General features: G+C 44.5%; 2 protein-coding genes across 4 annotated transcripts; both read right to left on the reverse strand.

Moving 5' to 3' along the window:
• Positions 1-7875: 7875 nt before the first annotated feature.
• FAXC (failed axon connections homolog, metaxin like GST domain containing) lies at positions 7876-31098 on the reverse strand. 2 transcript variants are annotated; one of them, XM_088470895.1, is made up of 6 exons: positions 30716-31098; positions 22084-22219; positions 17151-17347; positions 15769-15986; positions 11702-11818; positions 7876-9008 (listed from the first exon to the last, which is right to left on the reverse strand). In XM_088470895.1, exons 1-6 carry the CDS (start codon positions 30976-30978, stop codon positions 8719-8721), a joined length of 1221 nt encoding a protein of 406 aa, XP_088327021.1. In that variant the 5' UTR covers positions 30979-31098; the 3' UTR covers positions 7876-8718. The 2 variants fall into 2 exon arrangements, with proteins under 2 accessions (XP_088327021.1, XP_088327029.1); XM_088470903.1 differs by lacking the exon at positions 22084-22219 and having other exon boundaries at positions 30716-30786.
• Positions 31099-68535: 37437 nt separating this feature from the next.
• On the reverse strand, positions 68536-95649 carry COQ3 (coenzyme Q3, methyltransferase). Of its 2 annotated transcripts, XM_088470916.1 has the most exons (7): positions 95492-95649; positions 94051-94129; positions 91023-91172; positions 88052-88151; positions 71654-71896; positions 71061-71220; positions 68536-69460 (listed from the first exon to the last, which is right to left on the reverse strand). In XM_088470916.1, exons 1-7 carry the CDS (start codon positions 95592-95594, stop codon positions 69273-69275), a joined length of 1023 nt encoding a protein of 340 aa, XP_088327042.1. In that variant the 5' UTR covers positions 95595-95649; the 3' UTR covers positions 68536-69272. The 2 variants fall into 2 exon arrangements, with proteins under 2 accessions (XP_088327042.1, XP_088327047.1); XM_088470921.1 differs by lacking the exon at positions 94051-94129 and having other exon boundaries at positions 95492-95630.
• Positions 95650-124230: the final 28581 nt, after the last annotated feature.

Below are 124230 nucleotides of genomic sequence, written 5' to 3' on the forward strand. Positions count from 1 at the left end.
ACATTACATGAGGCCTGAGAAGGTGGGAATCCATTATAATTGTAATAAAACTTGACCATGACACATTGTGCACTGCATATATTAAGTGCACTGGATGCTCACTGTAAGTCATTTAGGATTTGCTCTGGAGGACTCACAAACCCCACCCCTTTCATGGTACTTTCCAGGCACTGACAATGCCTAAGCAAGACAGCAGCTAGGTTTGCAGGTGGGACAAACACTGGACATGTGTACTAAACATCCCATCAGACTTTAGAACCATTACTTTAATGAAATTAAACATTTCTGTTTGGCTCCTAAGATACTTTTTGGCCTAGAGTTAATCAATAAGAAAACAATAGCACTATATTATTGTGCCACTAATTGAAGCTTTTTTTACATTGGACAAAGTTCCCATAGAATTGTGCTTCGCCTACAAAATGTCACTGTGAGATGCACATCATTAAAAGTGTAGGAAAAGACCCGAACTCATCCAGCTCAGCGCTGATATAATACTCACCTATTTTTGCTGAGTTAATTGTTATATTTTCCACAATAGAATCACTCCTATACATGAGCAATCTTCACCTCTTCACCTTATGTCAATAATCTTCCTCTAGAAAATGAAATCTGATTTTTGTATTTTACTCCTGTAAAACTAGGGACACTGATGCATCTATCTAAGCTCACAAAGGTATGCACCGGCTCTGCCCGTTGCCTAAGATGTTCTACACTTCCTAAATGAGGTAGAATGTTATGGCAACCAATTAGAAGAGGGAAGAAACATCCTGCTTATTGCCCTAATACCCTAAGCTTAGAGAGGTGGTTGACAGGAGGGGAATAACATAGATCAAGTACAGTATTAACACATCTCACGTTTTATGAAGAGGGGAATAATACACATATATATTCATCTTAGGAGACCAACCTGTTGTGGCAGTTTCCTACCTTGTGCAAGATAATGATAATCATCAGAAGACTTTGCATGACGCATACAAAGAAATAATAAAAAGGGGAAGACGAAAAGCATGGGGTCCCCCTAATTTGCAAAACCAGCACTATGATATGACAGCCAGAACAGGAAAACCAGCAGTGCGGTGCCCCCCTGCTATAGTAACAAGCAGTCCTAGGCTATTCAGAAAAGGGCTGTATTCTCTAGGGAGATTGAGCCTGCCAAAATATGGGCCATCCACTGGACCAACCAGCCCAGTGCTGATAGCACTAGGGCTATTGCACACTGGCTGTGGGTACGGGTTAATAATTGCTCAAAATGTTCAAAATGTATCATTTTAACCAGATGCACTACATATCCCAGCATACCCAGGTCATCTTTAAGTAGTTGGGCATGCTGTGATAGATTTAAACTCTGAATATTGGTTTGTTCAAATTTATGCTGACATGGAGATACAGGTTTCACATATTCTCACCTTATTGCTTATTGTTTGCAATGGCATATATATATATATATATATATATATTTGGGCAGCACAAATGGTGTAATGGTTAGCATTACCGCCTCACAGCACTGAGGTCATGATTCCCACCACGGCCCTACCTGTGCAGGGTTTGTATATTCTCCCTGTGCTTGTGTGGGTTTCCTCCAGGTACCCCGGTTTTCCTCCCACACTCCAAAAATATACTGGTAGGATAATTGGCTCCCAACATATAAAAAAAAATTAACCCTAGTGTGTATGTGTATGCGCATGTGATAGGGAATATAGATTGTAAGCTCCACTGGGGCAGGGACTGATGTGAGTGGCCAAATATTCTCTGTAAAGCACTGCGGAATATGTGTGCGCTATATAGATAACTGGTAATAAATAAATAAAATAAAATAATATATATATATACAATGTTGCAATGGATGTTACTGTCTGTACCTTTTTCATGGACAGTGTACAAAGGTTCTTAATTATGGCCATTATTATGCTAAGGACCTCTTTGATGCAATATAGCAGCATTATTAATTGGTTTAGCATGAACAGAATGTGCACTTACAATTTTTCTTTTTCTCTAATATTTGTAAGATACAATAACATTTAACTAGCACCTTCTAGAAGATAATAGCTAGAATTTGATTGGTTGCTATGGGCAACATCACTTTTAAAACTCACATCGGGTAGCATCGGAAGCAAACGCAGCGCTTGAGTTAGACGATAACCTACCTCAAGCACTGCGATCACTTGAGTGTAATAATCAGCCAGTGTACAATGACGCTTCCTTTTAATTATGCGCGTCTACAGAATGGCGTTGGGATGTTCAGGCACGCCTGCGTTCGCACCTCCACTGCCCCGTTTCTAGCAGCCAGCCCATCACCACCCACAAACGGCTTCTCCTGTCACTCACTCCGCTGGGCAGTCTATGCGCAGCGAGCGTTTGCTTCCTGAGCGTTCGCATCTGGTTAGTGCACGTGCACTGCAATGCATACACATGCGCAGAATGCTAACATCGGCCAGCTGCGAGCAAACGCATCTTAGCGTTCTGGTCTGAATCAGGTCCTTTGTGCTTATGGTGTGCAATCTAGGGCCCCTCCCCCTATGCAATCTGTACTATGTGTATGTAGCAACCCTCCCACCTGTTTCTGGGTGTTTTTAATTAGCAAGGAGTCCTTGAACTCCAAGACTGCACATTTAATAAGGCACAGTGAGGGTAAGACCTACTATATGTATGCTGTGTGTTAGTTTTGGGACTGGTATTGGGGCGCGGGGCTCTCTGGGCTGGTGTGGCTGGACTGTTTCATGGCATCATAATGACCACTTTTTCACTTCTTTAGTTTGTTTTTTATATATGTAACACTTCAAACAATTTTAATTATAACCTCTTACTTATGTAAGACTTAACACATAGGAGTTTCTTTATAATTCTTTAACTATCACTTGTAATCTCGCACTAGTGTGATGCCATGGGGCGGTTCTGCTGGGTTGGCCTGGGGGGTCCCATGCCCTGTATTTGTTCCATAGAATCGTTAGGAACCTGCCTGATAGAGGTCACCTGGATGCGGTGGGCAGGCCCATAATTATGGCCATTATTATGCTAAAAACCTCTTTAATGCAATATAGTAGTATTATTATTAGTTTTAGCATTGTTACAGTGTGCACTTGAATTTTTTTCTTTTTCTTTAATATTTGTAAGATACAGTAGAAAAATCCAGAAATCAGTAGTTATTTGTTTATTAATACAATGCTGCCCCCTGGAATTAATACAAATAGAATTTACAGTGTATATGTGACCCTGAAACATTTCTTGGCAAACATTAATGCATGCTCTGAATATGATATGATATGCAAAGAAGAAGCTATATAAATGCCTGCCATGTCTAATAAAGGTTAGAGTACTGTTTGAACACTATGGCTGTGTATTAATCTACTCTCCGGCCATAATTAACCCTTTCCTTTCCGGATAGCCTGGTTACCTGACAACTTGCCTTTATCAGCTGACCCTTGTAGCACTACAAGTTCTAGCACTCCCATAGCTGCCAACAATGCAGACACTCAAGGAACCACAAATTCCAGTATGCCATGGAATTTAGCATGTACTGGGATCTGTAGTGCACCAAGGAAAATTAATACAGACACTGAATGAAAAAAATAATAATTTTATTATAAACATAACACCCACACACAAAACCTTATTCTCCAATTTATTACTCACCCCTGTTTAGGTGTATTGTATAGGTGTCTTATTATGCCTGCAGACCATTGAGGTGTTCCCACAATTTGGTGTCAGAACATGGGGAATCCCTAACTTATATATACTGAATTGATACGCCATGCATCTTATGCTAGTAGCATATCTTACTCTATTAGTGTAAATTTAGTACATATGCAAGTTACATAATATGCACACTCTCCGGCATCTTAAGGTATCTGCTACTCTTCATATTATGCTAATTGCTTATTATGTGAAGACACAGTCTATGGCTATGTTTGGGCATAAATTACATACAAATCCACATGAGCTCCATTATAGTTATTCCTTAATACTCTACAGGGAAACTTTTTGTTATATAAGCAGCATGTGTTAATTCATGCTGTAACACCAAGAACCAGATGCTCTCCCTCCTCAAAACCAGAAAATGCTGAAGTGCAAGTGTTCATTTGCCCGCACAGTGGTCCTGATTCAGATCCGGTCACAAGCGCTGAGCGCTCGCAACTGGGTCGATGGTGGGTCAGAGCGCATGCGCACGACGGAGCCGGCTCCGTCGTGCGCATGCACGAGACCCGGATAGCGGCGGGCAATCCGTCGCACCAAAGGGGGCGTGCTGTCGATGTTGAGTGACAGTGCGCCCGCTTTGGTGGGCGGGTCGGGGGGGTGGCTGCCCAGACAGAGGCGTACCCATGGGGCGGCCCCACTGACATCACAAGTGATGTCAGTGGGAGAGCTTTTGGCTCAGTTTGAGCCGAAAGCTCTCTGGAGCTTGCGGCCACGAGACCGTACCACAAGGGTCTCATCGCAAGCCCGATGGTCGCGATGGTCTTGACCATCGCGACCATCATCCTGGCCGCTCACATTAGCTGTGGGTGGCAACCCACAGCATTGCGAGCGGCCAGGAGGCCACTCCATAAAAAATAAAAAAGACGCCCTGATTCAGTGCGAGCGCTCTGTCAGAGCGTACGGCTCTGAATCAGGGCCAGTGTTCTACATATAATAGAAGTACAGGAATGCTCTGCAAGAGCCAGGAACCACACACGTGACTCCCAGCCATCACACAGGAATTAGTGGCTGTCGGTGACATCCTAATTTTTGTATGGGATGTTCCAAGTGCTGGATAAAATCAGGATGTTACTGTATTCCCATAATTCATGAAGACTCACGCATCATAGTGTACATTGGACCTGATTCAGAGATGCACGCAAAGTCAACGTCGGACGCAGTGGAGTGATTTTGTACTACTCTGAATTCGCAAAAGCTGCAGTTAATACGCAGTGATTGGTTAACAATGGAGGATTTATTCACAAAGTAGGTGACAGGCAGTCAGCATTTGTGGGAGGTTACGGGTTGTGGCTAGAAAAATGCAGGCGTGCCGGAACCATTTCCTTTGCTTGCCCTAGTGAGCCTTTACGAATTTGTATGCAGCTGGAAAGGCCCCTCTTATTTCTCTGTCCCACTAATGAGAACTCTTATCTCCCGTCCAGTGCAATAGTATGACAGGAGACGGTAGATAATCATATGGGCAAATGCATAGGCTCAATTATTCTCCATCACATTACTTATATATACAGAAGGAGAATTATGTTACATCTCCTATCCTCCCTAAGCAGGATTGAGGGATGTCTCAGCTGCTTATAACCAATTGTGGTTAAATTATTGGACAGTGAAGTTCGTGGTGGCAATATTTTAATCTGTCTGAATCAGACTTAATGATTTATTTTCACCATTATTTTGCCCACTTACTTAAGATCCAATTCATTAAAGGGGTTATCCTTTTCACGTCATTCTACACACACTTGTCTCTAAATATAATATTCACTTTACTTTCACATTTTACCTTATTTGTTTTTTCTTAAACTGGGTACACACTATACAATGTGCCAAATGATGTGACAGTCGTTCCAATTTCACTAAGTCCCAGAACACAGGATATAGAGCTTACATACTATGCAGTTGCCCGAACGACAGCACAATATATTGTATCGGGTATATTGTATCCAATTAATAGTTTCTCCTTTACTCAATGGCTTACGTACAAATCCGATGGTGGGGCGCCTACGCATGCACAGAAATGTTCTGCGTATGTGCAGAACGGATCCGGTGGGATCACTCGGAGTGCTCCCTGAGCCGCAGCCCGATTAACATGCTGCGGTTGTTTGGGGGCGACGACCGGGTCCATTCCACAAAACAGAGATATGTCGTCTCCGTTTTGAGGGAGTGCCGAGGCCTGTATCAGCATCTACTGATGCAGACTTCCTGGCCCTGGCAGCATGAAACCACAAGCCATCCAACGTAACCTGAGAATGATCCAATGCCTACGTCCCCAGACGCAGCTGCAGATCACTACAGACATGTCCTGCTGCTTTTGAAAATGTTAGCATCGCTGCTGCGTCCAAGACGCAGCAGCAATGCTAAATCCATCCATATCAGAATCAGGCGGTTTCGCATACATACTACACGATGTGGACCACATTGTTCATCGCATCGTTCCATCGGCCATGCAGCAGAGCAGATGGGACGTCGTTAAGATCTACGACGGGGAACAATGTATTGGGTGTACACACTGGGCCTGATTCAATTGTGGATGGTATTGCACAGCCACAAGGCGTAGACGCTGCTTCAGATCACCAAAAACGGGGCGGCACGTCCCTGTTTCCAGGAACGTAACCCGGCAGCCGTCCCTTCCCCGTCCCCAAATAGCTGCAGCCTGTCAATCAGGCTGCGCCTCAGGGGGCTTTCTCAGGACCCGTTCTGCACATGTGCAAAGCAAATCCTGCACATGCGCAGATGCCCTCTCATACATATCTGAATCAGGCTCACTACACCATGGGTACAACATATCATTCCGATCCACGCCGGAACTACAGTATATATTGGACGATATAGCTTATAGTGTGTACCCAGTTTTAGTGTCAGGCAGCGTCTCCTACTGAAAAACAAGACAATACTATGCCATTTGTTGCAACGCAGCGAATAATTGTTACAATTATATGTGAATCAAAGATACTACTCTCATTACTGGATTTTCTTTTCCTCTGTTGTGTTTCTGACTTCATTAAGTGCTAGTTTTATATTTTAATTATATAAGCATTAAGTTATATTTTATACTGCTAGGAAGTCTGTCCCTAGGGAGTACTGTCCTGTCCTGTCCTTCCCCTGTCTATACATAACTATTCTATTCCAGGGAGCACCTTCCGTTTGACATAATTATGGTCCAATTAAAATTGTACATATGAGCATATAGTGTTGTTACATTTTGCTTGATCTCTTGTGCAACTGACCTATCCCCTTACCCTGTAAACCTACAACATAGGCTTGCTCAGAGGTTTGATGTGGGACCGACATTTTCACTTTTGTACAGATGTGAGACCCCGAAGGTAAGTGTCTCTGGGCCTGATTCGGTACGGATCGCAACTGCGATCGCAATAGCGATTACACACACAGTCTCACTGCGAAGATATACTAATGATTGCAATCGCAATGTCATACGCAGCCTAACATAAGGATGCCCCCTTTACCTTACACACATACGTAATACTTAGCAGAACTGCAAAACCATCGGTAACATTGAGTACAATCGGAGCCTCACACACATTTGCAATAGGTCTGACCCTACACAGGAATTCCTAACCTCATTGCACGCAGTGAAAGCCCAAGCTGCGTATAGCATCGCAGTGGCTAATTTATGCCCGCCCCTGTAATGGCGTTCAAATGCACTGGCACTCCTGCATTTCACCGCCCCTCCCCTCCCCGTCACCACCCACAAATGGCACTTCCTGCCATTCACTCTGCGATGGGTCTGCATAGTCACTGCGATTGCAGTCCCGATCGCAGAGCAGTCTTCGCGCATTGTGATGCATACACATGCGCAGAATGCAACAATCGGCCGATTGCATGCGTAATCGCAGTTGCGATCGCTGCTGAATCAGGCTCTCTGTGCATAAGATGGCGGTTGAGTCATAAGCATATTTTTGTAAGTCCGCTGTACACAGGATCCCAGCAGCACATGAATTGCGTGCATCTCTGAATCACGCCCATTAACACTAAGTTGTTCCACGGGGTTAAGCCAGTAAATCTGTTTCAAGAACAATATCAAGGACAATGGTCATAAAATAAACAATATTACTCTTTGCATTAACAAATCTAAATGATCTTACTTTATTCTCCAATTAAGTTGTCAGAAATGATATAGGTAGTAAAAATAATTATTATAATAATAAATAATTTATTCAAATAGGACTCTGTGTTCTCTGAACCCAACAAAATGATACAGGCACAATAAACATTTAAAAAGAAATGTTTTCAATCTCATTTCCTTTGCATAAAGAGTTGTATATAAAATAACTCCCCAATAATCATTTAGATGTCATTCTAATTACACCTGTGTATAAGTGCATTTCCGAACCATGTACATGTGTCTACTGAATTCTTAGTTATATAGTCAGACATTGATTACACGCTCCCACCATGTGTCTTTCCAAGAGACAGAGAAAAAACAAGTATGCTGCCTACAGGGATAGGACACTTTTTGAAGGTCTCATTAAATAAACAATACTTAGAATTTTCTTGATGTACCTATTAAATAAAGAATTCATTGTGATTTCTTAACTTCATCAATACATTATATCATATATAACTCATTGATATACACTTGCATAAAACCAGCATTTATAGACCACCACACTGACAGCAGTCACATTCATAGTACTTAGTTTGCATCGCTTTACATTTTTGGATAGAGTGCTACAAAGATTTACACATTAGACTAATCACTTGTATACTGGTACCCGTGGTACTGCGACATATGGAATAGTTATGAGTAAGTTTGTAAATCAGTTTCATCTTGTGAGAATGTCTCAGGCCATTACTAAGAAACACATATAAATTAAGGTAATATTCAAATATGAAACATCTTCAGTTGCAGCAACACACTGCACATATTTAATAAAGCCAACTGAATGTACCAGTTGCTTGCTCTGACTGATATAAGGCTTGTTTAAACCAATGATGTGTGCAAAACCTGTACTAGTAATGTACTGTAAGGACAGGAATCTATGCCGTATCTCTCAGAAGCAGCATCAACATACGTCATTTGCATTGCTCATGATCTGTAAATTCATCAATTTCCATGTCCGAGTCAAAGAGTGAATGTCCTGTGAAATCAGTATCTGGGGTTTGAGAAATGCTAATTTCTGTGCCCTCATCATCAAAGGTCCCTGTCCTAGAGTAAAAGCTGAAGTCTTGTAGTGGGGTATGCGTCTTGCTGTCCTCACCGCTATCATCAGACTCGTACAGAGAGTTATCATTGTCATCATGCCACTCTGGCCAGAATTTCCGCCTTATTCTTTCACAATACATGGCCAGATTGATGAACTCACCTGTAAGAGAAGAACAGTCACTGTCATTAAAGGCAAGATCTTTGTTAAAATGATTTCTAGCTATAGGTAAGGTTGCAGATACAGAATTATCGGGGCTATCACTGCTATGGTCACACACAAAGCGGGATGTATCAAGCATTGCAGCATCCTACCACTGATCGCATTTAGTAACCCTGTATGTTTGTACAATTGCAGCTCCCAATCAGAGCTGTCCTTTGCAATAGACCCAGGAGTCCTCCTGCGCATGCACGGCCGTCAGCCCGTGCATGCGCAAGCCGTGGGGGACACTGGGAGGGATCCAATTGTATCCCTTCCAGGGAACTACGTGGAAAGAAGTCCATAGGCTTCTAATAGGCCATGCCATCTATAGGTCCAAGCTCTGAAAAATGTTGCTTACTGGAGCTTGGTGCATATGGAGAATGCGGTCAAAGCTCCAAAAACAGCATTTTCAGAGGCTTGACCACATTGTTGGTGTTGATACATTCCGCCCAGAGGGAGAGCAGATGAGCACTACTTTCCTGGGTCTGTAATGCACAAGTCACTAATGTGCCACTACTCTATGTGCTTCACGTGGAGCTACCGTATATGTGCTACCCACTTTGTTAATAGCAACTCAAGTTAAATGAGACAAAAATATTGCACACCATATTATTCTTTTCAACCCCACTGTGGCCTAGTGTCACCCTCACCCTGTGTGCATTCATTTATAGCATTTGTAACAGGCATATTTCATGTATTTTACTAAGGGCAGAGAAGCATAAATCATGCATGTTTACTTTATTGCTGAGACAACTCTCTTCTTACTTGAATATATATATATATATATATATTATATAAAAAGATGCGTTTATGACATTCCTTTCTAGTGGGAGTACTTTTGAACTAGTATATAATTGCATATAAAATAAATTATTTATACATACCTGTCATCCACTTAATCATACTCTTAATATGTTGTATGGGATTAATCTCCATGCACCATTGCAGAGATCTGGCTCTATGCCTCTCAGCATTTGCACTGACTGAACTAGTGAACCTGGGTGCATTTCCAAAAACTAACGTCTCATTTTTATCCAAGATTTAAATAGTTAATCCTCATGTCATTAGCCTTTGTGCTTGCCATACATGTAGCAATATGAAATATCAATTTCGTCACTGTGAGTTTAAATTGCTAGCAATCCCCTTCAACATCTAATAAGCTAACAAGATGTCAATCATGACTGCCAGATAATACATATGGCAGATAACTGTGATCCATACGTATTTTAAAGCTGGGTACACACTGGGTTTAAAGGTCGATCCGCCGACCTCTCTGACGATTGGTAAGTGTATACACATCATTAATATGAGTGCCCAGATTGTGACGTGCAATAAGTTACTGATCACATTTGTAGACACACTCCTTACAATATAATTTGAAAACAAATGTGGAGAAATAATTATTGCAATTCTATCTACTGTACAGTATATGCTGAATTTGCCTTGTTTATTAAGACTCTTTGCCACATGAACATTATGGGCCTGATTCTGAGTAGAGATGCACAGTTTTAGAAATGTCTTAAAAATGTTGGTATTAAATTGCAGCTATAACTGCATTATCGTCCGTCTCTAATTCAGGCCCAGTGATCTCTGAGACAGTAAATGTAGTCAACCCTTAATCTTAAAACCCCTCATATTCCTTATCACACTTGAAAATCATTGAGTATTTAATGCACAATATAAAATTATCTACTATTAAAATGTTCATGTAGCTCTTACAAAAATAAGTTTCTGTAGCACAACATGTTGGACATCTTTCTGCAGGACAAACATCAGTTATAGAATCATTAGTTGGAAATATATATTTTGCAGGTAGTTTCAACATTAGACACTAGATGGCAGTGAATCGTCACAAAATACAAATCATATACATACAGTACTTTACATTAGCGGGTCAGCCACATTATTATTCGGAATTATTATCATTGTTAATCTTTACATTTATAGCATGAACATACTCAGTTGTGCTTTACACATCCCAATTTCACCATATAAAGTAGGGGTGGGCAAAAGGCACCAATGCTGTTGTAGAACTACACAATACACATCCCAGCATGCCCTGCTAAAACTGGTGCAATGCATGCTAGGATTTGTAGTTCAATAACAGCTGGACAGCCGCCTATTGCCCACCCCTGCTATGAAGCATAAATGCATATTAAATAAATAGTATTAGAATATTATTATCCATTGTTTTATCCTGCACATATAGCAAATGCAGATTTCAGGAGATCTCCAACTCTATATTATGAGGCAAGCTCCCTTCTAATTTTCTGTGATGTTGTAAAAGGGAAAATGGGCAGCCAGCTCACAATGAGAAATACCAAGATGGCAGCACACACAGGGGGAAGTGGCGTTTGCAGCTGTTGCCGTTTAATATGCAGAATTAACAGGTCTTCTTAAATGTTATATTGAACATTTAAGTCATCTGATTACATTACTTTTACATAATGTTCATTTATTTATTTTCTCGTAAGCCAGCATATTACATGTAGATAAAAATGTCTGTCTAGTTTACCATAATCACACATGTTGCGTATTACATAAGGATATAGTGAACTGGTACTTGTTCATTATCTAGAGATACAATTACCTCCCACAGTAACATAAACACATGTTCAGTGTAACATTAGGCATACAAAGAAAGCTGCATTTACCTTTAATAAGCCTCTCAGGTCTTGTTCCTGGCAGTGTCCACATTGCTTGAGCCAAATGTCCAAAAACTGTGGCATCTATTGTGGAAAACTTTGGTCCCATGAGGTACTTTTTATCACCTAATGATAATAATATATTGCTTGGTTGACTCAAACATGTTAACTTAATATACAGAAATAATAATTTATATGTACAAAAACCAGTACTGTCCTTTAGGCTTCTTACTGCAGCAATTGCAGTGGATATGTCACCTAAACAGGACAGGAAGCCATGTTGTGGTTTTAACCAAAATTCACAAACCATTGAGATCTTATGTTCCCCATGCCACTGGTCTCTATATAAATGACATGGCATTATTATACGAGGGTGGTTCAATAAATAAGGTAACAAGACCTCTCACTGCGTAAATGTATTCAACTTGTACATATACGTACAATCAATATTATAGCCTTGGTACAGATTATTTTTCCACATAGTCCCCATACTTGTCTCAGCATTTGTTCCATTGGTACACCAAGGCATCTATCCTTGCATAGAAGAAATCAGTGTCAAGCTCCTGAAGCCAGGACATAATGGCTTGCTGAATTTCACAGTCGGTGGTAAATCGCCTTCCCCCAAAGTGGTTCTTCAGCGATCCAAAGAGATGGAAATCACTCGATGCCAGGTCAGGGCTGTATGGAGGATGGTCCAGTAACCCCTAATGGTAGCGCCGTAACAACACACGCGTGTGGTTGGCTGAGTGTGGCCTGGCGTTATCGTGCACCTGTTTGCAGCAACCCAGGTTGTTTTCGATAAATTGCCTTCCGCAACCAGTGCTATTCAACTCCCACTGAATTGAATCGCCCCCAATGTGTCACAACAGCGGAAAGCTTTCACAGTATCTCCCCAGGGGGTCTATTCATCATCACTTAATTTCTACAAAAGTAATCTACAAAAAATCTTAATTTTCACCTATTTTTTAAGAAATTAAGTGCCAGGGTTATTCATCATTCTTGTAATGCAGGCGATATCACTGAGATCTCCTGGATACAACTGTCCCCCAATAATTTGAAATATAGTAAGGGGATGTGGAAAATATGAAATTCATCAAGTTCCAAAAAAGCATTTTTTTTTTAACTTGAAAGTGATGCTGTACGCCACCCTGAGATGGCGTACAGCATCCGATACAGATGAGGGATCTGAAAAGATCCCTCCCTGCTGTGTCCTCTTACCTTGCTGGAGCTGCTTCCTGGCTCCCCGAGCTGTCCTCCAGTGAGCCGGAGTGGGAGAGGACACAGCAGCGGCAGCAGGGGACTGGCGCTGCGGGGCTGTACTGTCTAAGCGGTAGTCACAGATACCATCAGCGGGGTTGGCCGCGAGGTGCGAGTGGGGGAGGGGGATGCATGTGTAGCTTGAAGACAGGCTGCAAAGAGACAGTGAAGCAGGGAAAATGTCCCTTTTTTTGAAAAAGCTGAATCTGTAGGAGCAGATATTTGGAAGTGATAATTAAGTATAGGAGGCATGATGAATGCCTCCAATGCAAGGATTGAACTCGCAGCTAATTCAATCCTTAATTATCACAGGGGATACTTTTCCCTTCATGAACAGACCTCTTGGTGAGGAAATCAACAAGAAGCACGACCTTGGGGTCCCAAAACACGGTCGCCATGACCTCCTTTGCTGATGGAGTTATTTTGAATTTCTTTGAAGGTCGGGATGATATGTTTTTCCATGTCATGGATGCTTGCTTAGTCTCCTGTCTCACATGATACATCCATGTTTCATTGCCTGCAACAATACTCTGCAGGAACTGCACTCCCTTCATGGTACCACGTCCAGTGCACGAGAGACAATCCTATGTTTTGTGAACTTGTTGCTTCGGTACCCAACGTGAACACTTTTTCCTGTACCCCAGTTGCTCATGAGCAATGTTGTACACAGTACCCACTGAGATGTTCAGTTCATCAGTAATATCACTAACTCAAATGCATCTGTCCTCCTGAATCAGACCGTCAATGTGGTACAAACTGTCATCTGTGGTAGATGTACTTGGCCGGCCAGATCGCTGCTGATCTTGGACATCTGTCCTGGCGGCAGTGCACCAAATGCAAACCTGTTTCTGTTACATGAACTTATCACCATACACCTCAACAAGTGGCAGATGAATTTCATCGGCTGAGGTGCCCTTTAGACGCAGAAACCTCATGAAACTATGCACCTCAATGTATGACCATGTTTCCGCCAGCCCCGCCATCTTGCAACTGATTTTGGGACAGTATGAGTTGCAGTCTAATGGCTGTGAGGGGAAGCAGTGGTCTATTTGCTCTGGCCTGATGGGAAATTAGAATGAAATAGAGAACATTACACACGTGAGATGTCTTGTTACTGTACCTTACTTATTGAACCACCCTAGTATCTAGAGGCATTCTTATGCGTTGGTGCGGGATGTAGTTATGATCCCGATGGTTGGGATGCCAGAGCTCAAAATGCCGGCATTGGAATCCGGACACCAGTCAGAATCCCGGCGCCAGCATCCCGACTGCTGACATCCCAATGGTAAGTATTGCAGTCGGGGGAGGGTTAGGGTTAGGCACTAGGGGGTGGGTTAGGTTTAGGGGTAGAATTAGCCTACTTAGCGGTAGGTGTCGGCATTGTAACAGTCGGGATGCATATGCTGAAATGGCAGAATGATATGGGTGATATTAACGCCAGAAGATAAGACCAAAGTAAGAAAAAGCAAAGAAAAACTCGATCTGTGAGAAAATCTGAGAACATTCATACGAAATATACTTGAAATGTTATTACATGCCGCCCCGTCTGTACATAATCGATCCCAACAACACAAACAGATGTTGGCGCATACTGATGTTTCCAGGGGGTACCCGCAAAATGTAAGAATCCTGGGATATATTACAGGGGTTCATAGCATATCTGCTCTATTTTTCCTGCTTCCAATTGCAATAGAAGCCCCCATAGGTTTGAATGTGGCTGCTCTATTGTGAGATTTACCAAGCTGCTTGGACTCACTGGCTAATGTCATCTTAAGCCATTGCAGCCTATAGGCTACATATTGCATAATTTAAAGGGAAAGGGATCCTCAGGATCCCTCCCTGGTAACAGCCGCTTACACATGTCCTGTCTGATGACTGTTCATGTGCAGCAGGCTGCCCGAAGTCCCACAACCCAATTGCTAATCACTTTAATTTACATGTAGCAGGGATGGGCTTCTACTAGTGCCCCTGTACCCAGATTTGATTTTTAATACAATCGGGCGCTACAGAATTTCTGATTGGGCCCCATATACCTTAATACGCCGTTTCATCCTCTCCAAATTTGTAACTACTATAATTAGAGATCCTCCTGCAAACTACTCTGAATTCTGAATATAAGCTACATGTTACAAATCTGTTATTTTTATATTATGTTACAATGTACAGAATTCTTTTTGCAATTCCTCGCTTCCTACTCCCTCTGGCTAACCCCTTATTTTGATTAAGAAAACCAATCAAATTAAACTTTTTAGAAAATAAATAAATAACAACAACTGATATACTTTAGGCCACATCCGGAACTTAACTGATCATGACCAGATTTCAGCAGACACTTAGACCATACATCTTTACATATGGTAAGCAAGGCGGGAATGTCTTATACTTATACTTATTCAAAGCTTCATGCTGACAATGTAAAAGAAAACACACGCACAACATATATATATATATATATATATATATATATAGTTCCAGATACTCGGCACTAGTCCAAATAAAGCAGTAAAATATGGTCGGAGCCCTCTTCAAACACATAATAGAGCAATCCGGGGTAAGCGGCACTCGAACAATAGCAAAAAAAAAATTAGACAAAGACTCAGCGGTCTAGTCAACGTTTCAATTCACAACAGGAATTTTCATCAGGACAACGTCCTGATGAAAATTCCTATTGTGAACTGAAACGTTGACTAGACCGCCGAGTCTTTGTCTAATTTTTTTTTGCTATTGTTAGAGTGCCGCTTACCCCGGATTGCTATATATATATATATATATATATATATAAAAGAAACTGCCTTATTACATTACTATCAGGCTATTACCCAGAAGTCCAGCCAGGGATCTCATGTCTTTCTCCATTAACATATAAATCTCTTCTTCAGAGAAGCGCCCAATGCCTTGCCCGTACATTTCCCGTTTCACAATGCCTTTTGTCAGGTGGCACAAAATCCACTTCAACAAGTCACTAAGTGGTCCAGGAATGAAAATCATCTTCTGAGTCTCGTGTAAATTGTCTACCCATTGGCAATAGGCTAAAGTCCTGCAATAACAAAAAATGGGAAAACATATATAAAAAATGTATTCTTGATGTTTTCTGTATCTGAGCAGCATTAGTTATTGCACATATTTATTTCTCACTTGTGCAATTCCTGTCTATAAACACCTATATTTATACATTAACGTGTTGGAAAGTGATCAGATTTTGTTCTCTACTTTCAGGTAAATCACAGTAAGAGAATATTACACAGTGACGGTCAGTGACACAGTGACGGTCAGTGACACAGTGAGGTAGCATAAACAGTGGATACAGAAATGACACAAATTTAGACATTGATTTTGGGATTACTAAACATAGGGCTGGTGCAAGTGTGCACTAATTGTGATGAAGGCTATGGAACCAAGCATCCTGATATAGGTTGTTCTCCGAAAAGATAGAGAAGTAACATGTGGGAGAATCTATGCATTTAGTCCCATGCACATGGCCGCAACTGGGGCGGGCCACGTGCCTTGGGCTCTGAATTTGAGGGCGTGCTGAGATTGTTGAAAAAGCGAGAAACCCATGATGAGTTGGAAGCATAACGTGGTGGGATTAGGCTTCAGAGGGTAGGCCACGGCCTGGATTAGGGGAGAGGCACGGGGGCGAGTACCCCTTGGTCCCCCGCTCTCAGGGGGACCAAGCAGACGGAGCTTCCCCGACCCATATTTAGCGGATGTCCAGTCCAGTGATTGAGACTGGGCTCCATGAAAGCACCGCTGGACTAATCAGCAGGGCACATGAGGGACCAGGATCACCAGGCACAATAAATCATGATGTCACGCACACTGAAGAACAGTGTGTGAGGAGCCTGCCACCGCGCTGCCTTAAGGAGGAGAAAGGAGAAGATCCAGGTAAGTGGGAGTGGGGGAGGGGTAACACAATCATAGGCTGCTACTGCAGAGATATAGGCGGGAGAGATACAGGCTGCTGCACTGATACGGGAAGGGGAGGCACAGACTGTAATAGAGACACTGGGAGGGGGGAATTAGTTTATAGTTATGGCAGGGGGGGGAATTACTGATTTGCTCCCAGTGACAAAAATCCTAATTTCAGCCATGCAATGCAGTGCGGCAGCATCTATAGCCAAGTTGCGTTCAAACTCCACATTCAACCCCCTGTGTTTTACCCACATATACACAGGTAAATATTATTATATATTTGGCTCACCAGTAGAAATGCTCTTCAACCATTTTGGTGACTGCTCTGGAAACAGCTCTTTCGTGTGGATTGAGGTTTTTGTTCAAATTGACTCCAAGTTTCTCCTCCAAAAAGTCAATAATGAACTCAGTCCCAGATACTCTTGTGTGGTTATATTCTATCCAAGGCATTTTCCCCTGAGGTGACAGCTTCCCATCAAAGTAGTTCTGAAATACATGAATATAACAAAAGTAACTTCAGTGTATGCAATGAATAAGCAAATATAATTTTTTTTTTTTTAAGAAGCATGTAATTCATAGGTGTGGATAGGCTCGCAGCAAGGGGTGTGCAACCCTCCCCCCTTCTGTGACATATGCTACACTCCACTCCCCTAGACACACACAATGGTTTCATGCTGTACTGGAATGGATAGCACCGTATGTCCTGATCATCAGTAAATGCTGTTTTTAGCGCACAATCACACTTTAGATGACAAAGGCCTCTGTCTTGGGTAAAGTGGGCCCTGGGGAACCTGGATTGCCTGATGGGTTGTTAGCTGCATCAGCACTTTGGGAATTATTGTAGCTGGCCATGTCCCACTATTACTCTGCTTCACAGTGGCTGGTCGCTAATCCCTGGTCCAGCCACCAATACACTGTGCTCCTTCCCGCCATTTTCCTCTCCTTTCATATCCAACGCAATCTTCCACTCTGCACCCTGGCTGGTTCAGAAAGCAGTTCTCAGGCAGGGATCTAATGACCTGATTTAGCAGCGTATGCAAATGCAATCGCAGCTGCAATTTTGTACGGCATGCAGCTGAGATAATTAGCTAATGCCTGTCACAGCTCAGCCAGCATAAAGACGCGCACTGCTGCTTTCTCACATCGGTCCAACCTCGCACTCGTACCACCGACGTACATCGACCCGTCACGCAGCATTTACAGCAGGTCTGACCAGCCGCAGAAACTGCAAGACTCATCGCTCTCAGTTAGCTCTCATGTTGCGTATGTAATCGCAGTGGCTAATTTAGGCACGCCCATGAAATGGCGTTCAAGCGAACAAGCGTGCCTGCGTTTTTCTGACCAATCTCCCGTCACCACCCAAACGCTAACAGCCTTTCACTCACTTTGCGATGGATTCCTCTGTGCATCCGTAATCGTAATGTGCTCGACTGCGACTGTAATCGCTATTGCGTATGCTGCTGAATCAGGCCCTAAGTGTCTTAGGTGCTTGTGTGTAATTATTTTATCTGGCTGCTGTCACCGGAGGCACCTTTATGATATATAGGGCAAAGTGTTATCACCAGCAAAAACATCCGTACACACTGGCAAAGGAAAAATACAAAATCTGTTAGGGTGAAGAAATAAGAGTATTATACCCATAAGTACATCTCTGATTGTATTCATATGCAGCTTTATTAAAACATACTGTACATTGTACAATACAGTACTAAGCTCTTGCTGCCAAAGCAAAGTTCCATATTCATAATGAATGATATAAAGCTTTACATAAATTCCTTAAAATATGTTTTGGTAACCACAGCAATCTCATGCTTCATAGTGCTGTATCATCTATTATTCATGGACACAGATACAGAGGAAAGTCCATTATGTGCTTTCTCTTCAATCCCTTTCAAAGATTTATTTAATCTATGGAAATGATACAGCCAAGATACCAAAATTATTTTAGAGAAGTTTCCCAGTTATCTACAGTGTGATCCTATTTCTGGGCTATTTACAGGAATAATTATTAAGAAGTTAGGTATTTTGGAAGCAGGGCTATTTAGGAGCTTCATGACACTCCCTTCCTGCTCTATCCTCTCCTCCGGAACTTGTCTGCCCCTCGCTCATCAGACAATAAAAGGCACGTGTAAGCAGGGGCATTGAGGGGCACAGCGAGTACAGATGATGTGATTAGCGCCCCCAATGCAGACATCATAGTAATGTATACAATGAGGAGGCATGGTTACGCCCCCCAGCACCTGGCCAACCCCGGGGTCTCGGCAGCCCATAATGCAGGCGTAAATGTTCTGCCACTTATTTACAACCTCTGGGCCTGATTCAGAGATGTATGCAATAGCGATTTTTACGCGGATGGAGCGACTCTTTGCCATTGCGCATGTGTGTCAACCGCACTGCGCACACATCGATTGTTTTGCGATTACAAATGCACAGAGGGATCATTCATAAGGTGAGTGACAGGTAGTCAGCATTTGGGGGTGGTAACGGTGTGGTTAGGCATATCTGTCCGTTTAAAGAGCTGTTTCATAGGCGTGCAGAAATGAGCTATTGCAATCTCCTATGCAGCGTGAGAGCTGACTGTATGTCATGAGAGCTGCTGCATTCAGTATGGAATGCCGGCTGCCGCATGACCGGCAGTTCGAATCCCGGCTGCGGCAGCCCGACAAAACAGCAGAGCCCGGCAGCGGAAGACCGACAACGCTGGAAATCCCGATCGTCTAAAGGTAAGTAAAAACTATTCTATTCTAACCCCCTAACCCTCCTTAGGGGTGCCTAACCCTAACCTCCCCCCCAAGTGCCTAACCCTAACCTCCCCCCCAAGTGCCTAACCCTAACCCTCCCTCTAAGTGCCTAACCCTAACCCCCCCTCTAAGTGCCTAACCCTAACCCCCCCCCCTTCCCCGCTGCCTAAACCTAAATCCCATGGGGGGTGCCTAACCCTAACCCTCCCTCCCCCTAGCCTAACCCTAACCCTCCCGGGGGGGTGCCTAACCCTAAGTCCCGACAAAACAGCAGAGCCCGGCAGCGGAAGACCGACAACGCTGGAAATCCCGATCGTCTAAAGGTAAGTAAAAACTATTCTATTCTAACCCCCTAACCCTCCTTAGGGGTGCCTAACCCTAACCTCCCCCCCAAGTGCCTAACCCTAACCTCCCCCCCAAGTGCCTAACCCTAACCCTCCCTCTAAGTGCCTAACCCTAACCCCCCTCTAAGTGCCTAACCCTAACCCCCCCCTTCCCCGCTGCCTAAACCTAAATCCCATGGGGGGTGCCTAACCCTAACCCTCCCTCCCCCTAGCCTAACCCTAACCCTCCCGGGGGGGTGCCTAACCCTAAGTCCCCCCCGGGTGGCCTAAACCTAACCCTCCCCCCTCCCCGCGGCTGTCCGCTTGTGACGCCCGGCATCCCTTCGATCGGGGTGCCGGGCGCCGGTGTGCCAGAGTCGGGAAAATGACAGGCGTCTGGATTATAGACGCCTGTCATTTAACACTAGTCGGGATTAAGGATTCTAGATGCCAGCGGTCGGGATGGCGAGTGCTCCTGCTAGCCGCTCGTTTCCTATGGGAAGGAGTCCCGGGTCGCAAAAAGGGATCCTTTCGGATCTCTCCTCCCCTGTCCGGCTCCTTCCGCCGGACGCCGAGGCTCTTGTGCACCTACAAGTCACGCATGTGCACTAGTGTCACTGCTCTGAAAGAAGCAGTGAAGAGAGCAGTGAAAAAACTCACATCAGCTGTCTCCGTGCCGGAGCAATGATGAATTGCTCCAGCACTCGCGGCAAGACGGAATGTTAATTATTGGTGTTCGTGCGAAACCCGATATTTAACATAATGAATAGAGCCCTATATCATGATTTAGGACATATAATAGAGAACTTCTTAAGACAACACGGCATAGAGCATTAAAAGACAGTTCTATATAAACCAGAACAAAATGGAATATATGAAAGCAGGAACAGAGAGCCCATTTAACAATGAGACATAGCCCCTTTATGTCCTCCTTTCAGTATTTAACACACGGTGGTAAATGCCAGCAATGGAGACCCAGCATTGCCAAGTCCTCGCCTGGTGAAAGTTTCATGCACATGTGCAGACTGACCGTTGTACATGAGCATGACACAGCAGCCTGTCGCTGGCAGTCCTCGGCAGCAACAGCGAGGAGGATGCCGCCGAAGAGGACGTCGCTGGAACTTAGGAGGGGTAAGTAATTTTAAATACCAACGGCATATTCGTTAGTATCATTACGATACTAAACTAACTATGCCAATGCTATTAAGGTTTGTTGTTAGATGCGGCCCAGAATCCTGACTGAAATGATTAGATGAATGCAAACAGACACATGATTAGCTGGAAAAAATTAGGGTGAAGCAAAAATGACAGCTGCTTGCTTGCAAAAATGGTTTATTCTAACAAATGGCGGAAAAAAATCTCTCGGATTGAAAACATTTTATATTTCTGAAGAAAAACGCAGCAAGCTACAAAAGTGAGCAGTGGAACTAATTAATTTTGGATACCAGTGACTCAAAGGATATGCCAACAGTAAAGCATCCTGAGACCATTCATGTGTGGGGTTGCTTCTCAGCCAAGAGAGTGGGATCACTCACAATTTTGCCTAAGAACACAGTCATGAATAAAGAATGGTACCAAAACATCCTCCAAGAGCAACTTCTCCCAACCATCCAAGAACAGATTGGTGACTAACAATGCCTTTTCCAGCATAATGGAGCACCTTGCCATAAGGCAAAAGTGATAACTAAGTGGTTCGGGGAACAAAACATCACAATTTCGAGTCCATGGCCAGGAAACTCCCCAGACCTTAATCCCATTGAGAACTGGTGGTCAGTCCTCAAGAGGAGGGCGGACAAACAAAAACCCACAAATTCTGACAAACTCCAAGCATTGATTAGGCAAGAATGGGCGGCCATCAGTCAGTATGTGGCCCAGAAGTTGATTGACAGCATGCCAGGGCGAATTGCAGAGGTCTTGAAAAAGAAGGGTCAACACTGCAAATATTGACTCTGCATAAACTTAATAAAATTGTCAATAAAAACCTTTGACACTTATGAAATGCTTGTAATTTTACTTCAGTATACCATAGTAACATCTGAAAAAAGGCCTAAAAACACTGAAGCAGCAAACTTTGTGAAAACCAATACTTGTGTCATTCTCAAAACTTTTGGCCATGGCTGTAGATATCAAATATACACTGCCAGAGGTAATCTATTACCTGATATGGTAAGTCAGCCATTCTTAGATAAGTTTCCATTTTCAGGCAGAATGGAGACAAGCTGGGAACACCGTTGTTTGGTCGTGAAAACTGATGTAAGATAATGGCGTCTTTGGAGTCAATTTCTTGCTCTTTCCTGAAATCACACATATATATGCAGTGGTAATGTACAGTATAGACATCTTGTTAGATTTATATTCCTCAGAAAACTCACTCACACCTTTCACATTGTCCATATATCTTCCAGGTTCATAGATTTCACATATAAACATCTTACAGTTTCCTTAAGGAGAAGTGTCTGTTTCTTTTTTATTCTAACCACTTTATGACTGGTAAGGTTTTTCTATTCCTAGAGGTAATTTATTCTTAAACAAAAGGCGCTGATCCTGAGTCAGACACTGCGCCATCCGTGTCTGCATCAATTGGCGCAGTCCCTGCTGTATAGTCGATTGTCTGAATGTGCAAGGACCGAGACGCCCATTTTGGACATCCTTAGACACTCAAATACTGCTTGGAGCCTCTTTAGACGCCACCCCCGATTGCACCATTGAAACTTGCACCAGCAATATGTTAGGTATAGATACAATCTGAGTATGGCCTCCAGTGTGAGTAATGAAGCCTCTTTGTACACATCCACTTTCAGCAATGCGACCGTGTTACTCCTATAACACCCCCATAAGACATAGAAATTTTGTGCATCTGTATAGCTACCCCCATCACTGCCCACCGCCCAATACCGTGCATCTGAGTCAGCCACTCTGTGCAGAGAGACAATAGGGACGCAGGGGCGGTGTGACTTAGATATATGTGCAGTAGAAAAACATCTCTCAACTGCATCCGACTCAGAATCAGGACCAAAATGTTTTAAATAATTGAATATATGATTTTGTGTCTAGTCCGTCATGCTTATATATTAATATGGGCCTGAGATATATATATATATATATATATATATATAGATAGATAGATAGATAGATAGATAGATATATATATATATATTGGTAAATAATATTATTTACATGTTGTAATTATTTATTATTATTATTATTATTATTATTATTATTACTTTGATAAGTACCTTGGGGTATCAAAAATATGATGTGACACACCTGCCTAACTGCCCCCATTTATTGGCTGATTTATTACTTAATTCTACTATGGAGCCCACAGAGGAAGAATTAAAATCACAGGGTGCAGGACATACTGCACTCACTCTTCCTCCGATGTGCTGTTACCCCCAGCAGAGCAGAGAAGGAAATGTGATACAGCATCTACCTGTTCCTGCACCGTCTTATTCTCTGCTTTATAACATAAAGGGGGCGTATTCAATTATATGCAAGAGCAGTCTCGGTACGCTGATCTCTGCTTGCACCTTCATAGGCTGTGAGCAGAATTAGTCTCTGAGACATATACAATGTATTGAATCGGCCCCAAAGATTCAAATTAGTCAAAGCGGGGCTTTGAGTTGGGATCCATTGGTGAAAGTTCTCCAAGCCAATTGTTGCCCAGTAATGGTGTATACAATGTATCATGAGATATCCAGCCATACAACATATCACACAGAACTTTCTACACAGTAATAGCAAATCTTCTATGTGTATTAAACATATTAAAAATAAATCTTAAATATAAATATTTTCAATTATAGATTAAAAACTACACAATCATTTATTAAATTTTTAATTACACCCATAAATAAGATATATAAGTAAAAAACCTAAAAAAATGTTATAGTATATAACAAATATACTATTCCCAAAGTAAATTATTTTGCAGAATGATTAGATCATGCACTGCTTCCCTAAACTGATTCATCTGTCTAAACCACATTGGCCCAATGTCATAATAGAATGTCAGACCAGTGATCAGCCCACGAGACCGATGGACTCAACCCGCTGCTAACTGAAACTGACCCTTGGGGGGCAAAACCCATGTTAGCTGCCATATAAAGGTTTGCAAAAAAAATATTCCTTCTTCATTAAGTGGACACAACAGTGGCACTAAAAATAGATTTGAGCCATGGTTTATGAAAAAGTTTTAAAGAGTGGAAATCCAGGACACTTAATAGTGAGACGTCAGATGGAAACAATCTTCTATCCTATAAGGAAAAACATGCTCTGGATGAGAGTGTTACTAATATATTGGTTATAATGGGTAGAGATCTCAGAATATGAAATGTTTCAAATGTCAAAAATTCTGAAAACATTGGGACATTTTTAAAAGGCTGCATTTCTACAAACCACGCATGTTTTTAAAAGAGCCTTATATCTCATCTTTTTGGATCCCAATGCTAAGTCATAAATTCAAATTGTCTACCTGCAATGTTTTTGAACAAAAAGATTTAAAAGTAGTTTTGTAAATTCAAGTAATAATGTAGGTGAGGAACCACTGCAGTTCCAGCTACAGAAGACAGGTGGCAGGGCATCATCAACATGGACTATAATTGGTTAGCACTCACTGCAATCAGCACTTCTGCTGATCAGCCGATATATCTGGTGCCCGTCGGCCAGTGTGTACCAGTGATATGTCTGTGAACGACGTCGTTCACAGACATATCGCATCGACTGTGCTGCACAGCCAATGGTCAGATATATCTGTATATATATCTGTCCATCGGTAAGTGTGTACAGGCGATCAGCTGATCGCCCGTACATATGCAGTGGTAGCCGCAGGGAGGGGGCCCCCCCCCCCCCCCACAGCCAGCGGGACCCATGGCTGCCTGGAAGATGATGGTCGTTCAGTGTATATGAACGACCATCATCTACAGATATATCTGCAGATCACTCGATCTGCAGATATATCTTTGCAGTGTGTACCCATCTTTAAAGAACAAGTCAATCTGGACTAAATGGAATATTCAATTCTTAGCCATGTGCCACCAAACATCAGAACATTGCCTGGCTGCACATTATGATTAATACAGTAGCTTTGCTCATTTGCCTGTGCGTCTCTATGGGGTACAAAGTGAATGAAAACATGGAACCTGTACTGCCTTTGCCTGACAGTTTGCACTAAATTGAATGCATTTGTCAGAGCCTTCACCTCTATGTAGTCTTTATAAAGCCCTCACACATACAAGCTTTCCATGAGCATAGTGTAGAATTACGTTTCTCAGTTGGTGCTTCAAAAAGTCTTGTTTTGTTTGCCTGTTTTTCAATTTCAGCAATGTTCTTCACTATTATACCTCCCCCCACCCACTAACTATGGTTTTATCCATTAGGATTCTACCTTCTCCAACCCATCGCCTAGAACTTCAAAGTGTCAGTCCTGAGCACAAATGTAAAAGTCGGCAAACTATTACAATGGGGAGATATCAGTAATGCAGCCTATATATTTAAAGCATCAATTTTTTAAAAAGAAAAACCAAGGGGGATATGTACAAAACCTTGGAAGAAATAAAGTGGATGGAAATAAAGTACCAACCAATAAGCTCCTAACTGTCATTTTCAATCACAGCCTGTAACATGGCAGTTATTAGCTGGTTGGTACATTATTTCCATCCATTTTATCTCTCTCCAAGGCTTAGTACATAGACCACCAAGTTGGTTTTGGCCTTAAAAAAAATTAGTGCTTTAAATCTCGAGGCTACATCGCCAAAATCTTGCCGCTGCCCACAACTCACATGCTTTTACATTTGGGCCCTGGAAGAGAATGGATTAAAACTTATATAGACTAATAGATGCTCATTAGACTAAATGACCTTTAGTGGGGTATGCAGTTGGGTGCAGGGTTTTCAAAGCAAAAAACATCGCGGACCTCAAGCCCAATTTTGGATTACTGCAGGTATGCGCGTTTCCAATACCCATGGTATCCAATTTAAAAAAATGCATGCAGAGTTTTCTGCTTAGAAACCTCTGCGGGGCGAGAAGAAAAAACACAAAAGATACTTACCGGTGGTCTCCGCGGCTCCCGGTCATCTCCCCTCATCTTCATACTGGGAAGAGTGTTGTTGGGCGGCGAGGGGGCTGCTAGGAGGAGAGGGGGCTGCTGGAAGATGTAGTTCTCGCTGCTGCCTCCGGGAGGGTTACACACAGCCGAGGGTCACACACTCATACTTACATTCTTTCACACATACTACACACACACAGTCACACACACTGCTGCTGCAGAGGACCAGATCCAGACGCTGGAGGAAGAAGACACCACTTCGGAAGGTGCGTAATTACTGACTAATTAAGCTAATTGAAGACTTCCTATTGCTGTATATATATACGGTATACTGTGTGTCAAATATCCGTGATTAGTAAATTTATATACTTTTTTCATAAGATATTTTGCATTCATATCTTTATAACTGAGATTAAGAATATTATAATTGTATTCTGAAAGGCGCAATTTGTTATCTACTTATTTCCTAATGCTTAGTCATTAGGGGAGGGGGGAGTGCCGCAGGGGTCCCAGAGCAATTCCTGACCATCGCTCTTCTGCTCATACGCATGCAATGCAGTTGCTAATATCAGCGGTAATATGCAAATGTTTGCATTCGCATTGCGATCGCAGCCTAACATAACGACACCCACTTCCCCTTACTCACATTGGTATACTTGGGCAACACAGCAAAACAATCAGTAACAGGACCCATACGCACAGTTAAGGCAGGGTCAGACCTCACTCAGGAACTGCTAACTTCAGCGCACGCTATGAGGTCTCAGGCTGCGTATGGTATCTCAGTGGCTAATTTATGCGCGCTATGCAACACCGTTGAAACGTACTGGCACACCTTCGTTCTGCCGACCACCACCCCCCCGTCACCACCCACAAACGGCACTTCTGGTCATTCACTCTGTGATGGGTCTGCGTAGTAACTGATCGCAGTCCTGATCACAGTGGACGGCTCGCACACGCGCACTGCGATGCATGCTACGTGCGAAATAATCATCCGACTGTGTGCGTATTAGCAACTGTGATCCTTGCTGAATCAGGCCCTTAATACCCTCCATAGCACATTTGCAACAATAGCCATAGTATTCCTACACACAACCATACAAAATATTTTTTTAGCACCAAGCTGCCTTAAATTCAAAGCTACTGATAGAAGGGTGGGGATAGAATTTTTAAACTACTTCAAAAGGGAGACATTTTACATTTTACTGTTAATACATTGTTCCAAAAGGTTTACATTAGTAATTACAACTTGGCGCTGTGAAATTTCTCCTGTTGTGGCTCAAATTTTAAGAAAAAATTTAGAACCCAGTTAATGCAATTTTTTTCTTTGAGTTATATTACTGCTCTTTTCTTCACTGTTCTCAGCCATAGCGATTTGATTAAATTATAAATTGTTTATGCTACATAAAATTTAGTCACAAATTGTAATGTTACATTCTATTATGTGTCAAAGCAATCCTCTTTGATAATTGTTCTTTTGTTAATATATAAAATATTTTGATCTGGATTAATTATCTATGGGTATAGTTGTAAAGTTTTAAAAAAACTATAAAACAATTTCTATTGTGTATTTAACACTTTGCAGAAATAGTAGTTTATTTGCTCTTTTAACTCATATGCCATCATAGAGGCGGCTGGGGGTGCTTCTGACAGGAGGAGACAAGTGTTATTCACTGAAAGCAGCGGATATACAGTTGTGTCCTCATACACCTAGCCTCAATTCAAGTTGTGGCGCGAGACGCGTACATTATTGAGTTGCCAGATCCCATGCGACTGCTCGCACTAAGGGCCTGATTCAGAGGCGCACGCTATTTGCGTGCGCTCGCTCTGAATCAGGGCGTCCCTTTTTTTTTTGTCCGGCTTCCAGGCCGCACGCACAGCTGTGGGTGACCACCCACAGCGGGTGCGTGCGGCCTGGCGATGGTTGCGATTATCGCGACCATTGGGCTTGCGAGGAGACCCTGTGGTAGGGTCTCAGGTCTCGCAAGCCCGAGTAGACTTCCTGCTCTAATAGAGCAGGAAGTCCACTACTGACATCACTAGTGATGTCAGTAGGGCCGCCCACAAACAGCAGGCGTTTGTGCAACCACGCCCCCTCCCCGCCTACAAAACGGGGCGAGCTGTCGATCAACATCGACAGCCGGGGCTCGCACACGTGCAGTGCGTGTGCGCAATGGCCGACCATAGACCCGCTTGCGAGCGCTATGCGCTCGCGAGGGGGTCTGAATCAGGCCCTAAGTGTCTGTTTCTTCACCCAAAAATGCTTCTTAGTCACAATGCGATGCGACTAAGACGCACCAGGAGGCTGCACTGATTACTTTGATATGAAACACTTGTATATCTCTGTGCGACTGAGTCTGTATATGTAGCACAACGAAACTTGATATGGAAAAAAGCTGTAACCACTAGATTGTAGCACTTCATTAGTGTTCCCGCTAGGCTGGTTTAGTGGGGCGCCGCACCCTGCCCGATATTGAAATGCTAAAATGCGCTCTTGCCTTATGACTGCGACCCACTAACACGGCCGGCTGCTTCACCGTCGGGTGAATAGATGCCGTGCGCATCTTTTCACTCTGCTGGGAGAGCTTTGGGGATGTCCAGCATCATTGTGAGTGCTGGGCACGCCACCTGCAGTGATCCTTGTGGCCACACCCCTTTTCAGACGTGTACGCCTTCATCACGCACGTGCCCTTTTTTCATGGCCAGGCGCCCTGTCACCCTCCGGCCTTTGCGTAAACACTACTTCATATACAGATTCAGACTCAGTCATGCACAGCTATACAAGTGCCGTATATCAAATGAATCAGTTCAGTCTCCTGGTGCATCTTAGTTGCATTTTCGGGTAAAAAGACGCTTGGAGCAAGCAGAGTCGCATGTAACCTGGAGCACCGAGAAGGGCTGTTTGGTGTGACTGCAGCAATAGTGTGTGAGGACACATCTGTACTACAAGGGACCTTAATCATTTCCACTACATGCGTGATCCTACAGTTGACAGACCGTTTCATGCGCACAAGCAATGGCTTCTAGGGACTGCATCGGGTAGAGCCGACAGAAATAGAAAAATAGAGGATGTAACTAGAGGATGAAGATGATTGTCATCAACAATAATGAACGGCTTGTGATTGGCTGTTTGCGAATGCTCAAATGACACTAATTTGCCTTTTTTCTTTTCTGTGCATAGATTATGTTTTTGTGAGTGTGTTAATCACATTTTTATATGCATTACGGGGAGTTGTTATGCTGTTTTGCAGAGGTTTTTGTAGTTTAATTGATGTCTAATAGCAAATGCATTTGTTGCACATTAAATTAATGGTTTACAACATTGGCACAAGTGGGACGTAAGTGTCTGTGTCGTGTGTGGCATAAACCAGATGTATATGTTGCTGACTGGAAAGCTTCTCAAGCTCTGTATTTGGAAATGTATGCCCATTTTGAGGCCAACTCTGCGTCAGTTGATTGACTTTTACTGATTTTTTTGCCTTTGAGTTACAAAGAATTCCCCATTGGTTTACTAAGCAGCCCAAAGTCTACTAATGGTGTCTCTAATGTTTCTGCAATGACTGTACAAACTGCTCTGTATATCTACAGTATGTTATTGTCTGTGTCTGTGTGTGTATATGTATCATTTTGCATTTTATTATATGTAGAGTACAGTATGTGTACACACATATTGAAAGATATGCTCACTGAAGATTTCAGCCAAGTGGCAGATCATGGCACTGAGCTCTTGGTAAAATCTGAGGGAGGGCCTGTTGGATGTCCACTGATAGCCACTAGGCCCCCACTGTGTTGTACTGAGCATGCACAGGGCTGGCTCATGCGCAGTGAAGATCCGATTGTGCTCAGAAGAGCAGAATGGAGACCCAGAAGGGTGGACAGGCATTGCGGGGCTGGGCCCCACACGTCCCCAAGCAGCCCATCCCCTGCCCCTGTTTCAGCCTATGTCATTGGCTACATTGAGAGGAAGCAATAGAGGATACATCATATATATTGTTTTGATTTAAAACTTACAGTAGAACATGAGGCCAACACTGCTACATCCATCAGCTCCAGCTACAATCAGGCTAAGTACTGAGGTCCCCACCTACTGTTCTTTACAGCTTACAATGTTATTAAGGTGAGCACACAGTAAAAACCTGAACAAGATGGAGAGTCTGATATCTAGACACTATTTTAATTTCATACAAACCAAAATACAGCGTTTTCTTCCATTATTTGTTGTCAATAGCACAAATATAATTGTTTATTTATATTGTCCACAAAAAAAAAACATTTCAAGCATTCCAGAAACCTTAGTAATCATGGGCTTAGTTTTTTTTATTAAGCTTATGTTGTACAGTATATAACATATTAGCCAAATGGAATGAAAGGGGTTAATTCTGTGTACAAGTCATCAATGGATATTCCAGGAAAGATATAACTGTCTGTAAAGCAGCAGAGACATAAACAATGTGTGAGGATAACCAGGCAGCAGCTATTCAGCAAGAGATTGTCAATGTCACTTATCAGATATCTTGTAGTAGCCTACACAAACGTCAGCCAGTCAGGACAGCCTTAAGTATACTGTATATTATATACAAGCTCCTTGTATATGCCACATATATTGGTACAGCTAATCGCTATTTGGATGCTCAATAATTCTGCTCGGGATTCTGTCAATTCACTGTTTGGAAATAGGATGAACTAACTACAGTAAATATATATATATCTCCATAGACTCTGCATCAGCAGCTCAGGCCGCTCTCACCTGATTGCCAGCAGCTCGTGTAAAAGATATGCAGCAGCAGCCAGCAGGGCTCCCCCGGTTAGGTAGAGGGTTTTCTTCCACCAGGAATCGGATCCCAGCCCTGACATAACGCCTCCGTAATCCTGCAATGGAAAAGCGACGATGTCCCCATAAAAGGTGTAGTTATCCTCTGCTCCCACACACCAGCACAGAGACAGGGTCTGATTCCGGCTCAGTTCAACCACACAAGACCTGGAAGAGACTAGACCAACACCCCAGTGCATACTGTGCGGCCTGTCCTCTTCTGCACTTTGGGAGTTGCATTAAACACTGAGGGCTGAAATGCACAGAGGATGCATAGATCCCTGGTAAGGGAGCAAGAGGAGGCTGGCAGTGTGATTATAGTCAGCACTGGGAGGAGGAGGCGGCAGCATCACAGGGATACCTCTCCTCTCTGATGCTGCTGCCTGATCTTCGCTTCCTCCTCTTTGTGCTGTGTTGATGTCACTCATGATGCTTCTGGGAAATGATGTCATGGAGAGCTCTATATGCAGTCACTTTACATACATAGCAACTATGTGCATCGATTGTCATATATACCAGGGTCGAAACTAGGATATCTATCACCCGGTGCAAGGCAGCAATTTTGCGCCCCCTCCCTTCCTGTACCTGGAGTTTCTCCTTGCTCCTCCATAAGGCAGTGCACTACTCAGACGTCCCTGATATAGTGACTTACATTATTCCACACACCATAAAGCCCATTACACATTATGCCACACACTGTAATGCCTATTACCAAAGTGCCACTTACATATTTGCCCGACACAATTTTATACCCCATAGTAAGGCTTCTAATTACTTTAAAATTACCTGTTCATTGTTAGGGGTTACATGCTCGTTGCCATGGGGTTACATGCTCGTTGCCATGGGGTTGCCAGGGGGTTTCATGCTTGTTGCCAGGCGGTTATCCTCATTGCCAAGGGTTACATGCTCGTTGCCAAGGGGTTTATGCTCGTTGCCAGGGGGTTTATGATCGTTGCCAGGGGTTACATGCTCGTTGCCATGGGGTTTATGCTCGTTGCCATGGGATTTATGCTCGTTGCCATGGGGTTTCATGCTCGTTGCTAGGGGGGTTTATGCTCGTTGCCAGGGGATTTCATGGGAAAAGATGCAGCTTTCAGCATCTACTCCCGGCAGTGCTGGCCTAACAGACACTAGAGGTCCAGTAGGACATCTAGGATCTGTCTCCACCTAGGCGGCGGCCATTTTTGGATGGCCGTTTTCAGCAGAGTCCATGCGGACGGCTAGTCCGCATGGAATCTGCTGAAAACGGCCATCCAAAAATGGCCGCTGCCAAGGAGGAGACAGACACTAGAGGGTCAGTATGGACCTCTAGCATTTGTCTCCTCTTTGGCGGCGGCCATTTTTGGATGGCCATTTTCTGAATCAGCAGCCCCCAAGTCACCTCGAGTCAGATTTTTTCACCTCCTGCAATCCGGCACCCGGAGCACGTGCACCTCTAGTCCCCCCCTAGTTGCGGCCCTGTATATACAGAGGACTACTTCTATAGAAGTAGCCTGATTTACACGATCATCACATGATATACATTAGAGGTATTAAAATTATGTGTGTAAGATTGATTGAGTGGAATTGAGGGTATTTGGAGTTTCTTTTGTAGATCTTAAGTCAAGAATACAGGTTTTATGAATAGTTTAGACAACACTTGGATACTTTCCTGGATTGTCCAGATAGCTGATGCATTTTGGGGAGCTCGCCTAAGGGTATGTTTACTAAAACTAGGTACACATTGGAGCGACGAGCAACATCGGAACGAATGCCCGTCGACAGGGATTGTGCGTCCACACTGAACGACTTTAATGAACCACGTACAGATCACCGTTATGTCATTCATTAACAATGCACTGGCCACAAGCGATATCGTTAGGTTTGAGGTGCAGCACATCAAACCTGGCGACTGTCGCTAACGACCACGGGAGCGCGCAAACATGCGTACACACGATGTAGGCGATATATCATCACGAAACGGCATTTTGGCCCAACATTGCTGCAGTGTGTACCCAGCTTTAGAATTGTGGCTGACCATGAGTGCATTCCGTTGCGAGTTTTCCCTGATTATGCAACTCAGAGATTTACTAAGGTAAATATGCATGCAAAAACACGATTCCGCATTGAAATAGACGGCAAAACACGCAAACAGAAGACAATAGACAATAGACTAATAAACCAACACGCAAGCACTTTCCATAGACAGAAAAAAAAATACGGATTTACTAAGAACCGTGTTTATAAACACAACAGAACATGGAGCAGAGTAGAAGAAATGAAGTGCCTGTGAGCTTGTTCTGCCGAAGCAAAGCACAGATCAGTGTGACCAGTGCAGTGCTTCTGGGTGTATTGTAAAGAAAGGATTAAGAATCTTGAAAAAAAAAAAAAACATGTTGTGGGGCCTTCTCCCAAAACATGCCACAGACCTATGAACCCGTTCTGGTACAGGAAAATTGGGGGGAAATCAAACGCATGGTTCCCCCTATTTTTCTATAACCAGCACCAGGCTGAACCAGTCGGGGTGTTAATGCCATAGCAGAGGGACACACAGAGTGGGGTCCCCCTGCTAAAGCATTATCCAGCCCAAAACTGATCATCCCAGGCCTAGCAATCCTCGAAAAAGTTGGTGGGTGTGGGGATAATGTGTAAAAGTTACAAAATATTATTATTCTGTACAGTGGGACTAAGCAAACCTGCCCTGCAGCACTTGTACAAAAAACACAGCACACTGAACAATTTATGGCTTTATTACACACTCACACTACAGTACATACCTTCTCCCTGGAGGAGGTCTGTCCTCTTCTCCAGGTAGCATCCAAGGTCTTCTGAAAACAAAAAAAAACCGGTCCCGATCCTCATGGACATGCTATACTGTAATACGGTACAGAGCACCGACTGTCAGAACCCACAAGGTTTTCTGCACTATACCAACCATGGTTGGTTAAGAGTCTGACTGCTCTTACCCAATCAGCAGGCGCTGTTACAGAAGACGTCTTTAAGAAAGAGTTCTCCTCCCAAAAGTTCTCAATATACTGTGTCATCCTTCAGAGGATATCTTTAAATGCTTGAATATCTTGTATGTAGGGGAGACAAGGTTCCGGATATGGGGCCTGATTCAGATCCGCACGCAAAGGCTATCGCAGCTGCGATCTCTTACGGATTGCAATTGTGAAAATATGCTAATGGATCCCTCGCCGTCCACTTCTTAGAGATGCCCACTGAAAGTATCTAACATCCGCTGTTCATGCACAAAACGGTAACATTGAACACAGATCAGGTGGCGGTCAGCCTTCTGAGTAAGTCTAAGCTTTCTTAGACATAGCGGGTCTCCAAACATGGAAAATGCGCTCCTGCTGCGCAGTGGCTAATTTCTGCATGCCCATATAACAGTGTGTAAATGTTACTGACACTTTCTCCCCCCCCCCGCCCCATTACCTCCCCCAAAGGCTACCTGTCACTCTGTGAGTGAATGGTCTGTGTAAGTGTAATGGCAGTGCAATTGCTGTGCATGTGCAGTGTGCCTTACACCCATGTGCAAAGGCTAGCAATCGCTCAATCTGCGTACATATCGGCTTTGCATCTGATTCAGGCCCATAATGCAAATCATTGGTATAGAAGGTTTATCCATATTGATGCATAGTACTAGAGTAGTATCATACTAACCTTTTATTCATTATACAACCACATTGGATTTTTATTTATAAAACCCGACATCCGTCAGTATGGAAAATGCCAAACTTAGTAGAATTTGTGTTAGTACTGAGGAAAAATGAATTTCTGCTGCAATATATTGCTAAACACTATTGGGTGTATTAATCCAATTTAGGATACAATATAAAACAAAAGTACCCCCTGAGCAGCAGCCTGATTGACAGGCTGCGGCTTGTTTGGGGGAGGTGGCGGCGCTGGGCCGCAGTCCTGGAAATGGAGGGTGTTGTCCTCGTTTCCTAGGAGTGCCGAGAACAGGGTCTGCATCGTAGGACCAAATTTCCTGGCCTCTAAAGATACAAGGGGCAGACCAGGCTGCGTAAGCTTCATCTTACGCAGCCTGGCCAAAGCAGCAACCATTGCGACCATCGATCCGAGTCAGCGTCTACGGACGCTGCACTCAGATCGCAGATGCATGCAGGAGATGTCTCCTCCTGCTGCATTAGTATATTAGTTGGACGCTTCCTTGCGGCTGTGCAATACCATTCACATCTGAAGTAGGCACTGTATCAGGTCCAATAGAGACATGATTTTGTGCATCTAAAACAGACTACTGTTAGACTTCGTTTTATTTCAACCATAGTGGTTACTGAATGAACGGCAATCTGTGCCTAGTTGTGGTAGGGATGGACTGTTGAACCTCTGTGATCAATATACTACGTTAGTGGTTCTCAAACTCGGTCCTCATGACCCCACACCGTTCACGTTTTCCAGGTCACCCAGCAGGTGCACATGTGTAGTCATTACTCACTGACACATTTTATAAGATCCACAGGTGGAGCTAATTATTTCACTCATGATTCTGTGAGGAGACGTGGAAAACATGCACTGTTTGGGGTCCCGAGGACTGAGTTTGAGAACCTGTGTACTACATCAATGGTGGATCTGCACCTACACATTGATAAGCACCGATCAACTCGTGGAAAGCATCAATATTTTGAATATCTTTGCAATGAGGAATGAAAAATCATTCAGCAGCCACTTCCTGTTCTTATAGATCACAGTCACACAGATCACATTCACGCAACGCTACTGTCCTGCACAGTGGGCCTGATTCAGAGACGGTCACCAATCCCGTCGTGGCTGCGACTTCATACGCAGCGGCTATGCAAATATATTCAAATGTCACAGGTACCGGGATTTGGATTTACACATCACAAAGGCGGCTTCACAAATCTGTTACTTTCGTACAAGGATGCGACCATCGAATGCACATCAGTCGATCATCGGACTTCTCAGTAAAATTATGGTCACACAGAATGGCAGACAGAACTAAGATGCCAGAGCCATGCCAAGCCCCGTTACTTGTCTGCTTTTGAGTCGCCACACACCGTAACCATCCACAAATGTTCCCTGACTGTCAATCATTTTGCAAATAAATTCTCCCTGCGACTGCCATCGCAAGACCACCACGGCACATGTGCAGTGCGACTCGCAGTAGAAAGAACATCTCCCATTTGTGAAAACATCTGCACTATGACCTTCTCTAAATAAGCCCTGTGTGCAAACATTCCTACTTATATTCGGAGAGGCTGAGATAACGCCTTGGTGTATTCTGATATATACAGGGAAACTATGGAATACACCTCTAGCAATAAAAAAAGATGTAATTGCTAACCTACATGAACTACATAACACAACTAATTGTGTTTATAACTGCTCTCATATTGATGTTAGATATACTCTGCACAGTGGCGTAACTAGTTAGCCAGTGTAGCGCCGACCGCAATGAGTGCGGTCAGCGCTACACATTTACAGAGGACCGGCGCTAGGCTTCCAGCGCCGGTCCTGTGCTGCACACCTGAGCCCGTTCCCTCCCCCAGGAGGTGGGCTCAGGCTGTGCATAACACACGCATCGCCGCTAGCGCTGGCGGCGATGCGTGTGTTAAACAGCAGCCAATGAGAGTCAGATAGACTCTCATTGACTGCTGCAGCACCCACTGCAAGAGCCGGACTTCCGTCCGGCTCCTGCAGTGGGTAATGGGACTGACGTCATGACGTCATGACGTCTATCCCATAGTGCTGAGCGCGCCCGCCCGGGCGGGAGCGGCGTCGCAATCAGGAGCAGGAGCAGAGATTCAGGTAAGTATATTTTTATTGAGATATATATATATATTTATTTTTTTTTGTAACCTATCTGCACAACGGGGGAGGGGGGTGGCTACTACCGGGGGGACCTCTACTGGGGGAGGGGTGACTACTACTGGGGGGACCTCTACTGGGGGAGGGGTGGCTACTACTGGGGGGACCTCTACTGGGGGAGGGGTGGCTATTACTGGGGGGACCTCTACTGGGGGAGGGGTGGCTACTACTGGGGGCACCATTGGGAGCACCTACTCTACTGGGGACTACTACTTGGGGGGGAACTACCACTGGGGGCATTATGAAAGGGGCCTACTAGAGGCACTGCACTCGGGGGACCACTACTGGGGGCAATAATAGGAAGGGCCACTACAGGGGGCACTGGATAGGGGGGATCACTACAGGGTGCCTGCATAAGGGGACCACTACTGGGAAAACTGCATGGGGGGGGACTACTGCTGGGGGCACTATATAAAGGGCACTGCATAGGGGGGGGGCTACTACTGGGGGCACCATATAAAGGGCACTTCATAAGGGGATACTGCTACTGGGTGCACTGCATTGTGGGGACTGCTACTGGGGGCACTGCATAAGGGGAACACTACGTGGGGCACTGCATTTGGGGGGGCCACTACTGGGGGTACTGTATAAGGGGCACTACTATGGGCCTGCATAAGAGGGACCACAACTGCATACTGGGGGTACTGTATAACAGATACTACTGGGGTTAAGGTGCATATGAATAGGAATGTTCAGCGTGAAAATAAAGGGGTGTGTCATGTTGACACGCCCCATTTTTAAGTGACCACGCCCATTTTTTCCCACGCGCGCATATCGGTGTGTTGGGGGGGGCTCCGTTTTCAAATTTGCCCTGGGGTCCAAATACCCTAGTTACGCCACTTGGTCCATCTGCCGCTGATAGCTAATCTTGGTGCCTGGAACAAGACTTCTCAAGCACTTATACGGTACCATGTAGATTGGAATTTTTATACTATCAGTTCCCACAGTGATTGCTGCAAATGATATGAATATACCTAGGATTTGACTGCTAATTATTAACACACTTTGGTTTATATGAATTGGAGCAGCATTCCCCAGTCCATGTGTCTGTTTCAGATGAGCACAACAGAAGACATTTTATTTTGTTTCAATTGTTTTGAGATTGATACAAGCCAAAACAATTTAGAGTCACATGCGAGTGGTTTTTATGTGAATATTTACATTGAATATATAAAATATGTTTAATAAAATACGGTCTATATGCAGATTTTCTTAAACAAGATACACCAGTGCAATTATTTGTGTTTATCAATTAGAAAATCGCCCTATATCGATGTTTATGATACATTGATATTCGATATCTCTCTGCCTCAGTTGTGGTAGAAAAAGGATGCACTTCCTACTACAACTGAAACTTATTATTAAATACGTTTGCTCCAAACCTTTATCTTATGAAATATTGAAATAATGTAGATATGCTAATAGTTATGATTTTCAACAGCCCTAAAAGACAGAAACTTACAGTATAAGGGCATGGCTGTGGCAGATTGGGGAGTGTTTAGGCAAATCAGGACTATAGACTACTTTTACTTAGTTTTCCATTTGGAGACAGCCTGAAATTACATGTTTTACAAGAAAAAGGGCCTGTACACATGGCGTTAATTGATTCTTGTTCTCCTCTGTTACATTTTTGTACTAATAAAGTTCGGGAATATTACAGTAGTGGAATGTACAACAGAAATAAGAAAAGTACAGAATGTTCTACTTTCCCCCTTTCATGTTATGGAGCAATCTTCTACTATAATACAAGGTGTGGCTATTAACTAATGAGACTTATGCTATAATTTATGTTTAATTATATTAGGTACATTTTAAAGTCATTCCCCTTCTATGTACTCCCGTTCTGCATCCACACACCTCTGCATTCTTATTTTCCATTGGTCAAAATCATGCTGCAGCTCATTATCGGTCAGATGTCTCACCAGCTCCATCTTTTCTTTTTTACCTCAGTAACTGGTGCAAAATGGGATCCGTTGAGCACAGATTTGACTGTAGGGAAAAAAAAGAGGTCACTCAGTGCTAGGTCTGGCATGTATGGAGGGTGTTCTAGCACTGCAATATGTTTCTCGGCCAAAAACTGCTTCGCAGAGAGAGTTGTTTGGGCTGGTGCATTGTCCTGATTAGAGGATTAAACCATTTACTACAACTCTGGCTCTTTCTTCTAATTCTTTCCCACAAAGTTGCTAGAACATTTTTTAGTAATGTTGATTCACTATTGCGCCTTCTGGTACCCAGTCTTCCAAAATAACACCCTTGGTATCAAAGAAAACAATTAACGTGGATTTGAATTTGGATTTGCTTTGACATGCATTCTTCATTCTTGGTGATGATAGTGTATTCCAGTGCATGGACTGGTGTTTTGCCTTAGGATGGTACTGGAAGATCCATGTGTCATCACAGGTAATAACTATGTAAAAAATTAAATCCGCTTAAATTTGTTCCAAAATGTCTGTACAAATTCGCTTTCAATTTTGTTTCTGCTTGTCAGTGAGAAGCCTTGGAACCATCTTACCTGGTGGAGCAGGACCTCTGATGAACATGGTGTTTGGTTCACTTCTATAGAAACTACACCAAGAATCTTCCAACTGCCAATCAAAGTGGGTGGAGATGACACAACCCTGTCCCCTCCTCTTGTTGGCTGTAGGCTTCAACATAATGAATACAGGTCCTGCTAGTGATTGGAATGACATTGTAGCTCTGCATTCATTCACAAACCTACAAGAGCTTCGTTTTTTTTTTTAACGAAGGGCATATATTTCACAGTTACTATACCTAATGGAGTTCTCATTGAGTTTTAGACACTGACTGGTCAGTACCAGAGTTTCCTATCACATGTACAGTGCATTAATGTGGTATACTTTATATAGACCGGATCAGCATCCTGTGTGAATGCTTATACATGTGTTACATTGTACTCCATTCCCAGGACTATGGTATATTCAGTACAGTGCATTGCTGTTATCAATCTGGTACATTATGCACTATCAGTATTTACTATATACACTGATCAGCCATAACATTAAAATCCCTGACAGATGAAGTGAATAACATGGATTATCTTGTTACAATGGCACTCCATGGAGCAATGGAAGAAGGTGGCTTGGTCTGATGGATCATGTTTTCTTTTACAACATGTGGACAGCTGGGTGTGCGTGCATTGTTTACCCGGGGAACAAATGGCACCAGGATGTATTTTTGGGAGGAATGCAAGCTGGCATTGCAAGTATGATGCGCTGGGAAATGTTTTGCTGTGAAACCTTGGGTCCTGGCATTTATGTGGATGTTACTTTGATACGTACTACCACCTACATAAACAGTATTGCAGACCAAGTACACCCCTTCATAGCAACGGTATAACCTGATGGCAGCAGCCTCTGTCAGCAGGAGAATGCATCCTGCCACACTGCAAAAACTTTTCAGGAATGGTTTGATGAATATGACAAAACAGTTCAAGGCCATCAAGTTTCCCAGATCTCAATCCGATCGAGCATCTGTGGGATGTGCTGGAAAGACAATTCTGAACCATGGAGGCCCCACCTCACAACTTACAGGACTTAAAAGATCTGCAGCTTACATCTTGGTGCCAAATATCGCAGTACATCTTCAGAGGGCTTGTGTTTTGGTGGGATGAGGGGTTCCTATGCAAGTGGTTTTATATGATATGGCTGATCTATGTATATTTATAAAGGAGCCCAGACCATGCACTTTCTAATGCAGGGGTGGTCAATAAGCGGCCTTCCAGATGCTGATAAACTACAGGATGCCCTGCAACAGTTTGTGCATGACCAAATAGTGAAACTGTGGCAAGGCATGCTGGGATGTGTAGTTCTGCAACAGTTGGGGAGCCGCTTATTGCCCACCCCTGCTTTAATGGATAGCCAAGCTTCTGTGGTTGCTAACCACGCAACCTCTGATGGCTGACCACTGCGCCCAAACATGGGCCCCTACTGCTGCATTCTCTTTATGCCCTAGTCCAATACTTTGTACAGCCCCTTCCCAGTCCTCGACACTTGTCAGCTAAACACTCCTTTTGCCTCTGGGAGCTACAAAACTGTAATTATAGAAGTGTGATTGCATGTGGAGCAATATAGGAGTAAATGGTTTTATATGTGGAATAAGGCCGGCTCCAGGGCTAGCCGTGCCCTGTTCCACCTGGGTAGTCATTGCCCTCTAGCATGCAACCAAAAATGGGGGCATGGCCTAATTACCATAGACCACACCTCCTATATGACATTATTTGGGGCGTGCCCGCACGGCACGCCTCCCGTGTAACGTCAGGCTGGGGGCAAGCCAAGCACTTAGTCACTAGCTGCGCTTCCCTCAGCCCTCTTCTCCCAGCACTGAATGGATGCCGCGCACATGTGTGCAGCATCCATTCAGCTACTCCGAGGTCCGGCACCACTGAGGCTGTGCCCAACCTCCCGACCAGACCACCCGCGGGACACTTTGGCCCATGGGTGGAACAGCAGGACAGTGCTGAAATCGGGATGTTGGGAGGGGTGCGCCCTCTATGGTGTGGTACCCCTGTTCGACCGCACTGGTCGAATATGCCTGGAGCTGGCTCTGATGTGGAATAATATTTATATAATAAGGTCTGTCCTGTATCTGACATGCAAGGTGGAGGCCAGGGAGCATTCCTCAGTAGTCAATGCCTCCCACTGCAGTGACAGGATCGACTTTAGAAGACAGAGGAGGAGGAGGACCACTCAAGCTGCAGGCGACAAGGTAAGGAATAATCAGGTTTGAAATGGAGAGGGGGAGGAGTTAGAGACAAACCAAGGTGATCCAGCATAAGATGGGTCCTTTTACTAGTAGAAGCATATTACTGGTGTAGTAAGAAGATATAGATATTATCCATTCTCCTATTAATGATCATAACAATAATATGACTTGTGTAGATGTTAATTACTCATCTCATTATTAGGATACATTTGACATCTTTTACTGCTATTTTCCTTGCATCGAAAAACTACAGATGTGTCAACATACACCTAACTACAAGACACCTGGAGTAGTGACTATGCCACTCTGAGAGGTGTAGCTTAGCATCTTTATCTTTAAATTGTGCATCTAATTTCCACAGCATTCTTCTAGTTTTGCCATATCCGTTTCATCATCCCATGGCTTCACATCAAGCAGGATAGAAGACTTTGCGACAAGTGCTGATTTTTTTTAACTTTCTTTGATGCATATTGTGCCAGATGTTCCTCTCTAATCTCTTAGATTCTTCACTTTCCTACTTCTCATTGGAGCCAAACAAGTCAATGTCGTCATCATCCTCATCTTAATGAAAGACCACTCAAAGTGTGCTATAGATGCAGGGCTGCATCTTTAACCACACAGGATTTAGGGGTTGATTCAGGAAATCTTCATCAGCCGACAGAGATCTTGGCCTCGTCACTCCCCCACAACAGCGGCGACGCCTCCGTTTTGGGAAACAGAGACAGCTGCTGCTCCCTTCCCACCCAGAAATAGCAATAGACTGTCAATCACTGACAGTCTGCTGCCGGACTGCCTGTGCAGATTCCCGACCATCGGGAATCTGCGATCATCAGTGCACTGCTGAATCGCCCTAAACACGTACAAAAACGCAGATGAAGCACAAAGGAACTTGGCATGAGAAAAAGCAACGGCCACTACATTGTAGAACTTTCGAATACAGATTCAGAAACATCCACACACAGATGTGCAAATGTCACACATCATATTGATCAGTGCAAGCTAGCAAAGTAGTTTTGTAGCTTCCAGGTTTATTTGTGTGAATAAAACATTTTGAGTGAAAAAGATGCTCGATGTGGCATCTTTTCAGCCTATCTGAGTCGCATGGGAACTGCTGCGTCGAGATAGGCTGTTTGGCACGATTGAAGCCACCGTGTATGAGGACACATGTGTACATAAATTGTGTCAGCTTAGATATTCTTAGGAGCCATCTTTCGACACAACCCTTTTTCACTAGAACCATAAATGGGGGGTACAATGTCATTTACAATGTTGATAAAATGTTATCAATGTTGACACCTGCAAAATGTCAACAGAATTTCCATAAGGGTTAGCAAGTGAATTATGTAAAAAAGACATTGTTGAAATGTTGACAGTGTGGACATGCTGAATGTTGTCATGGTTAATATAACATAATGAACATGTGGACCTAATGTATTACACCCAAACGTTACGCCCCAGTTGCTACACAAATGCAGAACAACTAGGAGCAGATGGAAGCTATCCGAGTCCTTTGTTTGACCTTTTTTTATACTGCCCAAGTATCACAAACATTTATTATTCTGTGTCAAGTAGCCCACCATTACATGTTTGTTAGGGCAATACCTGTGAAAATAATAAGATCCCTAGGACTGCTTTGTGAGGACTGCACCTACAGCAAGCTGCCTTTTCCATAGAGTGCTATATGCTCACCAGTACTCAGATATCCCCAGGACTTCAACTTCACGTAGTATGGGCTTATAAACTCTGGGTATTGCGTAGTAGTTGAAGTGGAATTAACACAATTGGAGGCACACAGATGGCAAGGTGAGCACCAAGTACTGAAAAGGATGCTACAGATCTAGATATATCTAGAATGTGTGTGCAGTAAACAATCCAAGATCAGGTTAGGCAGTTGGCAATCGGAGGTCAGGAGCAAGCAGCACAAAGTCCAGTAAACAATCTGAAGTCAGGGACAGGTAGCTGACAATGCAAGGTCCTGATGCCTTGACAAAACTGTTTTAGGGAAATGTATCTAAGAAATTGAGTTGTGAATGAAGAGAATATAATGTTGATGGGAACATTATTGAAAGTCTATGTTCATAGATGAAGAAATGTTAGGAAGTAACTATATAAAACATAACTTATGTTTACAAATTGACATATTGTTTAAACCAAATGTAATACAGCAGAATGCAGGTTTTGTTACAAATTAAAACAACAGGAAATGAACTATATAAAAACGGATTCCGGACTATAGATAGTAAAAAGGTCGACAATGTCTAGATAGACACCAGATGTTAGACGGTCAGTAGGTTGACAGGGACAAAATGTCGACACACTAAAGGTCAACATGTAAGAAAGTCGACAGGGTTAAAAGGTCGACACAAATATGGTCGACGTATGATTATTTTTTCTAGCCCTAATCTTCACCCTAACCCTCCTGGTGCCTAACCCTAACCGTCAGAGTAGGTGCCTGACCCTAACCATCCCTTCTAGTGCTTAACCCTAACCCTCTGGCAAGTGCGTAACCCTCCCTCCTCTTGCCTAACTATCGAGGCGAGTGTCTAACCCTAAAAAAAACCCATAAAAAAACGTGTGTTGATCATGTTAATGGCCTCAATCTACCACATAAGCATACTTTAGTCCTGGGTGCCTGTAGGAGGGAAAAAAGCGAATATCGTGTTTTTCCAGGAAACTCATCCTACAGGTACTCGCACTCAATTGCAGGGGTAGCAGTTCTCCCGAACCTTCTTTACCTCGGCAGATTGCAAGAAACATGGTGTTGCCTTATTAATTCACAACAAAACCTCTTTCCTGCATTCTGCCACCTACTCGACCCAAAGGGTTGTTTTCTTCTAGAAGTTGGCTAATTGCGATCCACTAAAATCACTCTGGTTTCGGTGTACACCCCAAATCAGGGACAAGATTCCTTTTTTCTAAATTGCTCAGGTGCATTGAGCGGTTAATGCAGGGACATCACTGGAGGATTTAAATATCACCCTAAACCAGACTCTTGATAGATCTCCATATCCCGCACAAAAGTCAAATATCCCTACTTCCAAGGACACCCTGATTTTAACTTCTCTGCTCAAACAACACAATACGATTCCTGGTGCCTTAAAAATTCAACATTGTTAGACTATATCCACTTCTCTGCACCACACCACATTTTCTCGCGCATAGATATAATTTTTGTTTCTCACTGACCTCTGAGATTACCCAGAGAGGGGTCACCCCACTTTTGTGGACAGATAATGTAGGAGTCTTATCCTCCTTGATCTACTCCGACAATACCCTCGCTCCGTAGGCAATCTCTGATTATTTTGCAGTGAACTTGCCACCAGATGTTGTGCCAGGAGTCGTGTGGGAGGCCCATAAGGCCACCATTCATGGCCAACTCATTAGCTCAGCTAATGCCACTCGCAAGCACATAATTGCAGAAGTGATCTCTCTTGAGCACCAACTCTCCATGCTTCTTGATAGTCATATGCATAACCCTACCACTGACTCAGGGCCTGATTCACTACTACTATTGCGGTCGCAGCTGCGATTACGCACGCAGACCTGCTGCAAAAATATGCACTACCACTTTCGTAAAACCTTGCAGTCCTGCATATACATCGAATAACATCGGCCTGTCACACACAATTACAACACTACTCAGAAATTGCTAACCTCGTTGCATGCGGTAAGTACTCAAGCTGCGAATGCCGTTGGAGTGGCTAATTTATGTATGCCCAGGCAACGGCATTCAAGCAGACATGCCTGTGTTTCTCCTACCACTCCCCTGTCACCACCCCAAATGCTGATGTCCTGCGATCGCAATACTAGCGCAATTTGATGATTGTGCAGTCCGCACCATAGGCCGATCTGTGTACGGTATTGCAGTTGCGATCCGTAGTGAAACAGGCCCCCAGATCGAATCTGTCTGGGGCCAGCTAAACACTCTGCTTTCTTTGCAGAAACTTCAGCAGTGTTTTTATAACAAAGCTGACAAGGCCGATTCTATGTTGGTAGAAAGCTGAGACACAAACTAGCCCTTAAATTGATTGACGAAATTAAATCAAAGCACAAAATCTGTCACCTATGATCCTGTCGATACTGTTCATGAATTTAGGGAATTCTACACCTCATTATATAATCTCATATTCCCTTCTCTTCATGATTCCCCTCAGTTTGGTGACATATTTATATGGCACCCCTCTACCCAAACTTACTCTGGCCCAACTTTCCTCCCTAAATGCTGAGATTACTCAGGACGATATTCAAGTAGCTATCAAATCCATTAAAGTTTCTTCTGCCCCTGGCTCTGATGGGTTTTTGGCACAATACTATAAAAATTTGAGATCTTAGGCCCTCATTCAGAGCCGTACGCTCTGAGCAGAGCGCACGCTCTGCATGAGGGCCGGGCTCCTTTTTCATGGAGCGTCCTCCTGGACGCTCGTATAGCTGTGGGTCACCACCCACAGGCTATACGAGCGTGCATTTTGATGGCCGCGATGGTCGTGACCATCGCGACCATCGAAATTGCGAGCCGGAGCCTGCGGTTGAGGTTTTCAACCGCAAGCTCCGGAGTGATTTTGGCTCTATCAGAGCCAAAATCACTCCCACTGACATCACTAGTGATGTCAGTGGGCCGGCTTCTGACGGGAGGCGTTCCCGTTGGAACGCCCCCGTCAGGGAGGCACGCCCCCGGCACGCCCACCAAAGGGGGCGTGCTGTCAATCAACATTGACAGCACGCCCCCTTTGATCGGACACAACGAGCGAAGGACTTTCCTTCGCTCGTCGTGTCTGGCGCATGCGCACGACGGAGCTCCCTCCGTCGTGCGCATGCTCAGTGCAGACCATCGACCCACTTGCGAGCGTACAGCCGCTCGCGAGTGGGTCTGAATCAGGCCCTTAATTTCTTACTTAACAGACTTCTTTAATAAAATACTTGATGTGGCATCCTTTGACTCTGCACGACGCAAGCAAACATTGCTGTGATACCAAAACCCAGGAAAGACCATTCGCTTTGCTCTAGTTATAGTTGATTTCTCTACTTAATGTATATTTAAAGTAGGCATGAGCGGGTTCGGATTTTAGAAATCCGAACCCCCCCGATCCGAGCTGGGAACCGAGTCCAGCTTGGGTTTTCCTGCCAGACTCGGTTCCCGGAACGAGGCAAAACGTCATCCTCTCTCTGTCGGATTCTCGGGGGTTTTGGATGCTATAAAAGGTCCCCGCGTTGGCGCAATTTTTCACTCCGGCTGTGGACAGTGAAGAGGGAGGGTGGGGGGTTGCTGTGCTGGAGTTGCTGTTGTCCATAGGGGCTGGCTGGGCTGTGTTGTGCAGTGCTGTTGTCCTATAAAGGCTGTGTTGTCCATAGGAGCTGGCTGGGCTGTGTTGTGCAGTGCTGTTGTCCCATAAAGGCTGTGTTGTCCATAGGAGCTGGCTGGGCTTTGTTGTGCAGTGCTGTTGTCCCATAAGGGCTGTGTTGTTCATAGGAGCTGGCTGGGCTGTGTTGTGCAGTGCTGTTGTCCCATAAGGGCTGTGTTGTCCATAGGGGCTGGCTGGGCTGTGTTGTGCAGTGCTGTTGTCCCATAAAGGCTGTGTTGTCCATAGGGGCTGGCTGGGCTGTGTTGTGCAGTGCTGTTGTCCCATAAAGGCTGTGTTGTCCATAGGAGCTGGCTGGGCTGGGCTGTGTTGTGCAGTGCTGTTGTCCCATAAAGGCTGTGTTGTCCATAGGAGCTGGCTGGGCTGTGTTGTGCAGTGCTGTTGTCCCATAAGGGCTGTGTTGTCCATAGGAGCTGGCTGGGCTGTGTTGTGCAGTGCTGTTGTCCCATAAAAACTGTGTTGTCCATAGGAGCTGTGTGCAGACAGAAGAGGGGGGCTTCAGTGGCTCCTGTGTCATTGTAGTCCTAAAGGGGTGCTGTAGTGTTGTTCAGGGGGTGCTCTGTCCATCAGGGAAGCTCCCCCCAAGTGCAAAAAAATAATATTTGTTTCTGTGTTTGTGTGCGCGTTAGCCGCACGTGCATCAACAAAGTAGCAGCGCCAAGTGTGCGCCTATGTCATAAGTCAAGGGCCGGCTGGTCTGTTAAAGGGTGGTGTAACCCCCAAAGTGGCCAAAAAATGAAAACATTTAAAAAGTGTTTATTTTTCTGTGTGCGCGTTAGCCGCACGTGCATCAACAAAGAATGAGGATGACACCTTGCCTCTGTAGAGCCAGTTTGTGCAGCGACAGATTAATTGCCAGCTTGTTTTGAGGGGGCCCAAACGAACCAATCATTTCAGCCACAGTCGTGTGGCAGACCCTGGCGCTGAAATGATTGGTTTGTTAAAGTGTGCATGTCCTGTTTATTCAACATAAGGGTGGGTGGGAGGGAGGGCCCAAGGACAATTCCATCTTGCACCTCTTTTTTTTTTCTTTGCAGTATGTACTCTTTGGGGCCTAGGTTTTCAAAGTTGACATACTTTCTGCCACTGCAGTGTCACTCCTAGATGGGCCACGTGTTTGTGCTGCCCACTTGTGTCTCTTAGCATAGTCATCCAGCTACCACGGTGCAACCTTTTGGCCTAAAACAATATTGTGAGGTGGAATAGACTGGAAATGAGTGGAAATGAATGTTATTGAGGTTAATAATAGCGTAGGAACAAAAAAAAAAACATTCTGTGAGTTTAGCTGTTTTTATGCTTTTTTCCAAAAAAATTCAGATCCAAAACACAAAACATGGATGGGTGGTTTTGGCAAAACCAATCCAGATCTAAAACACGAAGAAAGATCCAGATCCAAAATACGAATAGTGGCCGGTGCACACCCCTAATTTAAAGGTATATACTAAAATACTGGCCGTTAGATTAAATCCCTTTTAACAGTCTTAATTCATCCTGGACAGGTGGGATTAATTCAGGGGCGACAAGCTCCTGACAACACCAGAAGGACTATTGACCCGATACACTCCATCCATGATGGCAAAGTTCTCTCTAATTATGCGATTATATGCTGAAAAGGGATTTGACTGAATCTCCTGGCTGTTCATTTAAGGAGTTCTTGGATCGATGGGCTTCTCCGGCAAGTTCCTCCAGGGTATCTTGGCTCTGTAATGTTCTCCCTCTGCTACAGTTTCTGTTATGGTCTGACCTAGGCCCCGTTCGGTATCTCTAATGGTATGCATCAGGGATGCTCCCTCTCGCTGCTTATTTTCATCATTATAGAACCTATGGCTGCCAAAATTCTGGCAAATTCAGAGGGGTTTGTGTTTGATCCATGGAGCATAAACTGGCCTTATATGTGAATGATGTATTATTTTCCATCACAAATCCGCTTACCTCACTCCCATCCACCCTGGCTGAACTTGAACTATGTGGTCACTTCTCTGGTTATAAGATTAATCTTTTTTAAGATCTTTTTATTGATCAAAATGTGAGACAAAAATATAAAACAACAACAGACATACACATCCTGAATCATCAAAAAGTGAAAAAAGAGAATGTTACAGCTTGTGACAGAAAAAATACAAATAGACTTCTTCAAACAGCTTTCTATATTATATATTTTTTGTCCTTCTCTCTTTCCTTCCATTTGTTAAACACATAAAAATGGATGTGGTACAATGAACTTAAAACCTAAAATAGTAACAATTATTAATATTATGAAACATCAAGGTATTGATTGTTGAAGCCAAAAAACTCCAGTTATCGTGAAAAATGTATCAAATTGTAACCTTGAGTCTTATTAACAAATTTAAAGAATTAATAATAGAGCTTCAGAAACTTATCAGAGAGACGGTAATGGACAAAAATTAAGGACGAGGAGGATTGGCGGGGGAGAAAAGTTGGAAACGAGGGGAAGCGAGCCGTGAAAAGGGAGAGAGAAAAAATAACTAAATATAGAAATAAAGGGGGGAGGGGGCAGCAGAAGAGAGAGAGAAAAAAAAAAAAAAGAATAAAAATAAATAAAAATATTATCAGGATAGAAAATAAGTGTTTGAAATAGACCAGGAAGGGTCGCATTGTTGAACCTATTCCACGGGGACCAAATTTTGTGAAACTTGTCCACATTACTGTTTTGAAGACTAGTGATGTACTCCATTTTGGACACAAACCAAACACGATTGAAGAGCTCCTGTTGAGTTGAAGGAGGTTTTTTCGAGGTTCTAGCGATCTGATATTTAGCCGCACAAGAAATATGCATAATCAATTTATTGTCAAACTTGGATAGCTGGCAGACCGGGGCACACAGGAGCAACGAGGCCGGGAATAGGGGGGGGGCATAGTGGAACTATAGAGCACATAAGTGATTGAACAAGTGACCAAAAAGGAACGATATTAGGGCACGTCCACCAAATATGGAAAAAGGAGCCTACTTGACCACAATTTCGCCAACACATGTTGGAAGTGGCGGGATATATTTGGTTAAGACGTTCCGGCCCAAAATACCATCTGGTGTACACTTTATATGAGTTCTCTCTGATGGAAACACTGATAGAGCATTTTGATACATGGATTATGGTTGGAGAGACCAGGTACCAAACAGTTAAAGCTTCAGCTCCCAGGATGCCTCCATATATACCCTGGCCCTAGCCATAGGACTTTAGTTGAGTTAACAAGCCTCAAAGCAGGAGAAGGAAAGAGAAAGAAGAGCAATCGTACACCAGAAACACTCTGTCAGGTTTCGGCCTAGCATCGGCCATCACTCACAACAGCGCCAACTTCACCTGACTTCTCGTGGGGTCAGACGTCAGGTGCGGTGGCGAGTGACGCGCTGAGGATTATGCCTTGGGTGCACTTGGACATCCATGTGCGGCTCCGTGACTTGATTACCAAGGTTGCCGGCGTGGGCGCAGCCATGACAGTCTTCACCACCTGACTGACCCTTCGTCCAATAGTAGCATGGTTGTGGTCAGTTGACGCTGTCCTCCAATGGACTGCTACCTTGGGGTATATTACTGGGCTCTGGACAACAAGAAGTTGCCTGTACAATGTCGTTTCTACTAGTGTTTGCTTGCCATCACTTAGTTCCAGGTTCCCTTGCTATTTTGCTCTCAAGACATTTCTAGTAATTCTCCTGTGCCAGCGGTGCGTCTGGATACCTTGACCGCGTACTCTGTGCAACATCCGAGTACACCTACAGTGTCCCTCTCCTGTGCCAGCGGTGTGTCCGATACCTTGACCGCGTACTCAGTACAACATCCGAGTACAACTACAGTATCACTCTCCTGTGCCAGCGGTGCATCTGCTACTTTGCCCGTGCACTCAGTACAACATCTAAGTACAACTACAGTGTCACTCTCCTGTGCTAGCGGTGCGTCTGATACCTTGCCCGCACACTCAGTACAATATCCAAGTACAGAATCCTCGCTAGTTCTTTCAGAAGTACACTCCCCTTGGCCTCATCGATGTTATCTCCCTCCATTTCCCACCTGTATCGGATACCTGACTAAAGGGCCACAACCTGCTTGCTGGGTGCAGCTTAAACCCATATCTTGCTTGGAGGGGTCACTGGTGAACACCTCCCAGCAGCTTAGACTTCGCGCTTTTGGTCAAGTCTCACCAACATCCGATACTTGTGGATGAAGAGGACATACATCCAGGCTCCTCGCCTCCGATTCCTTCCACAACACGGGACCTCAGCTTTCAGCTCCTCAGTAGGAGATCCTCCTGAGCCAGTCATGACACATACTTACACAAGATGAGGGAATCTGTGACTGAAAGAAAAAATTACCCATGCAGCCAGGTGCGTCAGGGTGGGTGCCCTGTGGACCTCAAAGAAAAGGAGTTATCTAGGTAAGTCTACCATAACTCTGATTTTCTTCTTCGAGGTCCATAAGGATCCACAGGGATACCATGGAGATGTCCTAAAGCAGTTCCCCTTGGGTGGAGGACAGTCCTAAGCAGAAAGGAGAACTTGTCGCCCAAAGGAAGCATATTGAGAGGGAAAAGTATCAAAGGCATAGAACCTAAAAAAAAGTGCGCACAGAAGACCAAGTGGCTGCTTTGCACAATTGTTCCGCAAAGGAAAACCATGACTAAATGCCCACAATGGACATACAGACCTAGTAGAATGTGCCATTACTGTGCTTGTAACAGGGAGATCAGTCTGTGTGTCCACCTAAGAGATAGTCATGCATAGCCATCTCGCCAGAGTCTGCTTATTAGCTGGCCATCCTCGTTTTTGAAAACCATACAATACAAAAAGAGCATCTGAATTTGTACGCTGCTCAGAGATACGGAGAGCACGAACTACATCCAGGGAGGCTTCACCTACAGAAAGATCTGAAGCCTGAAAAGCTGGAACAACAATTTCTTCACTCACATGAAAACGGACACTACCTTAGGAAGGTATCCCTTCCTTGTATGAAGAACAGCTTTATCCTGCTGAAAAATCAAAAGTGGAAAGCGACACGATAGAGCTGCTAAATGACAGAATCTGCGAGCAGAAGAGATAGCGAGAAGAAAAAGTCTCTTCGCTGTCAACCACTTCAAATCTACAGAGTGTAGAGGCTCAAACGTGGGAGCTTGCAGCCCCTTAAGAACCAAAGACAAATCCCACAGTGCTACCGGTGGAACAAAATGAGGCTAAATTCGCAGAACTGCTTGGAAAAAAATTCTAACATCTGGTAATGAAGCAATCTTCTTCTGGAACCAGACTGACAGTGCAGAAACCTGCATTCTCAAAGTGGCCAGACAGAAACCACTATTTAACCCAACCTGAAGAAAAGCCCTGGAAAGCATGAACACCTTAGCATCATATTTCCTATTACTGTTCCACCTTCGTGCTTGAATTTTCTGAGAAATCTTGGGAGGAGAGAAATTGGAGGAAAGAGATACGCCAACTTGAAGTCCCATCTTACTGCCAGTGCATCCACGAAGGCTGCTGATGGGTCTCTGGGCCTGGACCCATAGCTGGGGACCTTGTGGTTGTGGCGTGACATCATGAGATCTATCTCTGGTAGACCCCATTTGTTTACCAGGTGCTAAAACACTCTCGGATGGAGAAACCACTTTCCGGCGTGTATGTCCTAGTGACTTAGGAAGTCTGTTTCCCAAATGAGGACTCCCAATATGAATATTGCCAAGATGGCTGGAAGATGGCGTTCTCCCCAAACCAGAATCTTTGTCATGGCTGCATAATGTTTCGTGCCTCTCTGATTGATGTAGGCCACTGTAGTCGCGTTGTCAGACTGGATCTGGACCGCCCTGCTCTGGAGTAGGTCCTGTGCCATGACCAGTGCTTTGTATACTGCTCACAGTTCCAGAATGTTAATTGGCAGATGACACTCAGGATTTGTCCATCTTCCCTGAAAAGTGTGATGACCTGTTACTGCCCCCCATCCGCGAAGACTGGCATCTGTGGTGAGAAGCACCCAATTTGGAATCCCGAACGGGCACCCTTTGTTTAGATGGCCACCACATGAGGGAGTGACGAACCTCTGGAGTGGGACCTTATTGATGCTGTCCATTCCACCTGGAAAGAATCAATTTTTGCAGAGGCCTGGAATGGAACGGAGCATATTCCACCATGCCGAAGGTGGATACATTTGATCCCAAAACCTGCATTGCTAACAGAATGGATGTTCTTCGCTTGCGTAGCAGCTTGTGTATTCGCAATGATAGGCCCACAATCTTGTCCACTGGCAGAAACACCCTTTGAGCCAGAGAATCCAGAAGCTCCCAGAGGTACCATCTGCTGTGTTGGAGAAAGTGGTGATTTCTTCCAATTGATTAGTAGGCAGGCTATGGTCAGTTGAAGATAGTTTTATAAAACAACCAGAGTCTGTGCCAATATCAAAAGATCGTCCAGATATGGCAGAATTCTGATTCCCTGATGCCTGAGATAGGCCATCATAACTGCCATTATTTTGGTAAATACCCGGGGAGCCGTAGATAGGCCAAAGGGTAGAGCCTGAATTTGGTAATGCTGCTGAAGGACAGCAAACCATAAAAATTGCTGGTGGGATGGAATAATAGGAACATTCAGATATGCATCCTGAATGTCCAGGGAAACCATGTAATCCCCTGGCTCCATTGCCAAATTAAATGACCGGAGAGTTTCCATATGAAACTTGGGTACATGGATAAACCTGTTGAGGGCTTTTACATTTAGTATAGGCCCCATTCGGTTTCTGAATCAGAAATAGATTGGAATAATAACCCCTTCCCTGTTGAGACACAGGAACCAGGATTATTACCCCCACCTGCAGCAGGAAGTGAATGGCTTCCTGAAGGGCCACTCTGACTACCCCTGATGGAGGAATTGTGAAAAACAACTCCTAGGGAGGATGCCACCTGAAAGTGAGGGCATACCCCTGAGAGACCACTTCTAGGCCAATATCGGTTGTTGTTTGATGCCAGTAATCCACATACTGAAGTTGGCCTCCCACCCTGGGATCCCCCATAAGGAGGCCCGCCTCATCAGGCCAAGGGCTTGTAGTCCGGCTTAGAAGCTTGACATCTGAGTGGCCCAGACCTCTTAGTTTGTCGCCTGGATGTCCTGTGAAAACTAGACGGTTTGGTGGAAGACTGTTCCTTTGCTCGTCCCCTGAGGACGAAAGGACCGAAAAAACTGCCTAGATTTTTTTTACCCGTAGATGGCAGACCTGCAGACTTAGAAGCCACCAGAGTAGCTATTATCTTGTCTAACTCTGCTCCAAAAAGTATATTTCCAGAGAAAGGTAAGGATTCCAGAGCCCTCATTGATCCTGTATCAGCTTTCCAGGATCTTAACCAAAGGACCCTGCGTGCCACTACCGAAGCTGCTAATGCTTTAGAGGCTAAAATTCCAGCATCTACTGCAGCTCCTCCCAAACAAGAAGCCGCTTCCCAAATGTGGGAGATATACATCCTCTGTTGTCTGGTAGCATTTGGTATAGAATCTTCCAATGCCCCCATCCATTCTTCAACAGCTTTGGCTACCCAGGCTCCAGTCAAAACTTGACGGGTATAGGCTTCCGATGATGAAAATATTGCCTTGAGACATGTTTCAATCTTCCCATATGTCAAATCATTAAGAGAAGATGCTGACAGAATAGGCAGCGTAGCATTTCTGACTAAGTGCCTCACATGAGCATCCACAGTAAGAGGTACCTCCCACTTAGTACATTGAAAAGCTGGGAAAGGATACAACGATGTTAATCTTTTATTGACATAAAACCATTAATCCGGGTTACCCCATGCCTCTTCCATGAGCTCACTTAGTAGCTCAGATTTAGGAAACTCAGGGCTCGATTCAGACCCGCTCGCTAGATGCGTATGCAAATTCACCTAAGTGACGGCAAGGCAGGCGATCGCACAGCAAGGCATAATCACACCCACTATGTCTTGGCGTGCGATCGCTTTGTGTATGCAGACGTCCAACAGTCTGTCTTAAGACGCCCACTTGCGCACGTCATCTCCAGGAAGTGTATGCAACATCGGTACATTGGGTATCATCAGCAGCACTTGAGGTTGACTATACCATTCCGCAAGCACTGCGATCACGAGTGTAAAATCTGCCAGGTGATGTGTACAATGATGCTACCTCTTAATTATGCACGCCTCTGGAACGGCGTAAGACGCTCAGGCACGCCTGCGTTCGCATCTCCACTCCCCCGTTATTAATGGCCAGCCCCTATCACCACGCACAAACGGCTTCTCCTGTCACTCACCCTGCTGGGCTGTGTATGCACAACGAGCGAACATTTAGCAATCTCTCGCACTGGTTCGTGCACTGCGACCTCCCCCCTACTGATTCCTTTTACTTTTTGACATATTAATTATAAAGGTAACAATGCAATGTAATGTGACAACCTTTACAAATAACAAATAAATGTGAAGTATAAAGAAAAACCCCACACACCTGCAACAGAGGGATGAGGAGAAACACAGTGATAATTATAACTGACAGTCAGAAATAAAAGGCATTATCATCACAGCAGCTAGCAAACAGTCACATACAATGCACATGCAAATTTAGTTACACTGAGCTCTGAATCAACTACTCAAAAACACAATGCTTGGTAGGATATAATATGAGATATGGTAAGAACTTACCTTTGTTATCTCTAGTTCTACGAAGTCCATAGGGTTCCACAGGATACCTTGGGGTATAGGTGATGACGTCAGGCATCGGGCACCATAGAGTTAAGTTTTCAGCCTCCCAGGATGCACTAGGGTCCCCCTCCTATACCCCGCCCCCAAGCCAAGGCATCTCAGTTACGTACCAAGCCATAGGCCGGAGGAGGAGAAGGAAGAGAGAGAAGAAAGATCTGGACACACACAAGAATCACATTCTCACCAGAGGGAGACGGAAAAACCGGTGACCAGAGTAAAGCCCATCTGCAGCACAGGTGCGACAGGGCGGGAGTCCTGTGGAACCCTATGGACTTCGTAGAAATAGAGATAACAAAGGTAAGTTCTTACCATCTCTCATATTTTCTACATCAGGGTCCATAGGGTATCCACAGGATACCTTGGGGATGTCCCAAAGCAGTATCCTTCAAGGGAGGGGATGCTCCTGTGCTGAAAGGAGAGTCCGCCACCCGAAGGAAGCATCCTGAGAGGCAAAGGTGTCAAACGCATAATACCTCACAAAGGTATGGACAGAGGACCACGTGGCAGCCTTGTATATCTGGACTGCAGAGGCACCACATCGAGCTGCCCACGAAGGACCCACAAACCTAGTGGAATGAGCCCTCACAGAGGATGGAACCAGAAGGCCTTCATGAAGATAAGCTTCTGAAATTGCCATACGAATCCAACCTGCCAAAGTTTGCTTTGAAGCAGGCCAACCCTTTTTATGGAAGCCATAGAGGACAAGCAAGGAGTCCGACTTCCTAAACGAAGAAGTGCGGTCAACATAAATTCTTAAGGCCCGCACAACGTCCAAAGTGGCCTCACCCACTGAAAGATCAGGTGAGTTAAAAGCCGGCACAATGATGTCCTCGTTGATGTGGAAACTTGAAACAACTTTGGGAAGGAATCCAGGACGAGTGCGCAGCACCGCCCTGTTCCTATGAAAAATCAGAAAAGGGGGTCTACAGGAGAGAGCCCCTAAATCAGAAACTCTTCTGGCCGAAGCAATGGCCAGAAGGAATATTGTTTTAGCTGTAAGCCATTTAAGGTCCACTGAGCCCAGTGGTTCAAACGGCGGTCCCTGGAGAGCCCTCAGGACCACAGCTAAATCCCAAGGCACCATCGGTGGAACAAAAGGTGGCTGAATTCGAAGAACACCTTGTATAAAGGTGTGCACATCAGGGATTGCAGCAATCCTACGATTGACCAGACTGACAGGGCAGACACCTGCACCTTCAGAGAAGCAAGGCGAAGCCCATGGTCTAGTCCCGCCTGTAGGAAAGCTAACACTCTAGACAGACGGAACTCCCGAGGGGCGTAACCTCGTGGTCGGCACCACTGGAAGAACGTATGCCACACACGATGGTATATCCTTGCAGAAGATGGTTTCCGAGCTCTTAGCATAGTTTGCACTACAGAGCTGGAAAACCCCCTGGACCTTAACATGGCCGTCTCAACAGCCACGCCGTCAAAGACAGCCGAGTCAGGTCCGGATGAAGACAAGGACCCTGTGACAGTAGGTCCGGTCGTAGTGGCTACCGCAGAGGAATGTCCACGGACAGACTCTGAAGGTCTGATAACCAGTGCCGCCTGGGCCATGCGGGAGATATCAACAGGAGCATCCTCCTTCCTGTTTGAATTTCCGGATTACCCGTGGGAGAAGGGAAAACGGAGGAAAGAGATAAGCAAACCGGAACGTCCACACCGGCAACTTGTTGTTGTGCCGTGACGCCATGAGGTCTATCTCTGGAAGACCCCACCTGTCCACCAGAAGTTGAAAGACGTCCTGGTGCAGAGACCACTCCCCAGCTTGGCCGAATTTTTGTGGCCAGCCTGACGGGGAAAAGACTGTGCTTTAGGCCTACCCTGGGCCCTGTAAGGCCAAAAGGACTGCGTACCTGAACTGGAAGGGACCGCAGCAGACGGGAGACATGCAGATTTGGCTGCCACCAGCGTGGCCACAATTTTGTCCAGATCCGGACCAAATAGAACTTCTCCATTAAAAGGCTAAGCTTCCAAGCCCTTTTTGGAATCAGCAACCGCCTTCCAAGATCGCAACCATAAGGTGCGACGAGCAGCTACAGCTGCCGAAGAAATCCGAGAAGTTAGGGTACTGATATCCAAGGTCGCTTCATTGATGTAAGTGGCCGAATCCCGGAGATTGCCTACCAACTCGGCCTGTTCAGCCGAACAGTCGGAATCCAAAGACACCTCCAAACTATCGGCCCAGCACTCCATAGCTCTGGCTACCCAACATACGGCCATAGCCGGTCTGGATGCCCCCCCCCCCGCAAGGGAATAAATGGACTTTAGGCAGATCTCCACCTTACGGTCCGTAGCATCCTTCAAGGAGGACATGGAGGGCATGGGCAATGTGGCACTTCGGACTAGGCGTGTCACATGAGAATCCACCTGTGGAGGGGATTCCCACTTAGAAAAATAATTATCCGCAAACGGGTAAGCCACCGCTAAGCGTCTTTGAGGCTTAGCGTTTAGCAGGATGTTTCCACGCCTCCTCTAAATGGTCTACTAACTGACCCGAAAGAGGAAACACAGTGGCGTCACCCTTAATATCCTTAAAAAAAGGCATATTTGGACTTGGACACCGGAGGATCGTCATCCTCAATAACTAAAGCTGTGCGGAGTGCCCGAATAAGGCCAGGAATATAAACCTTGGACTTAGCGTCCGACTCATTAGTACGGAGAGGTTCTTGGTCAGATAGATCCAGAATCTCCCCATCATTGGACGTCACATCGTCATCCTCATAAGGAGCGGACAGAGACACCACCGGCAGCAACACAGACTCCCCTTGTAACACGTCCGACAAATGCTGTACAGAACTTGTCAGTGAATTAACCCACGCAGGCTCCTGAGAGACCTCAGGAGGGGAAATAGGGAGACTGTGGGGTACCATCAGTTGTCTCGGGAAACCCTGCATGGGTGACAACACCACTGACTTCTGGGACAATCCCATCTGTGAGAACGCAGGTTGCGGAGCTAACTGGCCCACTAGGGTTGTAAGCGCTTTGGCAAAACAAGCCCTGGGCGGTTCCTGTACCGGAGCCGTGACAGTAATTGGCCGCGTCAGTAAAAAACACTGCCGACATAGCCCCTCCGCGTTACCCTCCCCCTCTGCTATTGGTACCTTGCACGTAGTACACAGAAGCTGGAGAGGAAATTCACTCTCAGACATGATGGTAAGTATGTGACCCCTCTCACTGATACTCGTTAGTATAGTGGGAGAACCACGCTGCAATCACCGCACCGCAAGGGCTTTAGCAGAAGAAGAGCAGGGACAGTGAAATGGCTGACAGTAGAAAGTGAAAGTACAGGCAGCAGATGCTAGCAGAAGTCACATACAATGCAAAGAAATGAATCCCTGCACTATCAGCACTGATCCTCAACTACGCAGACACAGAGCCTGGTAGGACATAGAGCTGCATACACAGACCTGTTTCAACGGAGGAGAGGTATGCCGGGGGACCCAGACCACGATGCCACCGATCAGTAGCTTCCAGCAGCGTTCACCAGGCTTCTGTAAAGATGGCCACCGAGGAGCAGAAAGGAGGCCGGCCTGGGGGAGGAGCGCTGCCACAGGGCCAATCGCCAGGTGCAGAGAGGGCTGTGTGCAGCGGGGGAGGTGCCGGCTGTGTACAGGGAAGGCGCACTCCCCTGGCATGCAATTAACCCCTGGGACGCCGCAGCGCTACCGCTCAGCTGCTGTCCGCTGTCCCAGGGGGGTAGTGGAAGCGCAGGTTGTTACCTGGCTCCACGCTGCAGCCAGTCCACAGGGAGCCCCCTGCCTGGGGACTCTGGACCATGTGTTCAGCGGGGACCCACCGCAGGACCCTGCTGCTTACCTGCTGCCCCCTTGAATACGGCCATGGTCCAAAACATCTGGGGTCACCGCTGTGACCCCAGATGCTTACCAGCATCCCCGGATCAGTACCGGCGTTGTGGTACCGGCGGGGGTGTAGGGAAGACAGCATGGACGTCAGTAGTGACTGTCCATGCTGTACTTCCAGATGGGCAGCCACAGCTGCCTTGAAGAAAACTTCAGGGGCTATCCTTAGCGCCCCTCTAAACAGGTACTCCGACTCCGAGCCGGGCACCAACGAAACTGAGATGCCTTGGCTCGGGGGCGGGGTATAGGAGGGGGACCCTAGTGCATCCTGGGAGGCTGAAAACTTAACTCTATGGTGCCTGATGTATCACCTATACTCCAAGGTATCCTGTGGATACCCTATGGACCCTGATGTAGAAAGAGCACTATATATCTGTCCCATGGGAGAGGTATACAGGGCGCCTCATATACACGAGGGGGGTAGCAGGAGCGAGCCAGATGCGCAAAAACCTTTGAAAAGACTGCGTCTTGGTCGGAGGAGGAGCTGCCTACCTCCCCTAAGCTGCATCAACCGGCCAGGTACGCTGGCCTCGTGGCAGAAGCATCTGCTGCCGATACCCGGCGTCAGACGATGAGGCCCCAGTGGTCTAGTGAGGACGCTCCGGGCCCTGACTGCAGCGGCTTCTGGTACGACTCCTACGCCAGAAGCAAGAACTGACGCACACGATTTCTCGTAAGTGAGGAGTCGCCTTACCTGACATCTCCGTGCGTCCGATTGCAGTCCAGGTCCCAGCATTGCTGAGACGGGCCGAAATCACCAGCCCAGTTACTGGTGTTGCGGCCCGGCAGAGGTAGATATAGTCTCAGTACACGAGTCTTAATCCAGACGCTCAGTACTGCCAACCCAAAAACATAGAAACAAAACTAAACAAAACCACATAAAATAAAAGCTTAGGACTACCTGAGCAGTCCCATTACAAAGGTGCGTTTGAATCCTGCCGCACCAAACGAACTAAAGGCCTGTGGCTGGGGTATATATGGAGGAGGACCCGAGGCATCCTGGTAGCTGAAAGCTTTAACTGTCTGGTGCCTGGATCTCTCCAACCACATTACCCCATGGTAACCCTGTGGATTCCTATGGACCCTGAAGAAATACAATCCCTCCCTCACACCTGTAGTAACACATTAAACCCGCTCACCCCGTAGAAACACATTTGACATTTTCCTTCCTCACCTGTGTAGTAACACATTTTCCTCCTTCACCTGTGTCGTAACACATTCCCCTCCCTCACCTCTATAATAACAGATTTCCCTCCCTCACCTCTGTAGTAACACATTCCCTTCCCTCAATTTTCAAATAGGGGAGCCACACAAACTGCCAGTGATATTTTGCTGGATGACAGTTGGTGTTTGAATACTGAACTGTGCTACAGCCATGATGAGACAGTCAGGACACTGCACAGGGGGAGGAAACATTTTAGCTCTTTTCACAACCTTAGGCGTTGTATTTAGAAAAATCCCTTAGTGGGTATCTACAGTCAGGTGCATAAATATTGGGCCATTCACAGAATTTTCATATTTTGGCCTCTATTCACCACCACAATGGCTTTGAAATGAAAAACAAGATGTGCTTTAACTGGAGATTTTCAGATTTAATTTGAGGGTAATTACATCCAAATCAGGTGAACGGTGTAGGAATTACAACGGTTTCTATATGTGCCTCCCACTTTTTAAGGGACCAAAAGTAATGGGAGAAACTAAACAATCCTAAATCTAACTTTCACTTTTTAATACTTTGTTGCAAATCCTTTGCAGGCAACAAACTGCCTTCTGTTACAGCCAAACATTTTAAATTTTGACTCATCAGTCCAGAGCACCTGCTGCTATTTTTCTCCCCCCCTATTCGTGCTTAGTCGATTGGCCTTGTTTCCACATTGAAGGTATGGATTTTTGGCCGCAATTCTTCCATGAAGACCACTTCTGGCCAGACTTCTTCAAACAGTAGATGGGTGTAACCTGGGTCCCACTGTTTTCCAACAGTTCTGAGTTGATGGCACTGCTGCACATCTTCTGATTTTGCAGGGAAGTAAGCATGATGTGTCTTTCATCTGATGCACTAAGTTTCCTTGGCTGACCACTGCGTTTATTGTCCTCAACGTTGCCCGTTTCTTTGTGCTTCTTCAATATAGCTTGAACAGCACATCTTGAAATCGCAGTCTGCTTTATAATCTTTGCCTGGGAGAGACCTTGATTATGCAGTATAACCACCTTGTGTATTGTTGCTGTGTTCAGTCTTGCCATAGTGTATGACTTGTGACATGAAACAGTCTTCCACAAACTCATCGTTGTAGCAGAGTTTGGGTGTTCCTCACCCAGTTTTAAGCCTCCAACACAGATATTTATATATCTATATATGCAGCGGGGCGGCACTCAAATCAAAGAAGACAGCAAGTCACAGGAATCACATTCCAACGTTTCGGAGCTACTTTAATGCTCCGTCCTCAAGGTGCAAAAACAATACAAACAATGAACACATAAATGCACTTACATCCCTTCACGTGCATGTTGCGCCGCTCGGCGTCCAGGAACAGGGACTCCCTCCGATGACGTCAACCCACCCAATGAGGCGCATGTCAATGTTGCGCCAGTAAGCAGAGAAGACGCCTGCAGAGCGCGTCCCGATTGCCCAGACAACGGGCAGCGCAAATCCTGTTCAAACCAATGTATAAACATGCGGATGTCATATACATATAGTAGATGGCAATTAGCCCTTATGATATTACATAGATAATAGTAACCACAGTGGCACATATGTACATAAAAAACACCTATACAACACATACGTACTGATCACAGCAAAAGGCACACCCTATTTAATATTTATTATTATATCACAAATAACCCTTGTATATAGTAGTAATAATAATAACCACATAAGGATGGTGTCATCAATTCTCATAAGGATATTACAGTATATCATGAGAAGCAAAACTCATAACTCCTAAGGAGAGAACATAAAAACCCCCACACCTATGACGAGCAATTATTCATGGGTGTATAATTCAAACAAATGGTAAAAAGCCTCCTTGCTCTCTAATAATGTGTCCAAGCCAACACTAACGTTAAATATAACCTATGAGCTCTTATGTCACAGACTATCTCAATTATAATAGTTATGTCCCCATAAGTATAAGATCACCCAATCACATAAGATTTTCAAAAAATAATAGGCAGAGAAATCTCAACTCAAGTTGGAGAGAACATCTAAAACCCCCCATTTCTACATTAACCAATAGTTGGTAAAATAAATTTCCCAAGCAGTGCAAATGCAGGATAATCTACTACACCATACAGTCATAATGACTAAAACAGTATTATAAGAACCAATGTAAACCAAGGTTCTCATTGAGACCCCTTGGTGTCAGAGCATCTAATCTAAAGATCCATTTCGATTCACATTGTAAAAGTATCCGTGATCTGTCACCTCCACGGGAAAGTGGTGGAACGCGATCTATTATCATATACCGAAGTGTAGATACATTATGACCCTTGATGGCAAAATGACGGGCCACTGGTTGTTCACTATTCCCTGATGCAATGGCAGCACGTATCGCTGACCTATGCAGTGCCATGCGTTCACTGAGGGTTCTGTCGGTCTTACCCACATATATCAAGCCACAGGGACAGGTAATCATATAGACTATATATCTTGTAGTACAAGTCAATCTGTGGCGTATACTGAACTTCCTCCCACTATATGGATGGCAAAAGCTCTGACCTACAGTGAGGGAACGACATGTGAGAAAGTTTAAACATTTGAAACAGCCCAACTTAGGGCGTAGAAAACCTTCTGGTTTATCTGGTCCAAATTTGCTCACATCAGTTTTAACTACCCAGTTATGCAAATTGCGTCCTCTGGTATAGCATGGCATGACACGTGTTTTGCAAATTTAAATCAGGATCTGTCCCCACAATGGTCCATAATTTCTTAGCTGTACTACTAACATCATAGCTAAACGGATGATAATTGTTTACCCAAGGAAGTTTACTTCCAATGCCAATAACGGAATCTGTGGTTTTAAATAACTCTCTTTTGGGTAAAGCTAAGGCCCTATTTTTGGCCTGACGTAAAATATCATCAGGGTATCCCTGTGCACGAAATTTATTATACATCAATCCGATATGTTTAAAGGCATTTTCCTCCTCACTACAAATTCTGCTGGCTACGCCAATGAGCTGGAGAAACAACCGATGGTTATGTATAAAAAAATTCTTTAGTTAGTATCATCTCCAGTAAATCTAGTATTAGGTCAATATCAGGAGCATCAAACTTCACACTCTCCAATAACAATTTCTTGACTGCAAATAGACCCTCTGTATTTGGGATTACAGTACAAAGATTGCAAATATCAATGCTACACAAATAACTACCCACAGGGATCAATGGTAAATCATGAACCTGTTTCAAAAAGGAAGTGGTATCCAATAAATACCTCGGATGTTCTTTAATGCACGGGTGTAAGATGCTATCTAGATACACTGATACCGCCTGGAACAATGACCCCCTGGCCGATATGATAGGTCGACCATTGGGATTGTCCAGGCGTTTTTGTATCTTTGGTAAGGTATATAAAAGCGCTTTGATTGGATACTTAGGAATCAAAGCATCTCTCAATTGGGATGTAATATGACCTTCTCTCACTGTTAGATCTACTCTATCATACAACTGTTGGGAAAAAAATCACGGTAGAGTCACAAGTTAGTGGTTTATACACCAATGTATCCGACAGTTGCCTTTCAATCTCGCTAATATACTCAGTGGTGTCTTGAACAACTATTGCCCTGCCTTTTATCAGCGGGGCGAAATACTACATCATTATATTTAGATAATCTGCGCAAAGCACTCCATTCACCCCTGGATAGATTACTATGACCCTGTGTGACATTCCTTGTGCCGGACAATTTTCTTACATCCTGATTGAGTAACCGTGTAAAAGTTTTTATAGCAGAATTATTTGACAACGGCTCAAACTGGGATGTGGATTGAAATTTATAAAGCGACTTGGGGATATCACTGCAGGGTTCTTCCTGGGGTTGTGGTGTTGCCTTAGTCCCATTAAAGAACTCATGAAGCTTTAATTGTTTATTCAGACAATATGATTCAATTTCCCATTGCATAGGATCGAATGATGTAGTGGGAACATAAGAGAGACCACGGCTGAGAACCCTGTTCTCTAGTTCAGTGAGAGTCAGTGAAGAGATATTAATTATCGCCGATTCCGCTGGAGAGGTGGTCTCCCCACTTTTCTTCTCTCGCGTCCACGCCTACTGTCTACCCCTCCGGGTGAATTTCCACCACCTCTTGGGGGTATAGGATGATGAATACTCCTTCCTAAATGGCCCGAGCGGTTAGAAACACCACTCATACCACCGTCTGAATCACTGGTATTTTGCTGGGATGAATCTGAGTTACCCTGCATATACCGGAAGCTACGTCTATCAGGACGACGTTGTTCACTCCGACCATTGTTAATCCAATTGTAGACACGGTTCTGTTCGTAATCTAAGGCTACTTTAGCCATTTTATTTTTCTTGAATTGGATTAACTCATGTTTATAAGTTGACACTTGTGTATTTAGTTTCTCAAGCCACGCCACACTAGTATCTGACTCAAATGTTATTTTATGTTCTTTTTCAAAAGTAGAGATTTTTTCTCTCACAACTGAAAGCTCACGTGTGGGTTCCTCAATAACGAGGAGTATAAGATCGTAGTTGCACTTGCTCAGTATGGCAATCCACCTTTTACAAAAGGTGGTACTGTGTCGACCAATGGTAGGACAATTTCTAACACGAAATCCCCTAGGGATGCGTTTCTGCTTAAAATAGTCACTCAACGTTAATCCATGATGAAAATCTAGCTCTTTTTGCTTAAGTTTAAGCCAGTTGCGGTATAAATGTTGGAGTGGTCTTGTAGCCTCATCCTCACAAAATTGTTCCTTAAATAGGATAGCTTCTGCCTCAGAGTCAGAAAACATAAGCGTATTGCCTTGTGTCAGTAATGCCATATTAATGGCCTGATATGTACCATCACCTGTCCCTGTGGCTTGATATATGTGGGTAAGACCGACAGAACCCTCCGTGGACGCATGGCACTGCATAGGTCAGCGATACGTGCTGCCATTGCATCAGGGAGTAGTGAACAACCAGTGGCCCGTCATTTTGCCATCAAGGGTCATAATGTATCTACACTTCGGTATATGATAATAGATCACGTTCCACCACTTTCCCGTGGAGGTGACAGATGACGGATACTTTTGCAATGCGAATCAAAATGGATCTTTAGATTAGATGCTCTGACACCAAGGGGTCTCAATGAGAACCTTGGTTTACATTGTTTCTTATAATACTGTTTTAGTCATTGTGACTGTATGGTGTAGATTATCCTGCATTTGCACTGCTTGGGAAATTTCTTTTACCAACTATTGGTTAATGTAGATATGGGGGGTTTTAGATGTTCTCTCCAACTTGAATTGAGATTTCTCTGCCTATTATTTTTTGAAAATCTTATGTGATTGGGTGATCTTATGCTTATGGGGACATAACTATTATAATTGAGATAGTCTGTGAAGTAAGAGCTCATAGGTTATATTTTAGTATTGGCTTGGACACATTATTAGAGCGCAAGGAGGCTTTTTACCATTTGTTTGAATTATACACCCATGAATAATTGCTCGTCATAGGTGTGGGGGTTTTTATGTTCTCTCCTTAGGAGTTATGAGTTTTGCTTCTCATGATATAATATCCTTATGAGAATTGATGACACCATCCTTATGTGGTTATTATTATTACTATATACAGGGGTTATTTGTGATATAATAATAAATATTAAATAGTGTTTGCCTTTTGCTGTAATCAGTACGTATATGTTGTATAGGTGTTTATGTACGTATGTGCTACTATGGTAACTATTATGTATATGACATCCACATGTTTATACATTGGTTTGAACAGGATTTGCACTGCCCGTTGTCTGGGCAACCGGGACGTGCTCTGCAGGCCTCTTCTCTGCTCACTGGCGCATCATTGACATGCGCCTGATTGGGTGGGTTGACGTCATCGGAGGGAGTCCAGGTCCTGGACGCCGAGCGGCACAACATGCATGTGGGGGGTGGGGGGTGGGGGGGGGTGTGTGTGTGTGTGTGTGTGTGTGTGTGTGTGTATATATATATATATATATATATATATATATATATATACACACACACATACTATTAATCCAGAAGTATACATATTAGTGCTTTGCTAGGATAATATTACAGGAGCAAACAGGGCATTTATGTAATATCATACATATATAGAGAGCATGATATCCTAGGATTTTCATGCATGACAGTCTCTAGAGTTTACAGAGAATGGTGCACAAAAACAAAAGTGTGTGAGAGCTTTGGACAAAAACACCTTTTTAACAAGAAGTTACAGGAGAATAGCCAAACTGGTTTAAGCTTACAGAAAGACAACAGTAATTAAATAACCAGTCGTATGCAGAATAGACTCTCTGAACATACAGAACATTGAACCATGAAGTGGATAAGCAGTGGCAGGAGAAGATAACAACCAGGGTACTACTTATGTCAGCTGAAAACAGGAAACTGAGGCTAGAGTGGGCACAGGTTCACCAAAATTGCAGAGTTGAAAATTGCCTGGTCTGACAAATCTCGATTTCTGCTGTGGCATGCAGATAGGGGAGTAATAGGTATTACCAACCGACGCACGTCCGGCGGTTCGAATCCCGACAGCAGCAGCCTGGCAAGGGTGAAAATCCCGATTGTCCCTAAGTATCGCTAACCTAATTCCCCCCCCTAACCCTCCCTTAGGGGGTGCCTAACCCTAACCCCCCCCTTCCCCGCCACCTGAACCTAAGTCCCCCGGGGGGTTGCCTAAACCTAAGTCCCCCCCGGGAGCCCTAAACCTAACCCACCCCCCGCATCTCTTCGATCGGGATGCCGGGCGTCGGTCTTCCGGCGTCTGATTAATGACAGGCGTCTAGATTTAGACGCCTGTCATTAGTACCACGACGGGATTAGAACATCTGGAAGCCGGCGGTCGGGATTTAGGACGGCGGCTTCCAAACTACATCCCGCAGATAGTACTGTAGGGTCAAAATTTGGTGTAAATAACATGAATCCATTGATCAATCCTGTCTTGTGTCAACAGGTTAGGCTGGTGCTTGCGTGAGCATTGGTTAAATGCCACCGCTTACCTGAGCATTGTTGTTAACTATGTGCATATCTTTATGGCCACAGTCCACCCATCTTTTACTGTCTACTGCATCTCAAGTTGGTTCCACAAAAATGACAATGACTTTAGTGTAGTCCAATGGCATCCATATCTCAATAGAATAGAGAAAGGATAGGCAACGTGTGGCACTCCAGCTGATGTGAAATTACACATCACAGCATGCTATGTCACAGCTTTGCTCTTAGTGTATGCTAACACTGTGACAGGGCATGCAGGGACATCTAGTTTCACAGCAGTTGGAGTGCCACATGTTGCCTAATGTTTCCAGCTAATGGTTGACTCCATGGGGATATAATAGGTAGGTTTTCAAAGTCACATTTAGCATAGGTTTTGCCCCTTGGATTTAAACTGGCAAGATTATTAAAAGCAAAACATATAGGTTTTTGCATTTAATATCATCATTTTAAATTCCACAGACAAAAGCGCCAACACTCTATGGCTTTGAAAACCTGCCACTTAGTGAACATACCTCCACGCCACAAAGAAGTCAGGCTGTTCTGGGGTTACACAGCAGTAGTGAGGTGTGCTTAATAAATGGACACTGATTGTATATTTGTATAATATATATATATTCTATATAATTATTTTGTCAAAGTCTTTTTAATTTAATAAAATAAATAATTTCTGACGGCCATGGGATGTACAGTCAATATTAAATAACGATAGCCCTATTCATACACACACATACTTTCTGTCAAGAATTTGCATTATTTTGCTGTTACTTGCAGGTTTTCAGAAGTGTTAAAACTTGTCCAAATACAATAGATTTCGACGGGAACACCAATTAAGTACATAGTACAGTATTTGCTGCAGGGAAGCTTTGATACATATTAATGAACACATTTCTAATCTCTGCCCATATTGTCTGATGAGCAAGAAACCCCCTATAAAACCTCTCTCGTTTTACATAAAACTAATTGGGTAACCTGGCATCAGTTCAGAAGGATGGATGTTGATGAAATGCGATACATTTAGTCCAAGAAAAAAATACATTTAAAAGAACTTATCATAACATGCAACAATTTGTCATTATAGAAACAAATGCTAATCATAATAAAATAAAATGTTTAATTCTAATGGAGAGACCCCAAGGACATGCAATGACACCACTGCTGGAAGCCATAAAAGTTGATTTCTTTGAGTGCAAGGATTTACATACACACACTCATGGTATATCTGGCCAAGGTACAAAGGGTGTAAGGGTATAATACTCATGGAAGGTCATTTACTAACACATGGGTAATACATTAGATACTCACTTTCAGTAATGAACTTGCACTAGATAAGCCAAAGCTAGTCTCTGATAAATTGCTATTAAGTACTGTGGTAGTAAATTCCTGCACTAAATAAGCCAAAGCTAGTCTCTGATAAATTGATATTAAGTACTGTGGTAGTAAATACTACTAACATAATTTAGTTTCCAAAACGTATGAATGTCTAACCCTTTGAGATCTGTTGGCGATTTAGGCAGATTATATAAATAAAGATTACACATAAAAGCATGTTAAAAACGATTGTGGCAACACACTTGTATAGGGTAGATAGTATTGTTTGTTTTGTTAAAACATCAGTATACACACACAGTACGTACAGTATTACAACTTGCAGTAATATCATTTTTGGAACCTTAACTACAAAAATGGCATGTAATCATAAAGCTATTCATCTGAAAACAGCATTGCTTAGTACTATTTGCAAAGTGTTATATACTATTTGTACTGGTGAAAGCAACATGTCAGCCCAAAGAGGGAAGTATCTGCTTGGAAAGCCACTTAATCTGTTCTTTTACACAGATGCTTCAGCAGCCTTGGGCTGGTCCGGTTCTTTATCAAATTCAATGTCTGTGGTTTGCTCCTGGGCAATCACCTTCACTGCATGAATAGCATAGTTAATGCTCGTATCATCAAACCAGCTCCAAGATCCCATAAAAGGGTTGTACAGCATTCCTCTCAATGTATCCACCACAAAACCATCTGTGCAAATACATAAAAAACACATTAACAGTGGCATTTTCAGTAATTATTTTGAATACTGCAAATCACTACTGCCCAGGCCTCAGTCTGTGAAAACTATACAAAGTCTAATAAAGCAAGAGTCTGACAGGCTTACCAAAATATTTAGATGTAGTAGCTACTGTGGTAAAACCTAATATGCCACCTAGGGGGAGGGTAAACATTTTCCTTACAGTACACTTATTGCAGGATTTCATAGTCCTGCAAGAAATGCAGCCAGCAGCAGGGAGAGGGTGATCCTCAAGATCACCTATCACTGCTGATTGGAGGAGGAGGGGGGAGAGCAGGGATACACAGGGCTGCTAAAGTGCAGTCAGACCAGGCTGGTGAGTGGTCCAATAAGGATCGCTGATCTGAGCCGCCGCAGACAGTGGCTGGGGGAGAGAAGAGAAGCCGCAGCTTCCCTAAGCCTCCTGAACTAGGGCTGTAGGAAGACTGTCTTTCTGCAGCAACAGGTGGGTAATCCTCAAAGGATGGAAGGAGGAGGCTGGGGAGAGGTTGGTTGGGGTAGAGAAGGGAACTCTGGTGGCTGCTGAAAGATTTCCTTCCGGCAACCATCAGCAGTCGTTTCTTACACAGACGTATCAGATGTGCCAGTGCTAGGCAAAGCCCAGCTTGGTGTGGTCTCATCTGAAGCAACCATACCAGACAAAAGAGCTATTTACTTAATGTTCTTTATTACAATGTGATCTTATCCAGATTCTAAACATTTTTTACATTTTTCACCACCTTCGGAGGCGTGAGCAACAAATAGACGAATTATGCATATCTATAGAATACATATCTTGGGGGACAGAAAATATATCAGCACGGGGCTAACGTATATGGTGTGTGGCCGCCGATGACAAGCTGCCACCCAAGGAGGTCTCTGCATCTGTGACATATCCTGCTGCGCACAGGAGCCAGCGTAGGCAGGAGATTGAACGTCGAGTGCCAGCGGCTAAATCAACAAGTGCACATACACACAAAACTCAGCAAAGCTAGAAGCAATTGCTAGTTTTTAATCCTTCCTACTTTGACATTTGTCACAGGTGTTAGAATTGAATACCTTTTTTGTACACCAGTTTGATTTTTCTATGGAAAAATATTGCACAAGGTGAAAATGCAAACTTTGCTACTAATGGAATGGCCCTTTTAGGTGGTAATGCAGCTCTAAACAAGAATAATATTAGCCTGCAGCCTATCAGTGTAGGCACTTCTGGGTATTTAAAAAAAAAAAGCAGCTTAATAAAATAGTAGACCACATATATGAGCAATCAGAGAAATACTCACCTTCATAAGTGCTGAATGGTTAAAATAACATTAATGAAAGCAAATATAGTGATTGCTATAGGTTACATTTGCATCTCACTATTAAATAAGCCTTCAAACGACTGCAACACTAAGTTGCAGTGGAGATGAAAAAAAAACAAAAACTGCAGTATTTGCAGACAAGAAGAAAAATTCACAAGGGAATAATGAAGGAAGAAAAAAAATGTCTGTTCCAATCACTACTGTGTTGCATAACTAGTCTTCCTTCAGATCTAGTGTTGACATTGTACATATTAGGACAAATACTTACTTGATTCCAGTAGTCTCTCAAGCTCTTCAGGTGGGATAAACTTGTCCCAGTCATGAGTGCCTTCCGGGACAATGGACATGATCTTCTCTGCTACCACTATTCCAAGAATGTAGGATAACTTGGTTTTACTGATTGTTGTAATGAAAAGTGAACCACCTGGCTTCCAGAAATGAGACAAACATGTAATTATTATTTTTATTATTTATAGTAAAAATGATTAAATTATTATTCTTAAAGACAACGTCTTCAACTTGTATGCATTTGAATAAAAACAGTGAAAATAACAATTAAAATGCATTATTTAAAACTATTAATTTTACAGTGTATTAGTTAGAGAGGTGCATGGAAACGTGGGTCTATGGCCCTGTTGCATAGATTACCAAGCAGATTTGATAACTACTTAGGGCAGGAATTTGAAAAAAGAGGGAACATTTTTAACTTAACTGGAAAAAAACCTTAATGTTTTGTCTATAAAATTAAATCAGTACTTTATTACATTAGTCAGAATTACCATAAGGGGACATGGTGTCTGGCCAACATGAAAATACATTGCTAATACAGAATCAAGTGCACAGTCATCATTCTCACCCTACCTTTAGTACATGGAGGCAGTTTTGGATAAAACACTCAAGGTCATTCACATGTTCCACTACTTCAGAGGCCACAACTGCATCAAACATTTCCATACTGTGCTCCGCAAGCTCTTCTAGTGAGCAAGGCTTGTACTGGATGAGACTGTCTATGACCGGATCGAATGATTTATGCAATTCTGCTGTCCTAATGTTATCTTCTAGAGGATCAATTCCTGTTACAGCAGCACCTAGTCTGCCAAGAGGCTAAAGCAGCAATAATAAAAGTGGGGAAAAAAAAAACAAAAACAATAAATCCATAACAATGCTATTTATTGTAGAACGCAATAAAAATAGTTTTTACATATGTGAATGATTACTTTTGAAACGTTTTTATATAGGTTATTCAAATAAATTACATATAGTGTAATGTTTACATGGTCTGTAGAAATGAAAGTTTAAGGGTATTTAACATGTCTTGCCTTTTATAGTTTAGTATTTGTTAATATCCATAGCCTAATTAAATACATAATTTTCTGAAATATTTCAAGTGATTAAATATATCTAATGACATGTTGATCATAGATTTGTACAAATGAATTTAATTTATGTTAAATTACATATTCAGTATCCCATTTACCTAAGTAGGAGGACACTGCTACCATAGGGTAGTAGAGCATCCATGGGGATAAATCACACTTCCCTCTACTGAATCCTCCTCTCCCCATCCTGCAGGAAACTTTTTAGTTAGACTGGCGAATTTGGTCAGGGCTCCATAAAACTTTCTAAAATCTAAGTGTCAGCTTAAAAGTTTGATGCCAATCCATGTTTCCAACCAAAATATATGAAAACTTGTACAGACCACCACATATGCCCCTTCAATGCCCCTCAGATTTAAAAAAAAAAAAAAAAAATTCACACGGCTATCAAGTTTTTTTTGCGCAACACCCATCTAAGCCTCGGAAAATCAAAGATGGCCGCCGCAGCTCAATCACAGCTCGAGATGTCATCCTACCCCTCCCCCCTCCCTCGGCTGGCTTATAAAAGCCAGCCGAGACAGCGGCATGGCTGGCTTATATAAGCCAGCGCGAGGCAGCGGCATGGCAATCCCGCGGTGGAGAGGGAGCAGTCAAGAGCTCTCAAAGAAAGAAGACGCCGTAAGTCCTTGTGGTCGGCGGCCCTGGCGGGTTGGCGCCCGCCAGGTGAAAACGTTGAATTCCTGGAGTTGCGGCGGCCAAGAAAAAGAGCTTAAAGGCCGCCGCCACCCAGGCGAAGACGCCGAACCTCTGGCGGGTTGGTGCCCACCAGGCGAAGACGCCAAAGCCCTGGCAGGATGGTGCCCGCCAGGCGAAGATGCCGAAGTCCTGGTGTGGCGGCCACGAAAAAGAGCTTAAAGGCCACCGTCCCCCCAAGCAAAGGTGCAGACTAAATTATTTATTTATTTTTTTAAATCGGTGTAGTCTATTTTAATATTTCTTTTACAGGTGTACTACAAGTACCAGGGGGCCCTAAATGCCCCGTTTGCTGGTACTCGTGGTTCTTCAAGTACCAGCATGTGGGAGAGGCTTGCAGGGACCTATAGTTTACCTGCAAAAGACAATACTCTTTGAAATGCTGTGGCATTAGCCCCCTGCTAGAAAGGGTCCGGCGCTAGTTCTGGTAAGTACTGGGAAACCCTACTCATTTTTTCCCCTGTATTTCCAGAACCAGGACCGGCTCAGAGCCCAGTGCTGGTTGCGCTGAATACAGGGGACACCTATGACGTTTGTCCCCTGTATTTTGACAACGAGGACTGGTTCTGAATAGCCCGATGCTGGTTGTGTTAAATGCAGGGGACCCCTATGTAATTTGTCCCCCGTGTTTTCACAACCTGGACCAGCAGAGAAGAGCCCGGGGCTGGTTGTGCTTTAGGGGGAGGGGGCCACTTTACACAATCAACCTGGCACCCACTGTCCAGGCTTGGGAGGGGGTCCGCTGCTCCCCAGGGATCCCTGGCCTGGACTGACTAGCGGTCAGGGTTAATGCTTTGGCCGGGGGACCCGATGGAAGGGTTCCCCTGGCTGTGGCATTATCCCCCTGCTAGAAAGAGCTCGGTGCTGGTTATGGAAAATACAGTGGACCTCAGCTGCATTGACTACATGTGTGTATTCCAATGAGCACAAAATCCAGTTAATTAGCAGCTCCACCATTTGTGAGAGTGCTGAATCTGCATTTAACCACAGGGTGTGATGGCATACCATATCTGTATTGCGCAAGGAACACGTCCATTAAGGCGTCAGCCTTAATGATCGGAATTTCATTGCTTTTTTACATTTGAGTGGTAGATATTCAATATGTTTTGTGAAATTCCAGATCATGTCTAAGAAGCCTTAATGGGACATGTCAAACTATAAGGTTTTTTGTCTATGGAAAAATTATATATATATATATATATATATATATATATCACACACACACACACACTACCAGTCAAAAGTTTGGACACACCTTCTCATTCAATGGGTATTGTTTAATTATTTTTTTAACATAGTAGATTAATACTGAAGACATCAAAACTATGAAAGAACACATATGGAATTATGTTGTAAACAAAAAAGTGTTAAACAAATCAAAATATGTTTTATAGTTTAGATTCCTCAAAGTAGCCCCCTTTTGCTTGGATGACAGCTTTGCAAACTCTTGGCATTCTCTCAATCAGCTTCATGAGGTAGTCTCCTGGAATGGTTTTGAATTAACAGGTGTGTCTTGTCAAGAGTCAATCTGTGGAATTACTTGCCTTCTTAATGTGTTTGAGACCATCAGTTGTGTTAGTACACAGTGGACACCACTATTTGATTACTGTTGTAATCCATATTTTGGCACCAACCACTCAACTCAGTAAAGAGAAACGACAGTCCATCATTACTTTATGACATGAAGGTCAGTCGATACGGAAAATTTCAAGAACTTTGAATGTATCCTCAAAAACCATCAGGAGTGCGTGGGCAGAAATGTGTCTGAAACACCCTAGGGCGCGCTAACCGCAGATAGTGCGCCCTAACCAGGAATTAAGACGGGTTTAGCCATTTTAGATGGTTAAACCTCGTCTTTTAGGCGGCAAAGAGGGCGATAATTAATGAGCACCCAGAACAATTGAATATCAAACTGGGAGCTCATTAATTATCACGCCCAAAAAAACATTTGAATCGCCCCCACTGATTTACTGACCGTGAGTAATGTGCATATGCCTATGTTTGTGTTAGGGACATTAGGTCTTACCACTTTTGAGAGAGGGTACTTGAGTGTTTAGTTAGAACCCAGACAGTTTAGGATTCTGTTTTATGTTTTCCTTTTACTGCACACTAAACTAGCTTTGGCTAATTACATGGAAACCCTGGACGGGTGTGCCATTTCCTGGCTGCTGTGTTTGGGAGTGCCCATCTACCCCAGGAGAGGGCACCCCTAACTTGATCCCCTCACAATACGCACACACACATTTCATACACTATTACCAGACATTGTGGACCCAGCATTGCTATTCAGTTACTCTTGATACCCACAATCACATATGCAGCAGGAACTTTTACCACTCCATTATGTGGCTAATTAATGTAAAAGTAATTCTTCAGTACCCATTTCCTTGTAAGTACAATTCCCTGAGTTTTGAACTGTGAGTTCTTATGTCTAATTATACCATAATTCCTGGCTGCTTACAAATGTTATTCAAAATGCCGGCAAAATCACAAGTGGTTGATTTAAAAATAAAAAAGGAATGGACTTCCGGTTGTGGTGAGGATGTGGTGAGACGCTTCAGCGCTCAGCTCCGTTACCACCCAGCTTCACACGGCGTGCACGGCTGTTTATCAGCCTCCATCGGAGAACAAACGCTTACCTCACTAAGCGGAGACACTCGTCCGGTGTATGGAAAAATATTTCCCCCCACAGATGCCCAGACGACACCAGACTCAGAAAGCTGAGAAGCTGCGCTCAGAATCCAAGATGGCGGCCGCGCCTGAATCGCTGGCGTCTCAGACGGAGTTGAGCAGTGTTATGTCTCAGTCGGATACTCAGCCTTCCCCAGCACTACTGCCTAATACAGCCACAGTGAGTACTCCAATCACCTATGACACTATGGTGAAAGCCATACAAGACACTATGAAACCCTTAATGCAGGAGCAAACTGCACACTTTACACAGGCAATCAAAGATATTAAGAATCAAGTACAGCAGCTTTCCACCAGAGTGGAATCCTCTGAGTGTAGATTGGGGGAGATTTATCAAGATGTATATACTTTGAAAGGTTCTGTCTCTCAAACTACTAAAATACAAAACCAGATTATTAATAAAATTGATGATCTGGAAAATAGATCCAGGAGAAACAACTTGAGAATACTAGGCCTGCCAGAAACCCTTAAAGGGGCTGAGCTATATTCTTTTCTTCAATCAACACTCCCTGAGTTACTGAAAATCTCTGACTCCTACCCTAAGATCATTGTGGAACGTGCACATAGAGTTGGTCCAATCCGAGATCATTCAAATCCTAGGCCACGGGTAGTGATTTTTCGCTGCTTAAATTATGCACATAAAGATGCACTATGGCTAGCATCTAGGAAAACCAGAAATTTATTGTGGAATGATAGCAGACTCCTCATTTTCCAAGATTTTTCTATTGAAGTTACTAAGGCGCGTAAAGCCTTTTCCCCGGTGTGTACTCGACTTATCAAAATAAGCCGCAAGTTTGCGTTAATATTCCCTGCACGTTTAAGAATCTACAGTGGTTCCTCGTTTATTGATTTTACAAGAGCTATGGATGCAGAGGCATATTTGGATGAAGAACAGACCGCAGAAGAGGCAAATGAATCCCATAATGACTACTCGTGATCTCCCTACAATCTCGCATGTTATTTCATACCTCACCTCGCTTTTACTTGTGACGACGGTGGCGGATGTCACCTCCATTTTTCTCTCTGGGACTCTAGTCAATTCATGACATCAGACACCGGTTTAGATTATATTGTTATATGGTTATATTAGTATTCTATGTTTCGTTCAAAGCATCTGTCATATGACACAATTTAATAGAATACTTTCTTTATTATGCTCCTACATTTTCAGAACATAATTTGTAATGTTTCTGACATTAACGCTATTGATAATGCTATTTGTCTTCAATGTTCTCTCATAACACTTAATATTCTTATATATTGAGTTTAAAAATGAAGTTGGATGTGGTTTAGGAGCGGATGTCGCAGAGTTTGTTATAACTTAGTTTAATAACTTACTTATTTGCTCTTATACTGGAAGTTATATATATATATCTACATAATTCTAATGTGGTTTCCTCTGTTCGAGACCATATTCTTATCATTTTTCTTTTTCTTTCAAAATTTACATTTTTTTTTTATTATTATGATCACCATCTTGGTAGTTCTGTGTGATAATGATTTTTCTTTTTTTTATAACAGTCATGTACTTCCATGGAAATTAATGTACCGTGAGTTCAATTTAATTATGCCTTGGTATTTTCAATGTCACAAATTAAAGTAGGAACTTTAAATGTAGGAGGCATCCACTCACCTATCAAGAGAAAAAGAATCTTGACATATCTAAATAAATTAAAAATAGATATTATATGCTTACAGGAGACCCATTTGTTAGATATTGAAATTCGTAAACTCGGTATGCTGAGGTGGTCAGTGGTTGCCTCAGCTCCTTACTCGACAAAATCAAGAGGTGTGGTGATTTTAGCACAACGACACCTTAATGTTCAACTACAAAATTCGTACAGTGATCCGTCAGGTAGATTAGTAATTGCCGATATGAAAATAAATGATACCCCCATTGTTTTGTGTAATATCTATGCCCCGAATGTATATGATAAAACTTTTGTGATGTCCCTATTGACAAAACTGTTCCCTTATTCTTCCTCTTCTCTGATTATATGTGGAGATTTTAATGTAGTTTCCTCCGCAAAACTAGATAGAAAATCACAGTCCAGACGTTGCACACAGACACCAAAATTTGGTATTCCGTATATAAATGAACAACTTAACCTTATTGATATATGGCGGGCTAAGCACCCAATTGATAAAGAATACACATGTTTGTCTGCGGCACATGGATCCTTATCCAGATTAGATTATATTTTAGTCTCAGATCATTTATTTACACGGATTAATACGACAGAGATAGAACCCATTTCTATATCGGACCATGCCTTGGTATGGTTTTCGTTGTCTATGGCTGCTGACTTGGGGTCGCATAGACAATGGAGATTTCCGTCATACTTAACACAATCTCTTAAATTTAGAAGTAAAATAGAAACTTTTTGGGAAGAATACAAGATTACTAACTCAACTCACGAATCAGAAGACCCACTTCTGTTCTGGCAGGCCTCCAAATCTGTACTACGAGGAAATATATTATCATACACTGCTTACACAAAAAAAGAATTCTCTAAATCTTACATGGCGGCTCAGAGAGACCTGACAGAGGCCTACCAAAAATACAAAGACACCCCTTCTACCATTCATAAGGCTGACTACCTCCAGAGAAAAACACAGTTTGAAGAAATTCTTAATCAGTTAGGTGATCGATCCTTATTCAATAGAGACTTCCAATTTCACAAATTAGGTAACAAATCAGGACGACTGCTATCCAACTTAATACGGGGCTCACTTCCTTCCACCACCATCAAACACATAACTAAACCTAATGGTACTATCACTTCAGTTAGCTCACAAATTTTATCAGTCTTCTCCTCATTTTATGAATCTTTATATACCCAAAAATCTTACGATGATAAAAATCAAACTTCTTTTTGGTCCAATATTAATATACCAAAACTACCTGATACTTTGGCAGAAAAATTGCTTTTACCAATCACAGTGGAGGAAATTCAGAATGCCATTAAAGCTTTAAAACCAGGGAAAGCACCTGGGCCTGATGGGCTTACAGGTGATTATTACAAAATTTTAGAACCAAAGATTATAAATATACTTGTTAATGTGTTCAATATTATATTGAACGATAAAATTATACCTAAATATTTTAATGCTGCTCTGATCAAATTACTTCCTAAACCGGGAAGAGACCCTACTTTACCAGGGTCATATAGACCGATTTCTCTGTTAAATACGGATTACAAATTATTCACTAAAATATTGGCAGAGCGTATTAAAATTTTAATGCCACAACTAATTCATAAAGACCAATCTGGCTTTATTTGGCAACGTCATTCAGTGACTAATATTCGTAAAGTACTGTCTGCAATTCACTACATAAAACTTCATAATCCAGAGACTCCCAGTGTTCTTATTTCACTGGACGCCGAGAAGGCGTTCGACCTAGTATCATGGGTCCACCTATTTGACACAATGACAAGATTTGGCTTCCCTAATGAATTTGTTAATATTCTTAAATCCCTATACTCAAACTCATCTTCCCAAATTCTATGCAATGGATTTTTATCCTCCCCTTTCCCGATTCTTTGTGGAACACGTCAGGGATGTCCATTATCACCACTGCTATTTGCCTTAGCATTAGAACCCCTGGCGGTGGCCTTACGACAATCCAAATTATTCAGTGGTATCAAAATTGGACATTTAGAATTAAAAGTCAGTCTTTTTGCAGATGACATGATGTTACTTATTTCCAACCCATCACAATCCATTCCAAACATTTTAGATATCATTTCTGAGTTCGGGTCTTTCGCTGGTTATAAAATTAATGTTGATAAATCGGAGATTCTTACGGTCTCGGGATGCTCAACCCACAATCCCTTACCCTCACCCCTTTCTATATTCAAACGTGCTAACTCAAAACTGAAATATTTGGGTACCTTTATAACGTCAGACCTGAAACATCTATATACAAGCAATTTCACACCATTACTTAAAAAAATGTTCCATCTCTTAGACCTCTGGAAAAGCCTCCCCCTTTCCCTGTTGGGGCGAATTGCTTTAATAAAAAGTATAATTATCCCTAAAATAACATATATCATACAGATGTTACCCATATCACTTAACAAAACAGACCTTACATCCTGCACTCAAGCATTCACCAAATTTATCTGGCAGGGAAAAAAGGCCAGAATAAATATGAATAAATTATACCTTCCACGAGCAGACGGAGGGTTGGGTTTCCCAAATCTAAAAATTTTCTCGCAGACAATTTTTTTCAGATATATATCAGATTGGCTGCTTGACAGAGATCTATACACTGACATCTCTATAGACAAGGCTATATTAGCCCCTTTCTCACCAGCAGCATTACTACACTCTCCCCGTTCATTAATTCCTCGAGATATACTCCACAATCCTTTGTTTTTCGATACATACAATGCCTGGTTATTTATTAACCGTAAACTTAATAGAAACTTCAGTAGCTCTCATTACACTACATTTTGGGGAAATCCGGCTTTCACACCTGCCTTGGAAAATATCAGATTTTTACAATGGAGAGACAAAGGAATAATGAAAATAAAAGATATTTTTGATCCTGGAGGAAATCTGAGATCTTTTGGTGATCTTCGAATAGCTTTCGATTTACCTCACGCCCAATTTTTTATGTATTTACAGGCCCGACATTTTGCAAACTCCCTTCCTTCGTTAGGGTCTCTTGATGACTCCACAGACATCTTATCTGATTTACTTGTCTTTATTAAAAGTAACACATACCATACCAGACTTCTCTATGGAGACTTACTAGACTGAGATGTGAGGAAGATATGGAGGGTCACCAATGCTAGATGGGCATCAGATATGGCATGCAACCCAGAATCCTTGGATGTATTATCACGATTTGATTCCACCATGAAATACGCCCAATCGGCTCTTCTTCAGGAAGTCCACTTTAAATTTATAAATAGGGCATATATAACACAACAACAACGCAAACACATGGTTCAGGATGAATCTGGAGTCTGTCCTAAATGTCATCATTATCCAGCTACTTATTACCATAACTTTTGGGAATGTCCAAAGATTAGACTATTTTGGAATAAGATTGTGGCATATATTAACGTATTGTTTTCTATTAATGTTCATCCTGATCCTCTGGCACTCCTCTTTGTTATATTCTCGAATTGGGATCTAGGTCCCAATAAACGGGACATTATTCCCCTCCTTACAGTTATATTAACGGTAGCAAAAAATATGAGATATGGTAAGAACTTACCCTTGTTATCTCTATTTCTACGAAGTCCATAGGGTTCCACAGGATACCTTGGGGTATAGGTGTGACGTCAGTCGCAGGGCACCAAAGAGTTAAGCTTTCAGCCTCCCAGGATGCACTAGGTCCCCCTCCTATACCCCGCCCCCAGGCCAAGGCACCTCAGTTAGTTACCAAGCCATAGGCCGGAGGAGGAGAAGGAAGAGAGAGAACAAAGATCTGGACACATACAAGAATCACATTCTCACCAGAGGGAGACGGAAAACCGGTGACCAGAGCAAAGCCCATCTGCAGCACAGGTGCGACAGGGCAGGAGTCCTGTGGAACCCTATGGACTTCGTAGAAATAGAGATAACAAGGGTAAGTTCTTACCATATCTCATATTTTCTACTTCAGGGTCCATAGGGTATCCACAGGATACCTTGGGGATGTCCCAAAGCAGTATCCTTTAAGGGTGGGGACGCTCCTGTGCAGAAAGGAGAATCCGCCGCCCGAAGGAAGCATCCTGAGAGGCGAAGGTGTCAAACCTGTAATACCTCACGAAGGTATGGACAGAAGACCACGTAGCAGCCTTGCAGATCTGAACTGCCGAGGCACCACGTCAAACTGCCCACGAAGGACCCACAGACCTAGTGGAATGAGCCTTCAGAGAAGGAGGGACCGGTAGGCCTTCATGAAGATAAGCTTCAGAAATAGCCATACGGATCCAGGCTGCCAAAGTTTGCTTTGAAGCAGGCCAACCCTTTTTACAGAAGCCATAGAGGACAACAAAGCGTCCGACTTCCTAAACAAAGAAGTGCGGTCCACATAAGTCCTTAAGGCCCGCACAACATCCAAAGAGGCCTCACCCACGGAAAGACCCGGTGAGTTAAAGGCCGGAACAACTATTTCCTCGTTAACCTGAAACTGGGAAACAACTTTGGGGAGAAACTCGGGCCGAGTGCGGAGCACTGCCCTGTTCCCATGAAAAAAACCAAGAAAGGGGGTCTACAAGAAAGAGCCCCTAACTCAGAAACACGTCTGGCTGAAGCAACGGCCAGAAGGAAAACAGTCTTAGCTGTTAGCCATTTAATATCCACTGAGCCCAGTGGTTCAAACGGCGGTCCTTGGAGAGTCCTCAGGACCACAGCCAAATCCCAAGGCGCCACAGGTGGAACAAAGGGCGGCTGAATACGGAGAACACCTTGCATAAAGGTGCGCACATCCGGGATTGTAGCAATCCTACGGTGAAACCAGACAGATAGGGCCGAAACCTGTACCTTCAAAGAAGCAAGGCGAAGCCCATGATCTAGTCCCGCTTGCAGGAAGGCGAGAATCCGAGACAGACGAAACTCCCGCGGTGCATAACCTCTCGGTCGACACCACTGGAAGAACGTATGCCACACGCGATGGTATATCCTCGCGGAAGACGGTTTCCGAGCTCGTAACATGGTACACAGCATAGAGCTGGCAAACCCCCAGGACCTCAGCATGGCCGTCTCAACAGCCACGCCGCCAAAGACAGCCGAGTCAGGTCCAGGTGAAGACAAGGACCCTGAGACAGAAGGTCCGGTCGTAGCGGCAACCGCAGAGGACTGTCCACGGACAGACCCTGAAGGTCTGAGAACCAGTGCCGTCTGGGCCACGCGGGAGCTATCAACAGGAGCGTCCCTCCTTCCTGTTTGAATTTCCGGATTACCCGTGGAAGAAGGGAGACCGGAGGGAACAGGTATGCGAACCTGAACGTCCACCGGACGGACAGAGCATCCACCAGAGACGCCCCTTCGTCTCTTGTGCGAGACCCGTACACCGGCAACTTGTTGTTGTGCCGGGACGCCATGAGGTCGATTTCTGGAAGACCCCACCTGTCCACCAGTAGTTGAAAAACGTCCGGGTGCAGGGACCATTCCCCTGGATGAACGTCCTGGCGACTTAGAAAGTCCGCCTCCCAATTTAGCACTCCCGGGATGAAGACCGCTGATATGGCCGGAAGATTGCGCTCCGCCCAAACCAGGATCCGAGAGACCTCTACGAGAGCCGCCCGACTGCGAGTTCCTCCTTGCCTGTTTATGTAGGCCACGGTGGTAGCATTGTCCGACTGGACCTGCACCGGGTAACCCTGGAGAAACCGCTGTGCCTGCAGGAGAGCATTGAAGACCGCACGGAGTTCCAAGATATTTATTGGAAGCTCCGCTTCTGTCGGTGTCCACCTGCCCTGGAACAAGTGTGGACCCGAAACTGCTCCCCAGCCCCGAAGACTGGCGTCCGTTGTCAACAGGACCCAATTTGGAACCCAGAACGGACGTCCCTTGTTGAGGTGGGTCATCTTTAACCACCACGCAAGGGACAGGCGAACCTCCGGGGTGAGCACAATCGTCTGGAACTTCAGAGACTGAGGCAGCCCGTTCCACTTGGACAGGATCAGGTGCTGCAGAGGTCTAGAGTGAAACTGGGTGTATTCCACCATGTCGAACACCGACACCATGGAGCCCAGTAACCTCATCGCCGAGTGTAAGGACACCCGGCGGCTGTGCAGACAACTGCGCACCCTTGACTGTAAAGCAGAGATCTTGTCCTCCGTCACGAAGATCCTTTGCTGTCCCGAGTCCAATAAGGCTCCAAGATGCAGAATCCTCCGAGACGGGATTAGAGTGGACTTCTGCCAGTTAATTAGCCAGCCGTGCCGTTGCAGCAGTGCAATGGTCAGGTCCAAGTGGTGTAACAGGAGCTCTGGAGATCCTGCCACCAATAACAGGTCGTCCAAGTACGGCAACATGCGGACTCCTTGCAGCCGCAGAGAAGCCGCCATGACCGCCATAGCGTCCTGTATGTCCAATGACACCATGTAGTCCCCAGGTTCCAGCGCCAGAATGATGGACCGTAGGGTCTCCATCCGAAACTTCGGGACCCGCAAAGACTTGTTGAGTGCTTTGAGGTTGAGAATCGGACGATATGACCCATTGGGTTTCTGTACCAAAAATAGATTTGAATAGAAACCCTGGCCCCTCTGGGAGAATGGAACAGGCACTATAACTCCAGCCTGGAGCATAGTGTGCAATACCTTCCGCAGCTCCGTAGCCTTGTTCCGGTTTGATGGTAGACCCGTGGTGAAGAATCGAGCCGGGGGTCTGTGCCGGAAGGAGAGGGCGTACCCGTGAGAGACCACCTCCAGAACCCAAGTGTCTGTCGTAGTGAACGACCAACACCGGGAGAACTGCAGCAGGCGGCCTCCCACCCTGGGATCCCCCAAGGGGGGACCCGGACCGTCAGGCCGCAGGCTTGTCATCTGGCTTGGGGGCTGGACGTCTGGTACTCCATGCCTGTTTCCGGGGCTTGCCCGATTTCTTAGGGCCAGCCTGTCGAGGAAACGACTGTGGTTTGGGCCTGCCCTGGGCCCTAGATGACCGAAAGGACGATGGTCCAGAACCAGAAGGAGCAGCGGCCGACGGGAGACAAGCAGATTTGGCTGCCGCCAGCGTGGCCACAATCTTATCCAGATCCGGACCGAAGAGAACTTCTCCGGTAAACGGCAACGCTTCCAGACCTTTCTTGGAATCTGCGTCCGCCTTCCAGGATCGCAGCCACAAGGTGCGACGAGCAGCTACCGCTGCTGAAGAAATTCTAGACACCAGAGTACTAATGTCTAGAGCCGCCTCGTTGATGTAGGTGGCCGAATCACGGAGATTGCCAATCAACTCCGCTTGTTCGGCCGGACAGTCGGATTCAAAAGAAGCCTCTAATGAATCCGCCCAGCGCTCCATCGCTCTGGCAACCCAGCAAATGGCCATAGCCGGCCGTGCTGCCCCCCCTGCAAGGGAATAAGCGGACTTCAGGCAGATTTCTACCTTGCGGTCCGTAGCATCCTTAAGGGAGGACATGGATGGCATCGGCAATGTGGCACTACGGACAAGACGGGTCACGTGAGAATCCACCTGTGGAGGGGATTCACACTTAGCAAAATAATTATCCGCGAACGGATAAGCCACCGCCAGGCGTCTCTGCGGCTGGTATCTTTTGCCAGGTTGTTTCCACGCCTCCTCTAAATGGTCCACCAACTGACCCGAAAGAGGAAAGACTGTGGCATCGCCCTTCACATCTTTGAAAAAGGCATACTTAGATTTAGCCGCTGGGGGAACTTCGTCCTCAATCACCAAGGCTGTGCGGACCGCCCGAATAAGTCCAGGAATATATACTTTGGACTTAGCATCAGCGTCCTTAGTATGGAAAGGTTCCTGATCGTAAGGATCCAGAATCTCCCCATCATCAGACGTCCCTTCGTCATCCTCATAAGGAGCGGACAGAGACGCCACCGGCCTTTTATGAGGCCGCATCACAGACTCCCCTTGCAATACATCCGACAAGTGCTGTAAAGAACTCGTCAGGGAGTTAACCCACGCTGGCTCCTGAGAACCCGGGAGCGGGGAAATAGGGAGACTGTGGGGTACCACCAATTGTCGTGGGAACCCCTTCATGGGTGACGACACCACAGACTGCTGGGACAAACCCATCGGAGTAAACGCGGGCTGCGGAGCTAACTGGCCCACTAAAGCTGTTAACGCCTGAGCGAAACAAGCCCAGGGCGGCTCCTGTACCGGTGCTGTAACCGTAATAGGCCGCGCCATGGACAACACTGCCGGCAAAGGCCCTCCGCGCTACCCTCCCCCTCCGCTAACGGTACTTTGCACGTGGTACACTGTAGCCGGAGGGGAAAATCACTTTCAGACATGATGGCACCACGTATGTGACCTCTCTCACCAATTAAGTATTAAATAGGCGAGAGACCACCCTGCAGCACCGCACCGCAAGGGCTTTAGCAGAAAGAACAGGGACAGTAATAAAGCTGACAGTTTAGTGAAGAATAGTTACAGGCAGCGCTAGCACAGTCACATACAATGCAGAGAAATAACAATTCCTGCACTAACAGCGCTGATCACTCAACTACACAGACACAGGGCCTGGTAGGACACAGCGCTGCATACACAGACCTGAGCCACAGCGGAGGAGAGGTATGCGGGGGGACCCAGACCACGATGCTTCCTTCCAGACTTCCAGCAGCGTTCACCATGCGTTGCAGAGAAGATGGCCGCCGAGGAGCAGAGAGAAGCTGGCCTGGGGGAGGAGCGCTGACACAGGACCAGTCAGCACAGTGCAGAGAGGGCTGTGTGCAGCGGGGGAGGCGCCGGCTGTGAGACAGGGAAGGCGTGCTCCCCTGGCATGCATTTAACCCCTGGGACGCCGCAGCGCTACCGCTCTGCTGCGGTACGCTGTCCCAGGGGGTAGTGGAAGCGCAGGTTGGTCGCCTGGCTCCACGCTGCAGCCAGTCCCCAGGGAGCCCCCTGCCTGGGGACTTAGGACCATGTGATCAGCGGGGACCCACCGCGGGACCCTGCTGCTTACCTCTGTCCCCCTTGAATCCGGCCATGGTCCGGAGCATCTGGGGTCACCGCTAGCTGTGACCCCAGACGCCCACCAGCATCCTCGGATCAGTACCGGCGTTCTGGTACCGGCGGGGTGTAGGGAAGACAGCATGGACGTCAGGACTGACTGTCCATGCTGTTCATCCAGTTGTGCAGCCACAGCTGCATGAAGAATAAGCTTCAGGGGCTCTTCTAGCCCCCACTCCAACAGGTGCACCCGACTCCGGCCGGGCACCAAACTAAACTGAGGTGCCTTGGCCTGGGGGCGGGGTATAGGAGGGGGACCTAGTGCATCCTGGGAGGCTGAAAGCTTAACTCTTTGGTGCCCTGCGACTGACGTCACACCTATACCCCAAGGTATCCTGTGGATACCCTATGGACCCTGAAGTAGAAAAGATTATATTAAAAAAATGGATCTCTAAAAATTCTCCATTTCTTACTCAACTTAAGTCATGGCTATTAAAACTATTATATTTCGATAGGAGATCCACACTGCCTAATATAGAGAAAGGAGTTAAAACTTTCTATAAAAAATGGTCCTATTTTATAGACCAACTAGACAATCATACACAACATTCGATTTTAAAATTGTTTGAAGGTACCGAATGGTATGTAATAAGACAACTTATTAGCTCTTCTTAAGGATTACTGTGGTAGTGTATGCCGCAGTGATGCATTTTCTGGTCACATTAGCTTTTTTCTTTTTTTTTTTTTTTTCTGATTTCTGGAATGGTGATATTTTGCCTACTTTATATATCTCTTGTGTTTTATGTTTTATATTTTATTTGTCAAGATAGGATGCCCATATGGATACATGTGACAATTCATACACTCTTGATAAAAATTAAATGTACAATAGATAATAGGAATATGTGACTGTTCTTCTTTTTCTTCTATTATTATTTTAATTCCTACTGTAATGCAAGGAAAAAAAGAAAATTATATATTATATTGTCTGTATAACTATGTCCTGGTCAACCATTAATAAAGAGATTTACAAAAAAAAAATAAAAAAGGAATGTATTGTCAGCTAAAACACAACTAATCCTAATAGGCCACCAACAGCATAGATATTGCCAAGAAAGTATTTAGATATTATGTAATACACAAAGGCCATAAAATGCTGTATATATTTTGCTTGGATGTATAGCAAAGCTGCCTCATCTACAAAACAACTGCAATTGGAAAAATTATAGTGTTAACACGCAATTGGTATTGAAAGATAATTACTTTAAAAAATAAATTAAGCAACAAACACACAATAGAAAATAATTGTACTTGTACTCAACTAATTAATGGGGGATTGTACACCCAACTGCAGACTTCACATATTGAGAAGTTCTTTCTTTATAACGACTCAAAGAGCAGCACCCCTTGCTTATGGTTTTGAAATTGGCTGCCAGATGACAATGAAGAATAAGAACCTGCTCCAGCTTACAAACCGGATTTGTGCAAAAACTGTGAAGCTCAACATACATATCAGTAGGAGAATTTCAACTGCAGTATGAAGCTCAATTACAAAATAGCAGATGACAACTACATGGTAATAGGTAGATACGATTGCAGTGTTATCCTAAATAAGTCCTTTATTAAAGTTCAGTTGCCAAATGCAGTAAGGAAGGGAAGTAAGACATACTAAGAACTGCATCATGGAGACGGATTTCAATGGATGGTTTCATGAAAAGTCAGAGAAATGCACAAGCAACTATCAAATAAACATTTACTTTTACAATTTTTAATGTTGCCTTTTCATATTAGATCAACTTGTTTTCTAGATTCAGTGTCTATTGCTAGCCATATAGAAAAAGCTCATCAATAGATTTTTTTAGCAATACAGATCATATGGATCATGTATACAACAGTAGCTTAAGGTTACCTCAGACAATAGCCCTCCACCACAGCCAACATCGAGGATCGTTACATCAGACAGAAGACAGCCGGTATCATGATTATGGCCCTTGCTCATTAGAATGTCTCTAGAAACATGAAAATGTGTAAGAATTAAATACATGTAATGCGTGTATTCCTACTTCCATGTTTGCATGTTTATGGTTCCAAACAGAAATGAGGATTATCCTGTGACAGACAGATAAAAATCATCCTTTACATCAATCATATAAATTACGTATGTTTCTGTTCAGACCAGTCTCGAGAGGCAACTGCTTTAACTGATGTATTTCAAACAGCAATAGTAATTAAAGCTAAATCAGGCTCGTTTAGCATCAATTGCTATTGCCATTTGAAATCCATCAGTGTCTTTGAAAAACAAACACAAATCAAACCTACCGCTAGGGGGAAAACACCCAAGGTGGCTCTTGCACCGGTACTGGTAAGTTAAGCTGTAGAGGAGGTACTGTATATGACAATTAGCACACTGACCATCCTGCACAATATACTGAGAGGACAAGCCTGCTAAACAGGCTATGCATGTAACCAGCACAGGGGCTGCAGCCACCTGTATACCCTTCCCTTTGGAAGACATAGTCACAACAGTAAGCAGCACACAATACAGTGTATAGCTAATAATGCAATGTGACACCCTTCACAAATACAAGTAAATGTGAAGTACAAATGAACCCCTACACACCTGGTAGTGATGGGTTAAGAAAGAGCAGCAGGGGTAGACATATCTGACAGTCAGGAAAATAAAGGCAGCATATCACCACAGTAGGTCTATCACAAGTCACATACAATGCATATAAATATACTTGCAATAGGCACTGAATCAACTACTCAAGCTACACTAGGCTGGTAGGATTTGATAATGGCTCCTGAGACCTACAGCTTCAGAAAAGTCCTGATTAAAGGCACCTGAGCATCTCATTAGGGAGGAGAGTGTAGGAGGAGCAACTCAGATGTGGGAAGACTCAGCTGAGAAATCACACTCTTAGCTGGTGGGGGGGAGGGGTTGTCAGGGGAGATATTAACCCCCGGGTCTACTGGTTTAACAAAGGCTCCAGATGCCAGAGTTTACTGCCCTGGTGGTGTACTGGGGGAGCGGACGCACCAGTCGCCCCACAACAGCGGCCCCCGGCTCGTCTCCACAGCCAGAGGTGAGGACCGCATTACAACATAAGCAAGCGGGGAATCGCCGTTATCCGGCTGCAGTCCAGGGTCTCCCAGGAAAGTACTGGCCAAGCTCCGCTGATGCCCGCCGTAATCACCGGACCGCTCAACGGAATTGCAGTCACGCAGGTGTCCATTAGGACACTCAGCGCAACTTGCTCAGAAACAAAGTGAAAACATAAAATCTTGGGTCTGTCTAACACAGCCCTACTGTTCTCAAAAGTGCCACTGCTTCTGCCAGCACCAAACAAAAAAACTGGCTGCTGGGGGCTGGGTATATACGGAGGAGGGCCGATGCATCCTGGGAACTAAAACTTTAACTGTTTGGTGTAGAGATGGCTAGTGAGTGAGTGTCTCAACACACTGACTCGAATCATTCAGATGAGTGAATGATTCGAGTCACTCAGTGTTTGGTGAGTCGAGACACCCAGCTCCCCAGCCTCTCTGTCAGTGGGAGCTAGAGTGAATGGCAGCTCCGCCCCCTACACCGCTGATCCGACCTTATCATACTTCTCCACTGTGTCAGATCAGCAATGTAGGGGGCGGAGCTGTCAGCGACTCACTGAGTCGCACAGCTACAGCCAGGGCTCAGGGGAGTTCACTGACTCAGGAGAGTCAGTGAGAACCCTGAGCTGTAGTGCTGGTCTGCGGGGCTCTGAGTCGCTGGCTCCAGCACTTGCTCTATCTAAAGAGCCGTGTCTCGAGACACTTCACTGAGTTGAGCCATGAGGCTCAACTCAGTACAGTGTATCGATCTGCCCATCCCTAGTTTGGTGCACAGCTCACTCCAACTATACCCCATGGTAATCCCTGTGGACCCCCTATGGACCCTGAAGAAGAAAAAAAAGGTTTATGGTGTGTACATAATGTCAATATTTTTTTCAAAAAATGTCCCAACATTGTTGATTTTTTTAAATGATCAAATTATGTTAAGAAGAGCTATTTAACCTTTATTGGGTATTATTTTATTAACAAATCTGCATATTTGTTTATAACATTATATTGAATCTAGTTTAAATAGCTATTTACATCAGTTATGCTGGGCACACACGGCCAGATAAAATATCTGTCAGACCGAGAGACATTTTATCTGGCAGCCTGCCAGCCGCAGATGTCGCCGGCATACACTGAGATTTCTCTCACAGTGTATCAGCCCGACATCCGCGCTCCGCCCCCGGGGGATGAGACATTTCCGTAGGAAGGAACACAGAAAATATGTCTGTCTGTCGGCCGCGGCCGACAGTTTACTGGTAAATATCGCATCGGAAGGGCATGCTGGACAATCCTACATGCCCGACCGAGCAATATTTAACCCTCCGTCGCCCCCCCACACGCTACAATTATCGGGGCGATCCGCCGATATCAGGCGGATCGCCCCGATAATTGTAGCGTGTATGGCCAGCATTAGTAATAAGTTAAAAAAATCAACAATTTTGGGGACATTTTTGGCAAAAATATTGACCAGTTATGTGGTTAAGCATATGTTGGAACAAATGATCCTAAAAGTAGGAAGACAATATGAAAGCAATAAACACTAAGATTACATGCCAGAAAGATGTACCATATTTTCTTCCCATTACAAAAGCATTCATTTTTTTATTCCTTTTCATTTAATAACAAGAGAAAGCTCATGCTAAAGGACCTTAAAGAAGCTTACACCAGCCCTGTGTAAAAACTAGCTGATGTATGGAATGAAAGAAATTTACATCAACTAGTGAAAAAATTTACATCAACTAGTGAAGAATATGTTCTTCTAAATAACAGCGGCAGCAGCAGTATACCTAATAAATGGTACACGGATGTGGTTCATGGCATGTAGTGGGGAGTACACTCCTTCCTCATCCCACCATTTTGCTGACCATGCCTGAAATTTCTTCATCTCCAGAGGATCCACAGTCTGTGAACTACTGTAAGTCCTCATAAACTGGCACCTAACCAAATAAATGTATAGATACACGATGTTAAAACTGCAGAAACACATATCAACACAGCTACCTATACAACTGAGAGAAAAGAAAATGCAGTTATAATTGAAATTAAAGTCATTCAAAAGAGGAGCTTTAATTTTCTGAAATGCAAAACATGAGGGTAACAGAGCTAAGGGGGAGATTTAATAAAGCTTGGGGAGAAATAAAATTGTGAGAGATAAAGCACCAACCAATCAGCTGATGTCACTTTACAGGCTGTGTTTGAAAATGACAGAAAATGACTCTTGCTGAATAGACCCCTGAAACATAGAGGCAAGTGGCTATCTAGACTGTAAGAGCCACACATTTTGGGCCTTCCTAAAACACCTTTACAAGCTGAATTACAATGTTTAAAACACATGGCTTATTTGCAGCATATTGATTTTTATAGCATATTGATAAAAATATTCTTCTTGATTATTATTATTAATATTATTGATAAGCATATTCTTCTGCTGCCCCGCTCTGTCAGTCCCTCCATTGGTTGCCCGTTTTCTACCGTATTCAATACAAAATACTTTCACTTACACATAAGGCTATTAACCAGACCACACCAACATACATCTCTTCACTCATCTCAAAATATCTCCCAACCCAACCTCTCCGTTCAGCGTCTCTCATCCCCATGCATTACTTGCTCCCATTCACGGTTACAGGACTTTCTTCGCGCTGCACACACTCTATGGAATGAACTACTTCGCACAATAAGACTTTCCTCTAGTGTCCAATCCTTCAAGCGTTCCCTGAAAACTCACCTCTTCAGGCAAGCTTATCAGATTCCAGAAGCTCCCACATAACCTTCTTAGCTTCCATATCTAATTACATCCCCTTTTACAGTCCACACACATCGTCTTTCTCTCACATCCTCATGACATTTGGTCGACATTACTGTGTGACTGGATCATGCAGCCAACCAAGAAACTGTGCATTCTGGCTGGACCAAAATGCATTATATAGCACCTATCCTTGTGTATCAATGCCTATTTCCCTATAGATTGTAAGCTTGCGAGCAGGGCCTTCCTACCTATATATCTGTCTGTTATTACCCAGTTTTGTTCTATTAACCACTTGCCTGGCACGGTCGTATCAGATACGACCGCACCAGGCTGGGCTTTCCCTGACATGGTCGTATCTAATACGACCAGTCAGAAAATGGCCACTAGGCGGCTGTGGGAAGCTAATCTTCCCGCAGCCGCCTACATCAGAGGGACCTTCTGGTCCCTCTGCAAGAATGGCTGCCTCTCCAGCGTGTCCGATCACTGCTGGCCACAGTGATCGGGCACCGTAGGTAGCCCCCCCCCCATAGAAGCAGCCGTGCTGCCTTTTGTGACCCGATCACTGTGGCCAGCAGTGATCGGGCAGCCATCCACCCCCTTCAGCAACCAGCAGTAGCGGCGGCTCTGGTAGCCGCCGCTACTGCTATCTATCCGGGCCGCCAGCGGGACACCCTCCCGCTGCGGCTCCGGAACTACAGTGATCACATTGTGATCACTGTGTGTGAAGGAGCAGCGGCGGTGGCTCTGGTAGCCGCCACCGCTGCTCTGTGTCCGGGCCGCTAGCGGGAGATGCTCCCGCTACGGCACCACAGTGATCACTAGGTGATCACTGTGTAGGAGCAGCAGCAGCGGCTCTGGTAGCCGCCGCTGCTCTGTATCCGGGCCGCCAGCGGGAGATGCTCCCGCTGCGGCTCCGGCACCACAGTGATCACTAGGTGATCACTGTGTAGGAGCAGCAGCAGCGGCTCTGGTAGCCGCCGCCGCTGCTCTGTATCCGGGCCGCCAGCGGGAGATGCTCCCGCTGCGGCACCACAGTGATCACCTTGATCACTGTGGAGGAGCAGCGGCTCTGGTAGCCGCGGCTGCTGCAATGTTCGCCCGGGCTCAGCTCCGCCTCCCCGTCCCCATGTGCCCGATCACTGCTGGCCACAGTGATCGGGCAATAAATCATTTTGAACAAGTATAAAAAATATATATACGTATGTATATATATATATATATAAGTATATATATGTAAATATGTATATATATATATACGTATGTGTATGTATATATATATATATATATATATATATATACTGTGTATGTGTGTATATATATATATATATATATATATATAATGTTCGATCGATATATATATATCGATCGATGATTATCGCAGAGCCTCTGATTAGGGATGGCAACTGACCATCGATGGTTTGCAAACCATCGATGGTCTGACTGAAGACAAGTGGTTTGCCATTGCTTGTGGCCATCAATGTTGCACCATCGATGGCAAACCTCAATCGATGTTTAGGAAACATCGGCAGTTGTGGTGTACACAGATCTCCTCGACCAATCGCAAAACAATTGATGGCTTCTAACGATGGCTGAACCATCGATGGTACAGCCGTCAATGGCCATCACTACAGTATAATATAAAAATTGCTATTTTTATGGTATACTGTGTTTTTTAAAAAATATTTTTTTCAAATAAAATAGTGATGGATAAGTTTAAAATTATGTTCGTGACCTAATTCAATCATAAAAGAAACCGACAATTTTGGAGCGGTTATTGGAAAAAGAATTAGTCAGTTAAGTGGTTAATGCCTACAATTGTAAAGCGCAACGGAATATGCTACGCTATATAAGAAACTGTTAATAAATAATAAAAGATAATGGACCATGTAAGATTTTCTGTTGAATTATACTTATTTATTGCGTCGTGAAGTCATTATATTTGTAAAAGCATTGATAGCATAGACTTCTTCTGCACAAATATGTTAGGTTGGGCTTACATAAATAGATAAAACTGTACAAAAATAGATAAACCATACAAAAATAGAACAAAAATGAAAAAAACTTACTTCCTACTTGCTCCGATTGCATTGCTGCTTATACTGTTAAAATGGGATACTGTTGGAACAGCAGGCGTTATACAATTGGCTGTCAAAAAAAAATGTCTATTATAATAGAATGCCAAATTCAAATTAAATCTCATTAGTGACTGGCGATAATAGCATACATTTAACCTGACGGCACTTTGTCACGCTGAGTACACACTAAGCCAGTGGTTCCCAAACTGTGCGCCACGGTGGCACCCTGGGGTGCCTTGGGACACTTGCAGGGGTGCCTCAGGTTGGTGGTCCAGCACCAAATCAAACTCTTTGGGTGGAATTCAATTGATTACGCGGTCCGGATCTCCCGTCTAAAGTGACAGGAGATCGCGGGCCGCTATTCAATTGCTGCCATTCTTCGCGCTGATCGCGCCCATAGAGGTCAGGTTTAGCCGCGTAAAGCAGCTAAACCCGACCAAAGTGCTGGGCGCGATCGCGAAAAGTGATGTTTGGGCGCCCAAACATGTCACTTTTCGCACATTTCAGCTCTCATCCCCCTGGGGCTGCGAGCTGAAATGTAGCGCTTGGCAGCTGATCGCGCCCGACAGGAGCAAGAATAGAATAGCTCCGTCGGGCGCGATAGGGGCTGGAATGAATTGAATTCCGCCCTTTATGGTCAATGTAATGTAAATATGTGGAGAAACAGAAGCGCAAACCTGTCCACCACCACATAACTGACCCTAAGGATGACAGGTAAGCACAATTTACTTCACTTTTCTATATTACTACATGTTTTTCTGAACTTCTCAATAACAAACGTTTGGCTTAGGGGTGCCATGACAATAAAGCTGTTACACTAGGGCGCCGTAATTCAAAAAAGTTTGGGGGCCTCTGCATTAAGCGATATATATCATTCAGTTCATCTGGCAGTGTGTACACACAATATATGTGTGATATATATATATATATATATATATATATATATACACACACATACACACATCTTGAACCTTAGCAATTGTTCCTGAACATTTTCAGTGTTGTAGTTTTCATACTAGCAATTTCACCCTCTTCTGCACATATATATATATATATATATATATACTGTAAATGCACAGGGTTCATTGCTATTTTTAAGCTCCACTTTGTAACCACTTTAGAAAGACAAAGCACCTGTATGATGTACTGCAAATTGTTGGCATGGAAGCTTATACAACTTCCAGGGTATTGTGTATATAAGACAGTGGCTGCTGGACAAAGTGTGCAACACTTATTTGCCCTTAGCAAATTGCAGACCTATGAAGCAGAGGCACAGTAGCTGAGAGATCCCCGTAGGCTGACAGGGAATAATGCGAGATGTAGTGCCGTCGCCGCAACGGATACACGGGACTGATGTTAGCACCGCACGGTGCAGGTAGCGTTCCAGCAGCGGCTGCGTCTAGTGTATCACAGGCTTCCATGGAGCTGTTACCTGGGCTGCATGTACTGTGCGCCGCCTTGTGTGCTGCTACAGCTCCCCATGAGCGACGTGCGCCCAAGCGGCGTAACAGGGAGGACATGCCGCCCGCTGACATAGCGTTCACCAGGCAGCAGCTGCAAGGGGACACCGCCGGAAGTCTGTGCGGGTAACACTAACTCCGCCCCCTTACTCAGAGGAAGCAGAGAGCGGAGAGGACTCGGGAGGGAAAGGAAATCAGGGACATACGTGGGCAGCATAATGGATAATGATACAGCCATTCATACTGATATCAAACATTTTGTTCAATAGATGCTTATGTGGGAGGTGAGAGAGACGGCTGTAGCTGTATTGTGTCTGCAGTCATTGCTTTTAGGTTAGCACAGTAGTGTGGGGGGGATAGGTAACAATACTCGCTTTGTTCAGTTTCTAGCTGTTAGGGACCCAGCGAAGCCTTACAGCACTGGTGGTCAAACCGGTCCTCAAGGACCCTTTCCAGACCACCTGCATACCTCCCAACTGTCTTCTGGCAGGACGGTCCCGTTACACAAGCATAGTCCTTTCCCCGGGCCTCTCCCGTGGTGGGGGGGAAGTTGGAGAAAATAAACCTCACCACTGCTCTAATAGATGCTGTCGTGCATACACACTTGCTGGTGCCAGAAGCGACAGCTGGGGCCCTGCTGCATCCGGCAGCATGGCCCCCGCTGACGATATTGCCCGTCGGACGAACGAAGTCGCTGACGACGCACGGGAGCGCATATTGTCAGTGACATAGCCGGTACACACTGCCCGATGTGGACGATACATATAGTCTACTGGGTACCCGGCTATAGAAATTAATGTACGAACATGTTTTAAAATGTGACAATTAGTAATGACTACACCTCTGCACCAACTAGATGGTCTGTAAAACTTGTAATGGTAGGGGCCCTTGAGGACTGGGTTTGCCACCCTTGCCTTACAGCAGTGGCGTAACGGGCAGGGCGAGCGGGGTTCGTGCCCTGGGCGCCGTTGGACCGGGCGGCGATGCGTGTGTTAAACAGCAGCCAATGAGAGTCAGATAGACTCTCATTGACTGCTGCAGCACCCACTGCAAGAGCCGGACTTCCGTCCGGCTCCTGCAGTGGGTAATGGGACTGACTTCATGACGTCAGTCCCATAATGCTGAGCGCGCCAGCCCGGGCGGACTGGAGGGCTGGATCGGCATCGCGGACAGGAGCAGCGTGGAATCAGGTAAGTATATTTTTATATATATTTTTAAACCTATCTGCACAACGGGGGAGGGGTTGGCTACTACTGGGGGGGACATCTACTGGGGGTGCCATTGGGAGGACCTCTACTGGGGACTACTACTTGGGGGGGACTACCACTGGGGGCATTCTAAAAGGGGCCTAGTATTACTAGAGGCACTGCACTCGGGGGACCACTAATGGGGGCAATAATAGGAAGGGCCACTACAGGGACCACTGGATAGGGGGGGGTCACTACTGGGAGCCTGCATCAGGGGGACCACTACTGGGGGCACTGCATGGGAGGGGGGGACACTACTGCTGGGGGCACTATATAAGGGGCTTACTGCTAGGGGCGCTGCGGGGACCACTACAGGGGGCACTAGATAGGGGGGATCACTACAGGGTGCCTGCATAAGGGGACCACTACTGGGAAAACTGCATGGGGGGGACTACTGTTGGGGGCACTATATAAATGGGCACTGCATAAGGGGATACCGCTACTGGGCGCACTGCATTGTGGGGACTGCTACTGGGGGCACTGCATAAGGGGGAACACTACGTGGGGCACTGCATTTGGGGGGCCACTACTGGGGGTACTGAGTAAGGGGAACTAATTGGGGGCTGTATAAGAGGGACCACTACTGGGGATACTGTATAAGGGGCACTACTATGGGCCTGCATGAGAGGGACCACAACTGCATACTGGGGGTACTACTGGGGTTAAGGTGCATATGGATAGGAATGTTCAGTTTGAAAATAAAGGGGTGTGTCATGTTGACACGCCCCATTTTTTTGCCGCACGCCGAAGGCGCGCGCACATGGGGGGTGGGGGGAGGCTCCCTTTTCAAATTTGCCCTGGGCTCCAAATACCCTAGTTACGCCACTGCCTTACAGGCTTTGGTGTAACCGCCTGGTGAAAGTGCAACACGCATGAGGAGACAGCCATCATGCTTGCACATAACACAGCAGCCCATCGCTGGCAGTGGTAGGCTGTTGGCGTCAGAGCAGAGGACAGGGACATTGCGGGACCTTGCCTCATGGGTGAGTAATGTTAAATATAACCTAGGGATGAACATCGGAAGCCGATTGTTAGCAACCATCGATGGAAGTAATTTTTCCATCGAATAGTGGGAATTCAATGGTTGCCAGCCACCGGATGCAGCTTTCCGATGCCCATCCGATGGCTTGCTGTTTTTTTCAGCTGCGAACAGCTGGAAGTGGTGTCCGCAGCTCAGCTAAAGTGCGCATTCGATGGTGGTTATACTATCGAATGGTTGTGATGCCATAGCTGGTTGCCATTTCATCACTGGATTTGGTGTCGGAAGCCCAGCAACCATTCAATGCTGTGCTTCCGATGTCCATTCCTAATACAACCTCAGTGTGGCAGGTTGACTACTGCAGATCAAATAGCCCCACCCACAGCAGCCAGCACATGAGAGAGACCTCCTCCTAAATGCACACGTCCCCACCGTCCTGTGGGTGTAGCAGCTGCTGAGGGGGACAAACTGCAGCTGCCGGCGGCCTCCTGTGGCGTAGCACATACTTTTTTCACCATTTTATAAGTGCAGCCTTGGCCACGCCTCCCTGGGATGGCCCCACACCCTCTCAGTACAGGGGCTTGTGTCCACTCTCTAAGACCTTAGAGGAGGCAGTAGAAGGTGCGGGTGACGAGATCCAGCATGCGGCAAGTGCATACACACTTCTCGGGTCTGACGGGGGATAGGGACGCACAATGCTGCATTCTGCAGCATGGCATCATTAGCCATGTCACTAACCCACAGGAGCGCACGTATAATGTACCCGATATGTTGCGGTTGAGTTGAATTGAGTGGGGAAATTGTAAAAAAAAAAAACTGAAGCATAGTGATGTAAAAGGGGAAAGACACCAAGGACAAACACATACAAAGTGAGGGTCAAATAGAGTTGTATTATTATTCTTATTATCCTTTATATGGCGCCACAAGGGTTCTGCAGCACCTTACAAAGTACAGAAACAAATGAGTACACAAGAAAACAGTTATTAACAGTACAGACAATGAAGGACAAGTACATGATTTATAAACATTGCTGCATGACACCTAAATAAGCAGCAGGGTGTCAGCAACCAAGTGTTAGGTGCCATTGCAAATGAAAGTAAAAGTAAGCACGTGAGGGAAGAGGGCCCTGCTCGTGAAAGCTTACATTCTAAAGGGGAGGGGTAGACAAACGAAAGATACAGATGGGCTAGATAGTGTGAAAGGAGTATAGAATAGTGAGTTAAGATGAGCGATGGAAAGCTTTGAGGAAGAAATAGGTCTTGAGAGCCCATTTGAAGATTAAAAACCAGGAAGCAAAGTTGTGGAGGAATTTTGAGCGAAGGCCAGGGGTATGAAAAAAGGCAGCTACTCAAAGAAGTTTGAAGAGGAGACTTATGAGTGTTGAATGGAAAGAATGAAATGGAGGGTTCATAAGGTAAGAGTTGGTAGGAGTGACCCAAGGATAGAGGGACCCCAAGACCACCACCATGGAAACCTCCAGGCCAGGATGTGTGAGAGAATGTGAGGCCCCCAAAGGAGATAGCTGCAGGAGCAGTGGTATCAGATGGGTAAATCAAGGGTTTGGTGATTGCAAGGAGTTGCAGTTGAAGGGCTCATGAACAGGGACCAGTTTATTCTAAATAGAACTGGCTTTCCAGAGGGCAGAGTAGAGAGGCTCAGAGTTAAGAGGCGAGAGGAGAATGAGATTATTAGGGTTGATGTAGTGTGGAGGTGATATTGATTTAGAGCGGGCGGATGAAGAGAGTGTGGGTATGTGGTGGGCTTCTGAATGAGGAAGGGTGACAGCAGGTGGTGGGTAAGGTGGAGGTTTAGTGTAGGTGGAGAAGAGGTGACTTGGAGAAAAGTGAGGGTGCAGGGTTTAGCGGTGGTGCAGCAGGACCATGGTGGAAGAGAAGTGAATAATACTGGGGATATGGGAGATGCAGTGGTTAGTATTAGATGGGTTGAAAAGAGACAGGAGGGGGAGAATGTGGAGGAGACTGGATGGAGGAAAGAGGTGGGAATTGGTAGTAGAGGAGAGAATAATGTAGTTGCTGAGTGAGGGGGGGAAGTAGAAGAAAAGAGACATAGGGCCGTATTCAATTGCTGGTGAAAAGCTTTCGCCGATGACGTCATTTTGCCTGTCGGAATCTTTCCGCCATGTTCAATTGCAGACTTTTCGCCGGTGCGAAAAGTCTGCGCCTTGTAACCAGCGGAAAAGATTCGCCTATGAATGGAGGCGGAAAAAAAGTGCAGAATTGGGGGTTTGGGGTGCAAAGTTGCGGGAACACACCTGCAGCCTTGGGACAGTCCCCCAAAGGTAAATGGCGTAAAAAAAAGTTAAAAAATACTTTACAACACACCAAAAAAGTACTTTCGTTTTGGGGGCAATAAACAAAGTTGGGGGACAAAATGAAAAACTAGCGAAATCGTCTCCAGGGGGGCCCCAAGTATCCCCCAATATTTTTTTTAGATTGCAAGTGCATGTTGAAGATGCGTTTTTAAGTTTTTTAAAAACACACTTTAGCTAATTTTAACCGTGCTTCCACCCATTTTCATGTACCCCAAATTTGCTGGGACTACTTATTTTTGTGAAAAACCCCCCAGCAAAATGCTATTCTTCACCACTTGTGCAAATATGCAAAATAGCACCAATTGAGACCATTTAAGCACCCCAAATACCTTCAGCAGAGCTATTCGGGGGTATCCATATTGATCTCCCATGTCAGTGCATCTTTTGGGGGGTGTCAGAATGATTTCCCCAAATCTGACAGGACTTTTCGTCGCTTTGAGTTTCGCCGGGATGTGTTTTTGCGTGAATAGGACGAATCGCGGTGACGAGAGTGATACTTTGTCGGAGGCAAAACAAGCCATGACGGCGAAAACTCTGGCAGGCGAAAAGTCCGGGACTACTACAAGACGCTTTACCTATCTATAAATTAACTGTGGATTTAATGGGCTATTACGGAGCACCGCTGTTAAGAATATACACGCTGCCTGTAGCTCATTAATAATCCTTTACACACCCATTCCTTTGTAATTGGAGGATTGATAGGCAGGAAAATTTGCAGGCTGATGATTGGCTCATGCCTTGTTATGAATAGGAGACCGGGGCTCTGGACCCGGAACTAACCGTGAGCAAGCCATCGGGCATAATGATATCGTTGGGAAGACACACACCGCTGTGCACACAGTGGGGATTTGAGACACCAGGACATTCACTCACCTCGTGAACGGTGACAGAGGTATTTGCTACACCATTCACGGACCCTTACTGGTGCCGGCTGTACAAACCAGGTATAACAGAGCAGGGAATTGGTGGCAGCCTTCACACCTTTGTAGGGGTTCTCATAGTGCCCTAACCTCCCCTCTCAGATAAGTCTACAGGAGGGAGGTAAATTAGGGTAGTTGATTAACCCTTGCTATTTAGTATGTTTTGCATTTTTTAGGCTACTATTTGTTAAGCTTTGTGATTGAGTTTTACTATGTGACCAACGGTGGATATTTAGGCTATTATACGCAGATATATTTATTTCATACCAGTGGCCCCAATTGATCTCTATCGCTTAATAATAATGCAGCTATTCTATTCTCCTAAATGTACCTTATTACCTCTGCATACTGTATCTTATTGAGAATATATTGTTGCAAATACTATGCTATGATGAAACAATATTGAAACTGGCACGTAATACAGAACACCTGGCATTGATAGTAGATATACCCAGATAATTAAATAGTGCAACTAACCACACTTGAGTGATATGTGATGTGTGGACTACTATCTGTTATTGTGATGTAATGACCTTTTTCCCTTTACTATATGACATACGAAGGTACTCTTTATTTCGCACTCTCAACGGTACTGGTCTTGGACGACAGCAGAAGCACTCATTAAATTGAACTGGGGAGTGCTTCAATGTACTCTCATCATATCTCCTCTGCACGCACATCAGAAGCAAGAGATTTGAATGCAGATGCATGACTCTTCCATTTTTTTCTTTTCTTGAATATCTACTACTCACTATAATTTTCTTACTGTTATAACTGCCACCTAGGAGTGGGAGCACTCATTCATCATTTGATGCTCTTCTACAGATGACGAAAAGCAGAATTTCACTCTTTTGAATGAGCAGTTCTTTTGACCATGCTTTTCTTTTTTATGTATGAGAAAGTTATAAGTGTGCCTCCAGCATGTCGGCCTTTTGCACTTCTATAGCGGTTTATTTAACATACTACGTTATTAATATAATGACAATTTATATATCGCTATCCGCCAAGGCAAAAAAACTTTGTATATCAATAATATTTATGACTGATGTAAACATTGCCCTGGAAAGTTAATATACCGTAATCAGTATATACTTACAAACTATTTCTCATTTGTGAGACATCCTATGTGCCAAAATTTGAAGTTTATGTGTAATTATCTTAAAATGAAACCTAATAAAATATTGTTTTTAACCTATGTGATTAAGTTTGTGCCCCCAGAAAAAAAAAAGTTTATTTTTCTCCCTTTCTGTGATGATATATCCAAAATCTAGGGGAGCACCGCCAGCTTTATATGTTGATGGTATTTATAATTTAAGACACTTATATCCCTTTTACACTAGAGCTAAAACTCGGGTTATTGCAGGGTTAACCCGGGTTGCTCCTAGGTGTAAAAGGGGCCAGGGTTGAATTCCCTGCAGTGTAAACGGGTAACCTGGGTCATTCGACCCGGGTCCCGTTTTCAGCATGGGGACTTCCGGGTTTCTCGGCGCTTGGAGATGATGTCAGGCTCGCGGCTGCTATCACACTCCATCACTCCCGGTTGCTATGGTGGTTCACGTGTCCTCCTGCCCCCCAGGCCAGCCCGGCGCTCTCCCTGTGTTTCGCTACAGCGGACGGGCTCAGAGGGGTTTCACAAGTAAAATACCAGCTGTCACAAATACTGAGTGTAGTCAGGGCCATCTCTTCCATTGGGCTTGTTGGGCAGTTGCCCAAGGGCCCGAAGCTTGTAGGGGCCCGCCAACCCGCCCCCCTGCAGCCATGGCCAGTTGGTAAATTTGTGATATATTTATAAGCCGGCTGCCGGTGCGCTGTATTCTTATCTAAACTCCCCCCCCCCCATCCCCTCCGGTGACGAGTACTCACCTCAGTCCCAGTTTCACTTCATCCGCCGGCTTCAGACCAATCAGACAGAGGGCCTGATTCAGAGCCGGACGCTCTGAACGAGCACTCGCTCTGAATCAGAGCGGTTTTTTTTTGTTATTATTGTTCGGCCTCCTGGCCGCTCGCATAGCTGTGGGTGACCACCCACAGCTATTGCAAGCGGCCAGGTTGATGGTCGCAATGGTCAAGACCATCGTGACCATTGGGCTTGTGACGAGACCCTTGTGGTAGGGTCTGGGGCCGCAAGCCCCAGAGAGCTTCTGGCTCTAATAGAGCTGGAAGCTCTCCCACTGACATCACTGGTGATGTCAGTGGGGCCGCCCCCAAACGGCAGGCGTTCCGGGGAACGCCTCTGTTCGGCCAGCCACCTCCCCTGCCCGCCTACCAAACGGGGCGAGCTGTCAATCACCATCGACAGCTTGCCCCCTTTGGTGCGAGACCCGGAGCGACGGAGCACCTGTCGCTAGCCGGGTCTCGCGCACGACGGAGCCGGCTCTGTCATGCGCATGCCCAGTGGGCAAACATCGACCCGGTTGCGAGAACTCAGCGCTTGCGACCGGGTCTGAATCAGGCCCAGAGTCTCTCTGCATGTGTGGGAGGTCTGATGGAGGTCTGATGCAGGAGGGTTTAATTTTATTGACCATTTAAATTTTTTTCCAGTGAATGGGTGGGTAGGGGCCCCAGTGCATTGCTTTGCCCAGGGCCCACACTGCTGTTAAGACAACCCTGAGTGTAGTGAGTATGGAGCAGGAGTCAGACTGCCATGACAGTGCGTGTGTGCGTCCCATCACATTCGCACTAGAAGCAGCAGTGTGCTAGGGGGGGCGATCGCCCCCCTGGATCCGCCACTGTTCTCACCATTCCTCCCCTGGACCCTCTTACCACCATTCCTCCCCTGTACCCTCTTACCACCATTCCTCCCCTCAACCCGTGTCCAGCCATTCATCCCCTGCCCAAGCATCTGATTCATCTGGCTCAAACTGGGCTGCATCTTCCCAGGGAGGACCAGTGCAGTGTTATCCCCAGGAATTTTTTCCAGCCGGGTGGCATCCAAAAGTAGCCAGGTGGGACCCTTTGCAATTATGCGCATGCCGGGCAAAGGGGTACCTCCCAGACCAATCCAGCCCGACATGTCTCAGGCTGCTCCCCCACTGGCTCAAAAGTGCCCATTATGCAGTGCCACCTGTATTTGTGCCCTTTATACAGTGCCCCCTGTAGTTTTCCCCTTTATGCATTGCCCCCTGCAGTTTAGCTTTGCCCGTATGCAGTGCCCCTATGCTGAAGTAGTGCCCCTTATGCAGTGCCCCCAGGTTTAAAGTGTCCCTTATGCAGTGCCCCAGGCTGGCCCCTTTATGCAGTGCCCCCAGGCTGGCCCCTTTATGCTGTGCCCCCAGGTTTAAAGTGTCCCTTATGCAGTGCCCCCAGACTGGTCCTGGCCCCAACCCAGTGCTTACTTTTAGTTGCTGGCCGCTCGCCGCTGCCTCGCGATGACTGCATCTAACTAGATCCAGCAGGCGCGCAGGGCAGGCTCCTCACGTCGCGGGTGACATCATGACGTCACCCGCGCAGTGCATCACTGGGAACGCTGGCCTCTGAAGCGATCGGAAGCTTCTTTAGCCTCCGGTCACTTCAGAGGCCAGCATTCCACAGTGGAGGTCAGCAGGGGAAAGTGCCAGGCGGCAGGCTGTTTCTGCTGGGCGATGCACCCGCAGAAAACAGCCTGGGGAGAACACTGCAGTGGAAGAAGGTACATGAAAGACCAAAATACATTGACACACATATCCAAATCACGATTGTATTTGCAACACTTACATTGACACATGTATGGTGAAGGGAGCCATTACCTGTTTGTGCTTTTGAACAAGCCAGAACAGGCTACAGGCGGCTTTGCAAATATGATTCTTGCTATCAGGTTAATTAGGCAGAAGGTGTCTGAAAACCCCTGCTGCATTTATCAAGGCAACACTGTCACATAGCTTGCAGTGCTGGGTTTATCATAGCGAACATAGGTGGGTGATGGTTTTAACAGTTATAATTGTGTTTTTAAAATGATTTTGTTATTAAATTAATCTTTTTTTGTTTACATTTCAGATGTGCCACAGGATCGTTTAGCCAATGTGCTCAGGAGGGAGCTGGATCTCCTGGAGCACATATGTGCGTTTGATGGGGGGCGCATAAGGAGAACCCTTTAATCTTGTTCGTTTTCCCAAAAATATTGTTTGTTTAAAACATTTAAATTTTGGCCAAAAAAATGTTTTGTGTATTTTATAAAGCATATTAGCATTTGTCAGTGATTATGACATTGATACATAGGGGCCCATTTAGCAATGTTCGCTTTTGCAATGCAATCAGGGCATGCCAATAACACCCCTGATCGCAGGGCAAAAAGCAATCCTATTGTCCAGATTTAAAATCTGGGACATGTAGGGGTCAAGGGCTCTAAAAGGAGGCCTTCCCTGCGTTGTTTCCGGAGAACTGCCGGCCAGTGCTGCGGGTGGTGCGCATACACTGTTCCGTGGATTGCACATGCACATCCACCGTAGGCGGGGGAGTGTTCCAGCAGATCCCTCCGCCAGCTAATAGTGAGCAGTGTAGCCCATAGGCTACAGCGGCTAAAGTCAGCTTCAGATGGCATTAGCTATGGAGGCCAATATCGGGAATGCCTTGCAGTCACCATATTGGTACAATGTTCTGCATAGCATCTCCCATAGAAACCGAGAGGGGGGGTTTGGGTGCCAGCAGAACTGGAGGTCCCTCCTTCATATATTCGGGGGGGGGGATCCTTACAAATTCTGGAATCCCCTAGAAAACACGTTTGTTAAATTTATTATGTAAAATTCTAAGAAAAATGGCCACATAGACTGTAACAAAAAAAACATGAATGTAACCTGCAAAACAATCAACTCCTAACTGACATTTTTTAAACACAGCCTGTGTACTGGCAGTTATGAGCTGTTTCTAAAATTAATATAAATATCTATATATATCCAAGAAGTCCTACACTCACATCTCAAATATCAACGTCGGGGTGCTTGCCAAGATCAGTGATCTTAAATATAACATCCAATTTTCCAAAGAAATGGAAGGAAGCACTCGCCAATTAGGTTTAAACAACTAGTCTTTTATTAGAACAATGGATATTTATAAATAATAAAAATGAAACACCGCGCTCCAATATGAATGCAGCCCACCAGACCTTTTTAGAGAGGTTACCACCTCTTAAATACAAGAAACACCAAATCACAAAATAAAAAGTCCAGGCGCTGTCTCCAGATTATGCAGTAATCAACGGTTGAAAATAAAGTCTATAATCAGTGTATCGTTCCCAGATGTAAGTTCAACTTTAGACTTACAAATACTCCTCATTACACCATGTTCACCAATATGAAAAAGAGGAGAAATATCACATATAGTGTCAACGTTTCGGTTCAACATTTGAACCTTTCTCAAGATTGGCATGTAATACAATGTGATATACAAAGAATTACATCTGTGAATTAATTAAAAGGATAATCAAAACAATGTCTAACAGGCTCCATTAAAACATACAGCAATGCAAAAATAAAAATAAGGGAATACGCCAAGTCTTGTGTATATCTCTAATACTATATACCGTATATACTCGAGTATAAGTAGATCCGAATATAAGCCGAGGTACCTAATTTTACCCCAAAAAACTGGGAAAACGTAAAAACGTATTGACTGGAGTATAAGCCTAGGGTGGGAAATGCAGCAGCTGGTAGTGCCCCCAGAAGTAATCCCCCCTGGTAGTGCCCCCAGAAGTAATCCCCCCCTGGTAGTGCCCCCAGAAGTAATCCCCCCCTGGTAGTGCCCCCAGAAGTAATCCCCCCTGGTAGTGCCCCCAGTAGTCCTAATAAAAATTAAAAAAAAAACCTGAAACCCAACTCCTGGTCCCGCCGCTGCTATCAGCTCCTCCGGCCGCTTTGCATCATGGGAGAGACGTCGTCACGACCACGTCTCTCCCATTACCCACTGCGGGAGCCGGAAGATGGCTCCCGCAGTGGGAGCAGCAGCAGCCGATGAGAGTCTGGAGTCTGACAGACTCTCATCGGCTGCTGATTACAACAAACACATAGCTGCCGGCTCCGGCGGCTGTGTGTTTGGTAGTGTGTAGTGCTAACCGAACTCCGTCCGGTCAGCGCTACACACGCGGTGCAGCTGTGTCACAGAGACACAGTCTGCACCGCGGCCCGCATGGTACGCTACTCAGCTGCGTACCATGCGGGCATGACTCGAGTATAAGCCGAAGGGGTGCTTTTTCAGTACAAAAAATGTGCTGAAAAACTCTGCTTATACTCGAGTATATACGGTATGTCTTATGCTGTATATATCCAAAGTATAAGGATGGCTAATTGGACATCATATATTATTATCTGTAAAGTGCACCCTGTATCAATCAAAATTATAACAATCGGATGATGGTAATGTGAGGATAATGCTGATGACTATCAGAGTATCAAAATGTAAGGCCAGGGCAGGACTAATGTATGCAGATAAATATCACATACACTGGTGTAATAAATTACAACATATCTGTGGCATGTAACAATCAGACATATCATAATAATGTACCAAGGTAGAAATGGTGTATGCACACAGATGATACATGGCATTATAGCACATAATACAAGTAACTACGGCCTGACAGCACTGGCAAATTGCGGTACCTAAAAAGTTACTGAACCAGCAAGTGCTAGATGGAGTCTCCCTGCTGGCCGCGCTGGATAGAGATATATGTGTGGGAGGCAGAGTAAGGAGTGTCTACGGGATAATAACGCTGTTAGTATCAGAAACTGAAAGGTTACCTTATCAGCGGATGCTGAGTAAATGACTCATGCTGATTATGTGAGAGCAGATACACGTAACTGCAGGGAATAAATACTGGCTGGCTGCTATGATGTCACTAATTGGGCTACATCTGTGGTGGTCAATCTGATAAGGATGAGTACCGTCCAGGTGATATTATCATCATAGAGATAACACTAGGGGTGTATTAAACAGAAAAAAAGGGGAAAAAGAAGGTGTCATTTCAGCATGCACCTCCATTCTAAGTGGAGCCTAGAGGACAGGGAGAAATAGTGTATCTTCAGACAGGGATGGCGGTTCAATTAGCACTGCAGGGTGTGCGTCAATCACCCATGGTCCATTGGTTAGGATCTCAGTGTGACTCTGCGCATCATATAAAGTAGATGCCGCATATCTGTAACAATGGGATCAAGCTGCAACCAATCAATTCACATTCGGTGTAATAGTGGGATCGTGATATTTACAATGCAGATAAATAGAATGGTGCATAATAGCAATCCTACATAAGATAAACTATATATGCTAGTGCATAGTTATGCTCAATATCGCCTCCAGTCTCCTGGGGGAATCTTCTATAAAAATAGTCAATATAGAAAAATCATCAATATAGAAAAGACGTGCTGATGTAATCCTATATAACGTACTATAGATGCTGTGCAAGCACCAATTGAGGACATGTAATTTAGGAAAATTCAAAAGGATGAGGGTATGTGGTGGCAAAAGGTGATACCCAATGCCTTTATCAGACCACAATTAATGCACATTTAGACATTACCAACCAATAGACAAAAAACATAATGAGTCAAAGAAAAATGTTCAAAGGATTGTTTTCATTAAGTCCACGTGGTGCTACAGTGTCCAAAGTATGAATCCAAAAACTTTAACGTTTCTTGAGGGCCAGTAGTCTGTCACCTCCCATTGGTATAGGAGGTACCCAATCGATAAGTTTACACTTAAGAGTTGCCAACTGGTGGCCCATTTTTAAAAAATGTCTAGCAACAGGCTTGTCAGTGGAATGAGCAGAGTGTATCGTGGCTCAGTGATTGGCCATCTGATCCCATAATTTCCGGGAGGTGAGGTCCACATAATATAGTCCACAGGGACACGTAAGTATATAAATTAGATGGTCCAATGTACAATGTAGTTTATACTTTATATTTATTTTCTTGCCAGTATGTGGGTGTGGGAAAGATGGTCCGGTCAACATAGCTGCACAGGTGATGCATCCTCCACATGAATAACTGCCCGTTTTTTTTGTCATGAGATCAAGAATGGGCTTCCGTTCACCAGGGTACATCGTGGGTTGCATTAATAATTGCTTTAAGTTTGGGCCCCTTCTATAAGCCATCATGGGAATTTCATAGTTTTTGAAGGGTAGGCTATGGTCAGTGGCTACTATAGGCCAATGTTTCCTCGAGGCTTTCTGAGTGGTTTTAGAATTTGTATCATAAGTGGTGGTATATATAATGTGTTTTTTGTTTCCTGTCGAGGATCTTCCGATTTCTTCGCCTTTACATATGTTATGTGCCTTAGATAGACATCTCTTCAGAGAAGCATCACAGTAGCCCCTAGCGAGGAATCTGTCATCTCGTTTAATTGTTCGTTCCTTGTTGTGCTATCAGAGTTAATCCTCATCACATGCCAATATTGCGATATTGGCAAATTATCTTTCAAAGCTGGTGGATGATAACTAGTTGGGAGCAAAGCGATATTTCTATCAGTGGTCTATTTGACTAATGAGGTGGCCAAAGATCCATTGATGTTTTTAACAGTTACGTCCAAGAAGTGAATGGAGTGTGAGTCTACCTGATGGGTGAACTTTATGGGACTTCTCAAAATATTTAATTGAACCACCATTTCATTAAATGACTCGAGGCTACCCCATCAAAGCAAAAAATAATCAATGAAGCATTGAAAAAATAATATTTCATGCCCAAACATTGGAAAGATATTCTCCTCATACCTGGTCATGTAAAGGTTAGTGTACGAGGGCGCCAAATTTGAGCCCATCGCAGAGTGTCAACAAGAGACTTGTGACTCATCATAGCATCACTCAAGGTGTCGAATCTCTCCTCATTGGGGATCACTGTGTTCAGGGAGGTAACATCCATAGTTGCTAGTAGAATCCCTTCCTCCAATGGGCCAATCAGTTTTAATTGTTGTAAGAAGTCACTTGTGTCTCGTATGTAGCTTCTAGTTTTCAGAACTATTGACTGTAACTTACTATCGACAAAGATGGCCAAGGGTTGCAGTAAGGAACCTTGCACCGAAATTATCAGTCTTCCAGGTGGTTGATTTATGTATCTTAGGGAGGGTGTAGAGGATCGGGCAACGTGGTGCCGAAACTGTTAGGTAGCCAAACTCTCACTTAATGATCAATGGGAAAGCGCCTCTTCTAGAATCTGGTCAATTTTGGTTTTGATTTCCATCATAGGATTGGTCTTAACTTTCAAATATACAGTGGCGTCTTCCAGTTGTATAGTAATTTCATGATCATAGTAAGTCCAATTCTGTACAATGGCCCCACCCTTATCAGCTGGCCGAATTACTATGTGGGGGTTGTCCTTCAAGGTGCTTAATGCCATCTCGTCGGGAGATAAGTTGTCATATACTTTAGGTATTATGTTGGAACTAACTTTGTTATTTACTAAATGGAAATACGTTTTTAGACTTGCATTGGAAGAGGGAGGGTCAAAATGTGGATGGCTTCTTAAATCTGGACCTTTGGGGAGGAGTGGAATCAAGGGGGAAGAACTCCTTCAGTCTCATATTGCAACCGAATTTGTACAAGGCAATGGACCTCTCAAAGCTGCTATGTCGATATTGGGTACAAATGTTATCCCTTTGGACAGTAATTTCAACTCTGATTCACTAAGGGGAAGATCGGAAATGTTGAATACAGTACTTAAGTCCTCCGCCTGCTGCCAGTTCGTCTTTGATCCGCCCCTCCTCAGGTGTGGTCTACAGATCTTAGTGCCATGGTGTCCGGAAAGGAAGGACCCTGATCTGTTTCCTGATTTAAAAAATGCTTAATTGATGGCTGTTGTCCATCATTGATGTCGGTGTCAGACGTTGATAGGGAGGTTTCCGTATCCATTGGGAAGCAGTGCGGCTGGCAGGGTTGGTACTTTCTGTTCTGGTGTTCGAGTCTTTTATACGAATCAACTCCAACCAGCCATCTGTACACAGTGTAGTTTTGATAGTCCGATGTGACAGTTGCTAATTTTTTTATTTTGAAGGCTTTGTAGCCTATCAAGCCAGTTCATGCTTTTGTCCTCTTTAAATAGTGGTGTCGAGGTGAGATTGAGTTGTTCTGAGTCAACCTTAACATTTTGTTGCTCAGTGCCCACTTCTTCTATGACCAAGACCATGAGGTCTAAACAGCATTTGTTCATAATTGTGAACCACCTGCTGCAGAAGACTGGGTTATTCCTCCCAAGTGTGGGGATATTATGTATACAAAAACCTCTGGGTAATTGCTTACGGCGGTGGTACTCGGAAAGAAACTGACCATGTAATAGTAGGTCGATTTCCCTTCGTCTGAGTTTCAATAATCGATAGAATATATCAGCACTTCAATGTTCATTAGGAAAACATGTTTATTATAAGAAACAATGCAACAAATTAGTGCAAATAATTATGGATATCATGTGAACTCACTCATATTGATACAATATGCTACATTTCTAAATTATATCAATGTAGCACACTGTTTCAATGTTCTACATTGTCGCTAAACCCCACATGGTCTTAGTTACTTATAATCAATCAGAGCGGCTTTTTTCATGTTCTGACCATTCAAAATGAAGCTACGCTTAGAGCCCAGAATTTTGGACTTGGTGATCTACTCTAAAGCCCAAAAATGTTTTGCAATCTACTAAGTAGGGATATTTGCGCATGCCCAAAAAAGTGGGTGTGGCCTCACAGCAAGCAAAGGGGATAGGGGCTGTCCCGCCAAAATTGGGACGTATGCAGGGAATGCATTACACCCAGGCAAGGAATGGTGCTCACCACCCATCTCTAGTAGAATGAAAATGGATGCACATTGACCACTCACTACAAATGCCTTTTAAAACTGCACTACGCACACTAAGAGGCAAAGTGGCATTAAGAGAGGTATTGTACTGGGGCAGGGAGGATCTTGGGTGCCGGGGATACTTCTGCACATCCTGTCACAGTACTGCAGCAGATACTAGAAACTGCGGCTTCACTGCACAGCAAGCCAGTAAGAATCAGCCTGATTCTTATTGGCTATTGCTGTCTCACGTGAGAAGCGACAGGGAAAGCTGTGGCTTCAGCGCAATAAGAATCAACCTGATTCTTATTGGCTGCTGCTGGATGTCACATCGATCTACTGGTCGTTTTTCTTTTATTTATTCCTCTTTTTTAACAGTTGTACTAAAAGTCCCAATGGCATGCTTGTGCTTGTAATTCTACCAGGATTGTGAGACTAGCCCTACTGATGTCAGTACACAACTAATTTTTCATAATGTGGGGGCGCATCTTTTTTTTATGCAGGCCTGATCTCTCCTAGAGCTGGTAGAGATTATAGCAGGGTGACCACATGTTGTGGTTTCCCTGTAATAGTAGGCCTGATTCAGATGTGGACGGTATTGCACAAGCGCAAGGAAGCATCTGTGCAATACCATCCAACTAAAATGCAAATGCAGCAGGAGGTGTCAGTAGGAAATAGATAATTCCTGCATGCATCTGCAATCCGAATGTAGCATCTGTAGACATTTTGTATCACCATTGCGACTACCAATCGCTGCCCTTGGCCAGGCTGAGTAGGGTTCGGCATACGTATGCCGAACCCTACTCAGCCTGGCCATCGGAACCCCTCTGCCAGGTCCAGAAAGTCTGCACCCAACAAATCAGACCCTGGGCTTGCCACACCTACAAAAAGGGGCATGCAGACCCCCAAACAACGGTTATGTACGTAAACCATCGGGTTTATGTACATAACTGAATCAGGCCCAGTGTCCCTAGGTTGGGGTTGACCTTCAACCATTGATGATTAATGACCATTAATGGTTTGCCTCCAATGCTTGGTTTTGATATTGATGGCATAGATCCAATCACCCCCATTGATAGCTGCATGTCAGCAATGGTTTTTTCCTGCCCTAGCTAAGCAACATCCATGCATTGGTTCGTCGCTAAGCCCCACTCTGGATCCGTTTGGCCCACGGAACAAGGTTGGCCATTGATGGGTGTACACCATCAGTGGTTCACTGTTGATGGCTTCATGCCATCGATGATAAATACAGATCCATTTATTTTTCAACAAAATCTTATGAGGTGCACATTTCGATGGTGCAATGACTCCAGCCAGAAAGTATCATTGTCGTTTCCAACCTGGCAAAGGCCCAAACATCTGCTAAAATTATCGCCCTATATTACTCCTGAATGTCAACCTCAAAATGAATACGAAGATCCTTGCTTATACACCTTCCCTTTACTTTCACACCTGGATCAGTTGCATTTCATCCACAAGCAATGAAAACACTAGAACCATTGATCTCATCCACTCTATTCATCAGCAACACCGTCCTTCTTTGGTTATGATGCTAAATGCACTATACTGCTCACCCACTACCAAGATTTTGGCTAATGGCTTCACTTATATCCTTTTCAAAATTGCAAATGGTACACGCTAGGGTTGGATAATCGAGCTGCTGGCTGCTAAAATTTTTCAGAATCCCAATATCTCCGGAGTTAAGGTTGGGAAGTTGAGCCACTAAATTGCTCTGTACGCAGATGGTCTTCTCTTGACTTAATCCAATCAAGTTTCCTCCTTTTCATGAAATTGATGATTATAGCTGTTATTCCGGATACAAGCTCGACTCCCAAAAAACTGAAGTTCTTAATATTTATCTTTCCAGTTCTGATAGGGGAATGTTAACTTAATGCTTTCCTTTTCATTGGCATTTGAAAAAAAAATGTAAATATTTGGGAGTATATATCACTCACCATTAATATCAGTTATTTCAGGACAATTTTTCCACCTTCTTTCCACTATCAAGTCAGTTTTTGACAACTGGAGTCACCAATACTTATCATGGCTGGGCCGGATCATGGCGTTTATTGTATTCTAAACTCTCCCTATCCTTGTCCAGCCTTATGTGCTCAAATGTCTACATCACTGCTCGTCTCTGTTCATTTGGTCGAAAGAAACGTCCAAGGATTAGAGACTGTATTGTACTACAATCTATTCAGGTCTGGACTGGGTATTTCCAATTTCAAACAGTATTTGGCTGGGTGGTTCACTGCATAGTATGCAACTGCCGTGGAGTGAGTCGGTAGTACATAGCGTCTTTTCAAATGTGTCAAGAACGCCCAAGCAGCTTCAGCTGATTAAAATGATATGCCGTAGCCTACTGTATATTCTATGAGCGACTGCATCTGCATGCAAAATGCTATGATAGTGTCACAGCCGCTGACACTGTAACACAGCATTACGCATATCATTTGAATCAGTAGAACCTGCTTGTGTGTCCAATTTGCATCACTGTGCTATTAAGACGCATTTGACGGGAAACGTTGCACAAAAAGATTCTTGTCGCGACTAAGTCACACGGTGCCCAAGCGTTGTGTAACACGATTTGTAGCGCATGGAGGATAGATGTGGACACATCTACTTGTTTATATTAATTTTGTTATTGTCTTTAATCTGCCTATCACATCAAATAAATGGAAGGAAAATCTTACTTCATAGGTTTCTGCAATATGTTTGTTTTATAGTACACCATTCAATATAGAATATATTTGTGTGTAAGTTTGAACACAGCCAATTATTTCTTTCTTTTCGGTTGGCAATTAACAATGTTATATTGCTGTTCACATTCCAACATTAATATTACTGTTTTGGGGTTTTCATGCAGTACCCATGCAAATTGTACCTTGTTTTTCTTTAAAGACATTATTTTTCTTTTTAGAAATTATTAGTCTTTTCGCTTATTCAAACGTTAAAAAAATTTTTTTTTTAAAACCACAGTGGTCAAATTTCATTGAAATTTCAAGAAAATTAACAAAATTCAAACAATTATTTTTATAATAATAAACACCACAAATAAATACTTTGGTTCTTGTTTCAACATTAATCCACCTTTCCAAAATAGAAAAAAGCAGGCTTCTAAGTGTAGGTTTACACAAAAATCCTCCCTTGAAAATGGTAATGCATTAATTGTCTAATTTTACAATCTTACTATATGGTAGTTCAAAAAGTCCTATAATTGTTTTAAAATAGATGATCTACTGTATTAAATGTGGTACCTTTTATTTGACCCAAGATAGAGATCTGTGAATAAATGTATTTCTCGATAACCGTTTCAGTTGTCTGGTGATCACAGACAACTGAAAGAGGAGATGCCTATCTTTCAAGGCGGGGTGTCCCCATATGTGTGCATACCAATATGGAGGAGATAGGGCACAATGTGCCCTTCTTCCACCTATGGAAAGCAATTTTTTTCCATCTATCATCCATCTGAGGAACACTGCGGTTAGCCATTGCATGTGGGTTAGAGGTCTAGGTATAGGAGCTTGGCACTGAACTAGGCAATAACCCACCTACACATAACCTCAGTTTTAGTTTAGTACCACAGGAGTAAGGCACGTTTTTATTTTTCTCTGATTATTTAGTTAGGTCTTTTTTCTAATCTATATTTTCTATCCCAGCACTTTAGTCCCTGTTAGCAGGGAATGGGCATTAGTCACAACTCGCTTTCATCTTTGCCTCTGTGGGGTTACTGGACCGGTTTATGGGCTTCCCGCTTACCAGCAGCGGTCCAAGGAGGCGAGATCTGAAGGAGTGCGGTCACAGCTTAGTGTTAGCACTGGACCGCAACTCTGTGTATGGCCATCCATATTAACAGTCCGGCCGCTGTTCCGGAGTTCGTTATGCTGCGGAGGCAGGGCACAATTTTACAGCACGGCTCCATCCTTAATGAGCTCACTTGTGAGAGTCTCTGCAGGCGCCATTTTAGAGGGAGTTCAGCAGCGCTTGGGGACACACTGCGTCGGTGCAGGGCACTATATATATATATATATATATATATATATATATATATATTATTTTAATAATTGCCTTTCAAGCACTTCTAATTGCAAAACTGTGTAACTATTTTTTGGATAGACTGCACTAAATTTTCAGTTTGGCTGTTTTGTTAAGCAGCTATTACAGTCAGTATTTATTGCCTGCACTTCTCCTATTAGTTGAGGCAAGGAAATTTCATTTGCTGTGACATGTCAGGCTAGCCACAGAAGATTGCCAAACCAAAGCAAGGCTCGCCTATATATCTTGCATGTTTTAATTGTAATAAGAAATTACCAAAAGGTTGCACGGAAACAGGGGCTCTCTGCGCAGCTTGCGACACCAGGACCATGGACATGGCTCCGGGATGTTCAAATGAGGCACCGGCGATTCCAGAATGGGCTAGAGCTATGGCGGATACTATTACAGAGCTCCGCAAATCCCAGGTAAGTGACCCATTCTAGCTCACACGTGGCCACCCCATCTGATTCAGTTCCATCAGAATAACCTGAATGGGCTCGTAATATTGCAAAATCCCTTTCCGAGATGGTTACATCTCTTGATAAAATAGTCTTTACCAAGAAGCGGCCGTTGCCATCCGCTATTGCTTTTCCTGGGGATTCTGACATGGCTGACTCATCTCCTGCAGAGGGGGAATTAGATCCTGATTGGGAGGATACCTCTGGCTGGGAGGAAGGTACTCCAGCTTCCTCAGGAATTAAACATTTAATTGAAGCGGCCAGTCAGACTCTTCAGTATACAAGACACTGATAATACGAAGCCTGCTTCTACTTCTTTCTTCAAGCGTAAGAATAAGCTAGTGGCTGTTTTTCCACCTTTTTCTCACTTTGGAGAAACTTTAAGAGGCTTGGCTTAAGCCTGATACAAAATTTCAGGCCCCTCGAAAGTTTAAATTTTTGGATCCCTTTGCAGATGACTATACTAAACCTTGGGAGGTTAGTAAAGTCCACAGTCATTCCTACCATTCAATTGGTGACATTAAAGGATCACACAGATAGAAAAACTGATGCTGTTTATGTTTACCCTGACAAGAGCTTCTCTTCGTCCTGTCTTGGCTAGCGCCTGGGTTGTTAGAGCTGTTGAAGCCTGGGTAACCCAGATTGTGTCCGATTTTTCATCTGATGATGCAAATTCTGATTTCGGTACACTTACGGAACAAGTACGAGAGACCCTTATTTATGCTGGTGATGCTTTGTTGGACACAATTCCCATGCAGTCCAGGGTTTCTGCATTTGCGATTTAAGCCTGGAAGGTTGATCTGGCTTTGTTCTTGGAATGCAGAACCTGAATCAAAACGTACCCTAGAAGCGGTGCCTTTTGAGGGTGAGTTTCTATTTGGTTCTGAGCTTACGAAGATCATTTCACAGACTGCTGGGGGAAAGCCAATATCTTCTAGTTTCTGCTTCTAAGACAAGAGCATGTTGTTTTTGTGTTTTTTGGTCACAAAGAAGTGGATCTTTTCAGTCCTTTCGAGGTATGTCCATTTATCCCCTTAAGGGAGTCTTTCAAGTACGGGGCACCACCAGCACCTGTCGGCCTGCCATCAAACCAACAGACATGATGGTCTGGGGGCCCTGCAACCCTCCCAGCTCATTGGGGCCCACCTCCTACAATTCCGAGATTTTTGTCTTCAATCAAATCCGGATCGGTGAATACAAGGCATCATAACAAGAGGGTACATTCTCGATTTGGATGTCTACGTACTACACAGTTTCTTCTCCACTCCTTTACCACAAGATCCAGACAGATGTCATGCTCTGCTGCAGTCGGTTCATTCTCTTTCAGGTTCAGCAGTTATAAATTCAGTTCCCATTTACCAACAAGGTGGTTTCTATTCCAACCTTCTTCTAGTGGACAAACCAGACCTAAAATTTCTAAATCCATACCTTTTTCTGGCAAAGTTCAAAATGGAGTCTTCTGAGCTATGGAAAGCTGGCCAGTTCTTGGCATCCATAGACATAAAGGACACTTACCTCCACATTCCCATTTGGAGAGGACATCAACACCTTCTTCGGTTTGTGGTGGGGGATCAGCATTTCCAATTTTGGTCCCTACCTTTTGGACTTTCTACAGCTCCAAGAGTGGTCATGACTTTATTAAGGATTGCTGGGGTAACAATAGTTCCATATTTGGATGATCTCTTGCTAAAAGGATCCATCGAAGGACTTTCTGCTCCTACATCTACAGATCACGATCTCTACCTTGCAAGCTCATGGCTGGATCATCAATATTACAAAATCAAGCCTTCTGCCAGCTCAATGGATGGTGTTTCTAGGACTCGAATTCGACAGTTTCTCAGAGAGTTTTCCTTCCATCGCAAAAGGTCCATGACTTCCAATCCGGAGTACGATCTCTTCTACAGCAGCATAGAGTCTCAGTTTTTCGGTGTATGCAAGTCCTAGGAAAAATGGTAGCAGCCTTCAAGGCAGTTCCATTCCAGACCACTTCAACACAAGATTCCTCTCAGTTGGTTCAAGACAAGTCCTCGACTAGACAGACAGTTCCTCAGTATGTCTCCTCTGAGACTAGTCACTCTCTACAGTGGTGGCTTGACACTCCGAATCTGACAGAGGGCTCCTCCTTTCAAAATTGGTGATCACAACAGATGAAAGTCTTACAGGATGGGGTACAGTGCTTCGGGACCAAGATTTTCAGGGACGTGTTTTTTTTCAGGAGTCTGTTCTTCCCATCAATATCCTTGAGTTGTGGGTGATTCATTTTGCTCTGCAACAGGCTCAGACATTCTTACAGGGCCATCTGGTTCAGATTCAAATCAGACAATGCCACAGCGGTGGCTTATGTAAACAAACAAGTCGGGACTCAAAGCATGCAAGCCATGACAGAGGTATCTTACATCCTCCATTGGGCGGAGCTTTGGGTTCCTGCCATCTCGGCAGTACACATTCCCGGAGTTGGGAAGCAGACTCTCAGTTGCCACACCATTCATCCCGGAGAGTGAGAGTTACACCAAGAGGTGTTTCAGTGACAGTTGGGGGCTTCCCAACATAGACCTCATGGCATCTCACCTGAACAAGAAACTACCTCAGTACAGCGCAAAATCCAGGAGGCCCTCAAGCGACTTTAGTGGATGCAATGTCGGCTCCATGGTCCTTCAATCTGGGTTATCTGTATCAGTCTCTATCCAAGTTACCCAGAGTACTTCAACGAGACCAGCGGGAGGGTCTTCTAATAATCCTCATTGCTCCAGACTGGGTATAGTCACCAGTGGTTCTCCCTCCTTCGGAGTATACTGGCTGCAGATCCGTTCCGTCTTCCGCTACGGGTAGACCTTCAACAAGATCCATGTCTACACCAAAATTTGAGTCAGTTGGCTTTGATGGCATGACTCTTGAAACCAAAATCTTAAGGAGTGTGAGGGTTCTCTCGGACAGTCGTTCAGACTAGGATTCAAGCTCGTAAGCCAGTAGCCTCCAGGATTTACTATCGGGTCTGGAAGCGTTACATTTCCTGGTGTGAATGTAGGTCTTTCAGCCGCTGATTTTTGTTTACCCCATCTTTTGTCCTTTCTTCAGGATGGATTGTCTCAAGATCTTCGATGGTCTTCCCTGAAGGGACAAGTGTCGGGTCTTCCTATCCTATTTCAACTAAGTTTGCCCAATATTCTGGAGGTCCAAACCTTTTTGCAGGGGGTCCTTCATGTTCAACCCCCCTGGGATTTTAAATTGGTATTGGAGGCTCTTTAAAAGGCTTCTTTTGAACCCCTTGAATCAGGAACTTTGTTGCCTCACTTTAAAGGTTGTATTTTTGTTGGCTATCACTTAGGCCAGACAAGTTTCTGAGTTGGCCGCTGTATCTTGTAGACCTCCTTTGTACACAAAACCACCCAATCCCAATGAAAAATGATCAAAGCCATCCTTTCCTCCTAAGGTGGTGTCTAAATTTCATCTTAATATCAGGATATAGTTCTCCCAGCTTTTCCCCAGGATTAGTCTTCCACAACTTCTTCTTTGCTTAGTTTGTTGGATATGGTCCGAGCTCTCTGAATTTACTTGGAGCATATGACCGCCATACGGCGTATTCTCGGTATTATTCGATGGCCCGAAGAGGGGTTGGCCTGCTTCCCGCGCCTTTATTGCTCAGTGGGTCACTTATGATGTACCAGATTCTCTACGGGCCCACTCTACCCAAGCAGTTGGGACCTCTTGGGAAGTGTGTCATGGGGCTTTGGTGGAGCAGCTGTGCAGAGCAGCGACTGGTCCTCTGTGAATACCTTCATTAAGTTCTACCATTTCCATACCTATGGTATGGGGGACTCCAGTTTTGGGCGTAAGGTTCTTAGTGCAGCCCTACCAGCTGTTTCCCCCCACCCATGTTAACTTACTTTGGAAGGTCTCTTATGTAATGGTGTTCCCCAGATGGATAAATAGGATTTTTGTACTCACCGTAAAATCTAATCCTAGAAGTCCATCTGGGGAACACTGTGATCCCTCCCTGATATGTTGTATATTATGGGGCCATAACCCTTTACTAGTTTTATTTTTTTGGTTAGTTTCTGCTTTCTGTATACGTCTTTGCTAAACGTTCAAACTGAGGTTATATGCAGGTTAGAGGGGGCAGAATTTTCTTCTGTTCTTTTCTTCACTAGTTCAGTGTCAAGCTCCTATACTTAGACCTTTAACCCACATGTAATGGCTAACTACACTGTTCCCCAGATAGACTTCAAGGAAGGGATTTTATGGTAAGTACAAAAATCCAATTTTCATAGCGCTGGGCAATTTTGTCTGATGATTACCAGGCAATAGCTGCTAAGGAAGCAACATAGTATGAAAAAGGGGACCTATTTCACATGTGGGTGACCCCACATTTACAAGTAACTATGGATATGATATGGCACTCATATACGGAAAATGTCTATTCACATAACACAGAGTAATATTCTCTAGTGATCACCAGAACATAGCTACTAGTGTGCCACATAATTTGAAAGAGTGAACTAACTGCTTTCAAATATGGGTGCCCACACAGTTGCCAGTATCATTATGGGGGTATATTTTTCATAGTGCAGGGTAATCCATGTTATAAGTACTGAGCTCAGTGTCCTTCTATTAGTAGGTTCACATAGAAAGCAAAGTGTGTTTACCACACAGGCAATATCCTGCACCAGTCCAAAAGGAGTGAGTCTCTTGGACAGAACTGTCTCATGACTTGACTCAAGCTGGGTACACACTAGACCAGCGGTTCCCAAATGTGGTCCTCAAAGTACCCCAACAGCTCAGGTTTTAGAGATATCCACGGTTGAGCACAGGTAGCTAAATCAAATTGACCGAGGTACCAATTAAGTCACCTGTGGTCAAGCATGGATATCCTTAAAACATGGACCTTTAGGGTGCCTTGAGAAAAGAGTTTAGGAACCTCTGCCCTAGACGATAGGTCAGCCAATCCCGCAGATTTTAATATATTATTTTTAAGTATCTTAAATAATTTTGTTGAGCAGTTGTGAAATTAAATGACAACTTATTGGATTTTCTTCCTACAACTACCCTATGCTAAAAAAAGCAGGCAGTAGTCAGTTTAATTATTCCTACTGAATAGAATAGGTAATTCAAGTATTCCAACACAGACTGACATTGGGAAGTTATAAATAAATGTCCAGAGCTTGTGCATTCACCATTTTCTACTAGTGTTCTCTATATACAGTGGATCCGGAAAGTATTCACAGCGCTTCACATTTTACACATTTTGTTATGTTACAGTCTTATTCCAAAATGGAATAAATTCATTTTTGTCCTCAAAATTCTACACACAATACCCCCTAATGACAACGTGTTAAAAGTTTTTTTTTAGATTTTTGTAAATATATATATAAAAAAAAAAAACCCTAAGAAATCACATGTACATAAGTATTCACAGACTCTGCCATGATGCTCAAAATTGAGCGCAGGTGCATCCTGTTTCCACTTATCATCCTTGAGATGTTCCTACAGCTTAATTGGAGTCTACCTATGGTAAATTCAGTTGACTGGACATGATTTTGAAAGGCATACACCTGTCTATATAAGGTCCCACACTTGACAGTGCATGTCAGAGCACAAATCAAATATGAAGTCCAAGGAATTGTCTGTAGACCTCCAAAACAGGATTGTCTCTAGGCACAAACCTGGAGAAGGGTACAGAATAATCTCTGCTGCTTTCAAGATTCCAATGAGCACAGCGGCCTCCATCATCCGTAAATGGAAGTTCAGAACCACCATGACTCTTCCTAGAGTTGGCTGGCCGTATAAGCTGAGTGATCGTGGGAGAAGGGCCCTAGTCAGGGAGGTGACCTAAAACCTGATGGTCACTCTGTCAGAGCTACAGCATTCCTCTGTGGAGAACCTTCCAGAACGACAACCATTTCTGCAGCAATCCACCAATCAGGCCTGTATGGTAAGTAGAGTGACCAGACAGAAGCCACTCCTTAGTAAAAAGCACATGGCAGCCCGCCTGGAGTTTGCCAAAATGCACCTGAGGGACTCAGACTGTGAGAAACAAAATTCTCTGGTCTGATGAGACAAAGATTGAACTCTTTGGCGTCAATGCCAGGTGTTAGGTTTGGAGGAAAGAAGGCACCGCTCATCACCAGGCCAATACGATCCCTACAGTGACGCATGGTGGTGGCAGCATCATGCGGTTTTTCAGCAGCAGGAACTGGGAGAATAGTCAGGATAGAGGGCAAGATGAATGCAGCAATGTACAGAGACATCCTGGATGAAAACCTGCTTCAGAGCGCTCTTGACCTCAGACTGGGGCGACAGTTCATCTTTCAGCAGGACGACCCTAAGCACACAGCCAAGATATCAAAGGAGTGGCTTGAGGACAACTCTGTGAATGTCCTTGAGTAGTCCAGCCAGAGCCCAGACTTGAAGCCGATTGAACATCTCTGGAGAGATCTGAAAATGGCTGTGCACCGACGCTTCCCATCGAACCTGATGGAGCTTGAGAGGTGCTGCAAAGAGGAATGGGCGAAACTGCGCCTCAAGGCTGTAATTGCTGCTAAAGGTGCATCAACAAAAGTATTGAGCAAAACTTATGTACATGTGATTTCTTCGTTTTTGTGTTTAATTAAATTTAAAAAAAAATCTCAAAAAAACTTTTTACAGGTCGTCATTATGGGGTTGTGTGTGTAGAATTTTGAGGACAAAAAAGTAGAGATATGGTAAGAACTTACCCTCGTTATCTCTTTTTCTACGAGGGTCCACGGGTGACCTTGGGATATATGTGATGCAGAGGCATCCGGGCACCTTACGCAGTAAATTCTGCTCCCAGGATGCAACGGTTCTCCCTCTATACCCCGCCCCCGGGCCGGAGGCTCCTCAGTTAGGTAGAAAGCCAAAGGCTGGAGGAGGATAAAGAAAAAAAAGAGAAGAAAGTCTGGAACACACTAGAATCACATTCTCACACAGGAGACGGAAAACCGGTGACCAGAGTGAAGCCCAAGTGAAGCACAGGTGCGACCTTGTAGAAAAAAAGATAATGAGGGTTCTTACCATTTCGCTACTTTTCTACTTCAGGATCCATAGAAGGTCCACAGGGTGACCTTGAGGATTCCCAAAGCAGTATCCTCAGGGGCGGGGACGCTCCTGTGCAGAAAGGAGAATCCGCTGCTCGAATGAAGCATTCTGAGTGGCAAAGGTATCAAAAGAGTAATACCTCAGAAAGGTCTTTATAGAAGACCACGTGGCCGCCTTACAAAGCTGTACAGCTGAGGCACCACGACGAGCTGCCCACAGACCGAGTAGAATGAGCAGTAACAGAAGGCGGGACTGGAAGGCCCTCATGAATGTAAGCCTCAAAGATAGTCATTTGAAGCCATCTAGCCAAAGTTTGATTATTTGCTGGCCATCCTATCTTGTGGAAACCATAAAGAACAAGGAGTCAGATTTCCAGCGAGAACTGGTACGATCCACATAAATCCTGAGGGCACATACCAAATCCAATGAAGCCTCCCCTGCCGAGAGGTCTGGGGAATTAAAGTCCGGCACAATAATTTCTTCATTAATGTGGAAACAAGAAACCACCTTAGGAAGGAAGCCAGGGCGAGTCCGAAGCACCGGCCTGTCCTGGTGAAAAACTAGAAATGGGGAACGAAGAGAGCCCCCCCAAGTCTGACACTTCTGGTGGAAGCAATAGCCAGAAGAAAAACAGTCTTTGCTGTAAGCCATTGAGATCCACCAATTCCAGGGGTTCAAATGGTCCTAAGGACAGCAGCCAAATCCTACAGGCACCACAGGAGGGACAAAGAGAGGCTGAATGCGAAGGGCACCCTGTATGAAAATGTGGATATCAGGAAGAGGAGCAATCCTTCACTGGAACCACACTGACAGAGCAGAGACTTGCACCTTCAGTGAGGCAAGGCGGAGAACAATATCCAAACTCGCCTGCAGGAAAGCCAAAACTCTGGATAACCGACACACCTGGGGATCATAAGCTTTGGGACGACACCATTGAAAGTAGGTATGCCACACCCTGTGGTAA

The sequence above is a fragment of the Taudactylus pleione genome, unplaced genomic scaffold, assembly GCF_031769625.1.
Source record: "Taudactylus pleione unplaced genomic scaffold, aTauple2 ptg000015l, whole genome shotgun sequence".
In the NCBI taxonomy this organism is placed as follows: Eukaryota; Metazoa; Chordata; class Amphibia; order Anura; family Myobatrachidae; genus Taudactylus; species Taudactylus pleione.

Bases quoted from the DNA above. Each gene is read 5' to 3' on its own strand.
- COQ3 (XM_088470916.1), bottom strand. From the start codon at position 95,594: ATGTCAGCGGGCGGCATGTCCTCCCTGTTACGCCGCTTGGGCGCACGT. The intron at 88,152-91,022 runs GTATACTGCTGC...TCATGTTTCTAG, and splicing joins ATCCGTGTACCATTTATTAG to AGACATTCTAATGAGCAAGG. The intron at 71,221-71,653 runs GTAGGGTGAGAA...CATTTCTGGAAG, and splicing joins ACTGCCTCCATGTACTAAAG to CCAGGTGGTTCACTTTTCAT.
- FAXC (XM_088470895.1), bottom strand. From the start codon at position 30,978: ATGCACTGGGGTGTTGGTCTAGTCTCTTCCAGGTCTTGTGTGGTTGAA. The intron at 15,987-17,150 runs GTGAGCCAAATA...TTGTTATTGCAG, and splicing joins GTTGAAGAGCATTTCTACTG to GACTTTAGCCTATTGCCAAT. The intron at 11,819-15,768 runs GTAATAGCCTGA...TATTATCATTAG, and splicing joins ATCCCTGGCTGGACTTCTGG to GTGATAAAAAGTACCTCATG.